Source organism: Trachinotus anak, unplaced genomic scaffold (genome assembly GCF_046630095.1).
Source record: "Trachinotus anak isolate AG129_WGS33_773 ecotype Australia unplaced genomic scaffold, CSIRO_AGI_Tana_v1 ptg000002l, whole genome shotgun sequence".
In the NCBI taxonomy this organism is placed as follows: Eukaryota; Metazoa; Chordata; class Actinopteri; order Carangiformes; family Carangidae; genus Trachinotus; species Trachinotus anak.
Genome location: NW_027273853.1, coordinates 3,843,487 through 3,951,423, shown reverse-complemented (window position 1 = coordinate 3,951,423; position 107,937 = coordinate 3,843,487). Strand labels below are relative to the sequence as shown.

Genomic DNA, 107,937 nt, shown 5'->3' with positions numbered 1-107,937 from the left:
TGCTATCCCACTATTTATAAATGATAAATAGTGGGACTTCAAGTAAAGTGTTACTGAAATAAGAAGTAAAGAGCTGTATGTCTAAAGTCAAGGAAATCCAATAAGCAAATGTCAAACTACTTTTCTCTGAGAGCTTTCTTTCTAAATGACATTTAACCATAGATTTTTGTAACACTAACTAACCTTCAGATAATATGAACAGCAGAAATAAGCCTTTAAAAACCACAATGTTTGTTTTTGACAGATGGCGTTTATTCTCACCAGGCATCTGACATTAGAATCGCTACAGAGTCCGCCACATGGGAATGGCTACTAAAACTCCAGAGGGGAACGCCCAGGATGTGTGGAACAGGGACAGCATAACAAACAAAACAGAGAGAAAGAAAAACTAACCGTAGGCCACTAAACATAACTCGCCACCTCACTGGAGGAAAAGCTCCGTCCAAGGCATTATTAATGCCGCTCCTCAGTCTTCCTGCCAATTCTGGTCCTCTCGGCTCTCGTGTGAGACCGTGTTCAGATCGGTGGTCCCACAAAACTAACATTCAGTCAGGTTTTTTTTTTTTTTTTTTTTTTTTAAATACATTGTTTACATACATTAGATATGTATTTGAATAATGCCTACCGCTGCTGTTTCACTGAACATTCAAAAGTGACAGCACACAGTCGTGACAGACAGACCAGTTACATCAGGGAGACCACGAGCGTCTCCAGGAAGGCCCCACAAGGATCAGAACTGGGAGACAGACGTCAGTCGACGTGGTCAGGCTCACAAATCTGGTAGAGTCTGAAGGCATCTCCTCTCAACCCCCCCGAAAGATACTATTACATATATACACATACACAATGCTACGGTACTGGGCGGACCTCACCCGGAGTCCACGACTAGAAGCCCTCTTATAGGGAAAGAAGGTGAACACACGACTTAGCAGTGTGGGAGTTAGACGACAACTCAGCAGTGTAGGTTCAGTGAGTAAGTTAACAGCGACGTGTGAAGAGTGAACACACATTTTTATACACAATGAAACATGGACAACAGTGTAGAGGCTCCTTGAACGCTGAACCTGCTCATATTTAAGAAGGATTAAGTTTACGTCAAACACTAATCAGGTCTACTTTCACAAGTGCTCAAGAGTTAAAGGAGTAGGTCCACATTTCAGGAAACGGGTTTTCTTGCTGAGATGAGAAGATCAATACCACTGTGATGTCTGAACAGTAAGCATGAAGCTACAGCCAGCAGCCAGTTAGCTTAGCTTAGCATACGTAATGGAAACTGGTGGAGACAGCTGGCCTGGTTGTGGCTGAAGGTGACAGCACCTGCAAAGGTCACAAACTGTCATTACATTTGTTTTTTCAATCTGACCAGAAACTGTTACTGAGCCTGGCAAAGAAATAGGTCCTGTAAAACCACAAACTCATTTTTACACTTTAAACAAACGAGACATGATGTGTTAATCACTGAGCATCAGAGGTGCTGAGCGGCAGGTTGTTTTTTACCTTTGCCAGAGCCAGGCTAACTGTTTCCCCATGTTTCCCAGTCTTTATGCTAAGCTAAGGCTGTAGCCTTACATTTAACATAATGACACATGACATGACAGGTATAGGAGTGGTATCGATCTTGTCTTCTAATTCTCAGCAGGACCGCAAATAATCACCTGTTTCCCAAAATGTCAAACATTTGTGTTCAGTTACCGTGAAGTGTCCTTTGCAGGACAGCAAAGACAACGAGTTGCACAATTTTGGTTGTTGATCTGAAGCAGCGGCACAAATCGAAAAGAGAGGAGCAGAAAAGCCGCAGAGGGGAGTTAAGGGGAAGGGTGATTTGTCTTTTTCACATACAGTAAAGCCACTTTTGTTCGTCAGGGGAAAAGGAGCGCGGGGACATTGGTTCTGCTTCGAGTGCAGAGAAACAATCCCAAGGAACTGGAGAACTGGGTTGTGAAGACCAGCTACCAACCTGTTAGCTCTGCCACCTTTTTCTCCTCTAACACTCAACTTCCTGTAAATTTGTCTCTTATCTACCCACACACACTGTTACCCTTTCCCTGGGTAATAGTGCATCTGTGGATGCATTGTTTCCAGGCACAGCTCTGAATTTATGCTGAGCTGCAGAGAGTGTTAAAATAAATGTCTCGCAAGTTCAAGTTCTTCTCATGATTCACAGTGAAGAACTGTCTACAGCGCAAAAGAGAGAAAAAAGTTTATACTGCAAAGACTCTTTAACGATACAGTGAACTACATCTGATCAGCAGGAGCCTCTGAGAGTACAGAGTCCGACAAAACAGTTATCGTGTTAGTTTGTGTTGAGAAGACGTTACTTTAGTGTTTCCTCTTGGTGCAGTTTTAAAGATTACATGGCAATGACGGTGTGTGTTTCAGGAGTGAGCGTCGGGCTTCAGAGGTTAGGGGTCAAAGTGCAGGGAAGCAGCATCACAGGATGCTGTTAATGTCCTTCCAGAGTCAAACCCAGCAGGTGACGCCGCGCTCAGATACTCGCCACCTCGTCCGCATTGTCGCCCGCCTCTAAGGTGCTGTCCAGTCCACCACGCGCACGCCAGATCTTCACAGTCCGGTCACTGGAAGACAGAAGCACACAGCGGTGAGGGGCAAGAAAAATTGCAGGCGCACAGAGAGCAACCATGGTTCAGTGCTGCAGAGTCCACCAGAGCCTCTGGTTTAGGATTAAATTAGATCACATTTTGATAAATTCAAAAAGCTTTAATTAGTATTTGCTCCATCGTATATCAGGGCTCCACCCATATGAGTCCTCAGGTGATCAAAACAAGGTCTCCTGTTTGTGCCCCTGCCAAGCTTTACTGTCCAGAGGCCTGTTTCACAAAAGCTGGCACTGCTTGCAGTTGTCATTTCACAAATGACACAACACTAAAGGGAAAAGGATCCGATTTTTGAAACTGACACAGGGTCCTGACCTGAAGGAATTTCATTTCTTGCTTCATTTTGTTTTTATTATTCTAACAGTTTTTGCTTCTCTTTGATTTACATATTGTCATGGTCACATGGTGGTCAGTTGTCCTATTGATTGGTTGCTAGATGTGAGGATGGTCTCTAATGTGAACCTGCCAGAGGTTGACACTAAAACACTGAACTAAAACACAACAGAGAGAAAGAGAGCAGAGCAGGAGTGGTGACCATCTGATGGACAATAGAATATCCCTGATCCCTGAAGTATTGTGGTTCAGTTTCTGACTGCGTGTATTTGCAGCTGAGCCAGTGCTGCCACAAGAATCTGAAGAAATCAATAAACACAACTCTCTGTTGCAGACTATCAATAACACACTCTAAAGCAGTGATCAATATGTATTTGACCTCTGGCCCTGACCGGAGTGAAGAGGAATACTCAGACTGAGATCAAAGATATGTTTTTTTATTGACAGCCGATATGATTTTCTGAAGCTGTATTGGCTGCTTTAAATTCCTGCCTCATGCTGCAGTTCAGGAACACGTCATCCAAACTATTGATCAATTATGTTGCCAACAGAAGAACCACAAGTTAAAAATCGGAACCGTAAATTTAAAAAAACAAAGAGCTGTAAATTTGACATAATAAAATGGCAGAGGAGTAGTAACAGATTCTTGTGACCAGCAGAGTCTGTGGATCTGTGGGGTCTACCAGGAACTTAAAATTTTAATCTTAAAATGTATCTATAAACTAATGTGAAGCCAAAGAAGCCACTTTACAAAGTGTGTGTGTATGAGTGTGAGTGTGAGTGTGTGTGACTCACTCTGAGGCGGTGAACAGGTGGCTGCTGTTGGTGGAGATGCTGTTAATGGGGCTCTCGTGACCTTTGAGTTCCCCGAGGGTCCCCAGTGTGTCCGTGTGCCACAGCTTTAGCACCCCACCTCTGCAGCCGCTGAGCAGGGCCGGGGAGCCGGGGACGACGCCCAGCGCACACACCCAGTCACGGTGAGCGTTAGGGACTTGCTGCGGGAGAAAAGGATGAATTTACAATAAATGTGCGACCCAGTGAGATGTAGGTTTATTATATATTATATATATATATATATATATATATATATATATATATATATATATATATATATATAATATATATATATATATATATATATATATATATATATATATATATATATATATATATATATATATATATATATATATATATATATATATATATATATATATATATATATATATATATATAATTCCATTTTGAGGTGATTCTCCTTTATTTTTTTCTTTTAAACTCTTATTTATATGTGTTTTATATTACATTGTCTTTCTTTTACACCTTCTCTAATTGCCTATTCGCATTGGATTTTATATAGTGGAAAGATGATACACAAATAATCACCTTACCCAACTATGAATCCACAAATGTGCATCAAACCAATCACCTAACAGTTTAAAGGTCCCATATTTTACACTGTTCCTGTGTTTTATCTGAAGCGTTGATCTCCATCAGAATATATATTTGTGGTTTTAAGAACCAAAAACATCTCAGCGTAGTTTTACATCTCCTCTCCCAGGCTTCTCTCTGTAGCTCTAGTGTCAACAGGTCAGTCAGCCAATCAGAAGAGAGGCTCAGATCCTCTCTTCTGACTGGCTGACTGTTTTCTGAGTGCTCCAATAAACATATACCAGATTTTAGGCAAACACTCAGAGAAACCAAATCTTGCAAGGTTGGATGGTGGGTCCAGGTGGGCTGGGCTTGGTGGATGGCTGAGGGCAGTGATCTGTTGTGACATCACAATGTTCCAGAAGTCCTGACGGCTGGTTTTAAGGCTCAGTGTCTGAATACAGGCTGTGTGCATTTCTCTGTGGACTGAGGCTTTGATACTTCAACAGTATTAATATAGAACCTAGACCTGCTTTATAATCACAAACACATGGACATCTACCTTTATACAATATGGGACCTTTAACTGCTCAGTCTATCTTTGTGATGTATTTATGGACTGTATGCATCCTCTGACTCATCCAGTACCTGCAGCAGGTCTTTGCGGTCAAGGTCCCACTTCTTGATGCCGTTGTCTCGGGAGCCGCTGAAGAAAATGTCTCCCTGCACCACCAGAGACTCGATACCGTCGTAATGTGGCGGTTCAAAGTTGTGTGTGGGGCTGATGCTGCCCAGGGAACCTTCAGCTACATCAAACAGCTGCAAAAGCCACGACACTACATGTTAGAGGTGAGACATGTGTCCTGAAAATGCTTCGTTGTGAAATCAAAGAGCAGTTTATTGTAAAGTGAAACATGCAGCTCTTTATTTACAATTAGAATATTAGTTTTATTCCATCCAAGGCAACTAGTTAATGTTGCCTGATGCAGCTTGTCCTGTTTCAGTTGAACAAAGAGTCTAAATGATTCACTCTTCACCAGGACTCACAGGAAAACACAGAGGAAACACACCTTAACGTAATGGTCCTTGGACCCGGTGATCACCAGGTCTTGGTTGTTTCCGGACTGATCCACAGTCAGACACATTACTGGACCGAGGTGACCAGTAAGTTTCCCAGTGGAGGCAAACCTGACAGAGACAAATGGTAATCAATACATGAAACCAACTGTTTTTATTTTCCCAGAGGAGCAAAGAGGCAATTCATCAAAACGAACACCAGTCAGCTCAGTGATGGATTAGATACCAGTCAGGTGTTCATACAGTATGCAGCAAAAACAGATTAACTCAGGATGTGTGTGTGTGTGTGTGTGTGTGTGTGTGTGTGTGTGTGTGTGAGAGATGACGCATCAGAAAATGTTGAAGAGGTGTCGTGGGAAGTGAAGAAGAGGTGGTGAAAATGATAAACATACAGTCTCTTGGGTTCATGTCAGTCTGGGTTTCGATACACAATACTTCAGGTATACACAAAATCAGGTATACACAAATCTTTATCTATCTAGATAACTTTATTTGGAGTGTAGTGTTACAACAGAGTGATGATTTAACAAAGTGAGGTGATGACTGTACTACTTTTTTACTACAGTCTCAAAGTTTAAATAACGTTCTAGGAAATGACTGAAATTTCCTGTAAGCTTCTAATTTTCCATGAGTATGACACCATGTTTGTGTCAGTCTAAATGGACACAGGAACCCAGTGTAATACAAGTAGAAATTTTGACCTGTTGGTGGCGCTACATGGAAACTCATCTGATCAGGATTGGGCCGATATTCCATAACATCGAATGTCACCATATTTCCCACAATTTGGGATATTTTTAATAATATCAACAATTTTTTCCATGCGACCCTCATTTCACTGCTTACTAACTGTACATTGAACCTTGGCATGTGACAAATAAAACTTTGAACCGCTGTTTAGTGGCAACATCACTTACACCTGAAACTTAATATACAATAATATAATTATATAATAAAGGCCCACACCTATCTACAGAACCAAACTTCAGAGTGAGGATAATTCATTACAAATCAAATTGTTAGACCAGACTGAAATCAACACTGTCTGCTGAGTGAGGACACACCTTCCATGACACAAGGGACAAACAGATTCAATGTGTCATAATGCAACTCACCTTCTCTTTGTTCTTTATCCTATTATTATATTGTTTTTTGTTTGTCTTTTTGTCTCATTTCTGCAGCTCATTTGTAAGATCATTTTTGTAAAACATGAGTGAATTAAATGAAATAAATAATAAGCTGAAAAAATAAAAATAAAACCAGCTGCTGAGCTCAGGATGTTTTTCTTTTCTGTGAACTTGCCCCTGATCTCACCTTCTCAGATCCCAGACCCTGACTGAGTTTCCGGCGGCGGCGTACAGAACCGTCCCGTTGGGGTTGAGAGCGATCTGGTTGATCTGGTTCTCTCCTGCCGGGATGGTGACAGTTCGGCTGGTGTTAGACGCACAGACGTCCCCAACATTCACCTGACCAGACGACCTGAGGACACATGCATGAAACACGTATGAATCTGCATCAGGCTGAAACACAGAGGCCGGCTGACACTCACACAGAGGTCATCTTAACATGCATCATGGCTACTGCAGCTCCATCTGTCTACATGGAGTTTGTAGGATACTTGAATGTTGGGTTTCGCTTCATTTTAAATTAATTTCTGATTTATTTTGACAGAAAATGCCTCTGAAACACCACTGACTCCACATGCAGCTGCTAAAATGGTCAAAAAATATATTTATATTTTTTCATGTCTATAACGTTCAGACTCAGTCTAGACCTAGAGACTATAGTGGAAGGTGTCAGTGTTGTGTAATATTGCTGGTGTGACTGTCAGAAGCTCTTTCTGCTCGCTGTCTATTTTTGCTGTAAGACGCACATGTGGGCGAGAGGTTGAATCTCTAGATCACGTGACTCAGCCGCCACGCACCTCACTCAGGCAGTGTGTCAGCTTGTAATCCGTTAACATGGCGCCGAAATGAGAAACAAGACGTTCTGCAGCCGCCACGCACACGTGACACATCCAGTGTGTCTCAGGCCTAAGAGCTTGTCACTTTATACGTAAAGTAAATGAAACAAAATATAATCAAGCTCATACTGCAGAGAGTCCACAGTATCAACATGTCTGGAAAAAGGAAAGGCAAAACTGAACGCTTGCAAAAGTGATCTCAGACTGCAGCTGAGACAGTCACACTCACGTTAGAGTCCGGATGCACTTGGCTGAGTCCCGGATGTCCCACACTTTGATGTAGGAGGTTGAGACGGTGAAGACCAAACTGGAGCTGTAGCGGACTGACACCACGTTGTTGGGGTGACCGGCCAGGGACATTATCTCCTGACCTGTCACCAGGTTCCACACCTTACAGGTCCGGTCTGCAGGAGGACGCACAGTCTGTCATTTACTACATCATTAGAAACACAGGGAGCTGCTCAGAGACTGGAGCAACAGAGAACAGCCCAACGTCAAGACTGAGAGGACGATTATCTCCATTAAAACAGAAGCAAACAGAGAGAGCAGCTGATTTATCTGTGGGTATAAATGAGAGTTACAGTCCAGCTGACTGCCTGTGTATTCACCTCCGTTTACTCTGTTTAAAAGCTCCTTCACCAGAAGATTTTTACTGTCTGTGCAATGTCATTTTATTTCCCCAGCTCATTTATTCACATACTGTGTGTATGAAAGCCTTAATTAATTCCTGTCAGGTTTTATTTGCTGTTATATAACAGCGTGTCAAAGTGTATAAATTGGCAGTGCTGTAACAAGGAGACATACAACGAATACTGACGAAGAATTAGAGTGAAGGAGGGAGGATTGTGGGTACTGACCTTTGGATCCGGTGAAGAGAAGGTCATCAGTGCAGTCCACACAGAGAACAGCTTTATTGTGTCCCTCTGCCACGTGGACGCACTGCAGCGTCGCTGACCGACTGCTCTTAGTGGATGGCACCGGGTTAATGACACCCCTGGAAAACACACAAACACACACACACACACACACACACACACACACACACACTCATCAATAGGTGCAGTGTGGACCTAACCTGGTCTGAGTGCAGCGCAGATGTAAATCACACCCACACAGACAGAGTCATGCACAGCGTGCAGCCCTCGTGGCTGATCAGCACGATGCTGCAAATCAAAAATAGAAAGAAATGACAGTGGCAGTCCAAAGGAAAATGAAGAGACAGCTGAGAACAGAGTCGCCCTTATTATGCTGAAGAAGAAGAATCTAAAAATAGCCCTGCACCTTCAGATGCTTCTATTTATCAACTGAAATAGAAACACCCAAGGAGATAAAGGGAGACGATCAGTGGAAAGCAGCGGCAGCAGTGATGGGTCATCAGGGGACGTGAGTTCAATAGCAGCACAGGAACCAGATTGATCTCTAATTGGCTGCTGGTGTTGACATATTGGCATCTGATAGTGTAATTGTACAACCACTGCTCTCTAACAGATGTATCTGTCAGTAGCAGAGGAGCAGCAGGACGAGCTGGTGGTGTGCCACAGATCCAGACGTCAATATTCAGGAGCTGTGGATGAATGAGGTTTAAAAGGCCTGCACTGTGACAAATCAAAGCTCCAATGAAATGAATAAAGACTAATGAATGGAGAGAGACACTGAGGGTTCAGGCTCGATAGCAGAAATAAGCTTAACGAGATTACACTGTGTAGGTTTATTGTCGTTACCCACTGATCCCAGAGAGGAGATCCATTCATCATTTTTAACCACATTAACCGATTGGGTCTGTGAGGGGTGACACCTCTGGGAGGCTCTGCTTACAGGACAGTCTGATGAGCTGCCTCTACAGTCACACACTCAGAGCTGTGAGACCCATCCACACAAAAAGTGTCGGTCATGATGAAAAGAGGGAGGAATCCACACCGTGTATCTCAGATTCACCCCTGCCCCTGTGCACCACAGGTGAAGCCTTAAGAGGACCACATGACTAATAAAACACAGAGTTGTACTTTGGTGGGTCGGAGAGAGGAGGCGAAACAGAGCGGAGGATGTGGTTGGAGGAAAGGTGGAAGCATCCATCCATCCTGGAGTGGAAGAGAGGATCTGATAAAGCTGAGAGCTGGTTACCTACTTCCTGTTCTTATCAAGTTCCTTCATTTTTCCTCATCAATCCTTCTCTGGTACAACTGAACTTCATGAATGAGAAAATATTTAAAACCAAAATAATAATAATCATGTAACTTTAGTTTGGACCACACCAGTTCATTAGCTACAAACATTTTCTACCTTCTATGCAGCCACAACAGTTTTGTTATTGCCACATGATCATTTGCTGTTTATTTCACTTCTGCAATTTTATCTAAGGGTCTGAACTGTAGGATATTCACACTACAAACTGTATCAACATAATCTATATACTATATACTGAAGCTCTCAGACAGTCCCTCAGTGGGAACACAGCAGTAGTGTCCATGACTTACAAACTACTGTTTGTTTGTTTAAACATGTAAATTACTGTTTGTAAATAATGAAAATAATGATGATAAGTGTCTGAAATCTCAATGTACTACTAACTACTGTAAAGGTTTAACTACTGGGTGTTTATTATGTAGAGCATAGTGCATAGAAGTCAACAGTAAAGCGATTTTGAACACATTTATAAGCCTCTTATTTTGAAAACACTTCCTTATCAAATCAAGAGGACAAATAATAAGAACAAGGTCATTATGGAAAAATGCACCTGATATTCAGCTCTTTCTTGGATTAAAAATAAAAGCCCTCTGAGACAGCTGACTTTGAAATACCTGAAATGCACAGCGAAGGAATCATCCTGACTCATTACTGCACGATCATGTAACAACAATGTAAATGACCAAAAAATAAAGAAAACTAGATGTTCACTGTGATGACCTGCAACCAACAGCAGTCTGTTTAAACTGATTTTCCATCATATTCATTATAGCTGAAATGAATGGAGTAAAATGGATGCATGGAAGGTGCAACATTAATCTATATACATTACAGTATAGTAAACACATGCAATGTAATTGCAGCAGCCTAGTATAGTATAGTATAGTACAGTATAGTATAGATTTGCAGAATGACCAGTAGTAATATGCATTCAATGTGCAACACTGCTAGCGTGGTCTTAGGACACCTGTAGGGTCGACTCTGTACTAACAGACTGTGCACTTCACTACATACTAATCAAAATGACAACAATACTACGCTCCATGATCAAACTGTGCACGTACTTGTACACATGCCTACATTAACAGGAAGTACCCTGTTACTTCAGAAATAAGACTGACCAGGATTTGATAAAGTGACAGACTCTGGAGCTCATCTCCAGCTCTAATCTGACTCTGTGGCACGCTGGTGTCAGTTTTACTTATCTGTGGTTCTTACTTATCCTGCAGGATGCGTGCAGGACGCCCAAGATACCCTGTCATACGGCTAAACACCACGACGTGGTTACTGGGACGAGCGGTGGGGGGGAGAGGTAGTGGTGGGCTGCTCTTCAGGTTCCTGATGACTGGGCTGTGAAAGAAGACAGTGGGGCTGCCAATTAAGCTGCAGCATAATTAAAGTGTGTGCTAAGCTGTTTACACACTGCTGGCGGAAGTGTGGGAGGACTGCATGAAGACAGAAGGAGGACACATATGCTGCATTCATGTCACAGGGGAGAAACTGTCAAGTGTTCGAACTCATGAAGCTGTAAAGATGACGTCACTGAGGCGTCCTGCTCAACGTGCTTTGCTGGGTTTATCAGTTTATCAACAGTTCAGGCCAGATTCAGCCTGTCAAAATATGTCCAGCAGTAGAAGCTCCACTAAAACATTTTACAATTGTTTGGTTAAAAGACTAAACATATCCCAGGGATTCAGCAGCCTGCTCATTTATTAAGCCCAAATCAAAAGAATTTACAATCTAATGTTCTGCAGGGTTTTCTCTGTAAGATGGGAAAATGATCTGGAGCAGACAGAGTTTCTGGTGTGAAGACGTCAATAATACTGACATTATCCAGGTTTTATCAAAGTATCTTCTACCAGCAACTTAAATCTAACAATAGCCAAGCTTGTGTGAAGCTGTAACACTCACTGCACAACACAATAAAAAAAAAAGACTAATTACATCCTTGTCCATTAAAAATGTCACATTTAGCCTGAGGGTGGTGGTAGAGTAAATGCCATGGAGCCTGAAGGGTTTATTCTGTGGGGTGTCCTGTAGCCCAGTGGACAAACACATGCCATGTAATTGCAGCAGCCTGGTTCAAGTCTGGTCAGGGACTTTTTTTAAACAAGTCATTCCCTTTCTCCGTTTCTCTGCTCCATCAACAAAGGAAATGATTAAAAACAGAAAACGATCTTTAAAAGGGAAAGTGGATCATTTTCTCTGTTAAATCACAAAACAACAGGTAATAAAACTGAATTATTTTGTTTGTTTTATGTAAACGGATCAATAACTCTCTACAGTGATGAAGTAGCAAGTACTGTTGACCAGCTCAAATCTGAGAGTCACACTTTTTTTAAATTAAGAAAAGGGCGTCATATGACATGAATGCAGCGATATTCAGTTCTCACAGTGACCATGCATGTGTCCGGTTGGCAAACAGCTCATGTGCACAAAGCACAGAGGCAAGCGTGTGCACTTCATGCCAACAAAAGCCTGAAGAAAGTCAAATATTAAGATTCATTGACTGATTATTGTCAAAAGTATCATTAATACTAAAATAAGTTTCAGCACTGTCTATTCAGGATTTTTAACATGTAAATACAGGTTGTCATCACACGATCAGCACTTTCTCCCTCACTCACAAGAATTTACTCGTAAGACAAAGGAAGGGAAAAGACAGAGAATCCTCAATAATGAAAACGTTTATCAGCAGCAGAGGGATTAATTTGCAAGTTGAACACTGAATTAGAGTCAAATGTGCCAGGAGTGAAAAAAGGAAATCACCAATTATGGCTCAAAGAGGAGCCATAAAGTTAGGCAGGAAGAACATGACTGTAAATTCAGCATAGAACTTGGCAGGTCAAAGGGCATCACACCAGGTGGAGAGCACTGTCGATTTAATTGAGACCACATGCTTCTCCAGAGCAGGAAACCGAGAGAAGAGGTATTAGTAGAGTTGAAATTGAAGTTATTTCAGGTTTTTTCTTTGTGGCTTTGCGGCCACGACATCGGCAGCAAGCTCTTACTGTTTAATCTCCTTGACCTTTGCCCTGTCGGCCGCTGCCTGTGCCTTGTCATAGGTCTTCCTGCGGGAGAGCGGGGAAGGCTCCGGAGCTCGCCTTTCCACACCTGACGAGGTTCTGGAGCCAGAACTGAGCGTTCAGTTTAATCAGTGTATCCACAAACAACACAAAGACAGTGTACACAAATAATAATAATAATAAAACAGAAGGATGTGAAACAAACATAAAATCATGGCAACAATAAGGAGATGAGCATGCAGTACACACAGAAACACAGTTACCTGATTCTTACAGTCCCAAAACAGAGGTGGTTCTCCGCCAAGCTCATGTTTAACTACTGAGGAGACTGTGTAGGTTTTGTGCTGCTCTAACATATAACTGCACTGCTGTATCTGCTGCTGGATCACTGTCAGCCAAGGCTCTCTTTACACACAAGTCAATGTAGACTCAGGTCTGAAGCATGGCCTTTGAGAAACCGGTTAAAGCGGCTGGTTAGTTTATTTGCTTTCAGTGTGTCACTCATCTGTACAAAGGGATTAGGAGGGTAGTTTATGCAGGGGCCATACAAATGTTAATATCTGCTCCTCTCTGCATGCTTTCACCTCAAAGGACTCACAGGTAGAGGAAGGTATGGTCATTTGATGCAAGGGGGCTCATAAATAATGTGAAGCTAAATTAACTGAAGCAGAGGATGTAGCTGCAACATCAAACATGCAGGCAGCGAGGAGGTAGCGATTAATGTGTTAGCAAAGAGTGCCAGGCCTGGACTTACATGCTGCCCATTTTAGAGGAAAAGCCAGGGGAGAGAGCTGTGTAGTCCCTGACTGATGAGCCTGACGTGTCCACGTCTCCTCCCCCATCTGGTGTCTCCGCTAACGGCAGCATCGGGCTGGTGAAGTCTGCAGTGGGCGCATCGGGGGCAGAGTCAGAGTTTGCGTACAGCAGCTCCATCTGAGTGGTGGTCCTCCTCCGAGCCTGTGCAGCACAGATATGTTATATCGAGGAAGACGTAACAGCTTATGTGGATAAACACAATAAACTGTGTCATACCTTATTCCTTGTTTTAGTCTCTCCACAGAGTTTCATCAGATCTGATGCTAAAGTGCTGGAAGGAAAACACAAGTTTTATATGCGCGAATTAATGAAAACACAATAAATATTTATCATAAACACAACACAAGATGAGTTTGTGAAACATAAGTGTATAAAACAGACACAATGAAACATGAAATAAAATATAAACACATAGTTAACATTAAATAATGTAATATACCATAAAATGGAAAATGTAATACTATATAACAACACGAAACATGACATAAACATAATGTAACACAACATGCAAGATATACACAATAAAACATAACAAACACAATATCAATACTATATATAACATCCCCACATTATACAACTTAAATATAAGATAAAACAACTCAACATAAAATTATAAGAAAGAAATAGCATTAACACAACAACATGAGGTAACATAAAACATGAACACAAGATAAATGCAATACACATAAAATTACAAAATATGCCATAAAAACATAAAATATAATAAGATAAAATATATTATTTTGTAATATGACAAAACATATAATATAAAAAAACATACTACACAGTACCATGAAAACATAACAGTGTAATTTATCTTGATATAACATAACATAACATAACAACAAAACATAATAAGGTAAAGCAAAAATATAATTCTGTAACATAAAAGATGTAATTAAAACACAAACTTACGTTCCCTCAGCTGAAGGGCTCTGAGCCGACTCATCACTGCTGCTGTCGTCTCCATTTTCTGTCAAATCAGATCAATGAATTATATGAGAGGCTGAAAATACCCTCTTGGCTGATGAGACTGAGATAACAGCAGAATTACTTTCTGTACACCTAAGACTAGACTAGACTAAATAATTCATCCTTTTTTTTCTGTTTCACTAAGGGGTGAGCAGTATTGTTCATTTTATCAAAGAGAACGAGGGAAGCAGATGAGGCGATGTCAGCGCAGTGCCATGCCGTTTTATCCACAAACAGAAACTCGGTCCTCACCGAGCTGAATGTGATCAGATGGATTGAAAAAGGTGAGACGTCAGAGGTCAGACAGCGGCCAGGTGGGGGCGGTTATAAGGAGAGAGAGATGTGTGGGTGAGCTGAGGCAAAAGGTAAAAGACCCGACATGAGACAACAAGGTGGAGGAGAGTAAGGAATCATTAGTCCGTTGCTCCTGATGGGGTCAGCTGACCTACAGGGTCCGACTGAGCTAAAACATCCATGTTGTATGGTTCCTGTGGAAGGGTCTGGGGTTAGCAGGGTGCTAAAGCATGGAGGCTGTAGCACATGGTGAGCTAGGAGGATGAGGAGGAGGAGGAGGGGGAGGAGGGGTGTGTCCAGATGAAGGGAAGTGAAGGGCCAGAAGACAGATGGAGGGAAGCCGGGTTGCATTGCACCTCATGCACCTGTTCATGTTATGTTTAGTTAGTTTTCAGTGCAAAGGGAAGGAACCATGCATCCGTAACACAGATAAGAGTCTGATGTGATTCCACTTACCAGCTGGGATGTTACCTAGCTCTGTAAAAACACAGGAAAACAAAAAAAGAAAAAGAAAACGTGGGGGAACAGAAAAAAAGGCAATGCACAAATCAAAAACACCGTCCCCCAAATTCTAAAAAAAAAAAAAAAAAGAAAATAAAAAGAAAATAAAGTGCATCTACTGTAAACACAGCGTCCTGCTGAAGAGAGGCTGGCAGAAATACAACAGATTTACCAATTTGTGTAAACACAATCTTATTGCCACATGACAGTAGAATTAGAGTCATTATGTAATAATTAGTTCAGCTTCTCTTCAGCAGAAGGCAACAGGCAAGAGCATCTCAATAAGTCCAATCATGCAACTAACCAGCGACACAGTCCACTTCCTGAAAGGCCAAATGCTTTAAATCAGACATGAGGCAACCTTACTGACTCATTATAAACAAACATCATCATCATCATCCCAGAAGAAAATCTGAACCCCACTTTTACTTGACGTGATACTACCGACACTTCCAGGAGGTGGACTGAGCTGAACCAGGGGTCCTGGTCTGTGTTCTGGTTCAAACAGGTGCAGCTATGGTTACCTTGCAGAGCGTTCCCCAGCAGGGCGTCCAGCTCCGGGTTGAACTCGGCTTTCTCCTTCAGCATGTGAAAGAGCAGCTGGTTCTGTGTGGCGCTGGTGATCTCCGTCTGCTTCAGCCTGCCCTCCATCACCTTCACCTGGGACTCCTTCTGAGCTGCCTGCAGACCCTGAGGAGGCAGAACGCACATGTTACACAGCGTCTGCTTCATCTCATAGACACTGATATCTGTTTGTGGCTGATGCATTTTTATGAACTTTTATAAAACTTTAAAATCTGACAAGTCTTGTAAAAACCGATTTTAATAAATTTCACATTAAAAAAATTCTATAAATTTCATGAAAAAAAGTTAAATGTGAATTTATCTACATGTATATATATATATATATATATATATATATGTATATATATATATATATGTATATATATATATATATATATATATATATATATATATATATATATATATATATATATATATATATATATATATATACATACATACATACATACATACATACATACATACATACATACATACATACATACATACACACACACACACACACACACACACACACACACACACACACACAGTTTATCACTAACCCTGTATGGATGCGATATGATTGCTATCATTGTATAGCATGGCTCAGGTCTAACCCCTGAAGCAGATACGTGAATATCATAGGATCTGTCTTTCATTATCTAATTTGACTGTCAGTCATAAAAATAAAAATTGTAGAGCCTTACATACTGTAATTGTATTTTTACTGGTGGGACTTTCCAGTCTGACAAATTTCTGACATTCTGCCAATGGCTAACGTTATACTACTTACAGGAAAACAACTCTTCTTCGCTGTCCTAAAACAGTAGCTGCCAGTGGCTGCACAGCACAACTTCCTGTGTTAGGCTACTGTTTTAGAGCAGTGAAGAAGAAGAAACCTGCTGTTTAAGTTTATGAGTAACTGATGTGGTATCAGATCAGTGCATAGACTCCTGCTGATTCCTGATACAGTATTTTCAGCAGTATTGGAGGTAATATCAGTTTTGGACAACTCTGAAAAACATATTTACATTGTTGTTATGACTCAGCTTTTTGTTTGAATCAATGTGCACTGACAGTGGTGACATTTACAGACTGTACAGATATGTATGTATTTATTCCTGATGGACACCTGGTCATTATTAGTGCTGGTACCTTGTTTATGGCCATTGACATGAAGTGATCGAGCAGGAAACGAGCCTCTGCCAGGGTACAGGAACCAATCACAGCAGAGACGTCCACTGTGTCTCCCTCCTCCTGGAAACAAACACCATCAATGATAATTCATATCAATCTGTCATTTAAAGAAGGCGTGACATGATTTTTATGGGGAGTAAAGTTCAATCAGACCTTCTCCATCTGTTTGACTGACCAGTAAAAATCAGCTCCCAGATCATCAGGCTCTCTCACCTTGGTTTCCTCCATCTGCATAATGTTGGCCTGACAGTCTGCGATGCTGTCGTTGATGTAGTCAATGTTGGCTGTTAACGCATCCACCTCTTCATTGAGGGGGGGCACCGCCTTCTCCTCCTCTGGCCCCTCCCTGAGCAGCCGGTCCCTCTTCCTGATGACCTTCTCCTTACGCTTGGTCAGCTCCTCCCGTTGCTACAGACACAGACAGAGACGACAGGAAATTGAATCGCTAATTTTGTTTCTGCAGCCGATTGATGATGATGATGATGAGTCATGCAACGACAAGTTCTGACTAGAGACATGGCTGGTGATAAATCTGCTCAGCCACTGTGACTTATAGATCCCAGGGTTCAGGCCTATGTCACCTTTGACCCTGCCTCAGGAGGATGACTCTCCACAACATCGTTCAGGCCAGAGACGCAGCTACAGCAGCAGCCAACATCTCATCTCGCTGCAGGACTGAGCGGTTCAGGAAAGGAAGTGGATCATGACACAGACTCAAATCTAAAATACAAACTGTAGTGAGCTTCTGGACAAGTTGAATTTCCCCAGGGGATGAGTAAAGTATTTTATCTTTCTATTATCTATCTATTTATTTACACCACGTGAGTGTCTCCATTACCGGTATACTGTCCTGGAGGTTTCCAGGTCAAAAGAGAAAGTCTCTTCTAAAGTCTGATGATGGGTAAACACTCTGCTGGGACACAGTTCAGGTTTCTGTCCACAACAGCAGCTACAGACATGTCAGCAGCTCTTTTCTGTCTCTTTTCTTAAATCTTTTTTCCCCTGTTTTTGTTAATGATTTCCCTGTTTGAACTCCTTTCTATATTTGTCAAAGCACTTTGAGCTGCAGTCTGTGTATGACAAGTGCTCTATAAATAAAGTTTATTATTATGTTAATTATTATCTGTCAGACTGTTCTGATTCAGCAGAGACATTTGGGGGTAACAACTGCTCACAAATCCAACATTTTTATTCTTCTATATCTGAACATTTGACTGGGAAAACAAGATGGTAGCAGAATAATTACATCATGTGTTGAACTGTAGAAATCTGTTGCTCAGTAAACTGTGCTGTGTGTGCAGGATGAGTGTTATGTCCTCTCCTCTGAAGATACACTGACGGTTTTAGGTGAAGCCGACTGTTACAGCTACAGTTACACTGTAGTGGTCACTGCCTGTTGATCTGGGTGTCAGTCAGAGTCCCAGTCTGACAAAAAATTATAATATAATAATATAATAGTACAGCTCACAACACCTTCTCTTACACTGCAAAATTCAACCAGAAATTTAACCAAACCTCAGACTCAATATCTCAGCCAGTGTCACCATAAACAAGGTCTGTGCTCAGTCAAAGGTTTCCAGAGGTGGACAAAGTACACAGCTCTGTTACTTGAGTCAAAGTATTGATCCTCCTGCTCAAATATTTCTCTAATACAAGTGAAAGTAGTTCAGTCACATCTTCACTTGAGTTAAAGAGTTATTCACTGGAGTTCTTGCTTCTAAAAATACTTAAGAATGAGGTGATCCAGCAGCTGAAAGGTCAGGGCTGCACCACATGGGTCCACATGCTCTGAGCAGGTGAGTCCCAGGTTTGACTCCTGGCCGGCCGGATTTTTTGCTCTGTGTCATTCCCCTTTACTCCGATTCAAATTAGTTTCTATTGTCTTTAAATGCTATTTCAATGTCATCTTAATGTTATATTTTTAATGTATTTCCATGCTGCTGCAAATATCTTGTGTCCGAATGGTGCTATATAGATAAACTTGCTTTGCCTGTCAAAGAAAGGTGTAAAATGCCCCAAAACTTAACTTAAGAAAACTTAAGTATTCAAAAGTATTTTTTTTTTTTTTTTTTTATGTCAAAGCATCGTATTGTTCTACAATGCGTCACTGAACAACTTGTAGAATAAAAATCTTCTAGGATATGATCCAAAACAGTTAAAAACTGAATCAACAATAGGAGTCATTGTCATTTTTGTGTTTCTTTTTTTTTAGGCACTGATGAAATTTGGTCGTGGTAAACACAGTAAACATTTAAAACTAAAGGAAGAAGAATCTTCTGCCTCATCTTTATCTGACGTAGCTTCGTTAGGACACTGACGGGTTCAGACTGAGCCATGACTGACAGTGGGAGAGTTAGCTGTGATTGGTTTTTCTCCTGTGATGAACGCAGTGTATGGTCTATCACAATTTAGAAAATAAAATAAAATTCATTCCACAGACTAAAAGCTTCAAAGTAGCAGGTACTTCATAAAAATGTAGTGGAGTCAGAAGTATAATATCTGCTGTGCTGTTGGTTTCCCTGACTTGTCAGAGTGAATCCTCTTTATAAGGTGTGCATGTCGGCTCGTGAGTATGCGCCATATTGCCCTTTTAAAATCAGCCATTTATCCATCTAGGGATGGTGAAGGAATGATGAAAGGCGCAGCTCACTACAACACAACGTCACAAATTACGACCCCAAAGCCACCGAACACAACACGTCTTCTATTGTTCAGGCAAGGTCACATTCCTTCACCTGCCTACAGTCACTGTTCAGCGCTGCGGGACTCTACCTTGAGCAGGCGGTTCATGTCGGCCTCCATGTTGGAGATGGTCATCCTCTGCATGATGATGTCACAGATCCGTCGCTCCAGGGACTGCCATTTATTACGAGCGACTCTGGTGGAGTAAAGCCCGGCTACACGCCTGTAGGACAAACTGCACACACAGCACGAGTCAATAATGTTATTGATTAATTAACTGAATGACAGGTATGATGTAAATAAATAGGCTCATGTTCTGGAGCTGGTTAACAAGGAGTCTGTGTTGATTCCTGATGATAAAATCCAACATAAAGATGGAGATTTATGTCACATTTTAGAGATTTAGAGGATTTTATTATTTCCTATCATGATGGTGCCGATGTTCAGTGTCTGACTGATGAACACTTCCTCTTACAGGAGAAGCACATTCTGGATCTATATTTAGTAGCCTTCCATACTTGCCTGTCTGGAAACATTAACCCACACAGACTCACCGAGTACCATTGGGAGCTGTGTTGCCCGAGGAGTACATGCGTCCAGATGGAGGTCTGTGGGTGGAGTCCTGGAGTGGATCTGGGAGGTTTACTTTCCTGATGACCTTACCTGAGGTGGGCCTGACCTGCCTCCTCAGAGCCGTCACCTGACACACACACACACACGGCAAACAGGTACGTGAGGACAGCTGAATACTGGAAGTGAACCACATGCAACACAACCAAAACTCATGTTATTCATTTATAAAGCTCCAAACTACCTGATATCTCTTCTCTCATTTAAATCCAGAATCCACAGAACATGATCCACTAACTACTTGACCCTTGATATCCCTCATGCTCGCACTAATATTGGCAGCACAGGTTTTCAGGTACCATGCACCATTTAAATGGAACAAATTGTCCTCAAACTAGTCTCTTACATTTCCCTTGGAGATTTTAAAGCTTTATTGTTTGTTGTATTTTACGATTACTGTAATTGTTATTGTTAATTATTTGTTTCTTGTATTTTGTGGTTGTGTTGTCTTGGTTGTTGATTGTGTCTTATTCTTGTTCTCAGGTCTCTCTTGAAAAAGAGATTTTAATCTCAGTGAGACTCCCTGATTAGATAAAGATTAAATTAAAAAAATACTGTACGATAATGTCAGGACTGTGTCTCAGTTTAGTTTAAAGTTTAAAAGCACCTCCTCAGTCTTCCTCCTCAGAATTAGCTCCTGCTGCCTCTTCTGAGCCTCCAACAACTTCAGTTGATGCTGAGGAGGAAAAAAAACACACTCTCAACAATCTGAGTGAAATATAAAGATTGAAACTAAAGGCCAGGTGAAGGCTGGAGGACCCCCCTCCCCGTTACTGACCTCTTGCTTGCGTTGGTCTTTCTTCAAGGTGGCGATTTCACGGTTCCTGCGAGATTCGTTCATCCTGTTCTTCTCCTGCTGCTCCTTCATCTGCTTCATCAGACGGACCTGGATCCATCAAATCAAAAAATGTTCACATTACACACACAAATATGAAGGGAATGAGTCAATATTCTGTGGTGAAATCTTGTTTCTTTTATAATTTATAGATCATTTCTCAAATCTTCCATCTTTACTTTTTCCTCATCCTTTAAATGCTGCTTGCTGAAGACTGCCTGCCCACTGAACATTGTCTTTAAAACAAAGTATGGTGAAGATCGTGAAATGGAAATTTACAAAAAGAAGACAGTTGAGAGACAGACAACAGAAAAGACGTGACAAGTAGCAAAAGCCTGTTGTTTCAGCTGGACTTCATCTTTCTGATGCCACCATAACTTGATTTAAAAGAGCTATGTCAACTTTATTTAATTTAAGTGGAGGAAAATTCTTCCAAGCACAGTCAGCTCTAGAGAAAAATACAATCACCGCCTTACAGCTGTTTGCCTCCACCAACAAGCTGTTGCCAGGTGTGTGGTCAAAGTCTCCTTTCTGAGTTACATCATTGAATAATGACCAGAAGTGTTTTTGCAGAACATTGTGATGTCACAGTGAAGGTGACCTTTGACCATCTAAATATAAAATGTCATCATTTCATCATTTTATCCTGTTAGACATTTGTATTAAATTGTGTCATAATTAGTGTATTTACTCTTCAGTTATGTTTAGTGAGGTCACAGTGACTTTTGACCTTTGACCATCAAATTCTAATTTGTTCGTCTTTGGCTCAAAGTGATCGTTTGTGTCAAGTGCAATTTGAAGAAACTCCTTCAAGTTGTTACTGAGATATCATGTTCTGGAGAAGGGGACGTATGGACAGACAACCAAAAACATAACGTCTCTGTGCTGTCGCCAGCACGGAGGCATAAAAATACACAAAGGATAAAACAAAAACTATCAAAAGACGACACATCAGCCTCAAGTTTTCTGTCTTATCAAGCTTATCAAACCTTTGTCTTCTTCATCTCCGCCACGTCCATCTGAAGCTTCTTCAGCTGCTTCTCGTACTGTGATTGGTTCTTGAGCAGGCGGGCGTGCTCCTTCTGAGCAGACTGCAGCTTCTGCAGCTCCTTGTTCATGACGCTCAACTTCTTCTCATACTCAGCCTTGATCTTGCGAGCCTTGTCTTCTGTGCCGCTCTCTACTGAAGCTGAAAGTACGAGACACAAGAATCATGGAAAACTTTAGATTTAAAATGCTGTAAAAAGTTTAAATGGTACATAATCAAATGACTTTTACTTAGAGTCGTTCCAATACTGATACTAATATCTGAAAAGCCTCTGATTCTGCCTAAAATACAGGATCAGGTACTGGTGAGTTCAGGGTTTATGCGCTGATTCGATGCCATGTAATGTATTAATAATATAAAATAGTTTCACAAATGGATTAAACTAGAATTTAATGGTTAATGAATTCTTCTTCACTGCTCTAAAACAGTAGTTGCCAGTGGCTGCACAGCACAATTTCCTGTGTAGGCTACTGATTTAGGGCAGTGAAGAAGAATTTATTTCCTGTAAATAGTGTAACATTAGCTGTTAGCAAAATATCAGCAATTTGGCAACAACACTAGTGTTAGAACATCTAGCACATTAGAGCTATTTAAACCTGGATTAATTTGTTTTATGATTGACACTCAAATTAGATAATAAAAGACAGATTCAATGGTTTTCAGCTATCTGTTCATGTTTTACAAAGGGTTTAACCTGAGCCATAGAGCAACAATAGCACCTGGATCAGTGCTCAGTATCAGCTGATGAAGTCCAGGCATCAGAATCTTCTGTATCAGGAAGGAAAAAACAGTATCGGAACATCTCTACTTTTACTCGGCAGAGTTTCAGAGACATTGTGCTGCAGATACAAACATATTTTTTCTGATGGTTTATCTCATCAGAAACCTCGATCTTCAGTTGTCAGAAAGTCTGTGTCTTTTTTTCTCTTTAATTAGAGTCTGAAACTCTTCCACACCGTTAAAATCTGTGTCAGACGAAGCTTTGATCCACTGGCGCTGACAAACATAAATGTAACTGTCATCATCAGGCTGCTGGCACAAACATTCACTACTGACTTTAGAGGATCCTCTGAAGTATGAAGCCTTGTCAGTGTTTTTTTTTTTTTATTATTTCTTTTATTACTAAATAACAAAAGCTGAGATCAGATGTGTGGGAGTGGTAATACATCGAAGTAGGACGAGCAAGAACTCAAATACACTTCACAAACCTGAAATAAACGCATCAAAAGGCAGAGACTTTAAAAACCAAACCCATACATGTCTTTTGGTGGATGTTTTTATCCAAACTGCCTGAGCAAGATTTATACACCCCCCCACCCCCTCCTGGCGTTCTTGTCTTACTCATGTTATGGAGGACGCGGTCCCGCTCCAGCTGGGTGTCCCTGATCTTGCACTGCAGCATCATCAGCTTCTGTTCGTACTGCTGTTTGAGCGTGTGAAGGCGCCGCTGGCTGTTCTCCAGCTCATCAATCAGCTTCTGCTTGATGGCGATCTCACAGGTGATGTTGGCCAGATCTGCCTGGTAGTTCTCTGTCAGACACAGACCATCACGTTTAACCTCAACATACAGTCACACATCCACACTGTGTTCATCTTTGGAAAAGGATTTTTATTTGCAGCTCAGGTCTCGTTGGAATAGTTTTTCACTGTGCAGTCACTGTGAGCTCTCACCTGTCTGTGTGTCAGTGCATCAGTAGTGATGTGTGTGTGGTGTCACTTGTGACTGGCAGTGTGGCTCTTTCTGTTCCTCCTAACCACAGCTCTGACTGTGTTTCAGCATATGTTCAGCAGTCTGCAGATGCTCTCATCCACTCCGCTATCTTCACGAAGGCTCATGATCCTACTGGTTCAGCTCCTCACCAGGTGGAGTTATGTTACATTATACAGGCCGACACTCAGGAAGCTGTGTGGCTCATACTTTATTTCATAACCTTGTTCAAACAAATTGATTTTGATTGGATTCACATGTGTAAATCACTTTGCTGTGTTGAAGTTGTACTTTGTGGCCTGAATTTCAATGTCGTTTTTAATTATATGTGAGATCAAATACTCTTCACTTTGACTTAAAAATGGTACAATTATTGTAAGATAATCCATTTTGAATCACTTTAACATTTCAGCGTTATTGTTGTTTTGTTGTATGCTGAATACAGGGTATAAAAGTTAAGTATTATAGGGCAGGTCACACCTAGCTCAGTTGCTTTGGTTTGATTCCAGTCTCCTTTGGTCCTGTTAAATGTTTCCTGACCTCTATAAACACATATATTCATGGCATTTCAGAAGGGATGTAGTAATTAAATCAATATTTAGCTAAAGGACTGATGGAGATGAAGGTTAATGTGCAGTGACATGGCTTCATTACCTTCATGGTACAGTGAGCTTGTGAAAGAAAAATCATTGATTGATTATGAATTGAAAAACTCACTCCCGTGCTTCTTTGGCTGCATTTCTTTTTTGTCTTTGCTTAATCTGATTTTGATCTGAATCTTAATCTGATTAGATCCTTATTTTTTTCATAGCTCAAAAGTCAAATAAAAAAAACAGAAAACACCTGTACTGTTTTCTCTGCTACACAGCGACATGTTTATTCCAAACTACAATGTGAACTCTAATTTTGTCATGTGCGCAGGAAAATAGTCAAATGTGTGTTTGATGTAATTTACAACTTCTTTGGAAATAAACAGTTGTAAGTTTGTGGCATTTCATCATCTCTGGAGTGTGGTTTGTAAACTTGCATCGATACAGACTCAGTGTTGGAGGCTTTATGGCCCCCTCCCACTTGAGGGTTATCGGTTTGGAACAACACTTAAAGATCCTGTAAAGCAAATCCACAGATTTGTTTATAAAATCAATATATATGTTGGAGAACTATTCCTGAGAAAGTGTTAATCATGTGAAACTTGTGTGGTACTGAATTGTGCAGTTATACCGTGAAACTGTGTTTCATCATTTTTGTGTTGAGTGTTTTTTTTTGGGCGGGGCCTAAACGGGTACTGGTGACGCACTTGAGCCCCCTCTTAGCATACCCCGCCCCTAAAGCTGTAACGGTATAAAACTCTGTAATGTACCAATATCAGCCACTCTCCCGCTCAGTGTCGAGTTCTTGCTGGTTAGCTAAGCCTTGCCTCACAGAATGTGTCTTTCCTAGAGGCTGCAATACCAACGGTGTGGTGTTATTAGTAATTAGAGAATAATGTATGAATAGATAATCAGTCATCAAACCCGCTATTAAAAGCCGATACACTCCTTTCCCACCGCCTGTCGAGTTTGACTTTCTGTTCAGACTCAGGACACACACCTGCAGGGAGTGATGTCACTTCTGCACTTAGAGCACACACACACACACAGACAGTGGAGGGAGAGTGAGCTGCTAGCCGCCCTGCAAACTGGTGAAAGTCTGTCAAAGTGTTGGAGCCTCCGTATGAGATGTTTCGATCTGTGATTGTGTGTTTTTAAAACTGTCAGAGCTGCAGCTCACTCTGTCACCCCCACCATCAGTGTAGATGTGGAGTTTCTGGTGTAACGGCGCCATGCTGGACAGGTGACAGGTGTGTGTCTGTGTCCTCTGAGAGACGTTACAGCAGGAAGAGAGGCGAAAATGAGCAGGTACACCTGGGTATTGTGTTTACATCAATGCCGATCGGAGCCGATCGGAGCAGGAGCCAATAAATACCCGTGTCTACTGCAAATTCATTTAACCCGGCTGTGAATGCTGATTAAACCCTTCATCACTGCCGACAAAAGCCCGATGTTAGCAGCTCGTAGCAGGTTTTTTGACCGTTTGTTAGACCATTAAGCGATGCGGAAGCTCTCCCGACGGTGGGTGTGGTTTCAGTGCCTCCAGCAGACACGCCCCCAGCGTTCCAGAGTTGATAATACTGGTTATTTTTTCACAAGTGTGAAACCTAATTTTATATATTTGGCAATATTTTTATTCATTAAAATTTGGCAGGGGGTTTGATATGCCATTTTTCTGTGGTGTAGCAAACTCAGAACTCATATGTTTTTCTGCTTTACAGAATCTTTAATGTGACAGAGCCTCCACACAAACGGAGTGAGAGTGGGTATGGTGAGAGTGGAACTGGACCATTTCCTACAGCATGAGTGGGACAGGTTCACGCAGCTGGTCTGACAATGATGTCACAGCTCCCCCTTGTGGACAACCTGCAGCCGACTGAGAGAGAGAGCGAGAGAGAGAGCGAGAGAGAGCGAGAGCGAGAGCGACATTGACCCTGATACCTTTTTCATCAGACTCAGAGTCTGAATCCTCAGAGCTCTCTTCCACGTCCATCTCCTCCTCTTCCTCCTCCTCTTCCTCTTCCCCTTCCTCATGGTCGCTGCCCTCCTGGACCTCCTACATTAAAAACAATTACATCTGAACGCTCCTCTCACACATTTTAACGCTGATTGACCATAAAGATGAAAAAGAAGAAGACAGTCACCATGTCTGCTTCCTCGTTCGCTCGCTCCGTCATCTCTTTCTCCGTGGCCTTCTCCTGCTCGTTGTCTGGGACTTCCTCCTTGTTGGCGCTGAAAGATTCAGACACGGTGACGAGTCAAAAACGTCAAATATCTGCTGTGACTATGCCATGAACATTTACTGAGCAGAACACAAGGTTTATCCCAAGTGCATCTTCACAGGTACTGTAACACACAAGTAAACATTAAGCATATTTTTAAAGTAACAATAAAGTAACAACACATCTGTGTGTAATAAAGACGTGTCAGTTTTTTTAGTTGGTGCCACACATTTTTTGTGGAGTCTTTTTGCCAAATAAGCTTTTTAATGGGCTTCACCACAACGCAGCAATAAAGCTGCTGACTGTTTATGGTTTAACTGACTGAATATGCAGAGACACTTATGCATTATTTACATGTAGCATAAACCACCCAGAGAGGCTGTATCCCGGCTCGATACTGACATGCTGCTGCTTCATTTTCATTTGCTTATTTGTGAAAAAGACAAGAGTATTTTCTTTTTTTTCAAACAAAGGAGGGAGGCATCTCATAAGAGTCTGAACAAAAACCAGCAGAAGCAGAAAAGCATGGAGGGAAAATGCAGCGCACAAAAGGAAATTCATGAACCACATCCATGAAGCAGATCTGTTGGATAAGTGTTTTATCCAAACACAGAGGGCTGGCAGTGTTTAGGTTGTGTTTCATAATAAAGTAATCTGGATAGAAAAGATTATCACACAGAAAAAAGAGGGATTTGTCATCTGCTGTTACACTGTTTTAATATATTTTGCACACAGTCTTTCACAAGTGATAGAGATACATTTTGCCTGTGCGCTCAAACATTGAGACGTTTCAGACCTTTAACAGTAGCAGTGGGAATGTGGGGATAAATGTTTTCATAAAAACAATAACTGGAGTGTTTTGAACCTTGACTATATTGTTCTGAAGATTTCTCATCACAGACACCTGCTGACTAGTTCCAGGTTGTCTTGAATACTGAAGATAAAAATGCTTCAGTAAAAAAAAAAACACAAAAAAGATGCAATAGAAAGCAGGGATGTAGCGTTAGGGATCAATGAATGAGCAAAAGGGTTCACACAGAAAATCCAGAGAGAGATTAAGGTTTATAGAAATGATTAAAATGGTGAAGTGCTGCTAGTAGCGTGTTTTACTCCAGGTGGGGAAAAAAACACCCGCCTAAAATAAATAAAAAGTAAATATAAAATGCTGAATTAGGGGAAGCAAGGGATGGGAGTGGCAACAGGAGGGTGGAAGCTCTGACAAACCTGGCGTCCTCAACCTCTTCCACCACCTCCTCCCTTTCCTCCCTCTCCCTCTGCTCCAACAGCTGCTGGAGTCTTCACGGAGGGGTGAAGGGTCAAACGAGAGAAGGAAGCAAGAGATGAACGAAGGAAGGAAGAATGGAGGGAAGAATGGTCAGAGGAAGCTCTGCACTGAAAACCCCACCGTTTATCCCCCAAAGTGCCCGACAGCACAACTCTGATCATTTTCAACCTGGAGCCTCTGATCAGTCTCTAACGCTGCTGTAGATTTTTATCAGACAATTCTTCTAGATATTAGCACTGGTTTATTAGCACATACAGTGGACTCCCATTCAAGTGAATGGGAAAGTGGTGTCAGACTTTCAGAGCCACTGTATTTGAGCTACATCAGTTTATATGTTATTGTTTCATGTCTCTAAATGCAGCCAATAAAATCTATTCATTATCTGTTAAGCTAAGTGAAGTCCCAGTTTAGACAGCATGACATTAAAGGAGCTATTTGTAATTTTTGCTATTGCTACATAGCTAGTGTTAGCATTAACAGCTGTTTATTCACAAGTTACAGCCACTGTTGTGTTTACAGGACGAGAAGTTATAACATGTCCTCTGAGCAGCTAATTCTTCCGGGCAGCCTGGACGCTACAGTGACTCGGTATTGGAAAGTGACGACAGTCCAACCAGGCTGGACCTAGCTAGTTAGCATGCTAACTTCAGTACAGGAAAATAAGTGAAATAAATAGAAGCAAAACAAGAGTGTTGCTTTCCGCCACTGGAGACAACTGTTAGTGAGTAAAGGAATGAAATTTAATGCTTGAATCCATTTGACTCTTGGTCTGTAAACAGCTGTTAATGCTAACATTGGCTATGTAGCTATTGCAAAACTCACAAATAGCTCCTTGAGATTCCCAGGTCTTTTTTGATTATAAAACAGGTCTAGGTTCTACATTAATACTGTGAAAGTATCAAAGTCTCAGTCCACAGAGAAATGCACACAGCCTGTATTCAGAAACTGAGCCTTAAAACCTGCCGTCAGGACTTCTGGAACTTTGTGATGTCACAACAAAGCAGTCACTGCTCTCAGTCATGCTCCCAGCCCCGCCCACCAGGGCCCACCATCCAACCTTGCAGAATTAAGTTTCTCTGAGTGTTTACCTGAAATCTGCTATATTTTTATTGGATCATTTGGAAAACAGTCAGAAAAAACTGACAGAAAAAGCACCAATCCAGTTTGAAAATTATTCAGAACACAGCTGATTATGCAACAAGACACAACAGCCGGATGACCAACCCACCACATGTTTCGTTAATGACAATGACAATGACCTGAACTGTCCAAACACAATCTTATTACCTTTTCTTTTTCTTCCTCTCTCGTTTCTTCAGTTTCTCCAGGTCTTTCTTGGCCAGTTCGATGATGTCAGAGGTCTCCTTCTCAGGGGCCAGCAGCGTGGAAGAGAAGGAGCCAGACCCCCCATAGAACGACTGACGGTTGGAGGCACGAGACAGATTCTTCCTCAGATTCTCATTTACCGCTTCACTCTCAAGGAGTTTGGCTCTGAGGGTGAAAACCAGGGACACAGACCAGACAGCTCACATCAGACTCAGGTTAAACAGAATCTGTAAATATACAATACTTTGAAACTTTATTTTATTTGTATTCAGGAGCATATTCCAAAAGTGGTCTTTTTATTATTCCCAAGTCCTTCACATCAACGCTTTTAACTCTGAAAACAAAAATAGTTCTCAGCAGAGACTGAAGTGTGACGCACTTTTTGCTGACTGATCCTAAAAGACAGATTAAACACCTTCAGTTTCAAATTTATTAGGCACACCTATCTAAAATGAATGCAGTCTAAACAGTACAACAGTCCTGCAATAAACTCTACCTTCATGAAGCTTATAATGTTTTTTAGAGGTGCTGATTCAACTTCCTGCGGAACTGGGTTAATTTACACTGACAGTGTTTCTATTATTTTGTCCCATTTATATCAATGAGCCTAGACTGAACAGAGACACCTCCGTGTGTAATATAACACTGTTCAACAGTAACACAAAGAACATCCTCCAAAGTGACCATTCAGTAAAATCAACAACAGCTTAACATTATAACCTTTATTCAAGACGATTGTGTTAGGCTACCTTCGTTTTAGCATGGTGTACCTGTGAACATAACCTGTTTGGTAAATGTACCTGCGAAAAGGGTCAGTTTAAAAAATATAAAATATATACCAAAAAAAAAAACAAAAAACATTTTCCTCACTCACCACTCATGGTGTCAATTTTTATTCGGAAGTCTCACAAACATCTCAAATCTGAGAGAAATAAAACCAAACCTGTCTGCGATGCAAGATACAGTATCTTCAGGTCCTAATGGAAAACCATCAACTAAAATTGAATGAACTGAACTGAACTTTTTTATCTAATTGGTAAGAAACATTTATAATTTTACATCCCTCATATGTTTTTATAAAATTCATCAGTCAGCAGGTTGGTAAACAAGGCAAAACAGGAACTGGGAGAGACTGAAGAACAAGGAAATAAAGCGGAGTATGAGATGTTTACCTGAGGTCTTCAATCTCTTTGATGTAACCCTGAATCATGTTTCCAATTTCCTCTGTTCCTCCTTCACCTGAGACACAAACAAAACATTTTAGCTCAGGGAGTTGAGAAGAAAAATGGTCTCCTTTTTTTGAATACTGCCATAACAAACTAATCCAGCCCCACCTGCCCTGGCGAGGGCCTGGTTGGCCTGGTCGCTGAGCAGCTGGGTGAGCCGCGCCCTCTGAGCGTCGATGGTCTCCTGCATGGCCTTCACCCTCACCCTCAGGTTGCTATTCTCCGTCTGCAGCATGGAGTTCTCGTGGAACATGTCGCTGAAGCTCTCCACACCATCCTCGCCCACCATGCGTTTACCCTGCAGGGGGGAGTGATCCAGGGGACAGAAAACCGTGATATTTTTTTTTTTCTCATAACAGGAGGTATCAAAGACGTAACGTCAAAATGATTTTCTATTCCTCTCCCTGCCTCTCCTCCTCCTCCTCCTCCTCTCTCCTCACCGTCTTGTATTCCATCAGCTCCATCTGCAGTCGAGCGATTTCCGTCCTCAGAGCGCTGATCTGCTGGCTGGCCTTGTCCTGGTTCACCATCACCTTGTTCTTGATGTTGCGGGCTCGGTTGGCGTACTTTAGTGTGTTCAGCGTCTCCATGAAGTCCCGGTCAGACGGGCTGATGCAGGCAATCATCACTGTTTGGCTTAAAGAGGAAGGAAGTGTTTGGTTCGGCTACACAGTCCTGACAGAGGCTTAGACTTCAACTCTTTTAACTGCTCAACAAATTCACATCTAAATATAATAAACATTTAAATACAAACTACCAAAGTTACTTTTTTGCATGTGAGCCTGAGAATGAGAAACTAGAATGATTTCTCTGAAAAAGGGAAATTTAATGCTGATAGAATTAGTTTTGTTTTATTTTGTTTTGAAAATAATCATTATTAATTCTCCAATTGTAATTGAATATTCTTCCTATTCCAAACCAAACATGCTCTTTATTCTACAATTAATTCCTGCATTAATGTTACTACAACAAGCTTTAAGTCTGATTATTGCATTGATTACTGTATTGATTATCATATTGTATTGGTTGCTGATTATTTTGAATTAAAACCTCAGACAAAGCGAGACTCCTCTGGTTATGACAACTTAACTAACCCAGAAATTACAGAGACAGTGTTCGTGGGAGAAGGTGAAATCAGAAACCTGTTTCCTCCTAAGGAGTCCTGCAGGAGTCGCGTGAGTTTGGAGTCTCTGTAAGGCACATGTGACGACCGCTTGCTCCGGTCGCCCAAAGCACTGATTACATTCCCCAGAGCGAGCTGCAGCAGAGAGCAGAGGTAATGTGTCAGGTTCATACAGGAATTCATATAAGAACATGTCTTTGCAATACACACACAGAACATGAACATGTTGTTTGCCACCTACACAGAGTTTGTATCTTGGCTATGACATAAACACATACAACATCTGACATTGTGTTAAATCCTAAAGGTTTTTATTTTGGTAAACAATTGTTGTTTCCATCTCAGCTGCAGGGTTTTTTCTGGAAAACAACCTTTCAACCCTGGGATGAGGCTGCTAGTAACAAATAAAATCCTATATAATGGTAAAATGCTTTAAATATTTTGTCTTCGAAAAAGAAAACTTTATTTAGTTTCATGAAGTCTATTAGTGCTGAAAAGGAGGTGCTCCAGATACTGGGTGGTGTGTTTTTTGTTGGTAAAGCAGCAAAAATCACCTCACCGGATATTAAGTGGTAAACCTTCCACGAGTAGATTTACCTTGTTGCAGTTGCACAATTTCAGCCACCAGATGGCAGTAGCCTACAACTCTGGAGCATCAAAGCTGCTCTACATCACAGAGCGACCTTACAAATCCTGCAGGAGCGAGGAGGAGGAGGGAGGAGCTCACCAGTCCACAGTTGATGGAGATGCCCTCTTTGGCTCGATCGCCCGTCGCTCCGGTTCTCTTCAGCCTCTCAGAACCGGCCAGATCCACAAAGTGAAACTTGGCTGTCAGCGTCTCGTACTCGTCCATCTCAGAGTTTCCGTTGGAGACTCTGTTATCAGTTTCAGTTTCTTGCTGAGTGACAATGACACACACACACAAACCTCTGTTAGTGATGGGGAATTATATCAAACCAAGCTTTACTCATATTGCACCTTTCTGAAAAGACAGCAACACAAGGTGCTTAACAATATGAAAAGCAGTAAAAATTAATTGAAAAAAGACAAAATATACAGACAGATAAGTAAATAGACAAAATCAATAGAAAAGTAAAGAGGTTTAAGAGAAGCTTAGCTAAAAATATAGGTCTTTTCAAAGTAGGCAGAGGTTTTTTTGTCCTCAGGTCCTGTGGCAGACAGAGTAGTCTCAGAGGACCTGAACTGTCTACCGTGAGTCTACCTTGAAAGCACCTGACATGTATTCAGACCCTTGTCCATTAATTGATTTGAAGACTAATAAAATGATTAAAAAACTAACAGGGACAGGCGACATGTGTCTCTCCATTTGGTCTTGGTCAGCAGACGTGCTGCTGCATATCAGTGTGTTTCCTCTGTCACTGTTGGTTTGTTTTTAATCTTGTGAAGAAATACTGAGCAAAAGGAGACAGAGGTGACCTGAAAACTATGACACCTCCTCTTACAGAGGGACTGACAGTAAAACATTGTGACAAATGTTTTGGTTCACTTTTGATCCCGTTGTAGTGAGCATACTTTATATTTTTATTTTCATATTTAAAAAGTTTCAAGCATTATGAAAGTTTGAGGAGATCAACAGCATTAAACTAAAGTAAAATAAATCTGGGTACGGTCTCTTACTAATACCAAGATCTGAAAACAACCTTTTAGTTCATTACAGGGTCTTAATGCTTTAAAACAAGCTGAAGCTGTATGATAAAATGACCCTGCAGTCTACATCATCTATACTGTTTATTATAATTTAAACTTGATGTTTTGGCAGAGCTCAGTACTTGGTCAGATGTTGTGTCAGTGTGATGATGTACTAACATTGTCAGAGGCACAAACGCGGACTTGGCACAGGTGGATGGTGAAGATGGCGTGTGATCGAGAGCTCTGGACGTTCATCTGGGTGCTGGCTGTGGTGCGGGACAGAGCGCCCAGCTTCAGGCACTGCATCATCTGAAGAGGAAGAGTTTTAGATGTTACCACACTGGCTGATACAGCTGGGAAAAAAAATATAACAGCAAATCCTCTCTGGTGTTTATAAGAGTCAACATGAGAGCAGGAATGAAAAATATATGATTTACAAATGAATGAAAGTGTATTTCTAAAGGCTTCGTGTCGGCATAGAGGTTCACAATCTGAATAAATCTATTAAATATATACTCAATTATATATCATAATTAAATATTATATTCCCAATTATCCACTAAACATTCATACATTTTAATGAGCGTATTGGTGTTTAAAAAAGAGACACTAACAATGTGTAATGCTGAATGACTGCATTAACAGCTGTACTGAACAAAGTGTTTTAATGTAGCATCATTAGTCAATGTGCTTGACGACTGATTCAGACGTTCTCTCCCTCCTGTACCTCGGCCTCGGAGGACACGGTCCGTGTGGTCACTCCCACTGTGTAGATTCCTCCTGTGGCGTCTTCGTGGATCTTGATGTGAGATTTCTGCTTCATGTCTCGTGTGGAGTCAAACAGGTCCAGAACCTCCTCATTATAAAGCTGCATGGAGGCAAAACACAAGAAAAGACTATTTTTAGCCGAGCAGATAAATTACATTAATTTAATGGAATAAGTCAACGAAAGTCAGAGAAGATCTGAGAGTTGAGAGCTGAAACATTTGAGACGGTATCACTCTTACTTAAATTACATTAAAGACCAATAAAATAAGTAAAATAAAGAAGCAAGACAACAAGTCCAGCTTCTTTCTGACAAATAAGGTCAGCATAATATAATATAATATAAAAGAACATAAACTGTGTTCAGGCCGTCTTAATGTATGACTAGGGTGAATATATTGTGAGATATTGTGATTGTGATATGAGTCATGACTTCAAATTTAGTTATAAAAATATTTTAAAATAAAAATAATTTTTTTTTTAATGATGATGTAAGTTCTCAAGCACGTTCCCTTACATCTGGAGGTTATGATTTGTAGCACCATAGTGCTTTATTTATGGTAAATTGTGACACATTTAACTTTTTGAGTTTCTCATCCTTCTTAGATCCTGTTACTGCACCTGCTAACCTGAGCTACAAAGTAAAATGTTTTATTCAGCCATTAATGCCTGAACAGATGCTGAGTGTGAGAAATGTTTCAGAGCCAGTTCAGCGATCAGGTGTGATAAACTAAAAAGACATTCATTATTAGTGGGAATAATTTCCTCAGTGTCAGACTGAAGCGTACGTTTGGAGATATTTAAACACTCAATCGTCCTCCGCTGCCAACAGCATGGAGTTTTATCCACGATGCAGTGAAATTAAGAATTTGAAGTTTCATTTAAGTTTCAGTGTCTCAGGATGATTTCAGTTATCTGAGGTAAATATAAATAACTGATGTGTGAAAAAAGCCAAATTTAAAGACTTTCTGCTTACAGACACTTTCTGCCTGCTGTGTGATTTCTGTGCGCATCCACGTCTCTTAGTCACAACCTCTTCTCCAGGAATCTGAACACTGTCACAGTCTGACGGACCAGCACAAGTGTCAACTCACATCATTTCTGTTAACTCCTCCTACCCACACTGAAACACCACCCCCACCCCCACAACACCTCCTAACCCCCGATGACAGCTGCTGCAGTTCAATTGTCAGGGTGGATATTTTCAAGTGATGGAGTGCTGGTGTTAAATCTTGTTAAACGACCTGTGTCAACAATATAACTCTGACCTCTCTGCAGAGCCTGTCCTAATGCTGCTCAGAGGAAGATCTTATTCTGTTTGTTTTATTTAGTTAATAAGTTTTGGGTCAAAGAAGCCAAGACAATAAGAAAATATTATCATGTCTGCTGCAGTGAGATGGGTCTGTACCTCCAGGAACTGGGCGTTGATCTTAAACTCGGGTACGGGGCATCCCTGCTCCTGGGCGGCCTGTCGGCGCTGCTCGATGCCTTTGAAGAGGTGATGGACAGCGCGGGGGATGATGCCCAGCTCATCGTCTGCAATGTTGACATCAAAGCCCGTCCCCATGGTGTAGGTCTTCCCTGAACCCGTCTGTATGGAGAGATGAAGACATCATACAAAAGAACAAATATTTGATATGATGCTGAATTGTTCACAACAATTGTGAAAATAGGGACGATTTAATAGGGACCGTTTACTTAAACATAGTCCCAACAGAAAACATGAAATTGATGTGTTTTATAGCTGTTGCTAATTTTCAACTCTTTTAGTAAAACACTGTATTGAAATGCATATACTGCATATGCAGACGCACAGTCTAAAAAGAGACAACAGCAGCTCAACAAGCAGACAAACAGTCAAACAAAGTGGGTACAGCTTTGGTTTGCTTTTAGCACCACTTAACCTTGGTTGTAAAGAAATTTATATCTGGAGTTCAGTTGATTTCAGTTGGTAACGTGTGTCACAGCTCACAGCCCTTTATGGAGAGAGCAGTTTTTCATGGACCTCCCAGAGATCAGGACAGCAGCTTCACTGAAATCCTTCATCTGCTGTAAGTCTTTTACATGATAACCCTACCGATTCTTTTAACCTCCCTTTATGCTATTTTAATTAACCTTTTTTTGTTTTATAACCAACATATTATTACCACATCTGGGTGATCTCACTTCAATTATTCAGTTTATTTATTAGTGCCACACAAATAAGAATAGTACCAAGAGGCCATGAAGGAGAACTGTTGTTTACTTTTTTAAAGTTCATTTTCTGTGTGCTCATGTGCTACAAAAACACAGTTTAGTTGCTTCTTCAATCTGCCATCTACTTTGTCTCTTGTTTTTTGATTTCCTACATTTACCAGAATTCCTTTTGACATCCCCTGCAAAAGAGGCATAAGCTCAGTGCATTTACCTGGAGGCTACATATGCAGCTGGAGAGCACGTTTTTCTCGATAAGATAAAATGGAAATGGAAATGGACTGCTTATATAGCGCTTTTCTAGTCTTATTGACCACTCAAAGCGCTTAACAACGTGAGCCGCATTCACCCATTCACACACACATACATACAGCACTTACATCTACAGTGGAGTGCTTCTAACATTCACACACACACTCATACGCTGATGGGACAGCCATCAGAGGCAGTTTGGGGTTCAGTGCCTTGCCCAAGGACACTTCGACATGTGGACCAGAGGAGCCGGGGATCGAACCACCGACCTTCTGATAAGTGGATGACCCGCTCTACCTCCTGAGCCACTGCCGCCAAGAAAAACACAAAACATCACAAGATAATAGTGTGAGTGGCTGAATTCCTTCTGAGCAAAGAAGGTTATTGTCAGTGGAGACATGGGAACTGTTCCTCCTTCATCTCTCTCCAGCTATTTAATTCTGAAATGTGTTGTTTATGTTTGAGAAAGATGAAAAGACCATTTTAGTAACCTCAGTTTCTTAAAGGTCCCATACAGTATAAAGGTAGACATCCATGTGTTTGTGATTATAAAGCAGGTCTAGGTTCTATATTAATACTGTGAAAGTATCAAAGCCTCAGTCCACAGAGAAATGCACACAGCCTGTATTCAGAAACTGAGCCTTAAAACCAGCCATCAGGACTTCTGCAACTTTGTGATGTCACAACAAAACAGTCACTGCTGTCAGTCACGCTCCAAGCCCCACCCACCTGGACCCACCATCCAACCTTTCAGGATTTGGTTTCTCTGAGTTTTTACCTGAAATCTGCTATAGTTTAGAGAGAAGAGATAAGCCTGAGAGAGGAGATGTAAAACTCGTACAACCAAAAGTATTTTTGATGCGACAGAAGTCATTTCTTCTCTCCTCCCACATCATCACTGTTTGTTTATATCTGAAACCAAACTGGGCTGAGTTCTTGTGATGCAGCCGAGTGGGTCGGTCTAAATCTAGATTAGTCCCCAGAAAGCCACAGAGGCAAACAGGTCTGATCCGGGCCAAACCGACCAACCCAGATCTGTCTGTGCCTTCAGAAGTAGGCCAGCAGCGACAGCAGCAGCAGGAACTGGGGAGATCCGTGTTATTATGGACACACATTAAAGATGCATAGCTAACTGCCTAAACAGTGTGTGTGTGTGTGTGTTAGTGCACTTCTCTTCACTGTGAATCATGTGAGTGCCATGCAGCAGGAGCTCGATCACCACGGCAACCTAAGCTGTAGGGGAGGTAACGGATGGAGGAGGAGGGAGGCAGTGAGACCCATTTATTTCCATTGGTGGAGGAAAAGAAGAAGGTGAGTGAAGTGGAAGAGAAGGAGGAGTAACGGAAGAAAAATGATTCCTTCAGTATCCAATAATCTTCAGATTAGATTTCAGACTAACTCTGCCTGATCAACTGTCACTCAACCCAAACATTTACTGTCATACAAGACAAAGAAAGAAAGGTCATAAGATGGAACCTGCAACCACAGAGGAGTGTCCCTGGATGAACAACACAATACAACAACAAGAAGATTTCTTTAGCTTTATAGCGGGAAACACTCCAGACACATAAATCAATTTCATTTTTAAATATTCCTCAAATATCTGAGTTTTTGTACAAATTCTCTCACTGAAGGATTTTTTTAAAGCAGTCATCGGCAAAAAAGGTCAAAACTGTCTCTGTACCATTTATCTTTACTTCAGGTTTGCTTGTTATTTTGGTCCTACATATCTCTTTACTGACACTGAGCTGAAATAAATTTTTCCTTTTACTATTGAATTCCCTATTTTTTTTTTTTTTGGCCATGATGTCTGTTGTGCTTTGTTAATAAAGTTGTAACAAAAACATTCATCTCTGTACATCTTGCTGTAGCAGGCTCACTGCCAGTAAAGCCATTAATACCCCAGGCAAATCCAGCAAAGTTCTTAAAGATACAGCGCGGTGGCGGCGGTGGCAGCAGCAGCACTAATAAATGTGTGTGCAGGGGAAACAGCAGCTTCTCTTGGTCCCATAAGCTGTTTGTAGGATTATGAGGCCTGAGCTCCCTCGTGACTTCACCTTCAGATTTACATTACCTCAAAGATGAATGAATAAATAAACAGGACTCTGCAGTGAACAAGGAGAATCAGACTCATGAAGCAGGGCTGAGCACTGATATACACTGAAGATATGATCAGGATGTTTTATCTTTTACAAAAGTCTGTTGTCCACATGAAAAGTTCCAACCAAACTGTTATTTAAATTTTGTTCTACGTGTGTAAATGTAATGTGTAACAGTGGAACCCAGTTTATTGCATTAGAATAAATTTGAATGCTTTAAACTGGATTCATCTGCTTTATTAAATAAAAGTGGACTGCTGAGACAGTTTATCTAACTTTTATCCATCTTACTATGATATGAACGTGTCCTGTAGTGTCAGTCTATCGTAGCTGCTGGTTTATAGGTTACTGTGATAATAAATACACTAAAGATCAGCCTCGCATGGATTTGTAATCCTATTTGTGTTTTTATTTTCCTCCTAAATACAAATAATTTGTTTGTGTTTTTCTCAGTGTTTTCAGGTGAGCAGAGCTGCTTCACTATCTCTCTGTGTGTCCCCTGGTGACGGCTGAAACACCCCCTGGGGAACATGTTCATGTGTAAATCATGGTAATTTTCCAGTTGCTGCTTCTGTGTCCTCTAAACTGACATATTGCATTTCTACTAGTCCTGAAAGAGGAAACTTCTGCTGCTCTGCCTGGGGTTTTCATTTTTTGTGGTGGAGTAAATCAGGGCTCTTAGTGTAGAGCCTGGATAAAAATACAGAGGCTTAAATTAACCTGACATACTGCTATACTGTCAAATACACTGAAATCAAAAATAACATAAATAGTTTGTGAAACACACTTGTTTGCTTTATTTTGTTTGCCTCATGTCTGTGTGGTAAACAAACAAACAACCAACCTGGTTCCATCCAAAGGTAAAGAAATCTGCCCCTCGGTGCTTCTCCAGCTCCCCAGTTAACACACTGTTCATCTCATGTGTTAAATTCATATTGAAAACATAGGCAGACTCTTTTGTATCTTTGGACAGATCCAGGCTGTTTCCACTGTTTCCAGTCTTTATGCTAAGCTACGCTAACTGCCTCCTTCCCAGCTTCATGTTAAGTGCACAGCTGTGAGAGCAGCATTGATCGTCTCCTCTGAATCTCAGCAAGAAAGTGACTAAGTCTATTTCCCAAAATGACGCACTATTCCTTTAAACCTCTGGTTGACAGATAAAAGGTCAAAGGGTCAAATTCCACAACAGAAGTTTCCTCTAGTCTCCTTTTACCCAAATGTCAACACTCTCCACCTCCTCATCACTCCCTCAAGCACACCCATCCACAGAGAGCAGCTCTCTGCATCCAACCAGCTGTCAGCAGCGTCAGCACAAAGACTCGCCTGTCCGTATGCAAAGACGGTGGCGTTGTAGCCTTCGAAGCAGCCGTCGATCAGCTTCTCGGTGCAGGTGGCGTAGATGGCATCCTGCTGGGAGTCCATGTCGAACAAGTAGTCGTAGGTGAAGGCCTTGTCTTTCCCCAGGATCACCTGAGGCTCCCCGGGCATCACGTATGTACAGATGTGACATCCTTCGATCTTCTCCCTGGCCAGCTGAGGACGAATCCTGCAGCAAACACATGAAGAAGGGATGAGGTTGTGTTGATGAAGAGACTGAAAAGATGAGATTTTTTGTTTTTTGTACATCAGAAGAATAACACGGGCTTCTGGCAAAACTGCCAATAAGCACCTTCAAACATTATGAATACATGAAATTAAGAAAAAGAAAAAGAAAATGCTCTGAATCACATTCTACAACCTTCAGTTACACAAAAACACAACTGCCGTCCCTCGTATTGTCAAATCTGGGCAAGAAAAATAGAAAATACAGCCTAAAGCAGCAGAAATAGTTGGCATCAAACAACCAGACTCAGATTCAAATAGCTTTACTGGCATGAACAAAAATGTGTTGTCGCCAAAGCAACACTGGAGGAACCACACCAACCAACAAAATACAGTGACAGAAACTCACATCAGGAGAAGAACTGAAACTTTTCGTTTAGTTCTTACACTAAGGCGAGGTCAGTGTCACTACAGAGCTCTCATATAATTTGTATAAGACCATTACTGTTAAAACAGAACTCTTTGCTGAGCTATTACACTGTTAATCTTAATCTGTGGATTTTATTGCCTTAAAACAACAGACAAAAAAAAAAACCTTCCAACTTTTAAAACTTGATTGTGATTATTGACTATTTAAATGGCAGCTACACCAAAATATTAATGAGCTGTAACGGTTTATCAGCTAAGTCTTCATCTGTACACAAACAGCTAGAAACAGCATCTTCATTCACACCTGAGCAGGTACAGTGTAGAGTGCCCCGGTCTATGTTCAAGGACACAGTGTAACATGACACACAGTTACTGTAGCTGCACAAGGTCACACCATAGTCTGTCTCCAACCCTGCTGCTGAACAGGTGATCAGTCCTGGAGCCGCTTCATTAAACTCTAAACCAGAGCCAAGAGTTTGTTCACACATGGTAATTATAGCTGTAGCTGTACAGACATGTTTTGGCAGTCGGCCATTAGCAACACAATAAACAAACCTCAGTCAGTTGCAACTGTTTTTCAAAAAATCTCTGTCTCTGCTTCCTGTGAAAGAGGCAAACATCATTTTCACTATCCTGAATCACAGGAAGATATTTTCAATCATTTGATCTGCTACAGATGTGTGGTGACCAGGTCAACATCCAACCCTGACCTAATCCTTTGTCCCATAAAACCTGCCAGCTGGGTTAATATGTACCGCATCAGTGGGTCTGTCTGTCAGAGCTGAAACCTGGCAGGGATTAACTGACTGAGAGAGAGAGAGAGAGAGAGAGAGAGAGAGAGAGAGAGAGAGAGAGAGAGAGAGAGAGAGAGAGAGAGAGAGAGAGAGAGAGAGAGAGAGAGAGAGACGAGAGAGAGAGAGAGAGAGAGAGAGAGAGAGAGAGACAGAGAGAGAGAGAGAGAGAGAGAGAGAGAGAGAGAGAGAGAGAGAGAGAGAGAGAGAGAGAGAGAGAGAGAGAGAGAGAGAGAGAGACTTCAAGTGTGTGTGTTGATTCTGCAGTGAAAATGAGCATTTTATTTTGTAAAGGAAGGTTGGTGTCACCAGCAGAACAACAGACAGAGGAGCTGTGTTCAAGGACAAAGAACAGAAATGACTGTTTGAATGTCAGTCTGGTGGTCACACAGCTACAGAGAAACGTTTATTTAAAAGGAAACTCAGGGGGGGTTCTGGCAGCCTGGGGGTGTCCAACATAGCCAAATCAGTTTGTCGTATTTTGAATCAGGTTTAACATAAATAATGTAAAAGTAAACCTGACAACAGTTATATATATATATATATATATATATATATATATAAAAACTATACTATAGTTTTACTGAAGTACAGACATCATCTTTTACAATTTGTGAATACAATTTATGAAGCCTGAGATTAGATCTTCAATTATGACAAAGAAAAGCAGCAGATCCTCTCAACCTGAGCGTGATTGATTTTAACTATTCATCAATTATCAAAATAGTTTTTTCTTTTGAATGGACTAATCAGTTCATTTCAATGTATTGCATCAATCAGCTGCACTATTATTATTATTATTAATATTAATATGAGGAAATTAATATTAAATACATTTGATTAATTTCATCATATTGTAAAGTTGTCTTAATTTTAGCAGTTCAGAAAAACAGGTGTGTTGTTTCTGTGCAGGTAGAGTCAGAGGGAGCGTATCAGTATTCAGTATAGAGGCAGACTCCTGCACACTGCTCTTACATTCATGACATTTATTGAATCAGTTCATCAAACTAATCTTTCAGTCCCTTCACATGTTTCCTCAGAGAGTGAGTGGGTTTTTTTTTTTAGAGATGTTGAGAAACTGAGGTCTCATTTTCTAAAGATCAGCAGGGAGAGAAACATTAGTTTGATGTACTGACTCAGTAAACATCCTGTGAGAGAGTCTGCAGGGATCTCCTCTTAAAGATACTGAACTCTTCTTCTTTTAATGTCATGTTTGTCACCGTCATTAAAAGGACTTTGACTGAGTGTTTGGGGGTCACTTCTAGTGACTTTACTGTCCTCGTTCAGTCTCACTGCTTTACTATCCCTGGGTTCAACCTCAGCAGGAAGCTATGTTCAGAGGAAAACCTATAAAAACCCACTGTACGCTACACGTTGAGCATCAGACACAATTAGCATCAGACTAACTGGTGAAGGTAGTGAAGCATTTAGCAGCTAAGGTGCCAGATGTTTCCCTCAGGAGGTGGTAGAGACCAAACTGAGCTGAAAGAAGCTCAACGTTGGACAAGTTAGCCATACCAGTTTAAAAGCTGACGATGTGCCAGTGCTGTGTTCACGACTTGTGAATCACATCAGGAAGTTGATCAAGGACCTGGAAAACCAAATGAAGAGACAGAAAACTAACAGCTCACATCCAGCTTCGCTCTAATGTAACACATCAGGATATGAATAACTTCAGCCTCTCTGCTCTCCTCACTCGGAGGTTAACAGTGGACCGATCTTTAAACAAACTCTCAGCTCACAAACAAGCTTGGAAGAAAAGCACCTGACAGCAGGCCCGCCAGTCTCTGGGTCCTGTGAGGATAAAAGCCTCATTGTGAACCCAAGTTCAGGGGAGAACAATGCTGTGAGCCGAGTACAGTGCAGCCATTGTGTCCGTCTGTATGACACTGGACCCCAGCACTGACACCAGCACCACGGCTGCGGGATTACACGGCTGGACGGAGGCGAGGGAAGAGAGGTAACGTCCTGTCTGGAGTTTCTGACATGTCCGGGAATGAGTGAGAGTGAGGTCACAGAGGACAGATACCAAAAAACTAATAAAAAAATAAAAAATTAAAAAAACTAAAAAAAATTGTCTTCATTCTACTGCTGGTTGTTTTTGGTGATACACAGTCCTTCAGAGTCTCAGAGTATTTGATGTTACTTTAATTTTCAGACTGATGTGTCTCTAACATTTGACATCTGGTTGTCTGCAATGATTGACATCTACTGTTACACTTATTTTATTTTGAAAAATGTCACAAAACCACCTCCAAAATAATGATACAGCAGCAGCTTTAACTGTAAAATCTGCAATATAATTTTAAAATAATTATAAATAAACAAATAAATAGTTAGTCTATTGTCATTTTTATGTTGTATCAGTTGTTATTTCTAATATCATTATATAATAGAATTTTCTGTTTCAGGTATAAGCGATGCTGCCACTAAACAGCAGTTTAAAGTTTTATTTGTCACATGTCAAGTAAAGTCAGCAAAGTAGTGAAATGAGGGTCAAACTGTAACAAAAAAAATCTATATGAAAACTATTGCATATTATACAGATATCTGACTCATTCTACAGAAGGTCGTGTGTTTATTTACGGCACTAAAAGCTGCATTAAAATATGAGCACAGTATGAGAATAGAATACAAAGACAGTAGGACCAGACAAAGCACAGCTGACTAATGTTTCACACTCAGCTCTCGTGAAGCTGTATCACTCATAATAGAGGCCTTGTTATGAAGTAGCCACACACAGTTCTCCAGTGTGGTTTTGCTTCAGTTTGTTAGTTTTAACCAGCGGAGCAGTGTCACACATGTGGACAGGCCAGACAAGGAGCTGTGAGGCCACGTTACAGTTTGACTTTACAGGTAGGCTTTTCACCATCGCACTCACAGCGGCCAAGAGGAAAAGCACAGGTGTTAGTGACGACATCGATATCGGCTCTGTTGTGTTCAAGGTTCCCTGAGGAGTTTTTGACCCAGCAGATCTATGGAGCCATTTCTTTCTGAGTGGAAACTTCACAGTGACAGTGAGCAGGACACTGAAACTGAACAAACTAAATGGAATTCAGCCATCATTCATTTCATTATTTGCTCCAGTGCTTTTCCAACTGTGATGTGTTTTTTTTCACTGAAACGTCTTCAGTGAAAAAGGCCCATAAGGCCGGGCACAGGTTCCCTGAGGGGTTTTTGACCACTGGTATTGTTGTATTCTGGTTTTATTATTCCTCCCATCAGTTTTAATGTTATTCCCCTGATCAACAGTCAGAGCTGGTGATGCAGAAAAAACTGCAGCAATGAACCAACAAAGACAAAGAAAAAGAAGAGTACAGACTTGGATGATCTACAGTCTAAAATACTTTTATTTGCTTTGAAAATGTTTCATGAGGAAGATTCAACATGTCTTCAACATCTTTGTGAAACCTCAAGGACACACATATTGCAACATAAGATTTGTTTGTTCACAACAAAAGTCCACAGGACTCGTTTATAAAGGTTGAAGAAAATCACGTGACAGGATTTAGAAGAGTCAAGTATAGAGATCAGCTTTTTTATTTATGATATTAATGTTGGTCATTTAATGTTAGAAATCTAGTGCCAACACCATATGTCTGTGGTGGAAGTGTTAATACTTCAGTACTGCACATGAATAGGTGATGCTCTCATGTGTCTACTGCACAGTCAGAGAGGAGATAAAGTGGTTGTAGTTATGGCTGGATGATCAGATGATCGTACATCACGGACGATTACTCTTACTGTCTACAGATCAGCTCTTTAAAAAGTGATTCAATTTGCTAATTAATTTCACAAGTCCCACACTGCTGACCTGCCCATTGTTAGCCGATAAACAGCTAGCATGCTAACTGCAGCTGGAGACAGCAGTCCTCGTTCTGCTCGCAGCCTCAGTGAGTTTGAGGTAGCAGCACATGTAGCAGAACAAGAACCACTGTCACCAGTCACCAAGGTGGAGTTACAGTCTGTCCCGGGATGAGAGACCTGCCTGCAGGCAGGACAACCAGAGGTGGGACAAGCCAGGGGCTAGCTGGTTAGCAACAACTGGACTTTCAAATTAAAGTACTTAATCTAATCTTATGCTTGTTCTTGTTTGCTAATTTATTATTATTTTTTAAATCTATTTTATTGATTCTCATTGTCAGCTTTTTTATATGAGCACTTTGAACTGCACTAACCTGTATGAAAAGAGCTATACAAATAAAGTTTGACTGATGATAGTACATGTAGCACCTCACCTTGTGATATGACCTTTTAGTCAGATCACCTGTAGTTAGAGTACAGTATCAGGTGCCTATTCAGATCAGCATCAGTGTTACAGGTTCAGTGAACAGGACAACAACCAGAGAATCACTGTCCTGAATCCTGAGACCAGTGAGAAGACGTAAACCTGGACAATGTTTAAGTTGGACTGAGCAGAGTGAACAATCTGCTGCAGGGGAAATGCAACACACAAACTGTCACAGTGCTGAGCAGCCCTCAGAAATGAGAGTAGCTGTTTGCACGACACCACAGAAAGTCAGAGATGTTCAGAATACAACCCCCGAGTAAACAAGAGAGTATGCATAGACACAGATCTGCTCAGTCTGTACAGCCTGCGTTTGTCTGCGTCTCTGTTGTTAATGCACAATAAACATGAACCCAGACAGAAAATCAATTAACTTCCACGTCAAATTCACCATATTTAGCTAATTATGTTTCCTCAGCCTGTAAGAACGTCCTAGAAATCTAATCCTTTCCACTAACCACAGAGGGGAGGGGGGTCGTCTTTGTTTCAGACGATTTAACTCCCTAATTGAGTGTGTAATCCTGTCTGTTTCCACACTCTCCCCCAGCACTGACACACCCGGGAATCTTTCCCAAATTTCCTCCCTTTTCATCTGCGTGTAAACACTGAGACGTTCTGCTGCACCTCCAGGACCATCGCTTCTCATTAATGCAAACACTGGTTTTCACATCGTTCAGTCTGAATAGAATTAGAATAGAACAAGATTTAACTGCTCTGGGGGTTAGAATAGAGGCAGGTCTATTCAAAAAATATTAGTTATATCATGAACATATAAGAACCACATTCAACTCACTGTCTGTGATGATAAAAGTGAAATGTAAAATTACTGAGCGCAGACTCTGTGAACCTGGACTGTATGTGTGAGAAAAATGAAGCAGTCTCACTATTAATAAAAAACAGTGAGAAGTGGTTGAATTTTCAGATGTTCCCATCAGCCAGAAATTCAGATGAATAGTTGTGATTGATTGTCATCAATAAACATCATAAAGCCAAACTGATCATATATGTAAAAGTGTAAACTGACCCTCAGTGTCTCAGTACAGGGGCCATAAAAAACATAAAAAACTGTTGTTGACTCGTCTATTTTTTCCACTGCTATGGATTTTGAACATTACAGAAGGAGCCGAGTTCAGAGGTGAAATGAGGGGCAGAGGTCAAAGGTCATGATGTCTCTGCAGCAGGGACGTGTAGTCTGACTAACATCAACCAGAAACTGAGCCAGATACAAACAGAGCAGGAGAAACACAACCAGGTCTCTGCATTAAACGGACTCACAATGACGACAGTTTGGGTTCAAGTCTGGGTCATGATGTTTGAGCTGAAACGATGAGTCAGTTCATCCTTTAGTCGACCGACAGAAAATGAATCAAAGACTATTTTGACAATCAAATCATGTTTTTTCAATTAAAAAAAAACTGTTCTCCTCTCAGTATCTCCTGCTTTTCTGTGTGTGAACCACTGTGAATTAAAACATTTAAAGACGTCACCTTTGGCTTTTAAAAAAACTCACTTTTTTTTGCTGTTTTCTGACATTTTATTGACTAAATCATTAAACAATTAATTGTTAATGAAAGCTATCGTTAGTTGCAGCTAGGGCTGGATTGAAGAATCATTTTTTTGTGATTAACCATGATTTTTATTTGAATGGTCCAATATCGATTCTTAAAATCCTAAACTCAAACCTTAAAAACACCTTTCCTAAGTGAACACGTACATCTGTGCTCAATCTGTTGTGTGTGCAGCAGTTACTTGTTGTAAGTGCTTCAGTTTAGGCTGCATGATGTATAAAATTTCTACTTTGTGGAAATTGTGCAGAAAAGTTAATTTTAAGTTAAAATGCAGATGATTATTGGCTGTATAAGCTGCTTTGAGTCATGGGTCCTGATTACAGTCTATGTGGACCCACCACAGCTCACCAGCCTGACCTGAGCTCTGTCTAGGAGACGTGATCTCAGATAGAAGATAGGAAGCTGTGAAAGTCGAGTGAACAGTGTAAAGGTTCTTCTGTGTGCAGTCTGTGTGAGCTGAGTAGCTAACAGCGGCTAACAGCAGCTAACAGCGGCTAACCAGCTGTCTGCAGACATCAGGCTGATGTCCTGTCAACACAAACGGTGCAGATGAGTTAGTGAGCTGACTTTCAGTTGGTTCTGTCTGGCCTCAAATTTTGACCAACACAGGATCAGACATCTGAGACTGATTATTGATCATCGATCACACCAGAACACGTCCTTTTCCAATCACCAGCCGATTGACCTGTTCATCTCTAATCACTTCTGGACTTTGTGAATCAGGACATTGGCGCTGTGACCAACCCTATCTACAAATATCATGTCATAGCGTCCAATTCAAATCTGAAATAGCCTTTTAAATATATTTCTAATTCTATTGTTTAAATTTTGCTGAATTTCTTCTTCTTTATTATTTTAATTTCCTTGACTTTCCTTCCTAGTGCAGTTTGAATAAAATTGTTTCAGAGCTGCTGGTTTTCAACTGTGAACACTGGAGCATGCTCAAACCTGCCACCATGACGCCTGATCCCTCCCTCCCCCATCAAACCCCCTCCTCACTGTAGTCAATAAATCATTAAGAGAGCTGCACGTCACTGAAAGGGAGGGGTGAGGGATCCAGAGGTGTCTGAGCGTCTGCTGCCTATCAACTTCCACTTCATCTGAGTGTTTAAGTATTTATTGACTAAGTACTTAAATGTTGGGGAAAAAAGATATTTAGATGTGTTGAAGGAGATGATGTAAAAAACTGTGAAACTGTGTCATATTTGATTTCCATCTAAAAACAAAGAAAAACAGCTGGAACAGGGAACATTATAACATCTGGCAGTAACTTCATCAACCAATACCTCAATATTACATTTCTGCAACAAACAATTATTTTCTTGACTAAATTAATTATTTGTTTGGTCAATAAAACATCAGAAAACAGTGAACCATTAGGGCTACAACTAATGAATATTTTTATTATCAATTAATCTGCTTTATATTTTCACTTTTTCACAAGGATATAAACAGAACAGCACATCAAGAACAATACAAAAACAACTCCAAATATGAAATTAATTGGATTTGTCTGGAAATATTTAAATATCCATACAACTTTGTGTCTCATAGAAATGTTACATTCTTCCACTTCAGTTTAAATTTATTCTCTCTGATTCTCAAATATACGTCAACTCTTCCATGATGAAAATGACAATTCCCACCGTTCCTGATTTGGAGCCAGTTTCTGTTTCTGAGTTGCTGTGAGAAGAACTTTCTCAGGTAAAAGTTTCCTCTCATCACAGCACCTTCAATGTTCCCAACATACACCACAGGACAAGTATTTGGGATTTCGTATCTCAAAATGTTCTCAACAACTGCATTAACATTTTCCCAGTGCAGCCTCATCTTTGTGCAGTTCCAGATAATGTGAGAAAGGTCAGCCTCCATGTCCACACACAGCCTCACACAGTGTTGTTGTGCAGAACGTTGCCTGTTTTGGCAGATTATTTTCTGGATTAATCCGATTATTCCTTCGGTCAATAAAGTTAATTGCCCAAGTTCAGATGTCTTGTTTTGTCCAAAACCCAAAAGATGTTTAATTTACTATTATGTCCAACAAAAAAGCAACAAATCCTCATATTTGAGAAAGTGGAAACAGCAAATCTTTTGCTTAGAAAACAACTAAAACAATTATTCGATTATCAAAATGACTGACTAAACGTATGAATCCATAAATGTGTGTGCTCTCCTTCCTTTGTGTTTGCAGACACACAGAGACAGAGCTGTGCTGCAGTGAACCAGGCTGCTGCTGAGATAGAGAGGAGGGAGAAAAAAAAAGATTCACAGGAACCTTTGTTCATGCACACACAGCCAGAAATCAAAGCACACACACACACAAAAGCAACGCTCCACTCCCAGAGGTCTGTGCAGACCGGAGAGACAAACAGAGCAGATCTTCATGTGGAGATGTGCTGAGAGCAGCAGTGCGGCTGCTCGGATGATGTCACCTGCCACCGGGCGGTCCGCTCAGCGTTAACTGTAACGTCTCACTGTCCCTCACAGAGGAGACAGTCACGCCTGTGTGAAGGACGGAGAGAAAGACAGTGTGCAAAAGAGGGAAGTGTGTGTGTGTGTGTGTGTGTGTGTGTGTCTTTGGCACACACTTGGCTCGTTTGCCAGACACTGCAGGCCGGTGGCTTCACGCCTCCTCGCGGCTGTAATCAAAGCGAAGCATCTATAGAAGCTTCATCTGCTTCGTGTCTCACCTTTCACTCGCTGCAACACGCATCACAAACTCAGATCGGCCAACCTGTCAGGACAGTTCACACCTAACATGCACTTAACTGCCTCTGCTGCTGTTTGCTGTCATTTCTCTTAATCTTCCTGTCAATCACTGTTCTAAAATAGCAAGCCCCGCCCACCTGTCCATGGGAGGGACCACTTCAGTCTGGAAATGCAACTAAACACAAAGGACACTGCACAAACCCAAAAACTGGTAGGAAACAGACAACAAGAACTCACACCACCAGACACTGACAACAGCAAACATCCATGACTCCTGCATCGCGGTGGAGGGCAGCCTGCACTGGAGAGGTGGCTACAACCTGTAGGTGGAGCTGTACAGAGGAGGCTGTGCACAGAGAGCTCACTGAGCTGTTCCCTGAATGGACTTTGGGTGTAACATTGGAGCGTTGCTGCTTCATTTAAGAGACCCACATACTGACTCCTCTGCCAGCTTTTGCAACTTAACATTACCCATAAAGCCTTTCTCTGACCAGACCTGTAGAGACGAGTATCTTTGAAAAACCATAATTCCTGCCTTGAAAACAGCGTCTCTCCTGCTGAGGTTTTGACCAAAACTCCTCAGACAAAGTGTCACCACTGAAGTCGACCTGAACGCCGCCTGATTCTTTCCCCAGATCAAAAATAATGTTTTATTTTGTTTTCTTCATCTGGACACAAACACAAACTCTGTGGTCTCAATATTGCTGGATAAACAAATGTTGACATCTCTTCAACACTATAAACACCATACAATTGCATATTATAGACACTATATTAGATCAGAGATGCTACTAACAATTATTTGTTATCATTATCAACCAATCTGCCAATTATTTTCTCAATTAGTTTTTTTAATCTTTTGTTCCATCATTTGTTTGTTTTTTTCATTGCATCCGTCATTGATTTTAAACATTCTCACAGCGCTCACACACAAACAGTCTCATGACATACTGTTCCTGAACAGGCCCATAGTTTTAATGTACTATATTACAGTATATGTCTACTCCCATTACGTGCATACATGACATCTTGACAGTGGTTGTATATTGTGTGGTGGGGAATCTCAAAACTGTGAAAGGTTTAAACCTGTGTCTTTTAAAGCAAACGATGCACTAGTGCAGAAGCAGGACATTCATCCTGCTTCACTGACCTAGGTTTGGCTGCAGCGTCAAACATAACTGCCTGGCAAAGATAAATAAATACTTAAATAAAATAAAAAGAGACAGAAATCTTTGGTTCAACGATACAGAGCATAACAGGAAGCTGTCTGCAGGATAAATGCCTGAAAAAGATCCTCTGCAGCTTCTATTTCAGAGAATGTTTTCTCAGTGCCCTGCAGAGCAATGACAAGGTGCATTTTTAGTATCAAAAACCTTTCTAGAAGTGGTTTCACGCTCTGCCCGTTCAGCCAGACAGGACCACCTACAGCACCAGACAAAGAGCTGGGAGCGGCGTTCGCTTTAACTCAACACCAGGCCACAGACGAGCACGAGCACAAGCACGAGCATGACCACATGCGATCTGTGCCACAGTCCAACACACATCCATCATGTACAACAGCTTTAACTTCATATCTGTGCTGATCCAATGTGTCCTTATGTCTGTGCTGCTCTCAAACACTCTGCTCTCTGCGTGACATAAAGGATGGGGTTGCCATGGCGACGGGTAATAGAAGTGGAGAATTAAAGTCATAATCCGATCTCAGCAGGATATAATGCTGGTCTGGCCGACTAAAGGGTACCAGGAGGGGGGAGGGGGGGGGGCATCGGGGAGAGATGAACCCTGCCTCCCGTCACAGACTCGGCGCCTCCATCCTCGAGACTAAAGCCTGAGCATCAGAAAGGTTCATCATATAATTATTCTTCACCCACAGGGATAATTCTCCCTCCTGTCAAGTGCAACCACTTAGACCGGCCTTAGTTACACACTGTTAACAACACAACACAGTCGTACGAACATTTAGAGGACGTGACTTATTCATGAGGCCGCAGCTGAGTGCAGACATGAAGGCCTCTTCAACCTGTGTCGTGCTGTTGTGGGCTTGTGTGATGACATTCATGAGTGAAAACTTTGAACTCACACGGTGCCATTTTACAATTTACATCAATTAAAGCAATTTCTCTTCAAAAAAAAAAAAATTAAATGGTAAACATTAGACATTTTCCTGGAAGCTGACAAAATGTAGAGTTTAACCTCTGTGTGTCTGTCGAAAGAGTCACGTGGGCAAAGTTCAAAATCAGTTTTGAAGGTTTGTCTTATTATCATTATGCATCATCCAGGTAGGAAAGACAAATAAATATCAGAGCCCTGAAGGAGGAAGCAGGAGCGTTACACGTCCTTAGTTTTTCTGACTGATTCAACATAAACAAATTTCAGTGCAGTCTAATCCTTGAACAGGTCAGAGCTCATCCCTGTCTGTGCAGACAGAGAACCAGAGTAAAAAATCCTCCCTGCAGTGAAGGACTGAAACCAGATCAGTGAGAGGGCCCTGCCAGTAATGCTTTTATTACAACTGCCCGATGACGACTGTACAGCAGATACAAGTAAAGAGCAGACTCGTATTTTATGTCTTTACACCAAAAATCTTTTCCTCAAACGGAAGTTGAGACTTCAGACTCGTGTTCATGTGTCAGGTTCAAAAAAACGTGGAAAATGATGAAGCCTTGAGACTTAACATACAAGAGGACCTGACATGAGACTTCAGTTCTCAGTAACAATATCAAGGTGAATAAAACTGCAACTGTACACTCACTCATTTGATCATCATGTGTAACTGAAAGGACTGGTTCTCTGTGTCACTCAATGTTCCTGACAAACAGTTTTCAGCTGATCAAGTGAATTTAACACCTAAAGATTCAACTACTAAACACAATTATGGAACTGTACTGGACACTGAATTCATCCAGATTTAAAACCCATGTTTTCACACAGACTTGTTTCTACGCACAACAAATTCCTCACATATTTTAACACAATGCCGGAGCTCGCAAAAACAAGACGCACACTGGAGCCTCTGACTACCTGTGAGGCTGAGACCTACCCTGCTGCTGACCTCAGCTCATTGGTTCATCCTCCTCTAATTCTTTGGACGTGCATGATCATCCCACTGATCCTGCTTCCAAAAACAAACGAGGCTGCACTGAGTCCCTGTGGCACGCCGATAACGGCTTTACAGCTTCCTGTGGGTCAGAGGTCAGGGAGCAGACCACCCCATCATTACCAGGGGTGGGAGGGTGGGGGGGGTTAGGCAACAGGAGATGTCGGCAGGGGGATCATCTGTAGCTGTCAACATGGAGAGGAAAGACCACCAGGCGGACCAGGGTCAGCGTTCGAGGGAACATAGACCCTGTTTTTCATGTTGTAGCAGGCAGACACACACACACACACACACACACACACACACACACACACACCTTTCACTACAGGGTTGAAAACACCTTTAGGTGGCCACGAGGGGTCCCCACTTTCCTCTGACTGTGTCTCTAATTATAGAACTGTCATTACCGTCACTCACATCTCAGTCTGTATTTTGAAAATGCTATTTAGCCTCCAGCTTAGATCGCTCACTAACTAACGAACTGTGCCAAACAGCAGCTGTTTATTCAGGTTTACTCTCTACACTGAGGCCACAATAACCCATACAACCCCTACTAAAGATAACACCAGGCTTTTTAAAACAGCAGTGTAACCTAAGTCTGCGTTCCATTATACCTACAGAGTATTTTTTGACCACACTCACAATCAAAAGGTTTAGCAGAACGTGTTTTATTTATCCTTATCCACAGATGAACCAGGATTTAAATAGAAGTCACTTGAAGGTTTTAGACTCAGACTCATGTGACCAACAGTCAGATCATTTGGTTTCTGTGCAGTTTGTTTGAAACAGGACTGTGACCGAAAACCTTCAGTGCTGACACCTTTAAATTTCTCTGAAGAGCAGAGCGTCCAAACAAAGCCTGGAGTGACTATGACCACAGAAGCGACGGCAGATCGCATCATCGCTTCCCTTTTCATTATCACGTTACTTCAGTCTTGAAACAAAGAGGTATTTTGTCATCACAAGTATTTTTGAACAGTTCTTACAACCTTGATCTTAAATAGATGATGATATATATATAAAGAACAAGTGAGACATCACAGTACATAATCACGTCTATTTACACAATTATTTTCAAAAATTACAAATCAAATTACAAACTATTTAATGAAAACAAGAGAGGTGGAGCATCATCTGTTTAAGATCATGGTTTAAGAACTGATTAAAATACTTGGACGAAGGTCTAGAGAGACAGAAACATTAGGATGATTAATTAACTGTGAGTCGTTTGCAGGATTTCCTTTCTTTCAACACTGAAGAAACACTCTCCCAGCGCAGCTGCATCCAAGATATGTTCGAATATCCTCAACGAGAAAATGATCACGTTGCTGAAAACTGGTGGTACGGCCATGTTTTTACTGCCTCCCTCTTTTTCTAGCTTGGTTGATGCACCATATGTGGACTCATCAGTGGGCTATGAATGATTTGTCCTTTTCAGGAGTGGAAACACTCACCTAAACATACACACACATTAAACTTAGTATAAGAGGTGTTTCATTTCATTTGGATCATCTAGCACAACAAACTAATACTGTCCACAGTTATCAGGGCATCACTAATATAGGTCTGGCAACATAAAGATGTCAACAGCCAGACAACATCGCAGTAAACCTAATTATGACTGATTTCTATTGATGTGACACTGATGCTGCAGAAGAATGAAACACTGGACGTGTGTGTTATTACCAGACTCAGTTATCTGGCTTTTTGATTTTGCATGAAAATATTTACCTGCATACGTACGTACATACAGCTAATGTACAAACACCAGCTGGCAGTGAAAACACATGAACGCATCTTATTTTCTAAACCCTAGAGATGAAACCATACAAAAACTGAATATCACAATTATAGAGACCAAAAATACCATGGTTATCAATATTATCATGGTGTTGTTACAATTGTTTGAATGTTTGCATTCAAACATTAAAATAATAATATGTCCAACACATCTATCATTATTATTATTATTTACTATTATTATTATTTTCTGCGCTGTAACATTTTTCAGAGCACATACACTGGAGACACACCTGTCAGCTGTACGGTGCTGGTAAACCAGAAACACTGTGGCTATACTGCTCGGGGATGAAAGAGTGAGCTGCAGCCCTGGCAAGTTTTTTTTTTTTCATCACAGAGAGTCAAATTAACCGCAATCATTAAGCATGATAATAAATGGTTATAGTGATAATTTAAATTTATACAGTAACACTAACCATCTGGCATTTCTAACCATGACATAGCATGAAACCAGTAACCATTTCATCTCTACTAAACACATTAGAAAAGGCATAATTTAAAAAAGACGTAAAACCAAAGATGAAATTTTATTGACCAAAATTAAGTTTGGCTGATTTCCAAATTTTAATATTACGATACAGACGAGCACACAACTATCGTGGTGTGTTTTTTTTTTTTTTTTTAAATGTTATGACATGATATTATTGTGTTCTATGTTTCAGGTATAAGTGATTCTGCCACTGAACAGCAGTGAAGTGAGAGTCGGACTCTGCAGCAGGGCAGTCTGTGCAGTCTGCAATGAAAAACCTGATATTATGGAAAATATTGCATATGGTGGGAAATGTCACAATATTCAATATTATTGAATATTGGCCTCTTGGCCCAAGCCTATTCGAGTTGGTTCTGCAGTGCCAGTAACACGTCCATCTGGCTTTTCACTCGAGTCAAAGGGGAATTTGTTTGTCTATAACACGGCAGGCGATGAACATTTATGTAATATCAAGCATGAATCAGATGATCATTCAACAATGAAATTCCTCACTGCTACAGACTACAAAGGCTTTTCATTATTTTAAGCACTTTTCATTACTTTTATACACTGCTTCATCATTTTAAAAGCCCTGCATTTAAACACATGGGTCGCTCACCGTCTCCGGCGCTGCTACCTCTAAATAAGTTTTGTTCATGAGTTTTACACTCACTTAAATGTCACATAAATGTTTAAATGCTGCTGCAGAGTCTTTCAAAAACTCACAATTATTATTATTTTGGAAAAAAGTAAGATGTTAAATATTTTCACAATATGTGTGGGATTATACATACAACTATATATATACATACACCCTTTTAATTTGTACTGTGGCACCAATAATAAGCTCAAACAGATTTAAGTTCTGTCTAAAAATTCAGAACAGTCACTCAGACCACTTGGCTGGACAAAAATAAAAATATAATATCATTCAAATTTACTGAACAACAGAAATTCCTCTTCAGTGTCTGGATCACAGAGTCGAGTCTGGACTGCAGTGTCATTCAACCGTGTGGTGTTGACACAGGCGTCCCATCTCTGTGTCAGCAACACAAAAGCTACCCCTGACAGTGCAGAGAGAGAGAGAGAGAGAGAGAGAGAGAGAGAGAGAGAGAGAGAGAGAGAGAGAGAGAGAGAGAGAGAGATATCGGCCAGCCGCCATCTGCAGCTTTCAAGGCAGCCAGATAGTAGATAATAGGTTAGGTAAACACAGTAGTCGAGGTCGAGTGGGAGTCAGCTCAGCTCTGCAGTTAACCATTTGCATCTCTGTCAGATATATGATTTTATTTTTTACCCCCCATTATTTGCCAGCGGGCAGCCAATCAACACGGAGACGCCTAACAAAGACACCACCCACGCTGAGTGTTCACACCTGCAGCAAAATTCAAATTACCAACACCTCATGAATATGCAGATTCCGACAGCTGCTCCATGACCAGCAGGTGTTGAGGGCTCATTTGCATGTGCTGCCTCCAGAGGCGTTTAATCCACGACTGTATTTGAGGTGCGAGAGCGTCTGACGCAGGAAGGTGTCCGACAGTCTCACTGTAAAAAACCTGTGAGAGATGTGTGTTAGACGCTGTTGGAGCAGCTGATCGTGAGCTCACAGATGTTGTCCTCCACTCGATTTATCGTATTGTGCAAATTATTTCAGAATATACTGAAAAACGTCAACCATCTTCAACACCTTGTTTTGTCATTTCTGTAACTACACACATTTAACTAATAGCTGATAACTGCGCTGAAGCCAACCATTGATATAAATGAGGGGTTTCAACACAAACTGAACATTATAACCTTCATGAAGGTGGGGCTCTACTGCAGGACTGATGTACTAGACTGTGTTAGTTTAAGTTAGGTGATCCTAATAACCTGGCAACTGGATGAATATGATCATATATGAGAAATAAAAGCAGCAAACCCTGACATCAGAGCAGCTGGAGCTAGAAATGTTGGCGTTTTGCTTAAAAAAATGAGATTTAATCTGTTAGATTTACAGATTAATCTTCTGGTGATCATCTAATCACCAGCTCTCTACACCAGCTCCAGTCTAATCAAGGCAGCACTGGGGTGCAGAGGTTAGCACTGTCACCCTACAACGAGAAGCTTCTGGGTTCTGTGTGGAGGTTGCATGTTCTCCTCGGGCCTGTGTGGGTTCCCCACGGGAACTTGAGCTTCCTCAGTTCAAACACATGCAGGTTAATTGACTTTAAATTGCCCGTAGGAGTGACTGTGAGTGTGACTGGTTGTTGTGGCTCCACCCCCCTGTGACCCTAAAAGAACAACCGCTGTGGATAATGAATGACTAAATTTTAACATTTTTTTAGCTCTTTTTTTTTTTTTAGTTTTAAGTTTTTAAAGTTTTAAGCTTTACCTTGACTGCTCCAACCAATCTGAGCTTAGTTCAGTGACAGGAAATTAATCAGTAAAAATATTACAAATTTGAGAAATCAGTCATTTAAGTCATTTATCAGGCAAAAAAAGCAAATCAAATGTCATTTGTTTGGAAAAAACAGGCTTCAGACTATCCTAAAAGTATAAAAAGACTTCAAACTGCTTGTTTAGTCTGTCCACTATTGGCAATTTTTCACTCTCTTCTCACTTTTTACAGGTTAAACTATTAATTGCAAAAATAATTGACGGTTTGATCAATAATGACCATTGGACGCTGCAGTGTCTGAGAGTGGAGAGCAAAGTTTGAATTACACCAGCTCCAGTTGGCCAATCATACACTGTTAATAAACTACTATTTAAACATGCATCGTCCATCTGATCTATTATAGACATGACCTACAACCTGATTCACTTGATAAGAGAAAACACATCGGCTCACATTAACTGCAGCCCCTTGACATAAATAACAAGGTGGCAGCTCTCTATGCAAACACGGCTATTTGTGACTGTCTGAGGCCTATTTGTGATGATCTGCTGGCAGTTTGATGATAGAAGTTAAGTTACATCCACATCCTATTTGTGGCACGAGTTCCACATTTAGACCTGATCCATTTTAGCCGAGCCCTTAACTGGACAGGTCTGCACAGAGAGGAGGAGGCCGACATCAGGCCAAGCTGTGTCGGAGTCTGGAGAGGAAACTGAAGGAGGAAGACAATGACAAAAAAAATGAGTAAAATGTGACTGCCACAGCAGAGGGAAGAACATATTTGCAGTGGGTGTGGTGTGTACATGTAAGCTACTCTATAATTACATCCAATCTACTTTGCATGACCAGCTTGTATCCTAAGAGCTCCAAAATGGAGAGGGAGGGGGGAGGGAGCATGAACGTGTCCACATGTGGTGCAGTCGCAGGCTCTCTGCACTGGTGCAGATGCGTCTGGCTGAAATGTGCTGACTCCTGAGAGCTGGCGATATAGATAACTGAGGTCTTCCAGCAATGCTGCGGCCAGTCAGGGAGCTATTCTGGGGGAAACTGGGGGAGGCTATGCTTAGCGTTGTCTTGGAATGGAGGAGACTTCTGTCTGGAAGGAGGTCATTAAGGCTAAACACTGGGAATGTATCCGTAACACCGAGCAGCCTGTCACCATAACACAGTCATTTACTGCAGATAATGTGATCATTGCTGCTGCAGAACTTCCCTTTCTATTTTCATTATGAAATAACCTATTGATAATTATTTTTATTGTCCTTTAGTCTATAAAAAGTGTAAAAAGACTTCAAATCTTTTTGTTTTGTCAGAGTCCCAAACATATTCATTTTACAATGATACAAAACATAAAAAATATCCACTCTTTACATCCGAGAAGCTGAAACCAAGCATATTTGGCATCTTTGCTTGATAACTGACTTAAACCACTGATCTATTATCAAAACTGTTGCAGATTAATTTTTTTTCAGACCATCATAAATTTGGAAATGCAGGCGTAAGGGCTGAAACACGCCTTAAATGAACTGATCAGCTGGTTAACAGAAGGTAAACTAACAAAGTTGATAATTAATTAATAATTTCAGTCAGTTATCAGGCAAAAATTCAAACATTCACAAATTTCTCAAATGTGAGAGTTTGTTGCTTTTTTCTGTTTTGTAGCTTTGCAAACTGAATATGTTTGGGTTGTGGACCAAATGTCACCTCAGGCTCTGGATGCCTGTGAAAGGATCGTCACTGTTTTATAGACTCAGTTACCTGTTGCATACAAGTCGATCACAATGAGCAGCCTGAACACTATAAAGTCACACTGGCTGGCAGCCGGAGTGTAACGCCGGCAGCACCACAAATACAAATGATGCGAGGTCAGCTGTGTTACTGTGTAATGAGCTGAGTCTATTCAAAGCGGGGCCGTGTTGGAAACACACTCTCCTCCGTCAGCTACTTCTACAGGCAAACTAGGTGTTATTCATAGCTTCTGTGTGTGTGACTTGGCTAGCACTTTAACACTTTGGCTAACACTTAAAAAGACGTGTGCAGAGAAGTAGTACAGCGCAATGTGAGGCCCTCAGGCCACCTCTCTGACACAGAGTCAGGAGGAGAACGACGACGATGATGATGATGATGATGATGATGATGATGATGATGATGATGATGATGATGATGGCACTCATTGCTCCAGACAAAGACACAAAGAGTGAGGCAGACTCCCTGGTGGCAGAGCACATAACACAACCATCAACAGTGGTTCCTGCTGTTGACTCCCACACCTGATCCGCTTCCATCACTGTACTGTCCCCACAAACACTGTTATTCACCAGCTCAACATGGCCGCCTCTGCTGCTGATCACACTGTTCGGAGAGTTGTTCCATGATGCAATGCAAATGAAGCAGACTAATAAACGTTCTCCTCGACTCACACAGTCGTCATGGATACGGTCATCTCTCAGCAACTATTAAAAACGGTAAAATGTTTGAAGAGGGGCTGTATAAATAAAGTTTATTATTATTATTATTATTATTATTATTATTATTATTATTATTATTATTATAATTATTAGTTTATAGATTTCCTAATTAATGGATTTACAGTTTACATCAGCACAACCCAAAGAAAAATTCACATTTGAGGAGGTGAAACTAGATAATGTTCATTAATTAAGTTTTAGAAAAACAATTTAATTGATCAAGTTGTCGGTTACTTGTGGTTTCAGCTCTACTACAGTTAAAATAACCTAAAAATAATCAAAAAATATCACACACTGCTGTACAATCATACACTGATGAGACACGTTTGCTCAGTTCATGCAGAGTTTTCGTGGCGACATGAAGCAGACACTGTGTGTGTAATGTTTCATCAGGACTGACAGAACACATGTTCCCGCCTCCTCCCATCAGCAGGTGTTTAACACAGTTATCATCCTAAAGAAGCTCCCAGGGTGTGAAAGTGTGAAACTGTGACAGCACAGCTGGGTATAAATATGACACTGGACTCACAGTCACGACAAAGGGAGGAAATAGAGACCCACACACACTTACACACTCTCAGACACACAGATTCACAGGACCGTGGGTCAGCGGCTAACTCCTGACACACTCACTTGGCTCAGTGGATGTGAACAAAGCGCGAGGTCTGGAGAGGCTTTAGACCCCGTCGGGGCCTTTGTGTTTGCTTGGTGCTGCCATGGGTGATGAACACGCATCTGAATGTCCCATATCTGAGCTCCCACTGGTCCTCTGCCAGTCCCGCACTGGCCCTGCCCATGTATTGCTGCTTTGTGCCCAAAGGAGTATTTCACTGTTACACTTTCCATGTTACAAAGTGTGAACTTTAGGATAGAAATCTTGACAAAATCTCATGTTTTGTTCTCATATTGTAAGATTTTATAGGTAAATCTTGACAAAAACTTAACCTTTTCTGAGTTTAACATTCAAAGTTAGCCTGCTACATTCAAACCTGCTCCTTAAAAACAGCCACAGCTTTGGGGGGAGTGATGTCTATTCACCCATGTTCTCAGTTGAGAGGCCCCCAGCCTCTGTTTGCACTGTAAACCCCCACAGCTATTGTCAGCTGTTGTCTCTTGTCAGCGGAGTTAAGGCCTGTTCTGGATCTTTAGGCTACAGTAGATATCTGCTCTAATTGTACAGCTCATTTTAACAAGCTTTTCCTCCCACAGTTAACCCCGTCTCTACGGCTGGCTCAGGAGCTGCCACCTGGGGCTCAGGTTTAGAGACTTATACAAGTCGGTGCATGCCTCCACGTCACGACATTAAAGTGCGCCTGTAACTGAAGCCTTAAGAGGTTTATAGGGACCTATTTAATGTCATTATCGTCATTGTTCTGTCCTTCAACTGAGCATCAAAATCAACAAGTTCCTGCAGGAGGAGAAGAAAAACAGCCTGAATTTTCTGATTTTGCAGGCTGCTTCCTGTTACTCAGTGGTTAATGAGTTTGGCAACAGCAGCTAAACTGTCGCACTAACAGTTTTTAGAGCAGATAAATCACTCCCTCTCTCTTTGATCCTCACTGCTCATCTGTCACCAGCTTGAAAATAAATGATAGCTGCCGTGTGCTTGTTGTGCAGCAGTGATCGCTCCAGCAGGCAGGTTCAACAAGTCCTCAGTTCCACCTAAGCCCTTCCCCTCAATGCGCACCTTCCATTCAGGACAAGCTATTGTGACGTCTTGCACTGTGCAAATAAGCGGCCTAAAGTACAATCTGTATACTGTAGCCACAGAGGTGTACCTCTTTCTCAGTGCTCAGCCTCTCTGTGCATGAGTAATCACATGTAACTGAAGCAAAAAGCACATTAAAAGCAAATGTTTTGAGAGAACAGGGCCGCCTGCGTTGAGATTAACTTAAACCGATTAAACAACCTCCACCGGACCCCTCAGTCCTGTAAACCACCCTGCATAAAAAAAAAAAAAAAAAAGGTAGTAAACGATCAGGACTTCAGGCTTAAACTGCACCTTGGAGTTGCTGGTCTCTCAGATAAGCTCAAAACTTTTTCCATGACATTTACATTTGAGTCATTATGTTGACACACTGCAGCTCCTGTGCAGTGAGGAGCGAGTGCAGCCGTGTATCTGGGAGCTAGTCGGCTTTATTTGGAGTTCAAGCAGCTGAAAGAATGAGCCGTCACACCCGATCTGAACTGGTTGTACACGTGCACGGTGAGACGTGTCAACAGTCTATTCTACCAGTTGGTAGCAGTTAAAACATGCAGACCCATCTCTGAGCTGCGTGTCACAGAGGGGAAAACACTGGTCTTTAAAACTGTAGATTATCAGCAGAGGTCTGAGGCCTAAAATGACCCCATGTTTTTTTTTTTTACTGAGACAGATTAACTCTGCATTTCTGCTTCGCTTTTGGAAACAACTGCTTTTGACAAATTGAAATGCAATGTGCTAACATCAGAGCTGTAATTTTACTTCCTGGAACCAGAGCAGAAAATATCCACCTCTCACTGGATGAACGCTGTCCACACTTTTACAGTAAGGCTGTAATTGAGTCATTTGCGGTGTTGTTGTGATGCACTGTAACATCGGCTCTGTTGCCAGTTTATCTGGTTCATCAGGCTGAAACTGAGCCAGTCTATCTCAGCACTCCTGCCAAAAAAAAAAAATCCAACCTTCACAAAGGTGATAATGTTTCATTATCGTTGAATCTGCTCGACAGGTGACAGGCGTTTGCGTTTTATGTGTAACAGGGGTTTGTATCTATTTTGCCCTCTCCATTTCATCGAGATGGGCTGAATAACAGAAACACCTCTCTGTATAACACAACACAGCTCCACAAACTGCAACCTCCACAATGATCATCCAACTGAATACACACCTCTGCAAAACAACTGTCAAAACTGATCATTATAACCTTCATGACGGAGGATTTATTGTTGTATTCGACTGCTTTAGTTTTAATAAACTGGCAGGTAGAGTAACTGATGAATCACTGTGAGTCAATTTTGTAAGATTTTTTTTTTTTCATGAAAACCATCTAACTGTTGATAAAAATGTGTAAAAGTATAAAAATGTATTAACAGAAAAAAGGATGGAATTACTCCAGGAAAGCACAGAGGCATGCTGGGAGTTTTTTTTCAAGCTTTGGGGTTTACTTCAGAACCATCATCAGGAGCAGGAAAAGGTGACAAGGAAACAACAGCTGAGCCAGGTGAGCGCTCAGGTACACGGACTGATGATGTCACAGGCCTGCACTAGAATACAGGTTTATAGCTGGTTTCATGAAACATGAAATATGTCAACATCCGCTTAATTTGAATTTGCCAACGCCTCAGGCTTTAGGAATCATGATGGTCATTTCTCACTATTTTCTCACATTTCATAGACCAAACAACTAATTGAGAACATAATTAACAGATTAACTGATAACTCAAAATAATCATTCAGTTGCAGCCCCAATTTCAGTTCAGTGCAAAAACATTTACACAGTTAAACACAACTGCAATCTCAACATAAACTGAACTTTCACAGTAAGCCAGTCTTCGTTGCAGGGAAATTTACATCAGTACAGGTGTTGTTATTCTTCTGGTTACTCAGAGGGTTTTGCCTGCAGCTTCAGAGTGACTAACCAAACGCAGATCCTCCACTGGACTGGGGGGTGGGAGGATGGAAATCAACACTCAGACACTCTGTTACACTGGTCACACAGGTATTTTCTGTTGTTATTAAGTTCTGCACCTTCACCCTCATCTTCTGTATATGTTCTGCTGTGCTTCAGTTGGACCTGATGACTGTGTGCATCCTCAGATGACTTATGTCCATCCTCAAAACAAACTGAAACCTACTGTCAGTGTCTCAGCCTCTTGTGATGAATTTCTCCCTGTGTGAGTGTTGAATCCTCTGCTGGAACTGTAAAACGTTACTATACCAATAATTCACATACACATCTTATTAATCTTGTGCAATCGTTTGTTTTTAATATATTATATTAAAATGACGTTTTTTATTCATTAAAACCAGTTTTTATTGTTTTTAAATGCTAATTCATTGTCATCTTAATGTTATATTTTTATGTGAGTCCACGCTGCTGTAAAGCACTTTGAATTGCCTTTGTGTCTAAAGTTGCCTTGCCTTACAAAATGGCATCTCAGACACAAAGAAAGAAAGCGACTCCTCTTTAATTATCAAGGCCTGACACCAATATTTAACATTTGCTGATTACATTTTTCCTCACTCTATTATTTTCCACAGTAAAAGCTTTACTGTACATGTCTCCACATTGGGTGCCTTTCCTGCAGTAAAACAACAAACCTACCACCGAACAACAAAGTCAGCCCCCAAACGTCAGCTGCATCACCAGCAGCATCAAACTGTGGAGTTTCCACCTTCAGAATGGGAACTGGAATCAGGAAGCTGTGGACAAACATGCTCCTCACACACAATGATGATGCACTTTTGCGAACAAGTGCGCATGAGGATGAGTATTAGGCACAAATTAGCGAATGCATGCACGGACAAGATGGAAAACACACACACACACACACACAGAGGAAAGAGATGAGATGTGTGCAGCAACTCAGCCATTACTTATCATTTCTATTATGATCTCCGAATGGCCTTGACTGAGGGACACAGAGAGACTGGCTTCCCATTATGTCACTGTGCCACCTCACCAGTTGGGTGGGAGTGGCCTCCTTCAGCACAGCAGCACACATCAAGTGCATGAATTTGGAGGACAGAAAGCCTGATTCTGTCTCTGTGCTGAAAAAAAAAAGTCTGGGCTGTGGACTAAATGTCTCTGAACAAAGAGCAGACTTGACAGTGTTACAGGAGCTGCACTGAAGCGGCCCACTGTCCTTTCCTTGAAACCTGGCTGTCAGTGAAGCTCCTCTTTCATCGATTAGCTGTCTCTCTGCAGGAGGCTTTGAGGACAGGCCAGGCTCTTGGAGAAAAACAGGCCGATTGTCTTTCTCCCACCCTCTCTGTCTTTCTCTCTGGGACAGCTCAGCCCTCACAATAGGCATCATCCCTCCAAATGCATGCCGGAGTGGAGGACACAGCCCGTGTGTGTGCACCTGTGCAATGAGTGTGATGCTTTGTATTCCCACACAGGGAAAACACAGTGTGCATCACACTTTGGGAAACTGCAGCTCCAAACCCAGGGGGACCAGAGACAGACCGAGAATGTGTCCTTATAAGCCGGTGGCAGCATCGGGAGGTGCCCGGCTGGAACTGGGTCACCGCGCTAAAATGAAATGAGGCTGATAATTTATAGATACAGTGTGTGTGTGTGTGTGTGTGTGTGTGTGTTAGCAGATGCTGCTGTTGACCTGTGAGTGTTGGCTACGCCCGCCGCGCTGACTGACAGGTGGCCCCGGGTAATTAAGACACAGACCCGCATTTACCGGCTGATGGAGAATTAAGAGACACGTTCGTGACTTACCTCAGTGCCACACGGACTGAGCTTTCATCCTGCCCCGTCGTCATGACTCCTCTCACAATAAAAAAAAACGGATTTATCTGTGTGGGCTGCTTGCTCCTTGCAAAACAGCGAGAAAAAAGTGCGCACTCCCCGAGCAACGCAGCTGCTCACCTCGACTTCAGCGCCGCCATTTCTAAACAAACGCAGAAAAAAGGTCTCGGCGGTGTGTGGACCATGATACCAGCGGGAAGGTGAGGCGGTGGGTCCGCATGTCGCGTTTACGTGCGCCGCATCTCTGCGCAGCTCGGCCCGGACACTTCAGCTCCGGCTGCAGTCAACACGCACACTGCCGCCGCTGCCGCCGCCGCTCCTGCCGCTAAGTGGCCGCGCACACGCACACGCACACGCACACACACACACACACACACGTGCGCGCCGCCGTGCCTCGCTCCTCTCGGCTCCGTTTACGCACCGGGGAGGAAGCCGCAATGCGTCAGCAAGCCACGCCCTCTCCAGAGCACCGGCTGCGAGATGACGTCATAACAAGTGTGATGTGCACATTTTATAAGAAAGAGTAATGATGGCAGAGGACACTTTTATTTTGTAAGGATCTAAAAGAATAAGTAGGTGATGCAGGTTAAACCATACACTCATATGAGTGTAGTTTTCACACTTCAGAATATGTAATTAATTAAATCAAGAATTCATCAGGAAAATTCCACAGACTGTACAAAGATCCAGCGGTGGAGGAAGTATTCAGGTCCTTTACTAGTACAACTACTGATATCATGTATAGCTGCAACAATCAGCTGATTCATCCATCAGTCAACCAGTAGATAATGAATCAGCCGCTATTTTGATAATAATGAATAAAACAAATATTTCTAACTTCTCCAATATGAGGATTTGAGGCTTTTCATTAACTGAATATCTTTGCTGGTCAGATAAGACAACGGGTGTCACCATGTCACCTCGGCCTCTGAGACATTACATGGGGCATTCATCAATATTTTGTGGCATTTTGCAGAGAAAAGGACCGCTGAGTAAGGTAATAAATGGCAGATTAATTGATAATGAAAATAATCATTAGCTGCAGCCCTAAATACCACAGTGTAAAAATATACAGTAGTATAGGTACAGCATGTGATATAATCAGGAAAGTGTACTTGACGTAGTCGTTTAATATTAGTATTTTCCTTATCTGCAGTGAGAGTCTTAAGACAAAAGTTTAGATTACTAATCAGATAAAAGAAGTGTCTTTTAGGATCAATCATCAGTACTACACCTCTGAGGTCTTTTTACTAAAAGGGCTTTGAAGCTAGTGCCTCTCTTTGTGAAATGAGCCCTGAAGATCATTTATCTATTTCCTTGTTGTCATGGTTTGGAGGCCTTTCTGCAAAGAACAGGAACTCATTTAATCAAGTTGTGACATGGTCCAGCAAGCTGACTGGGGAGTCCCAGCTGAACCTGGCATCCCTGTACACTAGACAGGTACAGCAGATATCTGATTCCTGCACCCTCTGCACAGTGCACAAAGAGTTTCAGCTTCTCCGCTCTGGACAAAGATTCCTAGTCCCAAGGTGTAGAACTATGCGTTATAAAAATCAGCTTTATTCCAGCTGCAATCACACTGATGAACAAGCTGTGCTGTTTGTACAATTTGCACAATCTTTCTGGAGCTATTACTTTTATGCATTTTACTTATTTTATGTTGTATGTCAAATGTTTTATTGATAATTAATAGAAGATTTTAGCATCCTGATCAGCACAGGAGCACTTTACCTGTTTGAACTGTTTTATCAGACTGCACTGTGCTTTCTGTGGAGGCCAAAACTGTGTGTCATGGATGCCTTGCACACTTTTTAACTGCACATCAAGTTTACCTACGGGTACAAATAAAGTAAATCTGAACCTGAACCTGAATGTTTATGCTTATGTTTATTAAAGACAAACAAAATGATGTGTCATAACCAAGTCATTTGATATATTATATATTTGAATTTTTAAGTCAAATTAACATTAACATTCGTATTATTGAGATGAATACCAATCCATTCACTCTTCTCAAAGTGGGTTAAGTAGAGTAACATGAAAGTTATGAGTACACCTGACACAAAATAAATGTGTCACATGACCCTCGTCTGACTCGCCCATCAGAAACAGGTGAAGAGAATACAAGAGCAAGAGCACCTGGGAGAACTGTCACTGCCGCCCCCATGTGGGTCATGGTGCACAGGTTCAACACAGTGCTTCAGCAGCCTCAGTATTACCTTTATATGTTTTCAGTTTGATGTGCTCAGGTAGCCCGGAGTGTATCCAGGTGCTGCTGATAGCAGGAGCTAAACCACAGTAAGTATCCTGCAGTCTGACCTGTGTGCAGCTACACAGCTGCTCATCATGCCCCAGCTCTGTGGGTCAGGATAAATCTGCTCACAGGTCTGATCCTCACTGCTGTGTCAGCCATCAAACAGTCAGCTGCTGCCCACAGTGGAGATATTCAACAGTAAATAAAGCAAACAGCATCATATCTACATACTGCTGCATTTCTATATGTTCTGCTTAGTTTGATCAGAATCTAACATCAAGTCAATCTGACATGTATTTATACTTAAATAAAACCCCTGTAGAAGTCCTGCTGCTGTGGTGTTTTCTGCATTTATAAAATCTCAGTGTGTAGCTAATGTCACATCAGCGGAAACACTGGTTTACTTACTTAGTAAACATTATTCATAATGATGTAGGACATTTAGCCAAAGTCATTTCACCATTAAATGACATAGTAGAGATTAAATAAAGAGATCTCCACATCTCCTCCACATCACTGCTGTGTTGATGGGTTGAGGTCAACACTGAGCTGGGAGTGAGTATCTGTCTTTAAATGGTGTAACAGATACTTGACAGAACCTGTCACCTGTCATTTGGAAACCTGTCATAAGTTTCTAGGATTACATTTACACTCAGCAAAAAATCCATTCTCTGGTTGTTTACTAGAAACTGGCTTTGTTAAAAACTGTCAGCCTGTGCTGAAAGAAAGAAAACAGCGCAGAGAAAATTACCCATGTAGTGTCTGAAAGTGTTCTTTCATTTTACCGACGAGCTCACTATGTAGTTCTGTACATAGAACTCCCTGGATAGTGAGCAGGAAGAGGTGAATGAGTGCAAAAATGTCACGGATAATTTTAAGCCACTGCTCCTGTTTTTGTGAGTGTTTACATTCGCCCAGATTCTGATGACAGCTTTCTTCTCTTGCTCCAAGTAAAAACGTATTTGAATCTTGTCTCATCACAGTTAATAAAAATATAATTTGAACAACTTTTTGTCACCTCATTGAATCAACGACTCTCAAGGTGTTAACGATCCCACAGGAGGTTAAATACCTGGAACTCCCCACTAGTCAGCTAGAACAGAAGAAGCTTCTCAGATGAGAAGTGGAACGTCTTTACAACCTCAAGCATCTCCACTGCCATGACCTTCACAGACATAATAATTACTGAGGTTTTAAGTACAATTCCTCACTGTAATATTACTATATAAACTGTAAAAACCACTTATTCTGGTCTACTAATATATAAAGTTTCAATTAGACTTTCAGCATAAAAGCACAAGATCCCAATCTAAGATTTACTGACATCAACTCAGATGAACCTGAACTGAATTATTTAGATTTTGCTTTGTTATGGATTCAGAGGTCACTGAGAATCTCATCTGGATCTGGGTATAAGAAAATAGATTTCTGCTGGTGATCACAGTCATCGGGTCTTAAATTTGTATTCTGCAGAATCTTGCCCCCACATTTTGTAAATCTGTAAATTCTCCCACAGCTACAAACAGATATAGATCACCTGGAGACATGTTTATGGACATTGTTTTACTGTGTGCAGTTGTGACCTTTTGTGCTTAGAAAAGCACTGTTGATGTGTTCACTTAAAAGCTATAAGTTGTACGTTAATGTGGAGTGGAACAGGTGAGAAACGTGGTGTGTGCCATTAAGGAGGAACAACCGATGTTTAAACTGAATAAGTAAGATTTAAATTTGAAAAAAAAAAAACAGCAGAGAAGAGCCCCTCCCGATTATTGTCACACTTATCCTCCTCCATCCTCCCACTCTCCTCCTGCTCCATCATACCTTTGTGTTTGACTTGTTGGTGTCTCTCCACAGCAGTTTGCAACTCTCTCTGCAGGGATGAAAGGAGCACCCCCTCCTGTCAAGACCTCTCCACTACCTGACTTAGCAGGAACACAATCACCATCTCCATCATTGACTTCACCGGTGGACAATGTGCCGTCATAGGAAGCTCACCAGCAAAGATTTATTTTATCTATGTGTATATATGTATGTACATAGATATATATTATTTTTTCTTAATTATCTTACCTTAATTATTATTACTATCTATTTATTTATTCTCCTACTCTAATTTCCCTTAATTCTATTTAGAGTAATTTCCTGTACACAACATGAAATCTTCAAAACACTGTTGAAAACAAAAAAGACCTTCAGGAGCCCTGATCTGTTTATCAGTGTGTTGTAGCGATGATGACATACAAACAGATGTATAAATCCATAGTTACCAACACCAAGCTACTTCTGGATTTGCTGGACGTTCCTCACATTACCACTTCTCACCAGGTATGAAGCCACCACTGAAAAGTAAAGAAGGAAGCATTAGTCTCTGAACATACACAACATACTAATACTAGGTAGGGCAACAAGATTTTTTCCTCACTTTGATGACTGCAGCTCCTGACCTGTATGTGTATGATTTTATATATTGCACTGCTGCCACAAGGTTGCCTGATTGTATAATTACATGGATAAGCAGATGTACAGGTGTTTCTGATAAAGAGTGTATATCCATGTGTGTGTATGAGGATTCAGTCCTAAACCTTGTGTTGGATCATCAGGAGGTTGAAGCTGCACGCAGTTCATTACATTCACAGTTTATGTCGGCAGGTTGGATGGGTGTCGCTGGTAGTGCTTCAATTAAACACTAATTTAAAACAATTAGAATATAATATAATATAAAATAGTATAGTATTGATTATGTTGATTCAGACAAGATTTTGAGTAATAATATGTGAGGCCAATTTGCTGGTGCATAAGCACAGTGGTGTTAAACTGACAAATAACCTCTAACTGATGTGGGTTCAGCTATAGGCTACAACTTTATGCATACTTTTTTTAAATACTTTTTTTATTTGACCAACAGCGCCACCCTCTGACAGGAAGGAGGCGGTACGTCACCTTGTCCATCTCCAAGCTCTGTCAAGGGCATCAGCATAAGACCGGAAATACGTAAGGTGGACTTCAAGATAAAAGCATCGGATTTGTCATTAGAAACATTTGAATATTCAGACATCCAAACATACTTAACCCTTTTAGCACCATAATAATAGATATATTTATTAGAACACCTGGTCTTTTTTGTCTATTTTTGTCAATAAGTGTGTCAAAAAATGCCCTATGTGTAAATAATTTACACCCTTTTTCCAGGAGAAGTAGAACTTTCAAAATCTGTCAAGTATTTACCATTCTTATGTAATTCAATACCTAAAACTGTGTGTTATAAGAAGAAAAGGGCAAAAACGGAACTGAGCTTTCTTTTTATAAATTCTTGAAAAGTGCAGATTGAACATTACACCACCTTACAGTCAAAGTGAAACTTACTTCTGCTCAAATCCCTCAACATACAAAGAATTTCCTCTTTCCCTCAGAAAAGGAAAATTAAATTTGTATGTAGAATCATAGCACTGTAAATTAATAATAATAAATTATGTATTTTAGCTTCATTTCCACCTAAAATTAAAAGAAACTAGAATAACAACCTCAGGGTTGCCAACCAGCCAAGTTGTCAGAAATATGATCACAACCTCCCCTTCCTGATGTACGACAGTGAATAATGGCCAGAACATGATGATGTCAGAGTGATGTTGACCTTTGACCATTTGGATATAAAAAAAAATAGTTATAGCCAAAAATGTGTTTTGTGAGGTCACAGTGACCTTTGACCTTTCTTCATTTAGCAGATGGGTTCCCTTTAGAACTTTAGCCATATCAGTGGCAAACGAGGAAGTTAACAGTTGCACAACTATCAATGAGACGTTAATATGACGACTTACTGTGTTTTGTTTGATTAGCTTAGAAACTAACCACCAGTCAGATCTTTTCTGGGTTTAATGACACAAAAACTGTTACCATGATAAATCTGGCCCTGTAGTCCTCAACCTGCTGTAGCTACGGTCTAGCTGAAATTAGCCTGTTGCCAGGAAGACTGTTGCTACTAGTACTAGGGCAAAATTTAGTGATTTGGGGGCCCAAGAAAAACCCTGTCTTGCTTTATTGTCACCCTTTATCATAAGTTTTCTCTCTAATAAAACTATTACACAGTAGAAATACTGCAGCCACTATTGGATCAACACTATAGTTTATTTGGTGTAATCAAGGGTTCAGGTGAGGTGATAACCTGAGGAAAGCTGGATAGGTGTTTCTCAATTTGAAAAAGTTTTTTAATGGCTCATTTTGTGAGCCATTAAAAAGGTTTGTCCAGAGCGTGGGCTGACCAGGGACAAAGTCCAGGGTCACTGTTACGTTAGTTTTGGCTAGAGTTTAGTTTTGGCCCCAAAGCTGAAACAGAATCGGACAGGCAGTTTGAGATGTAATAAAAGATGCTTTGTAGCTAGAATTTGGGGGATGAGTCTTTGGGAACTGAGGGGGAATGAGATTCCAGCTGGTGAGCAGAGGAGTGTCGGCAGGTGGGTCTTGTGGCCGACAATGTCGTGGCAGTGTGGAGGGTGCAGGTGAATGGCGAAGGCAGACCTGGTGGAGCGGCGCTGTAGCAACAGGTGGGGGCATGGCAGGAGCAGGTGGAGCAGGTGACACTGGGTTAGCGGGAAACAATCTGGCAACGAGTGGATGAATGACCAGGGTTTTTCAGCTTGATTGTGATTGATTGCAGGTGTGTCAGACTGCCAGTGCTGTACCATGCTCCTGCAGAGAGAGAGAGAGAGAGAGAGAGAGACACACACACCCACACACACAAAAAGGTTTAGGCACCGTATGTTAAGTTTTTGAGCTTATTGGGAATTCAGCAGTTGCATATTCGAGTTGGAAGACAAGTGTTTGAGTGGAAGCTCAGACTTATTCTCTGGCTCACAACTGAGCTTCCACCCACCAACAGTATCTTGTTGCATTTAATCACTGACAACAGGTTAAAAGAAGAGCTTTTAATGTGTCATCAAAACTCACCTTTTTTAATAACTGCCTTTAATGTGAGATCATCGATTAACGTTTTGTGTCATATGTTTTATTGAATGGCTTTCTTTATTCACTTTAATCTCAATAAATTGTTTTATTATTATTATTTTGGTTGTGGTATAATCTGCCTGTCCTACCATTTCAGAACTGTTAACTGTTATGTGTTCAGAACACATAACAGTCAGTCTGTCTGAATTGACGTGCAATTATGAAGATGTCTGATCATTTATTTATTCATAGAGGAGCGCTGGGTAAGTTATATTTTTATTTTTCAACTCATTCGATCTTCACCAACGATGATTCAGGTATTGGATTTAAACACTTTACGTCTTCCGACACGCTCCTTTATTCAGACCAGTACCGCCCCCTTTTGCTCCCATAGACATGACTTGTAATGAAGTATGTTGCTCCGCCATGTAAAATCTTTGTAGGAAGTGTCTGTAGCAGCTGGACAACAAGTAAGGGTGGGTCAAAGGGTCAAAATAGTAGCAGCCAAAGATTCTAGAACGTAGTGCTCTAGAATGATGTGACGGTGTAAAATAAAGAATCTTTGGTATATAGACAATCTGAGTCCAATCAGCTGAGTTTACCACAGGTGGACTCCAATCAAGGTGTATCAAAGATGATCCAGAGAAAAGTCTAAAAAAAACCTTCTGTTGTTTTTTGCTGTTTTACTACTCATTATATGGTAGTGAGTCTAGATTGATATTGGATGTTTTTATTTTAGCATGAGCCTGCCACAAAAAACCCTGTGTCCTCTCCAGGCTCCAGACAGCACACTGTGGAAAGGCTGTTTGTTTGCTCACACCTCATTCCACCACCATACAGTCTGCCGACTACCGTTAAATACATCCAAAGTCATGAACTGTGACGTTGAGGGGGTCAAGTCTACAGGGAGCCTTACCTCTCTGTGCATTCTCCTGCACTTGGACATCAGATTTCACTCTCATTCCAACCAGCCATAACTATTCATTTGAAATAGATCGCCCAAAACTGGGGTGGCAGCTGGGGTGACAAGGCAATTTTTAGGGGTGGCCAGTGCCACCCTATGTCACCCCAGTAGATGCTTCTTTATTTCCTTTCACATCAATTACTGTACATTCACCACTGGACAAACAATATCAACACACCATGGCTGGAAACTGAAAATAATTTAACATAAGAACTGAACATCAAATACCTCCCATTTATAGATAAATCCACGAAAACCTGCTACAAAAACAACACCATTAACACCACTCGAACTGCCTGGTGGAAAACAAATGAAATGCTCCACCACAACTTCCTCACTATCCTCTGATGCCCCCCTCTGAAACAATCCCATGTTTTTAATCAATAAGAAACCCTTCTCTTTCTCGACCTGGTCTGGGAGAGGAGTAACCAGCCTGGGACAGCTACTCAATGGCCTGCTCAAGACCTTCAGCCATATCCAAAAAGAATAGAACCACCAATACAGCCATTCTAGAGGCAAAAGGGCTCCAACCTGGTACTAGCAAGGTGTACCTAATAAAGTGACTGGTGAGTGTTTGTCAGCCCTGTGATAGTCTGGTGACCTGTCCAGGGTGTACCCTGCCCTTGCTGAATGTCAGCTGGGATTGGCTCCAGCCTCCTCCCCTGCAACCCTGTTTAGCAGAATAAGATAATGGATGGATGGATGGATAGTCACTGCCACTTCTAGTATATTCAACTAAGAAATCATAGAGAAAACCATCAGCCTCAAAGAGTTTAGCACATGGTTGTCTGTATCACATGGTTACCCAGTGGCGCAATCAGTAAGTCACCTTCTCTGGGAAAACCAAGGTCAGGGGTTCAAAACCCTGCAAGGCTTAAGGCCTGCTTCAGTCTTGCCAGTAAGATTTCAATAATAATTGATGCATATGGTATTGAAATGCTCTCTGAGACCTCAATAATTGCCACTAGCAGCTACATTGCTTTATTTTTCTTGTAAACAACAGGTTTACACAGTTTTAGTTTCTGCCTGTATGTGGGAATCAGGTGGACCATGACATGGTCAGAGTGGCCCAGTGCAGCCCGGGATAAGCACCACTGATTGTGGTGTAACAGTGGTCCAGAGTGTTCCCCTCTCTGGTCGGGCAGTTAACAAACTGTCTGTATTTGGGCAGTTCGTGGCTGAGGTTACCTTTGTTAAAGTCACCAAGGACAATAACTACGGAGTCCGGGTTGGTCTGCTCCACACACAGTATCTGGTCTGCGAGCGCCCGCTGTGCCTCCTGCACGTTGGCCTGTGGTGGGATGTAAACACCGACCAGGATGATTGAGGTGAACTCACGGGGGGAGTAGAAGGGCCTGCAGTTTATGATGAAAGTCTCCAGGTCAGGAGAACAGTGCTGCAGCATCACTGTCACGTCTCTGCACCAGCCACTGTTAGCATAAAAACACATTCCTCCACCTTTGGTTTTGCCGGACAGCTCTGTGTCGCGATCCGCTCTGAAGAGCTGGAAGCCGGAACGTGAAGCACAGACCGGAAGATGAGGAAAAGTCTCTGTTCTTCTGCACCAGTAGCTGAAGTTCATCCAGCTTGCTGGGCAGTGAACGCACCTTGGAGAGAAAGATACCTGGGAGAGGTGTGCGGAGTCCGCGCCGGCGGAGACGCGCAAGCGCACCAGCACGTTTTCCTCTCCTCCGGCGTTTCACTGCGAGAGCAACGGTCAGTGACCTCTGACCAAAATGTCTAATAATCCCACAGGAGAGTCGAGAAAGGTGGAAAAAGATCCACTGGAGTTGTTTCTCTGATGTTAATGAGCTCTTCTCTGGTGAAAGAGCTCCGGAAACCAAAGCAGAAAACTGAATTTACAAAGAAAATAAGGCAAAAGAGTGCGCAGCAACACACCGAGGCAGCCATCCGCGGCGCCATGGCAACAGGAACCTGTTTGTAACATTTTGGAATAAGGCTGTAACATAACAAAATGTGGAAAAAGTGAAGCGCTGTGATGCACTGTAATATAAAAGGTGGTGCTGTACTAATGAAGTATACTTTTTTGCAATTTTTATATTGTTATTATTATTAGTAGTAGTAATAGTAGTATTACTGTAATTAAGGTACACAACTGACTCTCACCATCCTAACACACACACCCACCCACCATGTTTTATGGTCACAATGTCCTAAAAAAAAAAAGACAGTATTTGACTGCAAGGCTACTGATATACATGTTTTCATTTATTAAACCAGAAAAACAACACAAACAATAAACAGCCATACATGATATGTACAGTGTATAATTCCTGTCTCACTGTGTCTCAGGGTTCGCTGCAGTGCCTTGAATAATGTCTCGTATTCTCTGTGTGTCTGCCTGCAGTGCTTCATTGTGACAGTCGATCTTTAGAGCAGCTTGGTAATCTTGTAGCCCTGAGAAAACATGTCACACATACTTCAGCTGTTGGAGCAGAACAGTTGGATCATCCTGAGAAACATAATGTATTGTTATATGTGATTGATACATTGTTCCTCTACCATTATGGCTTTAAACGCAAGTCAAAAAGTGTTGATGTTTAGTGCTTTAAATTTGTGAGAGCACCATCAAAACAAAATGTAAAATTCAAATTTGTATAGTAACAGTGGACCAAAGCAAAAACTGTGGCTGTTCAGACCTTCTGCATAGAGCTGCAGCTGGCAGAAAGCAGATCCTCTGCGGACGTGGGCTCTGGCTCTGGCAGCTGCATTAGCAGCAACTGGTGGAATCAGCAGATCAAGGGCCTGCAAATAAACATGGGCAGATGTTTACTGCTACTTTATTATAAAAGCATTATAACACCTTAAGACAACTTTACCTTCAGCCTAACACACAAACTGAAGTGTACAGAGCTCATGCCACAGGTTTTAATACAAGAGAAACTAAATCAAACTGCTGAAATAAAAAGCATGGTACTGTGTAGAGATGTTTCTGTATTCTGGGTGACTTATGGTCTGTTCACAGTTGTACATGTTCAGGACTGACTGCCTGAAGCCTGAAGCAGAGACTCTGATTGGCCTCTACTAAAGCAGGAACTGTGCTAGTCAGAGAAACATCACTGTGGTGTCCCAGTACCAAAACCTACACAGTACACTGGACATTTGAAACACTGTAAGCAGGACATCACTACACCCCCACCTCTAAGTTTGATTGTAACTCAGGACTCTGCACGACAAATGTTCATCTAGGAAAAATGAAATCAGAAGGGCCTTCAGGTGAGATTCCTTACTGAGGAGGTCAGGAACCTTTTGTCAAATCTCAGTTCTCAAAGTCATATTAAATCAACTTTTATCAAATCTCCATCCATCCATCCATCCATCCAGCCATCCATCCATCAATCCATCCACCCATCCATTTGCTCTATTGTTTATCCTTTGGGCTCTATCAGTTATCCTTTGAGGGTGACAGAGGGGCTTGAGCCAGTCCCAGCTGACATTGGGTGAAGGTGGGGTACAGCCTGGACCACTCTATTACAGGCTGACATATAGAGACAAACAACCAGTCACGCTTACATTCATACCTATGGGCTATTTAGATTCGCTAATTAACCTGCAAGCCGGAGTACCTGCACATAAACCCACACAGGGAGAACATGCAAAGGCCACACAAAAAAAATCCTTGCACAAACCAGGGTTTGAACCCAGATCCTTGTTGCTGTGAGCTTGTCAAGCTCTGAAAATCATATTAAATAAAGTTTGAAACACCACTCATTTTCGATTTGAACACATATTTTAAATCAGTAAACACACTAATGCGTTGTTGCTCCTCTCCATCTCTGTGCTGTGAGGATGTGTCAGATTTAATAAACTGTACTGTGGTAGAACTGAAATGAAGGAGCTAAATCACACCTGTGTCCTTCACAGCAGTGAGCAGACACAGCTTCTTTTGCCTCTCTCCCTCTGAATTACAGGTATTAAAACAGAAACATGCACAGTGAAGCTTTAATTCAATGGACTTTGCAAGAAGAGCACAGATGGACACACATTGTGCAAAAACACACAGACAGTACAGACCTGAGAGGAGTCCTCGATAGCTTTGTGTAGATTTCTTAACTTTAGATGACATGCAGCTCTGTTTGAGTACAGAGCCGGGATCTTTCTGTTAAGCCTGATAGCCAAGTTGTAGGCGTTCACTGCACTCAGGTAGTCTCCAGTCGCAAAACATTTGCTGAAAGAGTCGAGTTAGTGAGTCCATGGTTCAGAAAAAAAATATAAGATCTGTTAAACAGGTTTGAGAGGAGATGTCACTTACTCTCCTTTGTCCTTCAACCAGTCAGGGTTCATGTTCTCCTCCGTCAGGTCCTTCAACTCTTCAACATCTGTACTCACTGCACGTCTGGCCTCAGCTTGTTTGTTGAGCCACTGGTTGATTAAAACATAAACTGTGTAAATGTAGTGTGTTGCACTCACAAAGAACACAATGCTTCCAAGCTGTAGATAAAAGTTTGGTTACACAGAAATGTTGTCTTTCATGTGTTTATATATATATATATATATATATATATACACATATAAATGTATTCATTTATATATATATATATATAGAGAGAGACCATTAATGCCTCTATTTCATCTCAAGTCTGCATCACTGAGCAGATGTGGCTTTAGAGATCATCCACAGATTCTGTAAATGATAATCAGTTGTTATCAATCTGCATTAATAATGAACTGTTCTGTCTCAGTCCAGCACTTGTAATTCATGTGACTGAATGATATGTTTTTTTTTCCCATTGTGGTGCAACAATTCAAATGTATCTTATCTTTAATCAGACTTTTAGTAGTGTCACAATCGGGTTGCACCGAACTCCGGACTCATTAGATAAACACTAAGTGTTTTTTTGGCTGTTTTCAGTGCAGACGTTGTAATTGTCTTAGTACTTACTTTGCTTGTCTCTTCTATTGAAGTATCAAAGTCAATCATGACAGTGTGACAGTGAGGCAGCGTGCACAACACCGTGATCTTAAAACTGAAGCAACCACCTGTGATTTTCCCAGTGACACACCAAGATACCTATTATAAATTAACAGTGGTGTGCTGTTTGAAGATAGTGGCTATGCCTACACTACTACGTTTTCATCTTAAAACGCATCTCTTTTGCTACGTTTTTGCCTTCTGTCAACACTTCTCACAAGCCCCAGAAACAGAGTTATGGAAACGCTGCTGACTCTGTTTCAGTTTGAAAACTCCAGGGGGGTGTTGTAGTCCGGACGGGCAAAAACTGAGACCTTTGTCTTATGAGCCTCAGCTACCAGTTGTGAAAGCAACATGGATAATGCCCGACAAGTGTTAGTGACCTTGCTGTCTTTGTAGTAGTTGCAGTTAAATTCTTGTTCAAAGTATTTTGTGTAACTAATTGTGTAACCTGTTTACGCTGGCTTGCACATGCTCAGTGTATGTGATGGTCATATATGTGTTTTTATGTGTTAGTATGGACAGAGATCGTTTCTGATATGGAACTAAAATGGTTGTCTGGATGGAGATTGTTTTCATTTTAAAATGAAAAGGTAGTAGTGTGTTGTAGTAGCATGAGACCTGAGGTGAGGTCAGTATCTGTGGCAAAACCCTCACACAAAAATTGTACCAGCATTGCTGATTGATTGATTGATTGGTTTGAAGTTGATCTTTTCAGGGTCAACACATCAACTCTGACTGTGCTGCAGGTTCTGAATGCAATCTCTTTCTGCTTGTACTTCCTGTAGAAGATTCCTCCTCAGACATTTTGCTCTCTGCTGTACAACATGAAGGGAAAATCTGCAGGTGTCAGAAAAGGAGTGTGACGACTCTCACCTCTTCCTCCTCCTGCACCCTTGATTCCCTGAGGGCTGTTGGGAAAACTCGTGGGGTAAAAGTAACTTGAATGTTTCCACTGGGTCTTGGAGCAGGCAGGTCTGCTTGTCTTTTCTTGCACTTTGTTTCATTGCCTCTTTGATCTAAACACAGGAATATGTTCATTAACATACCATAACTAATAAGTAGAGAAGAAGGAAATTTGATCACACAGGAAATTACAAACCCAGTTTGACATTTCTTCTATCTGAACATCCATGCTGTTGCTTCACTGTCATGGCTTTCAGTTTGTGTTGATCATCTCTCTGATTGTGGAGTTTTACTTGTTCTTCTTCCTTTGCTTTGTGTTTTTCCCTCAGTTGCCAAGCGTCCAGCTCCGCTGTGGTTTTCTCTCGCTCAGCGTCTTTCAATTTTTGGATGCCGTCTCTTTCCTCCTTTTCAAGCTGAGATCAAGTAAAACGTACTGTGTATAAGTCCTTTTACATTTTACAGCAGTTTTTGGACAGCTGCTGATGTGATGAATGAGCAGCTTGTGGTGTCAGTGAGGATGTTACCTTCATCATAGTCTGCAGTGCATATTTTTTATCTGATTGCTGTTTCTCTGCCTTGGACCTGGACTCTGAAGAAAGCTTTTCCTGGAATTTCAACAAAGCTCTTTCTCTGATCTCCTTCTTTTTTTCTTTGTCATCTGAAACACATAGATTCATAAAGTTAGATATATTGTATGTAAAGGTATTAAGGTGTTTTACCGTATTCTTTGAGTAAAGCAGACATAATAAATATTGTCTTAGAACCAGAGCTCCTATCTGAGCTGAGAGATGTTTACGAACTTTGCAGCCTAACCTAGGGGTTTCCAATCTATAGCTCCCAATCCATGTGCACCCTGACACTTTCATTTGTGTAGCCTGTGAGTTACTTTAAAAGGCAAACTATATGATCGAGGCAGCAGCAGCAACTGCTCACCATCTGAACGCAATTTTAAGGCTGGCTAGCTGGGTGGCGTGATGAGTACTGTGGTGAAAACTATTAATCTCATCACATCAAAAGTGCTTAATCACCAGGAGTTTGTTGGATACTGATGCACAGTTTCCCTCAGATGTGTGCTGGCTTATTTGTGGGACAGTTCTGGAGCAGCTTTATTATCTAAGCTCAACTGTGTTTTGAAAGAAAAAGGTCACAGCCTTGTTGAGCTGAGCAAGCTGTCGTTTTAACTCTTGCGTCCCTTCTGTTGCATGGGCCACATAGCAAAGATCAGGATGTCTGAGAGACTTGTCTGCCACAGACCAGGAGTTTGGCTGGGCAGGGATCATGAGATATGCGATGCAATTTGCTTGAGCTATGAGGCGATAAATTGTACCCCTGTAGAGGGCGAAGTATGAAGTCGGCTGTGAGACCCCTAGAAAGGTAGCATTCTGTGTCCTGACCACTTAACCCCTTTCACCCAATCAGTAGTTGCAGATTCAGGCCCAGCTGTGAATGCATCACCAATGGCTCTGATGGTTACCAGGAGTGATGCTTGTTAGACGGCGTAACACAGACAAACTACTGTTTCCTTTAGTTACCTGGATGTACATGTGTTCCATCAACAGGCTTCATAGGTACAGGAAAAATGTTTTTGACCTGCAGGTGTGTTGCTGCTGTTAATTAGTGGAGCATCATGCAGCTGCTGTTGTTGTCCTCTCTCCCTGTTTGTGTCTGTTCAGGTTGACCACATTTTAAATCAGGTCTGATTAAGGACTAAAGTTTATCACTGTTCAAGCAATTAGTCAATTTAATGGATCACCTAATCATCAAAACATTATTCAATTCAATTCAATTTTGATAATTTCATCATTTTAAAAAAATTATAAATGCAAAATGCCAAGCAGTTCATGCTGTTTATTTACTTTTTGTGTGTTAAATTGGTGGTAACAAACAAGCAATAAAAATGTTCTGCTAAATTAGAAAACAATCAAGTAATTAATTGTTAATGAATCATTCATGATCCCTAAACCATTAGACTTAAAGTTTGTCTGCATAACACTCATATATATGTATTTTATGTGTTTGTTTAAAAAAACAAAAAAACAAAAAAAAACAAAACAAACCAGTTGGCTGACATGGGTGGCGCCAGAGCACTTAATTTTTTCTGTATATGTGATTATCATGGGTTTAGTTTAGTAAAAATGGCACACAGCTGCCAGACCATAGCTGCATAGGAACCAGCTGTTTTGAATGATCAGAGCAGAGTAGAAGATCAAGAAAAATATGGCAATAATGAAACTGAATTATTGCATTCTCTTCCTGCCACAGCACAATTACTTACAATCATAGTTCAACCAGCAGACTACTGGCCCCCGCCCTCTCTTCAGAAACCATGAGTGCCACTGGATGACGGAGCCAGTACACTCAGTGGTAGCTGATAATAACTGTTTGCTTAATAGCTCTTACGCACAGTACCTGGAATATTTGTTTAAAACTGGGAAGAGCATTTTGATGGCCATAAATTTTGGCAACCACTTATGATGACATAGATTTGTGTTATTGAATTCATTGTTCCATCAGGTAAAAAAAACCTTAAATCAGTGAAGTGAAATAAAATTCAGTGAGACTATGAGGGCAGGATGAATTTCTCATACTTTTTTCAGTGATTGCAATGTTTCATTTTGTTTCATATATGTTAAAGCAAATGAAGCTGTTAAGTAATAACAATACTACTATTACTACTAATAATAATTGGTTTTACTGTATTTACTTATTTATATTATTGATATTGCAGTATTTACTGATTGATGTCTGACCCCAGAGTCATTTAGAGCCTGGATCTCCACTGACCCTGGGACCACTCTTTTTGGCCAAGCCATCATAAATTGTGAAATTCATCAGTCATTCCTTCATTGTTACATTACCATAAGGAAAAAGGGCAAATGACATGACTTAAGGTTTACTGTACTGGCTACAAGATCAGCTAGATGCTCTTACCTGTAGTTAGCATCAGATGCTCCCACATTCTGTAGATCCTCTTTGTCAAAGTGATGACTGCCACTCCGTTTCCAACCTTAGCTGAGCTTCTGTCATCATCGACAGGCTCAAACAGGAAGGCTTCAAAAAGATAAGGTGGGTAATGCACCTGTGCAGAAAAGAACATGTCACCTCATAGGTACTGCATAGAGAGAAACACCAGTCCCACTTTCAAGATACTTACATGTAATTTTGAACTATATCAATGTATCTACACTTGATAAAATGCAGCCATGTGAGCAGGTAAGTTATAAAAATTGAAATGTTTTTGAAATATGAAGCTTTGTGTTGTGAAGAGGAGGAGACCAGGAAAGATACTGCAAGCGTTATCTTTGTTATATCTTGTTATGTTCTACAGGCATGGAACCACGGTGTTTACTGTTGTTAGCTAACTTTACCTTGAGGTATTCGTCTGTCGAGACAACGTCCACTTTCCCAACTTTCGCTCCTTTTAAAGGCACATGTATGTAAACCGTGGAGTCTGTCTGTGTCCATGAGAAGTCTGTCACTAGCAACGGCATTTTCGTCTCAGCTCACCTATCTTTCAGTGGCAGCTTCCTGTCTGTAGTTACAACAGACTTCAGAGTCGTGAACGATAAATTCTGTCTCCACTGCCGTCTGGCGTCCTGTCGCCATGGTGACCAGAGAGCCAGCATGATGCCTTCATGTTTATCGGAAGAATATGAATTCAGAGACGTAACAAGAAAAGGTACAAATATAATACAATATAACAACTATACAGTAAACCTATATATGACGCTAAAAGGCAAATTGTTTAGCGTTTCGCAACTTCCGACGAAGGAGATAAGGAAGAATGTAAGAGATAAGAGATCAGTTAAAAGTTATACATTTTTATATAGCACCATTCAAGTGCTTCCCGAGTGAGACATAAACGATTGTTAATCGGAAGCAAAGACTGTACTCATAGCAAATTACTGATCAAATAGTATATTAAATATTTTAACGTTTCAGTGAAAAAAGATGACCAAAAAGTACAGCTTATATCAGAACACAAACACAACTGGCTCCTGGTAGATGCGACATAGGCGGTTGCTAAGGGCGCAGGACGACAGGGGGCGTTGTGGTAGCATGGTTACAGTGACAACATTATCAACAAAAGCAGCCTTTCAATTACAACATTAAACAAACGTCAGTCACAAGTTGACAACATGTGGAATAAATATTGCTGCCCCTCACTGCACTTGTACTGTGCAAGCTGAAAGTGGGGGTAATGGGCACTGTCTGATATCATGAAATAGTGAGATTGAAATTGTGCATTACTCAGCTCAGCCCAACACTGACTGTTAGCAAATGCTAGGTTGGATCAGAGGAGGGAGGCCTCATTATTATTAACTCAAATGATTTCATAATGTAAAGGTCCAAGCCTTCAGGTGCACAAGGTGGAAACTCAAGAGAGGAGGAGGAAAAGAAGCCCATTATAGTGGCATCTCGTAGTATATTAACACTAAAATGCCATTTTGTGTGTAGACATTCATTCGCACTAGCTAGCTAGCTAAGTAGCAATAAAGCTAATGCTAGATAATTATGATAGCTGCTAGACTCAGCCTACAGATTGAAGGATAGCAGTGATGGAAGAATTATTAAGACCATTTACTTAAGTAATTACACCAATACAGCAGTCTATAATACTTTAAAATACTTTTTACAAGTACATAAATTGTCAGATTTTGGACTTTTTCTCTAATCTCTGACTTATGGTGAGACATTGGATCATTTGAACAAAAGTGGAACCATGTGAGAAGTTTAGTGGGAAAATCAATATTTGGTGGAGCTGTTATTTGCTCATAGACATCTGGAATGTGATCCTGACTAATCCTATACCTCTTCTCTGTATTGGCATAAAAACTCAAGGTTAAAGTTAATTCAAAGTTAATTCTTGACTTTGGAGATAGTGAATTGACATAACAATCCCAACTCAAGGTCCACATACTGGATTTTTCAGGAGGTTTCAACTAAATCACACTGTCTTCATCAGAAGAGATCAACTCCATTTCTATGGCCCCTCCTGCTCATAAAGACCATGTCTTTATTTATGATATCTTCACTAGCTTTTTCATTAGCTTTATATCTCAAGGAGTTGCTCACTTGTCATGGAACAAATAAATAAACTCCATCCACTGAACAAAGAGAGCTCTAAAAATGGTAAGTCAATGGACCTTGAGTACATGGAATAACGCCAGCCTCATTCTTTACAATTGACCACCTACACTGCATTTGAACGTTGTTTCCAAACCTTGTGGTAACTAATAAAGCTTCAGCACAATCAGTGAACTCTCTTGTCTTTCCTTTGACCTCACAGTCAAACTCAAAGATACTTTTATCAGCATGTTAACACAAGGCCAGAGATAGTATGACAAAAGCAAGGGTGATAATTTTTATAGACTTAATGTTGTACAATCTCACTTACTGAATTCTATTATAAACTCCAACATATTATCAAATTCCCTTATCAATAACTTATAAAACTAGTAAAGCCCTTGGGACTGTTGGACATATTGTCCTTGGTAGACTATTTATAATGCAGTCTATGTCAAAGGAGAGTTTGAGTCATGTGAGTTAACCTTTAACAACAGGCCGTATCTGTAGTCTACCTGTTCATAGCTTTATAGCACATTTAGCATTTCCACATCTTTCTCTCAACTAAGGAAATGCTGGACATGTTAACAGGTATGTGTTAGTTATTGTCCCATAAGGCCAGAAAAGGACAGTGAACTTGACCCCAGTGTGTCCCTCGCTGCCATATATCATCTAAGACTTTGGGTTACTATGTTGTCAAGGTAAAGGAGGTAGAAAATCTTTTACTCTGGTTTCACATACCAGGATAAAATGAAGTCATGGAGTCTGTGACTTTTTGGAAATACTCCACAACAAATATGATAAAATGGTTTATCAGAACTTTGATTTGTCTGCAACTGAGAACAAAGAAATTCAGTTTTTATGGTGTACAGCATTAATAATCTTTATTCTGTTCACTATTATGTCATATTTTTGTCAGTATAAGTAAGTTAGGAGAGGCGACTGAAAAAAACATATCAGGAAGAAGTATTTTCTGTGACAATGTTATAAAACAAATGAATGTTCTGTATCATTTTGTAGTTCCACAGATTTATCACTGTTTTGCCACTTCATTTTATTGTGTATGAGTTGTCCCGCAATAGTTTCATTCACCACCACACTCAATGATAGAGCAGTTTTAGTTTGCATGTTTACCTTTGATATGGTGAATGTGTTGGCAAACAGTTGCCTCTTTATAAATCCAGCAGACACAGAGTAACATCAGCGGTCTTTGGAGCTATTTTTCAAGCCATTTTACAAGTCTACATTCACTTTTAGCTCTGGATTCATCTCCATTAATTCCTGAGATATCTTGCACTTCAGCAGCTGAATGCACCACTATGTTTAATAGCTAGTTGTTAACTGTGTCTGTTTGCTGTTTGGTGCTGAGAAAAACCGAAACAATGAGCTCAAACAGGCCTAAAAGGCGTAGTAGAACTGGGGGGAACAATTAGGTTGGGGGAAATTTTGCTGTGAGTCATCATAGTGAGAGACCCTTTTCACATCAAGTCACTTGGTTTGCTGCTGTCAACTAGCACAGCTTTAGTTACAGTTAATTTTGTCATTTTTTTCTGTGTGAATGCTCTAATGGTTCTAATACTAAAAACAGGACATGAGGATCAACATTGGTGAGTGGTGTTTGAACTTAGTAACACTAAATACAAGATGTTTATGGGTGTAAGGAGACATATTGATATCTGATAAAAAAAACAGGGCGAGCCATGGTCTGGACTTCCTGCCATTGTGCATTGTGAACAGTCTGTCCTCAATCTGCAGGTAGCTCTGTTTCCGGAGCAGTAGGATTGAGATCTACCACTACAATGCTCATTATTATTATTATTGTCACTGTTATTTATTATCATTATTGATAACACCATTTCCTATAGTACTGTATATATAGCTGTTCCTGGTCTCACTCTCTCTTTTTTCCTTTCTGTCCTCCCCCCACCCCCTATTTCTCATCCACCCTGAGCCCGGTTCTGCTGAAGGTTTCTTCCTGTTAAAATGGAGTTTTTCCTCCCACATGTCCCCAAGTGCTGCTCTTTGGGGGAACTGTTGTGTTTGTCTCTACAATAAAGTGAGGTCTCGACCTTCCACTGTAAAGCGCCTTGAGATAAAATATATTATGATTTTTGCACTATACAAATAAAATTGAATTGAACTGGTCTGAACAATGAAACATGTGTGGGTCAGTATGTAGGAGAAAATACACTGAAGTGATTGACTAACAATTAAAATGTGAGAGTGCCCCTTAAAATGTTTGAGTTAGGGCTGGGCGATAAAAATCAATTCTCGATTTTTTTCTGTGTTCTGGACAATTCACGATTTTTAATCAATTTTGTTCACCCTACGTGAACTCAAGAGAAAACATTGCTCCCATTCCACCGGATTCTTTTGTCTCAGGTGTCACAAAACCAAACCACGTCCATATGACTGAATTAATTTGATTTATCGCCCAGCCCTACTTTGAGTTAATCTGTTTATGTGAAAGTCAAAGAGTTTTAAATTGGGCCAACTCATCCAATCAAATGTGTCATCCACTGTATATCTCTGCCACAGTGCTAATGCCAGCTGTTGCAATGTAAGAACCAAATCCCGTCTTTAAAACGCAATATTGTTCCAACTGAGTGGAGCAGCAGAGGGTTAATTTGGAGACAGAGAGCTGCGGCAACTGGAAGAGATAAGGGGTGGAAATGAATTTGTCCTGTACCTTTTCTCTCTCCTTTAATGACTTTACAGCTGTGTGACCATAAAATGATGTTCATAAAATGGCAGGATTATGTTGAACTGCTCCTCTGTTAAAATATAACGACAGAATGAAACATGAGGTAACGCACTTGGAGATTACAGAGGATAAAAGGAACAACAACATTATTATCATTTGCTGAGTCAGAACTATAGATGGAAGAAATGCTGCACTTTAACATTTCAATGTTCACTTCTTCAGTTAATACAGATTCATGAAGACATTATTAAATATATTATATATAATATACTGTATATAATATATATTTAATACATTTTGCACAGAGGTAAAGTATGCAGATGTAACTTTTCAATTCAAAGAAAGAATCTGGCTCCTATCTTCCTTTTGGCCCAGTTTCAGGAGCCTTTTAATGTTTGATTATTACACATATTCTTGTGATCGTGTGTGGAGCTACCATTGTGTTCAGGGAATATAATGAGGTGTAGTTTACGTTTTATGATTAAAATAAGTACCTCCTCAACATTAGACAATCTTTGTTAGACGTCATGGTTACAATAATAACAATGGGGTTAACTTTGTCAGTCATAGTTGATAGAAACAACAACAAATTTGAAATTTATTTTGCTGGCTCCAGTCACGTATTCAGCAAACAAGCATGAGGCTGGTATCTGTGGTCTCATCTAACTCTCGGCAAGAAAGTCAATAAATCAATTTTCCAAAATGTCAAACTATTCCTTTGAAAGCTGTCATTCTGTGATGCCTGGGTGTGATTCCTTCTGTGAGAAAGGCTCACATTTCAAATATCTCAGTGATAAAATGCAGAAAGTCAGTAGTGTTTTGGATGAAATGAAAGAGCCTCCACATTCAGATAAATTGATAATCTTCTTGAAAAACTAATAATTCTAACAATTCTTCGTGACTAGCTTCTGAAAACCCTCTTGTCCCAGTTTACCTTATATTCTGGGCTTTTATTTTCAAAGAGTCAGAAGAACAGTAAAATCATAGTTAAAAGTCAGTCATTGTCAGTATGAAGCCAGTGTTGTCTTCACCAGGTGAGGTGGGTATTTACAATCTCACTGTTAATGTATCACCTGTTACAGGTGAATGGGAGGGGAGATGCTACCTAGGGCTACACATAAAAGTTCCCTCCACCCTTTGTCTGTCTCAGTGTGTGGCTTCAGTACAGGCAGAGAACATGGGGAAAGGTTTCTACATTAGTAAAGCTGTTGGAGTAGTGGTTATCATCTTGGGTGCAGGGGCCCTGGCGACTATCATAGCTCTGTCTGTTGTTTACTCACAGGAAAAAGCTAAAAATAATAATCAAGTTTCACCAACAAACGGAGGAACAACACCTAAACCTACTCTTACGACACCTGCCCCATCCAATGAACCCTGGGACAAGTATCGACTACCCAAGAGCCTGGTGCCAGACCACTATAATGTCACCCTGTGGCCGCGGCTGACTCCAGATTCGACTGGACTCTACATCTTTACTGGTGAGGCTTTATGAGTCTAACACTCATCTCTGATCCTTTGGAGCCAGGTGGTTTTCTTTCACACAAACTAGCTGCTTTCACTTGGGATCCAGAGTCTAAATCCATCCTCCTTGCTCAGCAAGAATTAAAACCTGCAAGAGTTCGGCAGCATTCTTTTGAGGGGAGAAGCGATGGAGATCAAGACTGATAGAAAGTTAATATGTTACAACTTTGATAAAGTATGATGTAAAAAGAAAAGACATGAAGAAACACCTACCTTTCAAGAAACCTTCGGCTTATTTTAGATCAGGTTATATCCTGACTCCTGACCTTGACTCAGTTATCACAGTTCTATGGTCTAATTTTAAGATTAGATGAAGATTAAAATTGTCCTTTATTTAGTCCAACACTGGAGAAATTTACACCATCACAGCAGCAAAGTGGACAGTCCAAGACAGAAAAACTGGATAAATAATAGATAATAATATAATATGTCCAATTCAATATTTACAAAGATTTACCAAATAGTAGAATAGAGCACCCCATAGCTTCTTAATTCATTTGCACATACATTTTGTAACCCACACCTTATCCACTGATACAGGTTTGTGAGTCATCTTCTCAGTTGAGAGAAGTTTTGTAAAGTCTATTAAATTCTATAATGTACTGTATAACTTCTCACTAACTAAATATGCTGTTACACACTATTACCTCAACTCAACTCAAAGTCCTTACTCACTCGTTCTTGAGCATTTCCGCAAAATATTTTGTGGTGATTTGAGCAGAGAAAATACTTACCTGAAGTCCTAATTTGGTGTATTTTTCATAGATATACTTGTATTGCTGTCCTGTAAAAAACATCAAGTTGTCATGAATTAACAAAAACACCTGTGTTTTTTTTTTTTAACTTTTTGACAGCGTTTTTCAGATAATAAGGTTTTTAAATGGTTAATATAGCTTATGAAGTCTCACAACCCATAAAGGAAACCTTAACTGTTTTTCCACAAAACTAAAAATTCGAAACGACCAAAGATGGAGATGGAGGACGTTTCTGTTAGCTTCTGATATGATACTTTACAGTCGATGTCCCAAGGTTCCCAAGCTGGAGGTCATATATTTTTACAGCACAAAGCTGGAGGTCGTATATTTTTATTGCACAAAGCTGGAGGTATTTTTTTTTCTGCAAAAAATACTATTTACTGAATAAGTTTACATCCTCGGGACTTAAAGTTTTGTGAGAGGACATTGCTTTGTTTTAATAGGTCACAAGTCTTAAAGGCTTGGAACCACTCATCAATGAGACTCACACAGGTACTGCAGTCAGTTTGAGCAGATGGGTTGGGGTTGGGTTGAGCTTAGGTTTGTTACTGCTGCTCATGAAAATCTTAATTATTTCACATTGTTTCAGGTGAGTCTACTGTGGAGTTTGAGGTTGCTGAGGATACTGACCTGATTCTTATCCACTCCAATAAGCTGAACTACACCAAGCTTGAGAATGACCACTTGGCGAGGCTCACCTCAGTCAGTGGTCGAGCTGAAGCTCCCACAATCAAGTCTTCCTGGCTCCAGCCGACGACTCAGTACCTGGTGCTACAGTTGAATGGTAAACTTAAAAAGAGCCAGAGGTACCACCTTTACACTGATTTTAAGGGCGAGCTGGCTGATGACCTGGGAGGCTTCTACAGAAGTGAATACATGGAGGACGGAGTGAAAAAGTATGTGCATTTGGTGTTTGATAATACATCTTTAAACATAACTAGAGCAAAAATGAGTCCTGAAGGTTTTGAAACATGCAGTGGCAATAAGAAATACTCCAAGTATGTATCTAGATAGTATCTACAGTAATGTATCTAGCATCAGGCTACATCTAACTTAATCGGTGTAGTCTTTGTGCTAGCTTAAGCCTAGCTTAAGAAACAACAACTCCAAAACTCTTTTATTCACATCCTTGTTAGATGGCTAGTTTTTTTTGTTCAGGTGCATCGTAGCCTCTTTTAGAGACACCACCTGCAGCCACTCTGCTGTGGTGGAGAAATGGCTTCAGTGGTTAGCTTTAACTGGTCCTACAACAGCAGTTCTGCTTAATATTTTGATTTCTAAATGTGTATCTTGTAAAACAAGACAGGGTAGTTTACCCACAATTCCAGTCTTTGTGCTGATCTAGGCTAAAAAAAAAAAACTGGGCCGATCTTTTTGCTTGACACAGAATAAATTGATATGAATTTAAGCTTCATTCGCCTGTTTCCTATCAGGGTTGTTGCTACTACTCAGATGCAGCCAACAGATGCCAGGAAGGCTTTCCCCTGCTTTGACGAGCCAGCTATGAAAGCAATTTTCCATATCACTCTGCTCCATGACCCTGGCACTGTAGCCCTGTCCAATGGTGAAGAAAAAGGTTAGTTGCACTACAATGATTATTGGAAAAGATTATTTCCACAGTCTTAGACAAATCAAGAGAACATATGAAGAAGACAATGACTGAGTTCCCTTTACAAGCGGGTAGAACTGAAGGGTGAATTAAGACCGTGGACAGCAGGATGTGATAAAGCGAAATGTTGGAAGATAGTTGATCTAGAAAGTGTTAAAGGGTTGAAAACCTTTCAAAGCTTAAAATTAAAATTGAAACTAGCTAAATGTTGTTACCCTTGACAGCAATAGAAATAATAAAAATCAGATCAAATAAAAAAAAAATTGTTGTAACTTTTCTCTTTTACAGAATCAACCAGCATCACCATTAACAGCCATAAATTGCAGAAGACAGTTTTTCAGCCAACTGCGAAAATGTCCACCTACCTGCTGGCATTTATTGTCAGCGACTTTTCCTTCATCCATAACACCATCGATGGCGTTTTGGTAATTGACCTCCTCTTTTACAAATGCAGTTTGTATTTACAGGGAACTTGGCGGAAAGGTGTCTTTTTTATTCTACAGTTAGGGGACATTATAATCATAAACATTTTCAACTCCTACAGATGGTATAGACAGGTGTTGTTCACCTTTGTGCTATGACGAACTGTCAGTTTCCATCACTGACATCACAGCTAAAAAGAAAAAATGTTGTGTTTAGCTTGTTATTGATTTAGCATGGTGTAGCACGCTGACAGACCCAGTCTTGTGCTAAGCAGTAGGAGCTTTGTTAATAGCGACTACAACATGCACATGTTCACATTAGCATCAGCAGGTCTGATAAACTGACCTGTTTACGAGATACATAACTGAGCCCCAAAAGTCAAAAACCTGTTTGCTGACACTTCTGTTTTTTGAGACAATGGCTTAAAGACAAGACAGTTAAATGTGTCACAATAAGATCACATTAGAAACATACACAAACTATTATGTGATCAGAATAATTTTAGAGATGCTTTAAATCCAATAAAATACTACCTTTTTTGAAGCAAACAGAAATGTGCATAATTAGGATGTGTTTTCTTGTGTGTATTGTGTGAGTTTAGATCCGTATCTTTGCCCGGGGACCAGCCATAGCTGCTGGACAGGGAGAGTATGCCCTGAACAAAACCGGACCCATCCTCAAGTTCTTTGAGGAATATTACAACTCCAGCTACCCTCTGCCCAAGTCTGGTAAGTCTGCCACACATGATGATCTGGATATGAATAAGTCCAGTTTAAAAACATAGAACTATGGTGCTACAGACCTCTGCTAATTCCCTGAAACTAGATCCCGATTTGAATCTCTTAGATTTCTAATAGATTCAGTTAGCTACACCCCGGGGGCTAAGTTTATAAGCATTTGACATGACACATGTAAATTTTAAGTTCAAGTTTTTAAGCTTTAGGATGCTGCCATTAATTGTTTTGATATACTTGTTTTTATGCTTGAGCCTGTATTTCCTGAATCTCTACAACAGAGGTAGAGAGTGAACATTAGCCCATAGCCCACAGTAAGAATGGCCACAGGTTAGCATAAGAATAAGACAGAGGTTGAAAAAAATTATCTACACATTGAACTACCATTAATCACTTTCTGCACATGTACAAGAAGCCAGATGTGCTTGATTTTCTGAGGCAATATTTTATTTTAATATCCTCCTTTCCTAATGTATCTTTGTTAAATGGATGGTATCAGATTTGTTGCCTGAATATTTTTCTGCTCCATGTGTATTAAATGTGTGCAGCACACCTACCTAGGTATACATCAGTATAACATGTAATCCTCTGACTTAACTGCTCCGCTCCCCTCAGTGGTCGGCATTATCGCAGTCATCTTTATTGCCTTCATTGTTTAGACTGAGTCATTGTCAGCCACCTCGAGAGAACAGCTGTGTCAGGCATTCTGAGAACAAGACTTACCTGCTAATCACAGGGAAGCTTGTATCTTTCTGTTTTGAATTTTTACGACAGGGCTTTGGCAACAGGATCTGAGAAGATCACATACAAAGAGATAAAACTCATGACTTGATTGTTTTAAAGTCTTTCATGATATTATTATTCATCTTCATTCAGTATTTGTTGGCCAGTACACTCCCTGATTTCATTCCCTTTTTTTTTTTTTACAGCACCATGAAAACCTTTATTCTTGGCAATATTCTCTCAATATCACTTTGCAACTCTGTCAGAACTTAGGTTTCGTCAACTTACAGCCATGTTAAGAAACTGCACTTGTAATCAACCACAAATGATCTCTTTCCCAATGCAGATCAGATTGCTCTGCCAGACTTTAATGCTGGAGCCATGGAGAACTGGGGCCTGATCACATACAGAGAGACAGCACTGCTCTATGATAAAGCGTTCTCCTCCAACTCCAACAAAGAGAGGATTGCTACCATCATTGCTCATGAGCTGGCTCACATGGTTAGGTTTTAACACTGCAGACTCAGTATGGTGATAGCTTTTATCGCTATCGAAGAATCATTAAAAACAGAAGATAATTTTTCTTTAAATTTGTAATAATTCTGTGTGACTATGAAAGTCAAAAAGCATTCAAGTCAAGTTCTGGAGTTTTTTGGATGTTAAATCTCAAATAGGTCACCTCTCATAACAGTCGAGTCAAAACCATGCCTTCATGCATCTTATTTATTAAAATCTTTTACCTTTTCTCTGTGCTGTCTTTTTAGTGGTTTGGTAATCTGGTGACCCTGAGGTGGTGGAATGACCTATGGCTGAATGAAGGCTTTGCCTCTTACGTTGAGTACCTGGGAGCACATGAGGCTGAGCCCAACTGGAATGTGGTAAGGAATGATTTCCCTCCTGCCTCTTGGCCTAAATAATCTAAACAGTCTGATGCAGGACGATGGTGACGACGAGCGGCGGAGTTTTGAGCGTGTTGTCTGATTTGTCTTCCGAACAGAAAGACCTTATCGTGCTCGGCGATGTCCACAGGGTGTTTGCGGTCGATGCCCTGGCCTCCTCTCATCCTCTGTCATCTAAAGAAGAAGACATCCAGAAACCAGCACAGATCAGCGAGCTGTTTGATGCCATCTCATACAGCAAGGTAACCTCACTGTCTCACACACATACAGTCATGTTTCATCACTTCAGAAGACATTGCATTGACTCACATCAATGTCCTGGAGACTTGCTCCAACCTTTACCTTTACCTTAAACCAAGTTTTCACCCTAAACTTTAATAATTTATATTATTGAGACTAGCTCACCAGATGAAAATCCAGTCCGCAGTGTGACGGTGTAAACAGATTCATGTCCCCACAAGATGAGTTATTCAACAGGCACACACCTAGGCCTGAGCAGCAGAAAGATCGATGGTTTCAACTTCTGTCCCATAGAAATGTGTTTGCTTTCTCTTTCAAATATTCAGTCGATTTGTCTCTGAAACACAGATCCCTCAGCTGATCCTGGTAAAACATTTAAAATGTGTCTGTTCATCCTCAGGGGGCATCTGTTCTGAGGATGCTGTCGGATTTCCTGACTGAAGAAGTCTTCAGGATGGGACTCAGGGTAAGGACATTTACCAGGATATTTACCTGGAAAAATGGCCACATGCTACTGCAAAGCTTACTCCCTTTTTAAAGTTATTTTTCAGCATTTATTGTGATGGAGATAATGAAAGAGTGACAGGAAAGTTGAGATAGAGAGAGAGAGGAGATGACCTGTAGCAAAGGGCCCAGGCTGGACTGCAACCTGGGCCGCTGTGATAAGGACTGAGGCGAGGTGGTATGGTACCTCCTGTGTGTAGTCCCTTTTTCATCTGACACATGCACAATGGATCCGTGTTTAGATGCACAAATTTACTCTCTGTCAGTCACACTGCAGACTGCATCTGCTAACTCAAAAAAAATATACAAAGGTGAGTTATGAAGGAATTTCAATTGCCACTGCAGTCAGATGCTCTGACCTTGTCTTTTTACCTCAAGGAAGTGCTAAGCTCAGGACAGCAGAGAGTAGGGGGGGTGAGGGGAGTAGGAAATTTAGGCTCAGAGCCAAGTGGTAGGTGCTGGGATGGAGCAGAGGGTTTTGAATTGCAGTATGAAAAGTATGGCTTTCAGGTGAGTAGCGTGGCAGTAAAAGAGTGAGCAGAGCACTAACAGCTTAAGACTACTGCACCAAGTACATATTGGATGTACTGTATACTGTGTGTTGCAGAGATAGAGTAAGCCATATCAGTGTGGGGTGGACTGCCTAACTTGCAGACCTCGCTTCATTTACCTCATTTACTTTTCAGAGTTTTTTTTTTTTTTTGCTGTGGTTCAGCAGAAACACTAAGTAACATCTCTTTGTCTTCTCTGCCCTCCTGCTGCAGACCTACCTGGATGAATTTAAGTACGGGAACGCAGTCTACACCGACCTGTGGAAGCATCTGCAAATGGCACGTTCTCTTCTACAGAAGCTTTACATTCACACCTTCAGCTAATGTTTCACTCAGTAGGATAAAAAAGATATCCAGTGCACTCCAACATCCAGTGAGCTGTTACATAACCTTTGTCTGCTTCCACAGGCTGTTGATGCTAATGGCACTTACCTGCCTAACACTGTCCAAAACATCATGAACACCTGGGTGCTGCAGATGGGCTTCCCCGTGGTCACCATAAATACCACCACTGGGCTCCTATCCCAGAAACACTTCCTCCTGGATCCAGACTCTGAAGTCACAACTCCATCTCCCTACAAGTGTGTACACTGGCTTTCTTTCATTCTTCCCTCCCACTAGACCAACTAAGTCCTTTTTTGTTTCTGCTACCTCGCTAATATTACTGCTCTTACAGTACTATCTACACTGCTACTAAAAATTCTAGTATTATCACTAAATTACTAATAAGACCAATTTTTTTCTACTCATTAATATGCAATCCTTTTTCATTTTAATAACATAATATTTCACTTGCTTATACTACAGCTACGAATGGATTGTTCCAATCAAGTGGATGAAGACTGGATTAGTCCAGAACCCAGTATGGCTGACTGTTACATCAGGTATGATACACAGACACAAACAAAAAACATGATTTTGTGCTGACTTCTGTTTCTGGCAGTTTACTGAGCAGACTGTTTTGGCAATAGATGCAAAGTCGCTGCAGGCCTTTGCTTATGATTGCTGGAGTAAAAAGGACTTGAGGAAAAAGCTTTTCAGGATTTCCCTCATCAGCAATCAATTATAAGTCAAAATAAAGCAATAGAGCAGGAGAAACATGAAACTGAGCAGCAGACAGAGAACAGTGTTGAAAATACAACATACATAACTATATAACATGTAAGAATAACAAACCTTTAAAGGACCTCCTCTGGTGAAAGTCAAGTGTTTAACCTTGTTAAAATGTCCATATGTTGTTTTTTATATAACACAAGACATTTCACAAGAGAAATAATCTGCCAACACCATGACTGAGTATTTCCACCTTGGAACTGCAGTGAAACAATAATAGTCTCATAAAAGTAATAAAAAATGTCACTACAACTATTTTATGATCTGCTGCCTAAGGTGATGGTTTGGTAAGCCCTCATCAGGTAAGCTTTAACCAATGTTAACTGTTGGTTCAAAGATGGGAAAAGAGCATTGGTCTCCTGTTTCAACGTCCCATGCTTTGTACACCCAGCCACCCACTCCAGAGCAAAGTGGATTTTCGCTATGAAACTTTACTTGGACTTTTTATGCAACTAATCCAACTTTAAACTTTGCTCAGGTTTAATGAGGAAGCAGAAAACCATCCCAAGAAGACAAATAATGAACAACACTGACACTGAGACAGAATAAAATGAATTCAGTAACTTATATTTTCTCCAACCCCCCTGTCGTCTGTAGACACACAGCCTGCTATGAAGACGTCAGAGAATGAATGGGTGCTGGCCAACCTCGATGTTGTGGGTTACTACAGAGTCAACTACGACCAAGGCAACTGGGACAGACTGCTACATACTCTGAGCACTGATCATAAAGTAAGACACAGCTGCCTGATGCATGTTGATATTACCTGAAAGTTTTTGGGTAACATAGAGTGCCTTTCTATGAACATGTGTCTTCTGATCTGAGTTGTTTCAGTGGTAGTGACAGAGACCTTTCTCTTGTTTTTCAAGCTTATTCAGGTGATCAACAGAGCTCAGTTGGTGGATGATGCCTTCAACCTGGCCAGGTGAGTCTGGCTAATATAATATTGAATATAGGTGATGATAGTAATGAAGAGAAGGATCATCTGGATTACAGAGATGTAAAAAGCAATGACTTTTTCTTTGTAAAGCTACAAGACTTATTAAAGATGGTTCCCATACAAAAGATGACATATATGTCCTTATATATATATAAGAGTGATGTTGCCATATACAGTATGTCACCTATCGGGGGTATATGATTATTACATATATACATCCTCTGTATATATGAAAATAGAGGTGTATAATGTATATGAAATATCCATAGTAAAATGTGTACATATACATATACATACATATGATGACTTTGTATGTAGTATAACATGTTTCAAACATTTCTGTTAACAATATATATTTGACTTATATATGCAGGTTTATGTATTAACATAACATACATATAAAAGTTCTATATATATGTTTATATATGTTTTAAAAAAATAATAAAAAATATATTTTATTAATTTTAGAAATGTCAGTTTTCCCATTCTGGCAAAGTGGTCTCAAACTTTTGGACCATACTGTTTATAATATCAATATATTGAGAGGCTTTGGGATGGATATATTTACACAACATATGTATACAGTATAAGCATACATACATAACAATGTATATTTGTATGGGCTAGACATATATATGTCAATTTTTGAAATTGTTCCAATTTCTTATAGGTTTTATATATAATTCTTACATAATGTTATCACAGCAGTGCTAGCATGACACAGATCCTGTCAGGTATTTGGACTCTTTTGTTTCATTAAATTTACAAAGGTATATAACTATTTTGGCAGTGTATTGAAGGGTAAAACTGAGAATACAGTTATCAATAAATGATTGCTCAAAGAAATGCAGAACCCACTCAGATATCCCATTCATTTTCACAATCTGGTCACCCCACAGAGCAAAGATCATCCCTACAGTGCTGGCCCTCAGTACCACAAAGTACCTGAACAAGGAGAGAGAATATATGCCCTGGGAGTCAGCCATGGACAACCTGGACTTCTTCTACCTCATGTTCGACCGCACCGAGGTTTACGGTCCCATGCAGGTGTGCTTCCTCTTCAGCCAAACATAACAGCACAAAAATCTAAAGAGCCAAAATACAAATGAATTACTTCAATGACCCCAGTCTTAATGGAAATGTCACATTTCATTAACTCTGTCCTCCTTGTTTTTAGGATTATCTGAGGACACAGGTCACCCCTCTGTTTAACTACTACAAGACGCTGACTGCCAACTGGAGCAAAGTACCTGATGGACACATGGACCAGTGAGTAAAGAGAAATATGTGGGCATCTACTGCTCTGGAGCTCATACTTTTTGGGCAATGACAAAATAAGAGAGTTAAACAATGACAAACAGTGTTACACTTTATATACAGTTTTTCTGTCTTCACAATGGGCTATGTCTCAACATGTGTTCAAATGCAAAGTCCAACAGCAGTATGGGTAAACTTTATGTGAGACAAATGTCAGTATATTATTAATCACTCGAGGAGAACCTGCATAAAACATGAACTATGTTATGATTAATCGATCGATAATAATTGATCACCAGAGCATTTTATTATTAAGATGATCTTCAACCCATTATAAATCAACTGAGAGCCAACCCTTCAGACCGTCTTAATGAGATGATCTTTGCATTTGGTTTCTTTTGGGGAAAAGGGTCCTTGTCCCATTGTGTAAGGAAATGTACTCAGTGTTGTTAATTACATGAAAGAGGTACAGTGCTGAACAGTGAAAGCAATTTGCTAGTAATCCCTCATTTTAAAGATTATATTAAAGGAGCTAAGTTTTGCTATTGCTACATAGACAACATTAGTATTAACAGCTGTTTACTTACCAGTCTAGAAGAAACGTTGTAAGTTAAGCATCAAACTTCATTCCTTTACTTCATTCACTTTACTTCTATTTCTATTGCTTCTTTTCTTCTACTGAAGCTAGCACGCTAACCACTTTCCAATAGCGACTCACTGTAGCCTCCAGACCGTCCTGAAGACATAGCGCTGCTCAGAGGACGTATTATAACCTCTTGTATTGTAAATGCAATGATAGCCAAAGCTCATGACAAGTGACCATAACTACCTACTACTCCCAGCAAGAAACCATGTCCACAGCGGCAGATAAAACTTACAAATACAACTTTAAATGTTTCATCAGTGTTGGCAATTTTCATAATTAAGCAAACTATTGCAATAACGTACCAAATCATTTTCTTAGAGTGTAAAATAAAGGCTTTTGAGATATTGTCAAAAATATGTTTTGGTTGAAGACTGTCCACTTGTCCCTGCTACATCAAAATGACTTTAATAACATTGTTCAAGACCAGTTTGGCCAACAACCATGTTCTAGCTGTAAACAAACTTGCTAACTAGCAGATGCTAGCATTACCAAGCATTGTTTGCTTTTAGCAGTCAGTGTTGACAAAGCCTATCTAGAAAAGCCATTACCAGCCTTATTGAGGCGATTGCTGTAAAGTACAGAATCTAGTTCACTACCGTTATCTATGGTGCTTTTTACCAGCTTACAATACAAAAACTGCATTGTTGCTGGGAAATGTAACACTAACTGTGACAAGACCAAACCAAAGGTCAGATTATAAAACCATATTTAAGACAAAGCTTACTTCTTAGCCTCTAATAATAAAGACCTGCCAATTGTTGATGCGGCCTTCTCCTTATAGAGCACTGCACACGCACCCCTGTTTTACTTATTCCTCCTTCTTTCCGCCCATACTCTTCACACTTTCATCCTGGGCTCCTGTTAATACTTCTCCTTCCTCCAGGTACAATCAGGTGAATGCTCTCAGCCTGGCCTGCAGGACAGGCCTTGAGGAATGCCAAACTCTGACCAAGATGTGGTTCAGGCAATGGATGGACACAAATGTCAACAGGTAAGTGTATACGTCATTCCAATGTGGAGCTTTTTTTCTATCCTCCATTTTAATTACTCTCTACTGTACTTGAAGTGCAACCATCTGCATTAATTATGGTGTACTGAACGTGAACGATGTCATGTTTCCTCAGCATCCACCCCAACCTACGGTCCACTGTGTACTGTAATGCCATTGCAGCAGGAGGTGCTGCAGAGTGGGAGTTTGCTTTGTCACAGTTTCAGAATGCCACCATTGCTAGTGAAGCTGAAAAACTCCGCTCTGCCCTGGCCTGCACGAAGCAACCCTGGCTGCTCAACAGGTCTGCTCACAGACAGCCTTGTACATGCATTTAAACTGTATACTACAGTGTATAACTGACAATTACTGACCAGTATACACACTCTGCCTGCTATCCTGCCATCACCCTCGCAGGTACCTGGAGTACACTCTGGATCCAAACATAATCCGCAAACAGGATGCCACCTCCACCATTGTCTACATTGCTAGCAATGTGGTTGGTCAGTCTCTGGCCTGGGACTTTGTCAGAGCTCGATGGCCGTACATTTTCAATCAGTGAGTACATCGCAATACTTTTTAGTTGCTAATATCAACACATTGTATTGAAACATGAGGGAAGTGACCAGATTTGTTATCTGCAACAAAATGAACCAAGTGTGTCCACAACATGACAATTTAAAAGGTGCTGAAATGGACGTCACAGTTCTGGGTAAAAGGCTGGTATGAATGCAGATAAATGGTGTGTTAGATAACACATCTCTGAACTGAAGCAGAGTTACATATTAAAAGGTCCATGTCACATAATCATATGATAGAAGATAAACAGTTTTACTGTCAAGTTTATCATCAGTGACAGCTTTTATTGACCCAGTGTGCACATTGTAATTCAAACTGTATCAGATAAGATTTGGTCTTGACTCCTCATAAACGACAGCATAAACATGACACTAAACACTGACGTTTATCTCCAATAAAATATAGATAAAGTTCCATTATTCATATATCTTAATCTAGATGTGATAATTTAGTAATCCTAGCTAAGAAATACTGTACACAGGTAGACTAAATATGTCTCATGAATAGCAGCTGTATAATAATGACATAGTTAAAAAAAACAAAAACACAGTTTCAAGCCAGAGCTGTTGGTTATTAGAGTTTGATAATGAACTATATTTGAGACTATAGAGTATTTTTGACTCTCCAGCACGGGCACAGTGCTAAAACAAAGTGTGGAGGAGGTCTGGTTACACAAGACCACAGTTTGACTAATGTTACTGTACTGAGGGGGTCTGGCAGCGGGTTGTAAACAGATGATAGGAGTGGGACAGGTAATGTTAGACTGGAGATAATGCACATAAAGAACGGAGGTTTTGTTTTGTGCTGGAAGCCGGTCGTTTGTTGATGTTAGCGGACTCCATTTCTAAGATAACTATAGCTAGCATTGCACACTGTTGGTGCTGTAGATGAGTGGACGCAAGACTCTAGGGAGTGAGCATAAATTTCATGTCCCGAGTCCTTTACATAGAAATGAGGTCCACAGGCTGTTGTAGGCAACTGAGAACGTCAGGGAAGGTCTCATTTCTTAAGTTACATTAGAATCTGTTCACACATTGGGAATACAAAAAAGTGATTATTACATATATATAAAAAGTGATTATCACATAAGTGATTATTACATAATAAAAAAGTGATGATTACTTTTATATATTCATATCATATTCTTACATATAGTTTGCATTTGTAACAGATACACCTGCACACTTGATTAAACTCAAATCAAGTAAAACTTGAAATATGATGAAGCTAAATATGTTATTTTGCATTTACTATAAATGTAAAAACATACATTTAGGCCTGTAATGTCATTCCTATCACTGTGATTCACTGTGTCTTGTAGAAATGTAATCTGACAATTTAATTCTCTAAGTTTATTATTAAGTGAATCAACAGTGCACTTGCCTAATTTGCATACAGATGGCCCTGATAATCCATTATGTCTTGGTTTTGTTTTCACCCACAGGTATGGTGGTGGATCGTTCTCCTTCTCCAACCTCATCAATGGAGTCACCAAGCGCTTTTCCACTGATTTTGAGCTTCAGCAGGTTAGAAATTCTGCACATCTGTCCACAGTGTTTTCAAAGTTTTTATTTTATAACAGTTTTACATTAAATTATATATTTAAAATGATACATTTCATATTTTAAAGCCACGTTTTAAGTTGTTCTGTAGTCTCAAAGCACAGATTACTTTAGATCCAATGTAATGTCTGAAGTTAAGCTCACTTTAGTGGATTGTTATTTTTAATGGTCAATTAATGGAATCGGTTTTAAGCCAATGGAAGCCAAGTAAGTGACCATTTGCTAAAGAGTGACTCATGTTGTGTTTTGTTTGCTGTGACAGCTGAAGCAGTTCAAAGCCGATAACGCTGAGGTGGGTTTCGGCTCCGGTACCCTGGCAGTGGATCAGTCCATTGAGAGAACCATCGCCAACATTAAATGGATTTCAGAGAACAAGAAGAATGTTCTAGACTGGTTCAACGCTGAAAAGCCCTGATGAGGCTTTGTACGAGCCCTTTGTTTACTACTGTAATTTTAAAACCTTCTGGTTTGGAGGAAGAGGAGATTTCACACAGCTTTGTTTGCTGAGCCTCTGGTTTGGTCAAGTTAAGGAAAGAAAAGAGAATTATAATCTATTTCATATAATTGAAACTAGAACTATAATTACAGTGTATTAAGTTTTGATACCTAAAGTTGGACTGTTGTTGTTGTTGTTTGTTTTATAGTTTTTTAAATCACACTTTTAGATATATAATTTACTTATATCCCTGAAATGACAGAAGTAGAGTTCTGGGATTATGAAAAAAGAGTTTTATTATTTTGAGGATGTTTTCAAAACATTCTCACATTTGGGGTTTTTTTTTTTTTTTTTTGGTAACATGTCACAACACTAAGAGTTTGCTTGTAATGTTGGGATAATTATTACCTCATCTTGTAAACACAAAATGATAATTATCTTTTATATCAATGTCAGCACATAACAAGTATCAGCTTCTGTTTATATCATCTAAATTAACTGCCTTTTTTAAACTGTATTTTCTCTGTATTTAATATTGATTCCTTAAAGTGACAGCACCATTTTTTTTCTTTTTACACTTCCCCCCTAATTTATGAATGACTCAATGTTTAAGACATTGCTTGTCCAATAAAAATAATTTATGGTAAAACTGGATGATTATTGGAGACATTCCTTTATTGATTATTTTTTCTGATCATGACAGGTGGCATGATCCCTTCATGAGCATGAAGGGAATCTTAACCCTCCTAATGTGTTAGAAAAGGTTGTACACCTTTTGTGTTACGGTTTTGTCTTTTTCATTACTTAATATACATCTATATATATATATATATATATATATATATATATATATATATATATATGTATATATATACCTCAATATATTTTCATTTTCCATGCTGTTCCTCCATCACAAGCTAACCAGATTTTGATGCCATATTTTCCAAACTTATTTGGAATGTATAATTTAAATGGACAGTGACCTCTGACCCTAAGGACCAACTGTTCATCTACTGTGACCTCAGGTCCTGGATTATAGACCAGTGCCAAGTGTTTCGTCCATTTCTCTCAAACATCTCTTCATCTCTTCATCAAGTTTGTCCTCCTGATTATATTTTGTGATTGTCTCTACCCTGCCTTTCATAGGGGATTGAAGACCATGATATTTTGCTCATCCTTCTATGAGCTTCTGAATCATTATGATCCTCTTCCTCATCTGAGCTAAATCACAGTCAACATCCTTTATTTCAGACTCTTCCTCCTCTATTTCAGACTCATCCTTCTCTCCCTACTCCTCCCCATGATCAAACATATAATCAAGAGCTGTGAGTTGTGAATTTTCATGTTGACAACTGCAGATACTGAATGAGATGTGGCTAAGGCCTCAGACAGGTCGTCCTCATAGTGACCTCTGTGACACCTCGCCCACGGAGAAAACACCTGTGTGAGAAAAAAGTTGTTCCCGTAATATTAATGACATAAAAGTTTACAACGTTACAAGTCCTGAATATGTGTGGTTGTTGTGCCAGGTGTGGGGTAAGATGTGAGAAATAAAGTGCGAGAAAGCCCTACCCTATATACTGCTGTACAGCTGGGGGACAGGATATGTGTGTGTGTGTGTGTGTGTACACAATTCTGCTGTGTGTGAGTGAAAGAGGTGGTGGTGTGTGTGGCATCATGTTTGCTGTACCTCTACAATTCAAGTCAATATGCTTTCTTGGCACAAACCATAATTAAAAAAATATTAAACAATATTTTTATACTTTTATTATATATTTGATTATATTTGATTATATTATATTTGTTATTCATGATGGTTTGGTTACATTTACTGTGTATTTCTCTGCATAAACAGCTCATTAATTCTACCGGGTCAAATTTTATCTGTAACACCACAGATATAACTTTTTTTTCTAAAGGGCATTTAAAAAATAAAAAAGGTCAGTGTTGAGGATATCATGAAGTCATGTGTTGATTAAAAAAAATTAAAGGTATGTTTCACACACCATTAAAATAAATCTGGCTTGGAGGAAGAGGAGATGTCACACAGCTTTGCTGAGCAAAAGAGAATTATATTATATTTCATATAATTGAAACTAGAAATATAATTACAGTGGATTAAGTTTTGATACCTAAAGTTGGACTGTTGTTGTTGTTGTTGTTTGTTTTATAGTTTTTAAAATCACACTTTTAAATATAATATACTTATATCCCTGAAATGACAGAAGTACAGTTAAGGGATTATGAAAAAAGAGTTTTAATATTTTGAGGATGTTTTCAAAACATATTCTCACATTTGGTGATTTTATTTTTTGGTAACATGTCACAACACTGATTGTCTTCTTGTAATATTGGGATAATTATTACCTCATCTTGTAAATACAGATGATAATTTTTTTTATATTAATGTCAGCACATAAACAAGTATCTGCTTCCGTTTCTATCATCTAAATTAACAGCTTTTTATATTTGATTCTCTCTGTATTTAATATTGATCCCAACACTTTTTTTTTCCTTTTAACACTCCCCTTGTAATTTTCAAGGGTGAATATATTTAAGATATTTCTTGTCCCAATAAAAATAATTTATGATAAAATAAGATAAGATTTATTAGTCCCACAGTGGGGAAATTCACAAGTGGCAGTGCAGAGAAAAGAAAGCTGCAAAGAAACTGCAGTAACAGATATTTAAGAAAGATAAATAATAAGAATATAATAATATACAAATTAGTGTAAATTGATTGATTATTGAATTATCAGTTTGCATGTTGTCCCTGCCCCCGCATGGTTCCCTCTGGGTTCTCTGGCTTTCTCCCACAGCCCAAACACATGCAGGTTAAGTTTCGATGAACTGGGCTGAAGGTGTGAATGTGAGCATGAATGGTTGTTTGTCTCTGCATGTCAGCCCTGTGACTGATAGACTGGTGACTTGTCCTGGGTGTACCCCACCCTCACCCCTTACCAGCTGGGATTGGCTCCAGCCCCCCGCAACCCTATAAGGATAAACAGTGTGGCTACTGGATGGATGGATGAACATAAAGAGCAAATGTTTAATTTTATAAATGGGATATAATGTAAAAATGTACTCCTTTAAAAATGAAATTCTTAAAGTCTCTGTCTGCAGGATGTTGTTGTGCATGTGAAAGTACAAGTTTAAAATGTTTTTACCATTTTTCACACAGTGAAAACACACAACCATCTTGTCTGAATATTTTCAGATATTTCAAGTCAGCACACAATTTTTACTGCTGTGTGCTGTTTGTCTGTACACACACACACAGACACACACACACACACACACACACACCACCCATGTGCTGTATCTTCAGGTAAACAGCACTAAAGGTTTGACCTGTGAACACCATGAGACAAAGACAGTAAAATGTTTACACCACACCCATGTGAATTCTCAGCAGCTAGGTTTTATAACCAATCTGTAAACATCTACTAAAATATGACTGTAGATAATTCATCATGCATGTGTCTGTGTGTGTGTGGAAAAGGGGAGGCTGGGGGTGATGTGTTGACAGTCCCTTCTGTCTGACATGAGATCAGCGATAACTGTTATTTACCTGCCACGAACTTGTGGAGAAGCAGTTTTGGTGAACAGGGGATAACTTTCCTTTCAGTGATTCACTTTGGATCTACCTGAGACAACCTGTGTGCTGTTTGTGAGGCCATGGGGAAAAGTTGCCGTGTCAGCAGGTTCTGCATCATATCCACGGTCTTAGCCCTGATCTCCGTGGCAACCATTGTCACGTTGTGGACTATTGCCCTGACAGGAGAATATGATGGAGGTGATGTCACAACTCCTTGGGACAGGTAGGGCATTGATTTCACTTAAAGTGTGACACTTCAGTGTCCTTGTAGGATAAAAACACATGATATAAAAGGGATGGTGCAATACAACAGGCAAGAGAAATACATCTGGTGCAATAAATCTTCATTTCTTATCCTGGTTTATTTTAATCCCTGAAAAAAGTTAAACTGACTGAACCTCAGATTTTTCCGTGACGACAGTGACAACTGAAAACCTCCCAGTTAACAGAGAAATCACATGAAGTCATTATGACTCATTTCCATATCTCACAAGTGAATACTTTAAATTTAATAATTTACTGTAATCACAACTAGAGTAAAAAGTGAGTTAAAAAAAAGACACAGCTGCAGTTTATTAGGTTGACCTGTTTAAACCAAATACAGTGTAATCAAATGTGAAGCTTTAGCTGAAGTCTTTAGAGATGTTGATTCAGCCGTCAGTGAGGGTAAAAACATGGTTTAAACACAGAGCTGCTTTATCTTGAAAATATGTTCAGTACATACATCCTGCTGAGTGTTTCAGTGACTCCCAACCTATGGGCCGGGAGCCACTGGTGGGCCACGAAGGTATTGCAAGTGGGCTGACAAATCATTGTTAAACAGAACAATTTTGGTGAAGATTTGTAATCATATATATAAAAACATTAATAATGTTTTAAAGTGAAAATGATCTTTAAAATGTAGGGGCCAGATGTGGGCTGCCAACAGTTTTGAGATTTCCAAGTGAGTTGGAAAAAGTTGGGAAGTGCTGCTGTATACAACTGCATCATACATTACACTTTGATATATGTAATATGTAACTACAGTAATATGTTCTTGTGCAGAAGTGATGTCACAGGTTATTCATGTTTATTCACCTCCCTGTGTTGAAGGATGGATCAGCAGATTACATTAGACCTGACCCAAAGTGATATAAAGTGTGCTCTCAAAGTTGTAGTTGATTTGATGGGAAAGACATTAGAAACTGAATGTAAACAGTGATGTGGAGCCGTGTGAGAGTAAAACTGCTCCACTGTGTCTCGGTATCTGTGTGAGCCTGGAAATTAAAAAAAGAAAAAAAAAAATCATGTCTATAGTTACAGAGAAAGCTCTCACCAGAAAACATCAGTGGTCATACAGGACACTCTGGTCGGATGAATGATGACTGTTGTCGGCAAGAAGCTGTTTTAGCACAGAGCAGTTGATACACTGACGACTTCTGTTAACCCCGACTGTTCCTTTACCTTAACCATGATCACAATCTTACCATAACGTACTTTTGGGCTATTTTGGAAGGAAACAACAAGTTACCCAATTTGTTATTTAGCTCAGAGGATT

The 107,937-nt window shown here is 40.5% G+C and overlaps 3 protein-coding genes and 1 long non-coding RNA gene across 12 annotated transcripts; 1 reads left to right on the top strand and 3 right to left on the bottom strand.

Moving 5' to 3' along the window:
* Nucleotides 1–230: 230 nt before the first annotated feature.
* Nucleotides 231–65,990, bottom strand: LOC139628780 (kinesin-like protein KIF21A). 8 transcript variants are annotated; one of them, XM_071490833.1, is made up of 37 exons: nt 65,527–65,990; nt 39,874–40,096; nt 35,415–35,597; nt 33,969–34,109; nt 33,419–33,550; nt 32,319–32,489; nt 31,611–31,726; nt 30,909–31,104; nt 30,577–30,766; nt 30,415–30,481; nt 29,204–29,407; nt 27,856–27,927; nt 26,554–26,641; nt 26,351–26,465; nt 23,453–23,641; nt 22,053–22,252; nt 21,007–21,114; nt 20,836–20,904; nt 20,153–20,298; nt 19,689–19,833; nt 17,130–17,324; nt 16,875–16,976; nt 15,677–15,842; nt 15,108–15,128; nt 14,301–14,358; nt 13,602–13,656; nt 13,324–13,526; nt 12,555–12,668; nt 10,762–10,893; nt 9,363–9,437; nt 8,217–8,353; nt 7,589–7,763; nt 6,711–6,875; nt 5,390–5,507; nt 4,968–5,138; nt 3,744–3,943; nt 231–2,576 (listed from the first exon to the last, which is right to left on the bottom strand). In XM_071490833.1, the coding sequence occupies exons 1-37, from the start codon at nt 65,568–65,570 to the stop codon at nt 2,486–2,488; spliced, it is 4,977 nt and encodes a 1,658-aa protein (XP_071346934.1). In that variant the 5' UTR covers nt 65,571–65,990; the 3' UTR covers nt 231–2,485. The 8 variants fall into 8 exon arrangements, with proteins under 8 accessions (XP_071346934.1, XP_071346942.1, XP_071346950.1 ...); XM_071490841.1 differs by lacking the exon at nt 15,108–15,128 and having other exon boundaries at nt 12,555–12,680; XM_071490849.1 differs by lacking the exon at nt 27,856–27,927 and having other exon boundaries at nt 12,555–12,680.
* On the bottom strand, nt 35,615–39,860 carry LOC139628830 (uncharacterized). The gene is made up of 2 exons (XR_011692867.1): nt 37,230–39,860; nt 35,615–37,163 (listed from the first exon to the last, which is right to left on the bottom strand). It is a non-coding gene; the product is annotated as an uncharacterized lncRNA (long non-coding RNA).
* Nucleotides 65,991–75,920: 9,930 nt separating the features above from the next.
* Nucleotides 75,921–83,469, bottom strand: dnaaf4 (dynein axonemal assembly factor 4). 2 transcript variants are annotated; one of them, XM_071490901.1, is made up of 9 exons: nt 82,920–83,469; nt 82,483–82,630; nt 80,076–80,209; nt 79,748–79,964; nt 79,522–79,664; nt 77,986–78,095; nt 77,748–77,901; nt 76,373–76,478; nt 75,921–76,130 (listed from the first exon to the last, which is right to left on the bottom strand). In XM_071490901.1, the coding sequence occupies exons 1-9, from the start codon at nt 83,040–83,042 to the stop codon at nt 76,012–76,014; spliced, it is 1,254 nt and encodes a 417-aa protein (XP_071347002.1). In that variant the 5' UTR covers nt 83,043–83,469; the 3' UTR covers nt 75,921–76,011. The 2 variants fall into 2 exon arrangements, with proteins under 2 accessions (XP_071347002.1, XP_071347012.1); XM_071490911.1 differs by having other exon boundaries at nt 83,059–83,469.
* Nucleotides 83,470–88,458: 4,989 nt separating this feature from the next.
* LOC139628774 (aminopeptidase N-like) lies at nt 88,459–103,456 on the top strand. Its single transcript, XM_071490820.1, has 21 exons — nt 88,459–88,800; nt 90,188–90,494; nt 91,032–91,174; nt 91,496–91,632; nt 92,232–92,358; nt 93,434–93,588; nt 93,852–93,965; nt 94,085–94,228; nt 94,627–94,692; nt 95,495–95,560; nt 95,690–95,862; nt 96,089–96,165; nt 96,992–97,125; nt 97,264–97,319; nt 98,234–98,381; nt 98,512–98,603; nt 100,121–100,228; nt 100,362–100,529; nt 100,643–100,783; nt 102,249–102,330; nt 102,629–103,456. The coding sequence occupies exons 1-21, from the start codon at nt 88,500–88,502 to the stop codon at nt 102,779–102,781; spliced, it is 2,892 nt and encodes a 963-aa protein (XP_071346921.1). The 5' UTR covers nt 88,459–88,499; the 3' UTR covers nt 102,782–103,456.
* Nucleotides 103,457–107,937: the final 4,481 nt, after the last annotated feature.

Coding starts and splice junctions, on each gene's coding strand:
- LOC139628774 (XM_071490820.1), top strand. CDS start 88,500: ATGGGGAAAGGTTTCTACATTAGTAAAGCTGTTGGAGTAGTGGTTATC. Junction 90,495..91,031: donor ATGGAGGACGGAGTGAAAAA/GTATGTGCATTT, acceptor GTTTCCTATCAG/GGTTGTTGCTACTACTCAGA. Junction 94,229..94,626: donor ATGCCATCTCATACAGCAAG/GTAACCTCACTG, acceptor GTTCATCCTCAG/GGGGCATCTGTTCTGAGGAT.
- dnaaf4 (XM_071490901.1), bottom strand. CDS start 83,042: ATGCCGTTGCTAGTGACAGACTTCTCATGGACACAGACAGACTCCACG. Junction 82,631..82,919: donor CGACAGACGAATACCTCAAG/GTAAAGTTAGCT, acceptor TTTTCTGCACAG/GTGCATTACCCACCTTATCT. Junction 80,210..82,482: donor GCATCTGATGCTAACTACAG/GTAAGAGCATCT, acceptor TATGTGTTTCAG/ATGACAAAGAAAAAAAGAAG.
- LOC139628780 (XM_071490833.1), bottom strand. CDS start 65,570: ATGACGACGGGGCAGGATGAAAGCTCAGTCCGTGTGGCACTGAG. Junction 34,110..35,414: donor TCAACGCCCAGTTCCTGGAG/GTACAGACCCAT, acceptor GCCTCCATGCAG/CTTTATAATGAGGAGGTTCT. Junction 16,977..17,129: donor TGCAGATGGAGGAAACCAAG/GTGAGAGAGCCT, acceptor GTTTGTTTCCAG/GAGGAGGGAGACACAGTGGA.